Raw genomic sequence first — 121953 nt, forward strand, 5'->3', positions numbered from 1 at the left:
CAATCTGTCATGGCTCCAATCCATCAGTTCTACCTTTGTGAACACTTTGCATCTCTCTTAGCCTGGCCTTAAGAAACGTGCAGTAGGGAGACCAGAAAGCAAAGAGCAAACAGGTTAGTGAGACTCAGAGGAAAATAAGGTTTTATGTGGATTGCCTAGCATCACAGAAGAATCCTGGCCCATAGATCCAGCTCTCTAAACTTGCATCTCATTGAACTGGCAGGAAATAATTTCTTTGCTGCAACAAATTCAACCATATTCCCAAATTCTTTAACAAGAATTTTCTAGGTAATAGCATCCTCCTTCACTGCAGCATCATGACACCAGAGTATCTGAAACATCATCCAAGTGTACACACAGTCCAACAAAATAGTCTTAGATGCAATCTTAATATAGAAGGTTTTAACTTCTGAAGGCTAAAAACTGAAACTTATTTTTTGGATTTTGAAAGGCCTAGTATAATTTTAACATCTCATCCAACAATTTTAAGTTGTTAAAGGAGTCCTTGTAAAATCTGCTTTCTTTGGTAATATGCATGCTATTATTATGTTCCACAAGCAAATTAAATGTGAAGGACCAATTATACACTGCCTTTTATGTTAGTGAGTAGTTTCCAAGTGTGGGAAGTGTAATAAGTACACTTCTTTCTGAGAGGGGAGTTTTAAGTAGTAGTTTTTTACATCCACTCCATACTTATATTTCCTTAGTGGCAGTGACTGTGAGTAGCTGAGATGAGAAGAGTCAGGACCTATAATCTCAAAGACAGAGTTTGAATATTCACCCATTTGAATGTTCTTTCTTCAGTTGTGTCCAGTAAGACAAGAAACCTGAATTTGTGAGGTACTGAAGTGAAAGCCATCTAATGAATGAGAGAGATTCAGCATAGCAGGATTCAGAGCTTCTTGATACCACCTACACCAACAAGAATTTAAGACTCACAGTGTGAGTCTGGTCAGAACTAATAAACCAATGGAGAGCCCTGGGTGGGCTGAGCCCCATTGCAAACAAGGGAGGAAAACAGCTGGTGCCTATAGAAATGGCAGGAGAGAGTTACAGTAGGGCTGGAGGCAGGACAGAGAGCCTGCCCTGCAGGGATGTCCCTGGCACCCTGAACACAGTATGTGTGACCGAAGAGCCACAGGGAGCTGTTCAGCTCCTGACACTCCATCTGCCAGCAGCATGGTGGAGCTGCACAGTGAAGGAGGTACATCCTCCTAACATGCCAGGTGTGAGTCAACACCTGCATCCTCTTTGAAACGGTTCCTCCTTCTCCATGCCACAGAAAAGTTGTACACAACGTGGAATATGCAGAGTGACAGCGGTTGGCAGCCGTTTAAGCCCAGGCAACTATTTCATCATTAGTCTGAGTGCACAGTCATGCAAACGGATCACGTTTATTGCTGATTTTGTTTACACTTCTGTATACTAACGGGTTTTCAGCCAAGAGTAACTCCCTTGTTCAGACCCAACTCATTTGCAGCAGAAGTGATCCTCAACCCTGCTGCATCTGTGTGCACCCTTGCGAAAACAGAGGGTGGGTGGCAACAGCATTGGGAGCAGTGCCAATCTTGCCTTGCCAACATGGATGTATACTCTAAAATATCCAGAGCTACTGTACACGCAAACTGTGGTAAAAAGGACAAGCAGATGTGATTTACCTAATTGATGACCTAATTAAGATCTGAAGAAGAGGTGGGTGATTTAGTGCTGTTGGAAAACAAGTTATTGAAAGGATTGAAAATTGATATAAAAGGTCTCAGTGGTGTTTAATAAACAGAATTCACTCAAAAATGTTTTAAAGTGTTCCAGGCCTCATTTTCTACAACAGCTCTGCCAGACTACGATCACCATGTTCGGTAGAGAGCCAAGAGAGCACAGCTGGGGTGAGTGGGGGTTGCCACTGTTTTCTTGCTCTCCTGTGCTTGATGTGATGCCATCCCTTAGACTGTGGCATTAGTCAGTAGACAAAACAGCGTGCAACAAGTCTTTCACTTCAGTGAAACTCCCATGTTCATTATAACATGTTTTGTCCAGCAATTTCCACTCAGTTGCATTTTTAAGTGCATCAGAACAAGTCACTCCAGGATGGATGAGGTTTAAAGAGCCGAAAATGTTGAGCCCTGAGGTGATCCTCCTGGAGTCTACTTCCTACTTCTATTTGCTCATTTGCCGCTTTTTCATTATTTTTTTTTTCTGTTTCCCACAAAAAACTTCCGGATCTTCCACAGTGTTGTCAAATTCTAGCCATCAGTCATAGGGTGGTGCTGCACCATGAGGGAAGCCAGATGTCTCTAGGCCAACCTTGCTCTTAGATTTCTAAGCCAGATATTTGGGCCAGGGAGGCTGGGAAGAGAAAATTTCTGCTTGAGTGTTTGGAAACTCAGTAGGTTTTTTTCACAAAGATGGTCTTGAGACGACTGAGGAGCAAAGGCACCGTGTAGGTGACAAGGAAGGATCTTGCAAAGTCTGAGTCATTTAGCAGTTTGCCCCACAGGAAAGGAAATCCTTCCGTCCAGGGAATCCCACTGGTGATGGGATCACTGACAGAGCTTTGAAGTCAGCTTTGGTGCCACAGCTGGGCAAAGAGAGTAAATGTGAGTGACAGCAAATGTAGTTTGCCATGTAAAATGATCCTACTTGCAAGTCACCTCTCATTTTGTATCTGGATAGCTCATCAAGCTATGTCATGTTCATATCGTGCTTCTGTAGAGAAGGGATCCCACACCTGTGGGATACTGTCTTAGCCATTGTCAGCAAAGAATGGTCATCTCTTAACACAGAAAGGGAGATTATTAAAGAATCTGGTTTCCTAAAATAGAGTCTGCAGGTGTTTTGCAAATCCAGCTTCCCACACAGACACAAAGGGTTTGATCCTTCTGGATTGATTCAATCAAATTTGACACAGATGCAGGGATTCAAAGGTAATTAACATCTTTAAAAAATGTGAGAAGGAAAGAGCCTTTATGAGACAGCCACGTGAAAATAACCAAATAATCTATTCTGGACAGAGACTTCATAATTCTCTTGTCATGGTGGGGGGGGAGGGGGAAAACCCCAATAATCAAGAAACAATTTTACCCAAAATGTCAATGAAAATAGCACCTTTTTAGATACCAAACTGAATCATAAGACATAGCTTAGTAGAAACTCTACATCTACAGCTACTGTCTCCAGTAGCTCAGATGTTCACAGGACAGTTTGTTCTCTGTGGGAAGCCTTCTTCTTTGAACCTGCTTCCTCCACTTGGTCAAAAAAAAAGTTTTAATGATCTTCCCAGTACAGTGCTTGTTTTTAAAGACTTGGGGATTATTGCAGGAAAGGCCTTAAAAGGCTGAATGAAAAAGATGTTTTGCTGATGGTTGAAATTAGTTCCGGTTTAGATCAATTTTATTTTAGGTTTTTGACAAAGAAGTCTGAAATACTTAGATGTATTTTCTTGTACATTTATAATGGAAGATGAAATACAGTAATCTGTGAATAAGCATTGTCCAGTCCTTGTTTTATAAACCTATAGAGATCTAGCCCACAAAATAAATGAGCACAATATCACTGAGTGCCGGACTTTGTTCAGAGTTATCAGAAAGGTGTAAAGCCATAATGATACCTGCTAGCTTAAGTAAGGACATTAGTATCCAGCCAACAATATTATTGCCTTCTCTTCTGCACCCTGTTTATTTCAGGAAGCCTGTGAAGTTCTGATCTTCAAAAATGTAGCCTATGTACTTCTGACAGGAGGGAAATATGCAAAAGTGTTGATGTGGCTTCATCATGGGTTTTGAAGTGAACCAAGGTGTTTATTTTGTTCTCTTGCTATTTGTACACAGTTGAGAACTGACCTCATTCAGCACATTAGAAATGCCACTTTTCAGGTGATTAGAAAGATTTAAACAGGAAGCAGGGTCATTTTTTGTTGTTGTTTTGGTTTAGGTTTTTTTTAAGACATCAGTTACTGATCCAACATACTCTTGATATTGGAGAAAAAGGAGCTGGAAAATTTTTTATTAAATTTTCAGGTATAGGTAGAGTCAGGAAGGGCCTTGGCAGCTATGTCTACTCTCCTCTCTGCTTTATCTTGGAGGTGCCTGAGGTACTGAGGATACCAAGTGGCTGACAATGGGAATTGCCGAGAAGCCATAGGCACCAAACAAATTCCTATCTCTAAAGTTCTGGCAGAACTCCCCAAGGAGGCAGCAACCAAGCTCCTGTGGCCTCCATGGGTTAGCACCAATGTTCCAGCTCCAAAAATCAAGGTTTGGCCCTCCAGTTTCTACCACTTAAAACCCCATGAAATCTGTTTCGTTTCAGCCATCACTCTTGGCTAGACTATGAGTCAAATTAGGATTTTCCATCCAAGCTCTTAATTTGCTTCCCGAACAACATTGAAATTGAACATTGAACTAACTATGTGCTTTGGATACTCATGTACTAAGACCTCATAGACATTATCATCTGACACACTGCACAGCGGGGCACACATCTCCAATGGCATCTTCTAGTCCAGCCATAACATATCAAAAAAATCTATAGTAATTGCCTATATTGAACAGCTTTCCACACATCCCTAAGATCACCACAGCCAGAACTCAATGGATATGAAAGCCCTCAGCATGCCCATTTTCTCAGATTTGGAGAGATTTTGAATGGTGCAGGTCATATTGACTGAAGCTGTGACTGCCTGGACAACAGAGAATTGAGGAGGTATTAAAGGGAACAGCCCTATATAAAAAAAGGTAGCATTTCAATAACACCTTATCTCTGCGGAAAGTCAAGCACATTTTCTCCACACTCATCTCCAGTGAGAAATACCCCGAAATTTTCCCCCTTGAAACAGTAACTAGTGTGCTGTAAGAGAAAGCCCAGTTGACTTTGAAGTGGTAAGTATGCTTAAATTTGCTGCAGGCTTCAGTACCCCGAGGGTCCTAAGACCTACAAATTATTTTTATTCATTTAAAATGAAATAGATATAACAATAAAAAAAAAATCAATACAGCTGAAAAAAAGACATTGGAGAGTTTTGTAACCCACTCACTCTCCCTACAGTGTTTTGTCTTCAACCTAATGGGATCTCCCTTATCTTTTCTTCTGGAAAAAATTCTGCTATTATTCAAAACGAAGTAGAATTTGACACATGGTCTGGAAAAGGCAAAAAATATTGCTGCCATAACTGTGTCTGTTGTGAATTAGGACCGTTGGTGTGTTTGTTTGCATATTCTGCCAGCAGTGTATATGGAGAAACACTCCAATGAAAGTGCTGTCACAGAACAACTTATTACTGCAACACAGGGTATGACTGCAGCAAATATGCTGTGTTTCACCAGCCCCAGAACACTGCAGTGGAGACCCTGAGTTACACTCTGTCACACAAGAGGAGCGTTTAGCTGGTAGCCTGTGCTGACATTCGTGCTTCTACATCTTCTGCACTATTACTTGTATTTTAGGCCTGCTGAGGCTACAGAGGAAGCATCTGCCACGCTTCTGTCAGACACCCAGTTACTCTGCAGGAGCAGCATGGGCTGACCCATGGGAGCACAGATTTAGTGTTTGGAGGCAATTTTCTTCACAGTTGATGGAAACAGGAAGTCCAAGGAACAATGTGTTGTCCAGCCAACTTGCATCAATAGATGAAATACTGTAACCCTGTTGTTCAGCCTATGGTTACCTCTGTGCTGTTCAGCTAAATATTCCCCAAAATATTGAAATATTTCTGAGAAATGCTTGTCACCGCATATTTAGTTTAGGTCCTACAAACCCTTCCTAATCTTCATACATTTTCCCCACATTTCAAGTGTATTAGCTCCTATAGCAATGAGATGTCACTGGCATGGGAGATCTCAGCAGCATTCATAATAACCCTTATTTAGAGGGAATTATAGACTCCATTTATAAAATAAAAAGTAATTTATACTATGGTTTGCCAAATAAAGAAAGTGTATATGGGCCAGGTTTGGATCTGGTGATGTGGGTGGGAATTTTGCTACTGCCTTGAGCTGTATCCAGTATGGTCCTTATGCTGCACACCATATGTCTAGCTAACCACCACACAATCCCTCACCCCAAACTGCTACCTCCTCTATTTTTTTGGAAGAATATCTACAAAGATAAATTCTTTGCAAAGAATTGCAAAGTACCCTCATTGTTTATAAAGAAGACTAAAAGCATAATTATTTTTAGGAGTTCTTCAGTGATAGGAAAATCTAGACTTCAGATAGAGATGCCAGATGATCTAGTCATTGATTTCTGAAAAAAGATTTCTGCAGGTACTGCACTCTGTTCTGTTTCATGTCTCTGCACCCGCCTCTCACTGACTCCTGGCTGCCATTTTAAAGAATAGTATGGAAATTATTTCAGACATGTAGAAGATGGGGTGTGATTCAGTTCGAGATCTCAGTGGGCTGCAGGGATGAAATTGGTGATTGTGAAAAGTCTTCCTACACATTTTCCATATATTTTACATGTCATCCCACAAAAGGAATGAAAATAGAAGAGTCCATTTTACCAAAGCTGTGAGAAGAAGAGTATAGAAACCAGAAAAGTGAGTAAAATATGCCAGAATGCCTCCATTTCACACAGCCATTCCAGAAAAACCTGGGAGTAGTCATCTTCCACACAGAATATTTCTTAAAACCTCTGCCACTAATCCAATTCCTTCATCGTGTATCGTGTGCAATCTATCTACTCAGCATAGAAAAATAATTAATAAAGAACAAGATAACTCCCTGAAAGAAGTGAAGAAGAAAAACAAGAAAATGCAAGTCTAAAAGTGGAATCAATAGCCAATGGTAATTTAAAAAAACTGGATTTGGGCTTGTGTGAACTGGCAGATCAACATTACTGGAGTTTTGAACAAGGTACTTTCAGAGTAGATTTGAAGTGAGTGAGGGAGTTGCCCCATGCACTGCAGTGAGAAAAGACTTGGATAAAATAAACCTGATATATTGATTGAAAAGGTAATTTCCTCATGAGACCCTTTCACACTACATTATTTTGGTCATTATGGAACTCCTGATGCTCCTGTACTTGTAAAAATAGTATCTTTAGACAAATGATACTTTTGTCTAAAAAAAGACACTTCCATGAGGAAGTGTGTGAAGAAAGGCATCAGGATGAATATGTGAAAAGGACTTTATTCTGCAACACCCTAAGATGAAAAACACTTCCTGAAGCACACTGACATCTTAAATCCTCTCTGAGCTAATTTCCAGCATCCTACTGGGACTTCTAGGATGGGGAACTCTGTATATGAAGGCAACCAAGGATCTTATGGAGGGATCATATTAAAGCTCTAGAAGCAGCATGTGTTTGTCAAGATCCAGCTTTGTGGTTGCAAAGGGTGCTAAATTTTAGAAATTCAGTGCTAACTACGGAAGGCTAGAAGAAGTTTTAATGTCTTACATTAACTTTCGCCTGAACTCTATTCAGCTCTGCCTGACTCTTTATGCAATATGGGACATATTGATATGTGTCAGTTCTGTCTGGAGGGATGTACCAAAAATATATCAATCTTGGTACATGATGAGACTGAATTGAATATTAAATTGTTATTCTACATAGGCAACACATTGCCTAGATTGACTCACACATACAAAAAGAAATGTCTGACTTAATTTCTGTGCTTTTTATGTAATTTTTGTGTATTTCTGTAATTTTAAGAATCTGGTCTACTTTCACAGCTGAAGTTTGTTTCTTGTGAAAGAGGAACAGTGACATCCTGTGGTTCAACTATAGTAAAAACACATATTTTATGTCTACCCTTTCTTGGATGTATTTTCTCTTTTTCTATATAACTTAGCAAGGAGAGAATATAAATTTTGTCTATGAAAAAAAAAAGGAATAGATAACACTTTACTTGGACAATAATCTCTCTGTATATGTGAGATTACAGACATGAAGAAATTAAAGACATTTAATAAATGTGATATTTTAGCTTCATGCTAATCAAAATAGAGTTATTTTAAATAATAATAATAATAATAATAATAATAATAATAATAGTAATAGATAACTTAGAAAAATACTTAACAATAGGTATGAAAAGTGGCTTTTGAAAAACAAAGTCTCATCAGGCCTAGGATTTAAGCCTTTCTTTCACAAGCACCTTTTGGACTTTGGAAATACTTTGATTATCACTGTTACCAGAATGCATTCAAATGACTTTACATTTACAGCATTCACAATATGATGGCATGTCTCCAGGCTAAGCTGAGAGCACCAGCAAATGTAATAACTAAGCAAAGCATGGTCATATTCACAAAGAAAAAAAAATAAACCTGATATATTGATTTAAAAGGTAATTTCCTCATGAGACCCATTTTACACTACATTATTTTGGTCATTATGGAACTCCTGATGATCCTGTACAGATAGAAACAGTATCTTTAGACAGAGCTGTAACATTCTCAGATAACATACCAAAAATTATACTAACAGAACTTTACAAAGGCCTTGCAATAGTAATGTAATAATTTTATGTAGAAGAAAAGAACTTTAGAACTCCTTGCATTTGGCATAAACTTAGCGTCATATACTGGTGACACCCTGATGATTTTATTTTCTTATCAGATGTGTAAATCAGAAAGATTTTTCTGCAGTTGTCTTCACATGAGGTTCACATTCTAGATTTTCTTCCCAATATATTTTGCTCTATTTGCACATTTATCAGTTGTGAGACTGTCCCTTACTTAAAATTAATTTGCTTTTATTAAGATTCTCAGAGACAGTCACTGAAGCTGCTACACTACAGCTCTCAAGTTTCTGCTACAGCTCTTGACTGTGGCAGCAATACAAAGAGCAAATGTTCTCCTGTCCCGACTTCTCAAACACAAAGGGCTGAGTGGATGGGTGACAGTGATGAAGAATGAAGTTGGAATAGAAAACAAACCTGTTCAGACAGAAAGGCTGAAATGTGTTTCTTGAGCATAAGTGATTTTCTCCAGGGCTTCAATTTCACTACTTTTTTTCCCCTTCAATGCAAACAACCTCCAAAGCCAGAAATGTGTTTACAGGAAAGAGGACACCTCAATGTGATGTCAATATTGTGCATGATGCAGACATTCATGATGGAAGACAAGAATGCCAAGCCTTAAGCTGTAAAGAAAGCACTGCTGACAACAGATTATTTCTTGCCTTTCTTATCATTCAAAAGGTATGTACTCAGATAGGCACTATTTTTTAAATATAAGGAAAAAAGAAAAGTCAATCCCCACATACAGCACAGAAATTGTTCACTGAAATTGCTAATTTCAGAGACAAAAGAATACACCATCTAACATTTGCATGTATTTCATTATGTTTGACTGGCATATGGTGATCCATAAGCTTGCTGCTAATATAGAGCCTGTGTTTTTTAATTAAATTGGTGGTCTTAAAAAAGGTACCTAGTCTCCTGAGTAAGGTATAATCTTTTCAATTTTGAATATTGCATGGTCTCACACCAGCACTGCAGTAGTCCTAAAATTGCTTCAGCCTCTAGAAGTTGCTTCAGAATAATTTTTAAATATAGGCTTGTAAAATTATAGCAAAGGACAAGGCAAAACTATAAGCAGGGATTTCCCCAAAGAAAAATGAAACAAAGAACAGCGCAGGCTATAATTCAAATTGTCAATTAGATTTGACTCAGAGGACTTTGAAAATTAAGTTTTTAATTTCTATATATTCCTTCCACTAATCTGTTTGTGAACTTTAGACTGTCAGCTGAGAAACAAAAAGAGAGAAAAACTAGACTCTTTTGAACCAGAGATTTAATAACTCCCCCAGGCCACAGTGCTCATTATAAAGGGAATGAAGTGCTGGTTCTTGGGCAACAGAGCAAACATCTGCATCCTGAAACAAGCCAGGTGCTCTAAATCAGGGCAAAACCAAGGCAGCCCAAGCAGCAAAATCCGAGCATGTCCTCTGTCTCTCCAGCCTGCCTGAGTCCCTGCTATGATTGTGTCTGCAGCTGGAGCGACCTCCCAACTGAATAAGCACACCTGGAAACACTGATGGGCAGCAGCTGTCTGGCACCCACAGCAAAATTCCCAGCAGGCATCAGGTGTTTGCCTGACTTTTCCTAGGGGAGCTGGATGCATGTGCACTGTGCAAGCTTTAAAATGTCATTGTTAGTTTGTGTGTCAGTGAATAACATTTAGGTCTTGAATTGAAATGACAGGGGAAAGAAACATTCTGCAAGAGGTTCTGCTATTGGCAAAAATACTGCATTTTTATTGTGAATTTCCTTTCTGTAAATCTTTCAAGCCTCTCTCCTTGTGAACAATAAAACTGCTGAAAACTGTGCACACCTATCACTATAACCAATGCATCATCTCCTTTATATTACCTTTTCCAGACAGTATTTTATCAAAGTACAGAACTGATTTTCACGCATTTCTTCAAATACTTCTGTGTAAGAGCAGTTTACATGAACTGCTTGACTGCTCTGTTTTTCTAAGTCTACCTTTGCTCATCAAAACCATATAGTACCTGCTTCCTGACTCCTAAAATGAAGAGAAGCTTTCAAGAGAATCCCTATAGGAGATGCCTATTTACACAGGGGTTTGTATACCTATATACTTTTTAATATCAGCAGTGCATGTGTAGGAGTATTCACATCCCTGCAGATATCCTCATGAACAAAAGCTTTCACACTTGAATGTTTGCAAGCCAAAGGCAGAGCAAATGCCACCAAAGGCTGCTTTTATGAATGGGGATCATGTGGTTTTATTTTACTCCAAAGGTTTATGCATCTGGGAGCTATGTTGCATTGCTTGAATGGTGCATTTTTGCTTTGATATGATTTCATTCTCAGCTTGGTCCAGGAGTCATGTATTAAACACTTGCTTTCTTTCATTGTATGTAAAAGACATTGGTTTTGCTCATAGAATACTATGTCCCAGTTCACAAATGTACAACAGGTATTTTGCAACTTCTAAAAAAATCACCTTTTGGGTAAATCATACGTAAGAAAGAACATTTCCCATGTGTCTGGGTTGTCCCAGGCATGTCCTCTTTTTACCTCCATAATGAATCTTAGGATGTAGGAAGTCCAAAAGCAACCAAAAATCCTACACTGTGTACACGTGTCATTTTCCTGACTCCCCTGGTAGTTTATAGACTGTACAGATGACAGGGTAAATGCAGTGTGTACTGGATCCATCTGACTGACTGTGTGTGCACAGCTGCACAGCACATGCAGAGCACATCAGACATGCTGAGGTTGGGATGCACTTCCAGTTCATGTGTAAGCCACCTGGGTGGTTCATGCACACATACTTCTGGCCAGGAAACCCTTGTCACAAATACAGCAGTCCTAATCTAATCCAGGAGCAGATCTGGAAACAAGTGCCAATCACCACAATTCTTCTGCTTCCTCCCTCAGGCATGTCTTTGGCATTGTGCATCAGAGATGAACTCCTATCTGTACACACTGAACTCTTACATTTATCTGTTTTGTTATGTTGCTATTCAAAAGGTTTCCCACCTTTCCCAATTTTAATTTATTGTGACTTTAAAATGTATTAGCTCTATATCATATTTTAAAGGTGCCTATATGAAAGGAGATATTTCATGCATTCATTTTCTAGAGACTGTGTTTAGCATTCCCAAAAGGGGTTTGCAACTCCATGTTCCTATCTATCTGAGGGATAGCAACAGCCAGAAACCCAATACTTGTACACAAGCAGACATGGCTCTACTCCTGCATCCAGAGCCCAGGATCAGTCACAAAGAATCAGTTAAATGCAACATCTCCAGCAGAGCTTAGCTGTGTGCTGGCAAAGTCACTCTGAAACCCTTTGCCACACTGAAAGCCTCCTGTAAATGATTTGGCTTGTCTTTGACCATTTCACTGGATTACCTGACATAAACACTAAGCATTTGTTGCTTGCTGTAACACAGTCATCTCCAATTAGCCATCCACAAATTAGTGGTCAAAGTAAACTAATGCTTTGTTGGTCTTTTCCTCTGGTTTTGTGTTCACTGATGAGAAGAACTTGCTTGTTATGGATGGATGAGTTTTTCTCAGAATTTCTGCTTTTTCTCAGGATACTGTCTACAAAATTGGATTGTGGCTTAATGTAACCTCAGCTCTGGATTTCTGTCCTGTAAAAGAGGTTCAGATTTGATTTAACCTTTGCCTACCTTTGCACATGAGTTTTGGGTGAGACTTTTTTTTCTTAAATGGTATTTAACACCAGATTATAAAGACATCTTTCAGCCTTAGAGTCACCTAAGCAAATGTATTTGCCAGAATTACAATTATTCATCAGCCTTTCCAAGAAGTACCATAAAGTGTGTGGCACCGCACCTAGATTTGTATCAGCTGCTCATGTTACAAATTTAATTTTAAAAAACTGTATATGCACATCCTTATAAATATGCAATGTTTTTCAAAAAGAATCATGCAGTGTGATGCAGCTTAATAAGCACTAAAACAGATGATATTACAGTAAAATTGCTGCAACTCGTCCTACAAACTTGAGAGCATTGAAAAGCTAGAGCTGTCAAGGCAACCTTGACTGTGATCCGTATCTCCTTAAGTCACTTGTCTGTATTGCAATGGACCATCTGATCACTGTCTGTAAGTGAAAGGTCTGTACTACACTGTAAAATGTGAGTTTTCTCTCAGAGATGATTGTGATCTCAGCATGTGCAGCAACGGTAGTAAGTCAAGGGATAAAAAACATGTTTTCCTTCTTCTCCTGGCAGCAGAGATTTGGAAGCTTTGGTAATGTTATTTCAGAGTTAAGGGTAGCCTCAATAGCTCCACCTCATTAGATTTTCATCATTGCTAAAGCATATTGATCAACAACATGGATATTTTCTGGAGAAGGTGGATCTGGTATGGCAGGAGGTAGGATACTTTAATGACCCTGACAGTACTGCTGGTGAATACATAGTGTTGATAAAACATCAGAATGATTCTATTCAAATTATCCACTCTATTCTAATATAATTTGTGTCTGAATAGAAAAGATTAGTTTCAGGTAACACCTAGTTTTATAAGGAAGTTCTCACGAAGTTCAGCAAGGGCACGTTCAAAGTGCTGCACCTGGGAAGGAACAACTCCATGCACTACTGTATTCTGGAAGAAACCTGCAAGATTCATGGAACAACTCCATGCACTCCAAATTCCACACGAACTCTGCTAGACATCAGTGTTGTGAAAGGGACTTGGTGTACTGGTGGAGGTGGACACCAAGTTGAACATGAGCCAATAATGTGCCCTTGTGGCTAAAATGGCACGTGGTAGCCAGGGCTACCAACAAGTCGAGGGAGGTGATCTGGCCCCTCTACTTGGCAGTGTTGAAGCCACACCTGGGAGTGCTGGGCCCAGTTCTGGGCTCCTCAGTTCAACAGAAATATGGACATACTGGAGAGAGTACAACAAAGGGCCATGAAGATGTTTAAGCATCTGGAGCATCTATCCTATCAGGAAAGGCTGAGAGAGCTGGGACTGTTTACCCAGAAGAGAAGACTCAAGGGAGACCTTATCAATGGCTACAGGATCTTTTCAGCAGTTCCCAGTAACAGGACCAGAAGAAAAGGCATAAAGTGAAGCACAGGAGGCTGAAGAACAGAGAATAAAACTGAAGAACAGAGAGTTCCCTCTGAATGGCAGGAAACACTCTTTTACTGTCAGGATGACCAAGCACTAACACAGGTTGCCCAGAGAGGCTGTGAAGTCTCCCTCTTTGGGGACATTCAAAAGCTATCTAGACACGGCCCTGGAGAACTGGCTCTGGGTAGCCCTGCTTGAGCCGGGTGAACTGAACTAGATGACCTCCAGAGGTCCTGCCAGCTTCAGCCAACCTGTGAGTCTATGATTTTGAAAAGAGATGGAAACTTTGCCATTTTTAGTGTTCCACCATTCATTTTAATCATCAAGTGGGGCTGTTCCTAAGAGCTGTAACTTCAGGAAGGGACGCATCAGTGGAGAACAATTTTAAGAAAGCTCAGGTCTCCAATCCCTGCAGCTCATGACCCAGCAGTTACTCAGGCACACACGAGGACCACTGCAGTGTTTTCCTCACTGTTGTTTCTAGCCCTCACACTGCTGGTGCGCCTGTTTGCTCAGAGGAAAGAGCAGCACTTATGCGCTGTGAGCACGATGAGAGTAACCTGAGGGAATGGGACCCCAGCATAAAGAACATGCTGTTTCACTTAGACGCTTTTTCAGGAAAATGAAAAAAACTTAAAACAACATGTATGCCATCGAAGCAGTTTCCTTTGGATTAAAAACAGAACATTAGACACATATTTAATCAGTTTTGTTGTCCCTGGGGGTGTTAATATTTGGCACTCTCCCTCTTTCAATTAAGAGCTGGTTCTCTAGTTCTTAAATAAAACTAGTCAGGAAATTTCCACAAATGCTTTCTCATATAAAATGTATTTTCTGCAAAACTAAACTTTACTGCAAGGAAACAATAATATTCCTTGAAGTTTCTGAATCTTCACTGGGCAACACTGGCTCCAAGAAAAACATTTTGGCTGGTTAAAATACTTCAGCCCAGATCAGTTAGACCTTACCTCATGGTCACAAAAGTCAAAAAAATGTCTCATAGCAGTTTAGTTCAGATAATACATGCTCCAGCTTTTTTTTGCAAAAGCTTCCTTGTCTGAGTTACACCATAGACATTCCTGAAGCTGCAACATCAGACCAGGTCCAATTGAACTGGGGACCCCAAACCACAGAGGAAAAATAGGGATGCTGCCTCTGAACTACAGTTCCCGTGAGGAACCCAAGTCCCTCTGAAGTCCTGACCTCAGAATGTTCAAGTAAATAAACCAAAACAAAACAATTTTATTTGGAATTGTTAAGAAATTTAACTTTAGTCAAAGGAATTGAAAGCATCAGCTGGAATGCATTTCAACTAGTTCTATATACTGATATTGTTTTCCCCCTTAAAATACAAAGACAAGTAATGTCTTGGGGTTGTTGTTCTACCTTTCTGTGTGAAGCAAGATGTAACAGAAACCTGGCCTGATCCAGAAAGTCACCTCCCAGTTTGCTGAAGGTAAGGATGAGCCAACATCTCTCTTTCAGTCTGTTCTCCTGAACACCCCAGAGCACAGCATTTTATTCAATGTCCACACAGTGAGTGAACTCAGTAATATGTGTGACTAAAGTAAAACTTGTGTGAACACAAGTCTCCCAAAAAATCACTCCAACTTGTTTAGGCAGTATTACTGGGGTTTTTTTGTATTGTCTTGCAGTAGTTTCTTGCTGTTGCTGATCAGCACCTGTTTTATGTTTTCTTCTGACTTCATGTAGCCAGAGCTTGCAGCCGTAACTCTTGCTGTGTCCATATCTGCTTGATTAGAGATTACTTCAACATCCACCTTTTCACTTGAAAAAATACACTATGCTTCCAATCTGTCAAGGGAAAATAACTTCTCTAGCTCTCAGATAATTTTGTTTACTCTTTTTCCTAATTTTCCAGAACTCATTTTTTTCTAATTGCTCAACATCTTGTTTAAAAAGCTGACTGCAGTCCCATCATGTTGTCATACTAGTCTTAAAATGCACACACAGGAGAAAAGTAACTCCTGATTTCTAGTTATTTTACCTGGTTCTATACCTGGAGACTTCATAAGTCATCTGGCCTCAATATCATGGCAGTAAATTGTCATGAACTTTACCGAGTTTCCATGTCCTTTGTCTTGTGTTCCCCGCCTTATAGCTACAGTTGCTTTCCAATACTTTCTAACCTTACTAGGGCACTCTTAACTTTTTATAGAGTACTAGAATTCTCCCTTGACGAATTTACCACACAGGAATAAATTTAATATATTCTATGATCCAAAAAGTAATCTGAACTTTGACTTTTTCTTTCATAAAGTATACAACTCTCTTGAGAAAAGAGAAGTTTCTATTCTTTTATGAAGAAATGTTGATATGTCCATACTTTCTTCCCTTTCCTCCCCCTCCCTTTTTTCTTGAAAAACACAGAAGCAAAACACACAGAATACATTCAGATTAAATGGTGGTGAACACAAGTTTTCAAATTCTTCTATTTTTTTCCTTCCCCCCCCTTTCTTTCCTGCTTTTTCTCCTAGTCAAATTCCCATTCCCACAACCCCCCCTTTTTATGTATCCTTTTTATGTATTCTGTGGCTCTGGTCAATTCCAAAAGAAGTGGAAGAAGCAAAAAAGTCTGGAATGGTTCTCCATAGGGAAAGTAGAACCTGTGTTCTGCTTTCTACTTTGTTAAAAGAAAAGGAACGAGTAAGTACAAAATATATAGGACTTTACCAAGAGACAGACTACGAAGAAAATAAAATCCATAAACTCAGAATTACTCAAGCCAAAGAAACGGGGTCCTGGTTGTAGATCGAGGTGGAAGCAGAAAGGAACACTGTGAATTATTTCCAGATGGAGACAAACATCTCAGTGTCCAGAGGGGCTCAAAGATAGCAAGAAGACAGGAACTCTCCCTGAACCCTTGAAGAATAAATACCAGTAGATGGGCTTGCAGAGTGGCTTTCTGGAAGGGGCTCTAAACCTATGGCAACCCCTGACTGCACCTCAGTGACCCCCAGAGCAATCCTCTCTTAAGTTACTGACAGCAAGAACTCTTTCCATGCACTTGCCAACCTTGAAATACAAGACAACTCCACTTCTAAACTTTGTTCCTTAAAGCCTGGGCTCTAAAAAAGCCACCAAGAAAATTCCCATAGATTTCAGTAAATACAAAATTTCACCCATTGTGTATTTATGCCGTACCACCATTAATAAAAATTCTGTGAGCACATTCAGTAACAGACGAAGAATCTGTCAGTCCCCTTCTATTGTCCTTTGTTCTGCATCTGGCAGGGATCAAAACCAGCAGCAGGGTCTCACTAGTTAGGGGGAGAACCAAACATTGTGCGATGAAATACACACATGCAAGGCAGTGTTCTTGCATACCTCCTTTTCAGCTGAAACAACACAAAGTTGATAGATAACTAAAAGTGACACTCCTTAGCTTTCAGTAATCAAAGTATTTGAAAGAGAAGGTGATGTTCCCAAATTTTTCCATGCCATGCACATACAAGGACCTATCCTTGTTCACCTAGTGTCATCAGGAGTGTCTCTCCAGAATTTTTTAGACCAGTTCTCTTGTACATCAGCTGGGAATCAAACTTCTTTTGTTTGCACTTTTGAATTTTAAAGGAGGCGCATACTGTTTACATGTTGACTTTGTGTGTGTGTGCATCTGTGTGTAAATCTATGTAGAAAAGCTTAATGTAAAGCTTGGAATAATCATTAGAATATTAGGCAATAGAAACAAAAAATCTACTCATTTCCTTCACTTCACTGAAAGAAAAGTATGACAAGGAGCAAAATCCAAAGCAATACTTGACCCTGGTTTGATGGATGCTGGCTCTGAACTGTCAGTGGCCATTACATCAGATAAGGCATGAGCCTAAGCCAAAGTCTAAAGCATTTTAAGGCCAGGAAGGTAAAAAGAATCAGGGCCAGTGCAAGCTTTAAAAGTCAGCAAAGAATTTTAAAGCCATATGCTGCTTAACAGGCACCAGGGTAGAGGGAACGTGAGACTGGAGAAATATGATCTGCAGATCAAGTCCTAGTAACAATTCTGGCAGCAGCAACATTCAAAACCATCTGCAGCCAGTTTAGCAAACAATCTGGAACACCACCAGGAACAAATTAAAATAGTCAATCCTGGAAGTCATGAAAGTCTGTATGAACAAGAGCCTGAGCAAAAGAAATGGTGTTTTCATGAGAATATCTTGCAATATTCTCAAAAAACATCAAAAGATTTTTTTTTTTTTGCCCTCTCTTTCATGTGAACACAAAAAACTGAAAGGAAAGTCATATGGGTAGGCAGAAAGAAAAACGTTTCAGCACTGGAGCTCCAAAGCAATCAAAATGCCACAGATTTCACTGGCAGCAATATTAATACAAGTCAGGAAGAGTCCTCCTGTATACTGCAGGGCCTCAGACCCGGATATTCCACTACACTTTGCAGCACATGTTGAGTGCAGGAGCTGGGAAGCAAATGTGCCGAGAAATCCCACGGAGAGGGGTGTGGGTGAGAAAACTGGCTAGCATATGCCGTGCTCCGACATGTAGCAATTGAACTCTCACTACATGGATCTCATTGTGCAACACCTCCCCCAGCAAGTAAAAAGAACCGGTGCATGTGTGTAAGAGGTTAGGAGTTTAGGATGCAGTGCCAACAGGAAACGGAAAAGGGGAGACAAGTAGAAAAACAGGCAGTTACGGAAAATGCAAGGAAACACAATTCCATTAATGCTGGGCAGCGAGCATCATGAATTGTCTGGGGTGAAAACAAAGGCTCACACACTGGATGCAGCACAGTCAGGGACCTCTGTTGTGGACTAGATCCCCTCTTCTGGGGGAACTTCTGTCTGCTAAGTTTCACTGCAGGCATGAGAGGCATCTTTCACTCTGCTGCTCTAGCACCATGTCCCGCTCTGCTCCAGCAGAGAGCAAAGGCCTTCCCACCTACTAGTGCAGCTCACCCTCCTTTTTAACCTAGGAAAGACAAGAAGGTTTTCAGTTGTGCATTTGTCTGGATTTTTTTGAATCAAAAGGAAAGCTGAATTCAATCCAAATCCCTGGCACTTCAGATTCCCACTAGTTTAGCTGAATACCAGGAGTTATTGGAGAGCTCTTTTCACAGAGCAGTTTGACCCACCAGCACAGATGGAGATGCAGAACATACGATCTGGGCCAGGTTCTTGTTCAGATACTGCAGGGTGTGAACAGGCGACTTTCATGCAGTGTCTATTAAAAAGGAACATTAGCATGGTATTAGCTTTCTTTTTGAGCAGCCAGGAGAACAACATGAGAACAAAAAATTAATTTCATGTTAATCCTGCTGTGACTCTTGTTTTAATCACTCTACTCTTAGCTTTGTTACTCCAGAATTAATAGATATTAAAGCAGAATTGTGTCCACTTTAATTGCAAGTCCTATCTTCTTTGGCTTTGACAGGCAGGGTGAGACTGAACCCTTGGTTCCAGTCCTGAGAAGGGTTATGTTCTAGGGTTGCTGGCATAATGACAGAGCTGTGATGGAGCTGGCTCATTCCCAAGCCCTGCTGCTCCTTTACTTTGCCCAGGAGATGGGTAGTTAAGCTCACAGCAAGTCAGGGCTGATCTAACACTAGGTGACTGTCTCATTGCCATTCTCTTTCTGATTATTTTCAATCCAACCCTAAACCTACATTCAGAGCAAAATAAAATAGAGTAAAATGAACTAAAACAAAATATATCAGAAAAAAATAAAAATAAAATAAAATAAAATAAAATAAAATAAAATAAAATAAAATAAAATAAAATAAAATAAAATAAAATAAAATAAAAATAAAATAGTGATGTATACCCAAGAAAACATTTTCTGACATTCTGGGGCAGAGGAGGGGAAGCCAAACAGGCACCTATGAAACACCATAGTAATTTGTGCATCGAGGCATTTTTTAGTGCAGAGGGTGACAGGCAGCACTCCGGACTGATGAAGCTCACGATAAAATCCACGGAGAGCATTCCCTGGCTCTTTAATTGCCCTTTCTAAATCACTCTTGGTACGGATTTGGGAATTAAGTGGTTTAATAGCTGACTCACCCGAATGGTTTTGATGACGGCTTTATTTTCAAACGAAGGGCCCACAGCGCGGGGCCGGGCGCGGAGCGGGGGCGGCTCCCGGCGGCGCCAGGAAGGGCTCGTGCCCCACACAGGGCTCGCCGGGGCCGGGGCCGGGCCAGAGCCGCCCGGGGGAAGCCGGGGAGCCGAGGGGCCCGTCCCGGCACCCTCATTCACAGCCCTGCGTGTGGCAGGAGCCGCACACGGCTGGCGACCGCGGCTTTCCGGGGCTGGGCAGCTGCCCGAGCCGCTGCTGAGGGATAGCCCGCAGAGCAGTGGTAGAGTTCGCTAAAGCCGTTCCGCGGGGCCCGGGGACACCGACATGGCCAATCCTACAAGGCGGCAAAGACAGGTGTAATAATAGAAGGCAAGTTCCATTTTTATTCTCATCTGTATCCCAGCTCCTCATTTCATGCCCAAACTTCGATCCATCCCCACGGTAGCAAAGCTACCGACAACATAAACCCTCGCCAGCTGGGGTTAATACCAGAGTAGAGCCAGAGAGCAAGAAAATGCCTGGTGAAAGCCAAAAATCCCTGCCCTTGTCCTACCCTCCTCACAGCAGGAGTGAGAGTGATGCAGTGTTCGGGCAAGGGGGAACCTAAACTTCATAATCTGTCTTGTGTCATGTATGATCAATAGGAAACCCCAGATTCATCTCCAGGCCCCCAGAGAGGAGGTCATTTACATGCCTCAACTTGCCAGGAAGTACCTGCTTCTGGAGGTCTTCAAAGCCCCTGATCCTTTTTTGTCACCTCCTAAGGGAATATAAGCGCTGGGTTTAGCAGCACTGTTTCACTCGGTACTCATAGCACAAATCTACACTTGGCAGACAGTGCCAGACCTATCATGCACCCTATTTTGCAAAATATTTTTTCCAAGCTTTAAAATGCCTTATTCATTTCTATGTCTGTTTTTCTTTGAAAGTACAGAGGACTTGAAGCCAACCAAATACACTCGAGATGAGTGTAATTTCTCATGTTTTCTGTAAGGCTCCCAATTCACCATAATATCTAATAGGCCACAGGAAAAAAAAATTATTTTTCCACAGCTTCTAAATCCCCAGTAAATTAATTAAAGAAGTAGAAATAAAAATAAAAATGTTTAATCACTTTTACCCAGTATTACTGTATCATCATTAGGACAGAAAGGCCCAGAACTTTGGAAAGCTAGTAAACCACAGTATTTACAGCAAATCCATGATTTGTGAGATATAACAAGTTCTCAGGGGCAAGACATAAAATGAAATGTAAAAAAAAAAAAAAAAAAAAAAAAAGAAAAAAAGGGTAAGGAAACCATATCTAGAGCTCTTACCATTTTTATTGAATAAGATATCCTGCCTACAGCTTCAGCACAAGATGGTCAACATGGTCAACATAAAAGAAACCTCTTTTAAAATAATTGTATTTTCACGTACTTTCTTTATATGTTGAGAAAGGATGAATGAACTGTGGATGTTTTTAAAGAGCAAATGGATGACCAGGTAGGACTAGGCAGGGCTATACCCCAAGAAGAGATTAGAAGGAAGATCCCCCACCTCTTCAGATATACACAGAATTCAACACTGATGTTAAGAGATAGTTGAGATTCTCATAGCCACAGCAGAGGGGAACTGGAAGTCCCAGCAGGCAATTTGTGGACAGATTAAGTCAACACCCAAAAACACACAAGCAGGTGATTGCAGCAGGGATACTCTGTGTTCATAGAAACACTTCTTCATGACTCTTGGGTGAAACTCTGAGGCTGAATGTAAAAAAAAGTATTCTTTATTTTCTATTATACTTTATTAGTGAAATACTTTTATTTCCAGGAAAAAAATATTGAAATAATTTAAAATTACTGTAATTGAGTACTTATAAACCCATTGATTAAGAAAAATACTAATCATGGTATTTCAAATGTAAAATTTGTTCTATGGAAGAAATAGACATTATTTTTTCATTTCAAAATTGTCCTAGTTTAGTGGCCCCCAGAAGGGGCAATTATGACTTGAACTGTTCGGAGGCCTGCTATTGAAAAAAAATGCATTAAACCACTGTCTCTCTTGTGTACTGACTTCCATCAGTCAAGATCATTGCTTCACTGTCCATCACCTGGTAAAAGAAATAGTGCTGTGTTTGTAATAGCATATGATCGATATCTTCTGCTTTGAAGATAAATCTCGTTTCAGTAAACGCCTTGTCTGCCACCAGCAAGAGACAATATGCTGTTTCCTTCAGATTACCTGTTAATTAAAGGTTTATGTCTCTTCTATTAAAAGTATGGTCGGGAAGTCAATTTCATATGTAAAACTAAAGCTAACTAGGTCTGTGGTAGTAATGGAAGGAAGACAGAAAAGCTGCTTCCCCAGGTCCTTGACTCCAGAAGATGCCTCCCAGTTATCATCACACTCCCATTCCCAAGAATGATGCTTCACACAGGCTTTATGAAAGGGCTTCTGATAGCTTCTGACCTGTACCTATATCTTGTAGCCAGATACTTCTTTAAAAGTGAGTTTTCCATCCTAGCCTAACTTAATTTCAATCAGAATTATAGTTATTAAAACCAAGAAAATGCTTCTATTCAGACAGTGAAACTAATACCTCAGAAATCGCTTCTGAGAAAAATATTTTGCAATTAATATGGAGTACTCTGTATAATGCTATAATTATTTTTATGGAAACTAGAGACGGTTTGGAATTAAGAAGTCATTCTAGAATAAGCCACGTGCTTGTCAGTGTTTCTATGGACTCTTGAAATAATATTTTCAAGAAAATTCCATTTCATTTTTTTTTCTCACATGCTCTAAAGATTCCACTGGCAAAAGAGAAGTCCCGGCCCTTGAGCAGAGTGAAACTCTGTCAGTACAAAGATCAGTGGCAAAAAATCTATTGACTTGGATGGAGTAAGCACTACTCTGGAACAACTGGAGTTTCCATTGCTGCAGTCATTTTCCTTGTAAATACTTCTCAGGTTGATACCATAGCCTTGCTGTTTTCTTATAAAGTCTGTTTTATTTTAAAATGTTCCCCATAATATTGTAGAGTAGAAGTATTTTATATGAGAGTAGACTCTGTTAAGAACTAATTTCTTTTTTTTTCCCATAGTTCTTCCTTTCTTGGCAGGAAATTGAAATAAAGCTCACAAAAAAAGAGGATTAGCACCATGAAATTGAAATATTTTATACAAATTGAGGTGTAGAGAGAAGCTGTGATTCTGAAAATTTACAGGAAGTGAAAAGCTGTGTATCAAGTATCTAAACTTTCCTTCCAGATAGTGAACTGGGGGTGATTCATCTTTCCATTAGACAATTCACATGATATATGTCCAATTACTTTCAAGATATAAATGGATATAAAGTGAAGCACACTCTGTGAGATTTCAAGACAGCTTTAATTGATTTCAGTGGGAATTGCATTTATGTATCTAAGGGGAGAATTCAGCTGTTCGTATTTAAAATGTAGAACCTCAACATCTTAAAAAAATGTTCCGGGAATCTGAAAAAAATAGCTTAATTTTTTTCTCAAGGGATATAAGAATGCTGCAACTTACATGACATACAGAACAATAATTTGAAAAGACAGATATTCACATCAACAAGGATGTGATTTTCAAGTGCAGTGGTGCAATTCAGATAAGAGGCCTGAATCTCAGATCAGAAAGAATTTCCTGAGTTTATGCCAATTTCATTTTGGACAGATTTCTGAACGAAATAGGAAAGCACATTTGGGAGAGCTAAGGGTTAAGGACTGCTGCTTATTTATTTTTTCTTTGGAGCAGTTTGGTTGGCTGATTTATCATGCCCACCTGCTCCTCTGCAAGGAATGGACCTGCTTTTGTGGTAATGACTCTTTAGAGTCAGGTGATTTCAGCCATCTCTGAGAAGAGTACTGTGCTGTCCACCAGTCCAGTAGTTAATTCAGTTTGGGATTGGGGAACCTGTTCCTCCTTCAGTCCCAGATACTCTCCCCACTTTTTCCTCAGCATGAGGAGGGGAGAAGCAGCAGCAGTGCAGACCCTGTCAGGGGTTTATAAATCCGTATGTTTTCTGGCTTTAGCAGGATGGCTGCAGGTCATGCAGAGAAGTGTGAGTGTAAGGGAGTGCTCAGCACTGAACTGAGTGAGAGCCAGCAGGATTAGCACTCCTTAGTGTATGCATTTGTGCATTTTATCCTCAGCAGATGCCAAGTCAATTGCCACCAGGACAGGAACTAGTAGTTATTATTTTCTGCTCATATGTGTTTCTCAATGTAATGTACAGTTAGTAGAATGACTCATTTCTGTCAGTATGGTTGGTGTTGGATGGACATTAACTGAAGTGCACTGTGTTTAATTTCAGACTTGCGAAAGAACTTTATTTCATGCTTTTTTTTTTCTCGCAAGAAAATCCAGACAATATATTAGAAGGAAACTTTTCTGTTCCATTTCACCCTCTTGCATTTAGTCACTTGACTCTCTTTAGCTCACTTGTGTCTTACAAAATCTCCTTTGGGCAGTGGTAGCAGAGCTAAAAGCTCAAAAGATTTATGACTTCAATTGTTTAGCTCACTGGCAATAATGCATCATGATAGAAGCAATTGTTGGAACAGGCAGCTATAATACCATTCTTTTATGAAAAACTGTAGTTGGAGATAAGGAAGGCAACAGAAGTCTCTTGTGAATATTATTATCCTCTGGAAATTATCCCAAAAAGATTTGCAGTTTCTCTATAGACTGTGGCTAAAGTTCATTGATCCACAGACTATCATTCTGAATAGAGATTAAAAACAGATGGCCGTAGATGTCGGCTTGGCTACGAATCTCAAAAGAAATGAGAGGGAGTACAGTGATGACTGACCACAAATGAAAGCATTGAAGGGGTTCTTATTTTTTTCTTTAATTCCCTATTTCATTCCTCTGTAGTTTTATACAAAGTCCATTGTACTTAAAACTCAAATAATATCAACACAGAGAAGGTATGCAAAGTATACTGAAGTAGATCAAAATTATACAAAGTATCCTAAAAATACACTACAAAGTCTTTTATGTGGGGCTTTTGTTAGGTTATTGTGCTGGAGCAGTGCATTGTCAGTGAAAAGGGTCTTTGTATAAACTGACTTGAATTGATGGTAATCCGTTTGCTTTAGCGGCTCAGGTCAAGTGAAGAGTAGGTATAAATTATGTGCACTCATAAAAGTGATAAATACACTCTACCCTTTAAGACAATACAGACAGTGAACCCCCAAATATTTTATCTGACAGGCCAAAATCCTTGGTTTTATTTAATGTATGCACATATACAGATTTGTTAATATAATGAGAAATATCAGTCTTTATGCAACCTCATAGAACAAGATTTCCCAACATCTACTTTCATAGTTTTTAATTTCTGTTAGTACACAGTGCCATTGAAATTTTTGAATAATAATTTCCCTTTTTTTCTCCTTTGAATTAAGTTAAGGGGAGAGTTGAAATTCTGGTATTTCTCATTAAATAAAAAAAATCCAAAAATCTTTAGTGCATGCTGTTTGAAGCAATCTATTTTGGCAATCAATTTATCTAGTGTTATTGTAGTCTAATCTCAATAAAATCAGTCTAACAAAATAAAAATCACTTGATTTCAAATTGTAAAAATTCTTGAGATTTCAATTATAATTCTAGATACTTTGTTTGGACTTTATGTTATATTAAAATCTCCTTTACATATAGCATGATATTCATTTCATTTGAATAGGATAGTAAATGAAACCAATTAAAGAGTAAATCAATTTTGTTTTTATTTTTTTCATGGTACATTTGCTCAAAATCAATAGATATCATGCATTTTGAGAATAATTAAATTGCAATTTTATAAGGAAGCTATTTCATAAACTGGTTTTCTGTTTCTCCCAGTAGCAAGTCTGGTTAGTTGGTGAAATATGCATGGAGATCATTATTTACTTTTAGTTCAACTTTTTAAAACCATTTCAAATGCAAGTTGAGTGCAGAGTTTTCATTTCAAACAGAATTCTCCCTAAGTACAAAAAAATTACTGGAATCAATAATGATAGCCTTGGTTACATAATCAGTATTATTGTTATAAGCATCTTGTGTAAATAGAGCATTGTTTCTCTTCTTGATTTAAGAGCATTTTTATTTTGCATTTATTCCTGGTAAGAGTTCAAGCATAGCTGTTCATTCTTCAAAATCACTATCAAAGAAGTAGAAAAACTTTACAGGTCTGTTGTTGAAGTGTTAGTAAGAATTATGTGCAAAATACTGACCAAAACTCACCTTTTTTCAATATTGACAGTCCATGAAACACATGGATTAATTAACCGAGTTCCTGTTTATTGTTAATGGATAATGAAAAAAAATAATAAAATAGCTCATCTCAGTTTATGTTCATGAAACAGCATCAAAGTATTAAAAGAGTGTCAGCCATTTATAGTCTGCCTGTGTTAGCATTTCCTGGAGTGGATAACAACTTGGAAACACAGCACAACAGAGGTTTTGGTCAAGACAGCTCCATCCCCTGAATTAAAATCTGTGTCTTGTAAGCAGCTAAAACACTGGGTGCAACTCAGACTCGGTCTTTGGAAGGATGTTAAGTGTTTTCAGCTGAACAGCCACTGAGGCTCTTATCTCCCATAAGTTAAACTTGCTTTTCCCTGGTAGATGATGATTTCATTTACATCATTGTTATTATTCTAGCAACATGTAAGGATTTAATTCTCATTTACATCAGGCTAAACTGGCAACATTCTATCAAGAATTTTTTCCCCAGTGAAAACCATTTTGAAGTTAACATGAAATTTTGCTAAAAGAATTAAAAAAATTTCATCCTTTTAATTAATAGTACAAAAAATCAAATAAAAACTAAGTATTTTTTCTGTTATCAGTGGACAAAAGCACTTCACTTTCATGTTCCAGGTACCAAATCAGTATAACTGGTGGGACAAGGGACTTTTTTAATCAAAACTGTTTCTTTCCCCTGCTCAGTTGCTTCTCAAAGAATGAAAATAAAGGTTTTTTTCCAGAATAAAATATAAAAATTAATTGGTTCTGGCATACTTACCCTCTCTTTAACTGTCTCTGGTTTGGGATGCTGTTGGGTACTATCAGAATTCACCTATGGGACAAGGCAGGCAATAGCTCAGCACATAAACTCTTCCTAAGGGTTCAGTCTATAAATTCAGCTTTTTTTTGATGACTTTTTTTGATGGCAGGGATCTCAGGGATGCTCTGATTTTTTTGCCATGGTAAGACCTACTTCCCCTCAAATCTCAGATTGGAGGAGATAATACTATTTCCTTTATTCCAGATGTGACTCCACAAAAAATTATAATAAAAATTATGACAATTTAAAAAAAAAATTACCTCTGATAGTAAGTATTCTTTATTTTCTCACCTTTGTGATTGAATTTTGATGTAAGTTAGCCTAGCTAAACTTTTTAAGGACCCTAGCAGAGAAAAACTTAAATGGATAAATCAGTTTTAAAGTTATAATCCAATATGTAATTTTTTTTTCAGACTATAAAAGGACACCAAGAAACTGCCTGTTTCTAGAATATTGTACATGTGTATGTGTAGATTTCTACTTAGATGACAGTAAAAAGGTTCCTCCAAAATAGAGAGGCATGCATGTATAAGGAGGAAATGGGAATGTTTTGAAGTGAATGTCTAAAGGAAGTTACTGGTCTGGTTCAGTAAGTTTGTACAAAGAGTGCTAAACCAGATGCAATAATCCTGTAGCAAAATTAATTCCCTTTTCATCTTCATGAACTAAGGTAGGTCTACAAGTCTGTGACTGTAAGCAAGAGCTTACTGACACTGGCTGAACAGAGTTTGAAAAATGGGAACGCATGATCCGTTAATTTCTCTGTTGACAAAAAAGTTCAGACCTTCAACACAAAATACCAGACAGTTTAGAGTTCAGCTACACAGTTTTGAACTCTGTGGAGGAGCTGGACAAAAATGAAAGTCTTTATAAAGGCAAATGTCAGCCAAGTTTGCAATGCCTCTTTGATTAGCAAAAATGGCTTTGCATGTTATGCCTTAGAGTGCTTCCTTAAGATCCCATTTTCCTAATTTTCTAAATGTGGTCTTATTAATTCTTTGTGTACTGGCTTGTTGTCACTGGTGCAATAATGAGAACTCTTCTTCCCTGGCTGTGTTGGTTTCCAGCTGCAAAACACATTCATGATTCTCAACTGCCAAAGCAAATTCTTTGTTATTATTTCTCCATTCTTAAAACTTTTTCTTATCCATTTGATACAGTATCATTTAAAAAAAAACAACAACAAAAAAAGCATGATACCTTACCATGACTAGTGCTGTTTTCTTGGTGAGTTTTTTCCCATTTGTATTTCCATGTGCAGGCAGAACAGCCTATGAAATTTGCATGGAGATCTCAGGTGTGAGTTTGAATAGTCTCCCAAAGCTCCAGACCTTTCTGATCAACTGTCTGTCTTGAATACCATTGGTAAAACGGTTAAGAATTATTTTGAACAACAAAAAAAAGCCCCTTCTATAGCCCAGACTCAAATCCTGAAGTGTTTATTATGTGAACAGTGAATGTGAACAATGAATCAAAATATCCTGCTGTTAAAATGATGCTGTATCACCATATTTTTGAAGATAGCCACTATTTTTCTGTAATTTACAATGTCTTACATGCTGCAATGCCCAGCAACTGTTCAGCCAAGAGCAGCAAGGAAGGTTAACTAAGAGTTCCTGTCTCTAGAAGTCAGATGATATTACTGATTACACTGTTGTATAAAGAAGGAAACAAGGAAGCCACATTAATTTTAGTTTTGTTGAATAGCCATCATACTGAAGAGTCAAAGAAGAAGGAATGCCTTATGAAAACAAGTGGAAACATTGGAAAGGAATAATTAGTTGCAAGATTAGAATGGAGAAAACTACAGGAGTTGTATATTTGTGTGTGCTGTAAATGATATTACAGACTACAAATTCTAGGATGGAGTGAGATATATTCAGAATATCTGCTTTGCTTCAGAATGGAGACATTGATGCTTAGATTTTTTTAAAAAAGCAAAAAAGTTGACAGTAGAATCAGTCTTACTAGCCAGAGATGGTAAGTCATAGTTACACATATCTTCTATGGGAATGACATAGTGGGAAATGTAAACTATCTGAATAGGGCTCCTATTTCTTTCTATGGACTGCCTGGGGAGCTGGGTAACCTTCACTCACTGACAGGTCTTTTGAATTTAAACAGCAGTTGGACATGCAAGTCCATTTTGAGCACTATAGTAGCTGGCTAGAACATGTCTTCTCCCTAACTGGTTGTGTGATCAGCTTGAAGGAGAATGTTCACTTCAGAGTCCATTGGCAAAACTGGTGTAAAATAATTCACTTCAATCTCTGCGTGCAGATATAGCCAGTGATAGTAAATTTATTCTTTCTGGTACTGGGACAAATGCTGGCAAAATAGAGAGGGGTTTGAAGCAACTATTTCTTTGCTTTTGCTGTGTTTTTGTAGGAGGCAGTATAGATGGGGACTGACATGCAATAATCATTGAAAACGTCCTTATTGAACAAATGCAAAAAAGCTAAACTTGGTGAATTGATCATATTTTTGCATTGATTGCATTATAGGAGAAATCAGATGACACCACAAATTAAATAAAGTTCTTCACAAAGATTTAGGGGATGGAAGCATTTTCAATAATAGAACATTTTTTAAAGGCTTTTAGCAAAACCTTTTCCCTCTTCTTTTGGCTTTACATCTATTTTGATTCACAACATGGCTGGTTTAGCCTTCTACCCTTCTACTGTCACTGTTTTTATCTGGAAATATTTTTCATCGGATAGGAGTGTCCTGTACAACAGGGAAAGAAAACATCTTTGCTCGTTGAAAACCAATCCAAAGGTTTCACTGTGGAATGAGAAAGGGTCTGATGACATTTTCTTGCAGCTAGCAAATCATGCTGTCATGCATAGGGAAAAAGCCACTAAAATATCCCCAGCTAAAATATCGCAAAATTATGTAGAGCTCAATCCTAGGGAGCCATCTGCCATGTGAAAGCTCCACTGATTTCTAAAGGCATTCATTGCAGGCAGGTTTGCAGAACTGGACGCATAATTTGTCCCTTTTAGAAACCATAGCTGTTGAAAAGAAATCCTCATCAAAAACACGAGTGGCAGAGGATAAAAAGTCTGTACAGTTGGGTGAAAAATCACCACCAGAGCTTGTGTGCTGGTTGTGTGCTGGCTCAGTACCTGAGCTACTGGTAAAAAATGAGCTACTCATGAAAGGTCCAATCCTGCCATGTATGTGCATGGAAATCTGACTGCTGTCAGGCAGTTTTCTGTTCTGAAAGTGTTGAGATAAAGTTCATCCTCAGTAATGGCCTTTTTCTGTATTATTGGCCCTTTAAAAACTAAACCTAAATAGTATCAACCAATAGGGAAGAATATTTGACGTACACAACATATATATGAAGGGATGTGTGCATGTATAAATGTGTAATATTTTAGTATTGCCTTCTATTTTGTTGAGAAATAACTTCAGGAAATGGTTTAGTGTGTCCCGCCTTAGGACAGGGAGACAGAGAAGCAGCTTCTCAGGACCTTCTCCCAGCTCTGAGTTTCTGGAAGCACTGAACCTCAAAGTGGAGGAAACAATTTGCAGAGAGGCAGAAGGAGATGTGTTTTACAAATTGCAGCCTGATGAGCTCTTCAACAACATTAAACATCCACAGAGAATTTCTTTAACACAAATAGTAAATGAAAAATCTTTTATGGCAGTAGTGAGAGCTTTGATATATATCTATAAAATAGATAAAATTCCATTAATTTCCAACTTGGGATAGACGTTATATTTGAATTTACAGACATGCCAAATGGTAATTTTGGCTTCTAGTCCTTGAGATGTGGCTGATCTATTATGGGTGATAACAGCATATGCTACTTTCTGAGTCAATTTCTATTATGTCATGAGAAGCAACACAGCTAGTAATGGAAGGCATTTTTGCATTAGCGAAAATAGCAAATGAGGTCCATAACATAGAAAATAGGTGGGTTTCAGAAGTAGATTCAGTATTTGAGATGGTTGTCAAATTCAATACTGAGTAAATAAGTCAACAGAAGCAAATCTCGTATGAAAAATGAACATGGCATGCAGCTTGTTCAGATTTTTTTTTCTTTCATGATGTCAAAGGGTTGCATGTCTTGACAACTTTCTTTAGGTGGTTATGCCTGGAAGAACTGATGGAGATGTTTGGCCTTTGTGTGGGTCTGTGTCCAAACTTGTATGTCCCGAGGAGGTGAGTGGCTGCTTGAGGTTCTGTGGAGCAGGGGTGAACAGCTGAGAAATGGGAGCATCTGAGTGCAATTTGACAGAGCAGATGTTTCATCCCAGCACTCCACAGCTGCCTCAAGGCTTTGTCTGGTGTCAGCCCTTTCCTAAATGAGTTTTCATAATGAATTTATCTGCTAATTGACACATAAAAATCTATGTTAATATAACATTAAGGACCTAGCTTATATTTGCAAATGTTAGGAAATTCAAGGGAAAAAAAAAAAAAGCTTAAGCTTAACTGTCACCAAGACTTACCTGCTCTGTTCCATGGGAGAGAAATCACTGATGCAGAAACATTTTATATATTGCAGAGTTAAACATCACTTTTTTTTTTTTTTGGTTGGTTGGTTGGTTTAGGTTTTTTTGTTTGTTTTGGGGGTTTTTTTTTTTGTCCTTTTTGACAACTGTATGGGCAGAGGAAATACCTCCAACACCAGTAAAAGGTTTTGGCAGTTGCTCATGACTTTAGAACATTAGAACATTTTACATTTTACATTTTAATTTAGAAATTAGAACATTTTACTTGCTTTTACCTAGTGTCCAGACTCTCAGCTCTGGTGGCACCAGAGTTGTCCACAGCTGACCAGACTAAGCAGAAAGGCACTTCCCTTACTCCTTGAAGAAATACAGAGATTCTTCTCACTGATTTTTCCAGTGTGTCCATTGTGTTGACAGTAGAGAGCTAACATATTGCTAGTCCTCTTATCATACATAAGCTAGGGCAGCTGCTTCAATACAATAGCCAGGTTTTGCCATATGAGTTGAGAAATCCAGAAACAGCTTCCTTCTCAGGCTGGCAAAATTGACATCCACCATTTTATCTTCAGGGTAATAACCTTTCTACTGGTGGATGAGGATATACCTTACAATAAAACTAAGGCAAAATGGAGTTTAAGGCTTAACTGGGCTGCCTGGCAAAAGGAGACACTGGTTTTTTGTGCCTGGTGAAGTCATAGGAGTGAGGAACTTCTGGGTACCATTCCCTCTTCCTAGGACAATATATATATTTAATGTTAGACCACCATTATGAAGACCAGACCCCAGGAACTTAGATTGTCAGCTCATGCCCTCTTCTGTCTTTGCCCTCGTCACCAATGAATCTTGTTGCCCTCTTTTCTATGCAGCTGGATAATGTGCACAGGAAGGAGAAATCATAGAAGAGTTAAGGTACCTTCCTGAGATAAGTCCAGACTTGGTCACAGTAGATTTTGGCATTTTAGAAATACTTGGTTGAGGTTCTCTGACCACACCTTGGTGCACACAGCCCAGGCAGGCAGGATGATGCCATTCTAAGCTGAGGACCATGTTAATAAAGACAGATCCAGCTGCTACCCAAAGCCAAGTGGATGTCTCTCTCCTGATAAAAGGTGCAGTAGTACCTCTGCCTATGCTAACACTTAGTTGGCTGGTGCTCAGTGAGTCACAGTTGTCCTCTGTGTAATGCCTGCACATCTCTGGGGCAGTGCATCTCAGTGTAGCTCTGATGAGTACTGAGGGTACTAAAGACTCTACGGTACTGCCTGGTTTGGCCTTTCCCTGCACAGAGTGGAGGCATGCACCAAAGCACAGAATACCGTATACCCATGAAACGTAGCAGCATTGCCCATAGCTAACTGTTGATTAGCCCTAATGGACTGGTTATTCTAGAACTGTCATCCTAACTTGGAATAAATCTTTTAACTGAAAGTGTTTTCCCTTTGTTTCCTTTTGTTGCACACTTCTAGTCCTGTGCTAAATTTTCTTTGATGATTTTCATGACGTGAATGGAGCTGCCACTACCCCATGTAAATCCTAGTGAAGTATCTGAATGGTGAAAATGATGGAGAAATGATTGAAAGTGCTTTGAGCACAGTGTTTGCAAGGGCTGCCCATAACATGGAGGTGGCAATACTTGGGGTACACCTGTTATTCCTTATGGACCACGTGTCTCTCTGAAAAGGTGTAGTCTGTGAGGCTGAAAAGAGGCAGATGTGAGCTTTGTAATATGTGTACTTCATACTTACATGAATGAAACACCTATAAATGTTGCATTTTGTCTGAAAAAGATGTCTGACTGCAGAACAAAACCCCAACTCTTACTGATATGAAGTAATTGAAATGCTGCTGAAACCACATTAACAGGATCAATTGCACTGTGAGGAAACTATCCTTGTGTGAGGCAAACTGCACTTTGGAAGAAAATGACCTTGTGTAGTGATCAAAGACCTGCCAATAGGAGCTGGTTCAAATTTTTTTGGTCTGCCTTCTTTTCATCCAGCACCTCCATGCAGCCTGACATCCCAGCTGCACCTTTGCTCTCAGCTTTTTCATTCATGCACAATATCACAGTCTTGTTGACTTGAGTATTTTTCTCCTATATAGTCTTTTCCCATATCTTGCTGTCCACCCCAGCATTCGTCTCCTCCCAGTCCCATGCATGACAGTTTCACAGCCCACCAGCATCTTAGTCCTGGTATCCAGTTCTGTATCTGCAGCATTTCATTTGTATTTTAATCACTTCTGCAGCCACTAGTGGTCTGCATTTTGTAGAGCAGGTTGTCTCCTGCTAGGAGAGAGGCAGAAGGAAGGAGCGAAGCAAGCGGTCCCCAGGTCTACAGAGCATCATGAGTCACCTACAAGTCACCATCTCTGTTTCATGAGATCGGGAACTGAAGATGAGACCTCTGAAATCAGGGCAACAGTGGAGTCAGGCCAGCACCAAACCTGAGCTGTGATCAGCAGATTTAAACACAATTTTATTACTGAATATAAGATCAAAATAATCACGAATTGCAGATTGCAAACATATTATTCCAAAACACGTTTCAAATCTGGAAGTACTCCAGAACCAAAAAAGTGCATTTTTTTCCCCTAACAGATAAGTTAGGATTGCTCTTGTTCTTCCAAAACATATCTTCCTTTATGGAGGTTATTATTCTGAATTAAAAATTTGGCTGTAGGAACCAAGCTAAACCAGAAAGTAATGAAATTCCTAAGATTTAAAAACAGTCATAGAGAGAAAAGGAACTTGAAGCAAAATCCTGAGGGTTTTTGAAATTATTAATTTGTACTGGAGTATAAGCTACCCACTCTAGTATCAATTCACAATTCCAGTACTGCTGCTATGAACTCGTAGAGATCTCATTTCCAGATCCAATGAGCAGCAAGCATTTTTTACTATATAACCTGACCTATCAGGTTATAAATCTATATAAATCAGAGCAAATGTGCAAAAAAGCACCTTCCCCAAAATCTTATAACTATTACAAGTAACAATTAAGGGAAGCAGATAATTTTGCCTCTCAAATGGAATATAGAACAGTATATCCAAATTAGTGGGATATATTTTGTGGGATTTAAGTGAATGTACAGGATAAGGCTTAATTCAGCATTGTAGAGTTTTCAGGAATTCCTAAGTTTTTGCTATGTTTTTGAACTGCAACAGTATCTCAATCAAAGCACAACAGGGATGAGAAACATTTGTCATCACTGAGTCAGTCAGAGCAACAACATGAGGCACTCTCTTGGTTCTTCTTAAATATTAACCACCTGAATGTATCCAGCACAGGAGACCTGTTTGTTGGAAAACACATGAAAAAAAGATTAACCAAGCAGCCGTTTCTCTGCTTTTGCATGTCATGCTCCAGAACTGCTGTGGAACCAGAGGATTCCCAGTAGGGAAGGAGTTGCACTTCAAGTTACCTTTCAAGTTGCTGGTAAGAGCTGATCTTGGGCTTCTATGTGCCCATTCTGGGAATAAAAACAATGATATTTTTTCAGTTATCTCACTCCAAAGTGAGATAACTTGGAGGTTTCCTAGCTATTGTGTGAGTGTAATTGGAAAGGATAGCTCTAGATCTAGAAAACAGCCTGTCATTAGCTGTCTAGGATCTAGGAGTTTATGTCACCGTAAATTGTTTATAATTTTTTGTACCACTGTAAAGTAAAAAAAAATAATAAAAAAAAGCAGTAGTTGCATTCATTTTGGTAGAAGCATGCAAATGCCTTCATAAATTACCAGGCTTGAAAAATTAAGCTGCTACTTTCAAGGCCAAATTTTTAAGGATATGTCAATCAATTTTTCATTAATGTCATTACAGTTATTGGGAGGTGGTGGGAAGATTTGCCCATCATTTTCTCTTTACTGGGATAAGCCCAGACTGTATATAAGCAGTGCTGTCAGTGTGTGCCAATTGGATATGAGGTGCACCATCTGTAGAAGCAAATGACAATTAAAAAAAGACGTATTAGAACAACTGTGCATGAAAAGAGGCAATACTGGAGAAATTGGACCAAGATTTCTGTATTTCTTATAGAGGTAAAAATGTCTGTTATATGCCATACTCATGTAAGAGATGTGAGGAAATAAAACTTCTGAATGTAAGGCAATTTCTCTTTTTTCATTGTTAAGATTTAATACATTTTGAGGTTGGAGAAGGTAGCATATCTCATAACAAAGTGGCTAGTACAGAATGTAAAAAAAAAATAAATAATGAGGGCATTTTCCTCCTTCTACATGCAAATTGTCTCATATTTCAGTTTATTTCAGTATAAATTTATTCTTGTGTATGCTAATACACAGAATCTGAAAAAGAAAAAATATTTAAATGCATTATAAAACATATGGAAACATACAGATTATGTGATCTTTAGTAAAATCTATCTTAATGATGAAGGTACCATTTAGCATGCACTCTGGAACTGCGCTCCTTCATTTATTTATGAGTTCCTGTAGACAAAGAAAGTATCTTCCAGAAATAGGAATACCATATTTTCAAGGCATACTGTGTATTTTATTTTTGAAACTAGTAAATGTCAAACAGTATTCATACACAGTATTGACACATTAATGTTTTCATTCAACAGTGAAGATACCTTCCCTTATTACATTATATATTTATGACACACAGAGCTGTCAAATAAATTATGTCAAAGCATTTACAGCCAGACCTCGTGACACTTGAATCATAGAATCAGGGCAAATAACCTTTAAAATGAAAGACATATGACAAGAATTAGAAACATTCAATTTGCATAAATATAATGTTAACAGTCTTTTCCTTATTATGTATTTTATGCCTAATTTTTAATTGCTGTTATACTCATTCTTTAACATCAGTTTGCTCTCTCTTTTTTTCCTCATTGCTTGCTTTGTTTTGGAATGCGTGAAACAAATTCTATAAGAAGCATATAATCAGATCACCATTTTAATATACTCTGGTTAGCAACTCTTAAATATTGAGAAAAACTCTTTACTTACATTATATAATATTTAAAATGTAGAATAAATTTCTAAAAATAGCTATAAGATCCTAAACACATAAAGTAAATATATCAACTCTGATAACTTTGGACCATCTTTGAAAAAAACAATCTTGTATTAAAATTATCCTATGAAGTGCAGAATACACCAAATGTGCAAAATTGAAGCACTGATTTGCAAAAGCTTGGTGAATCATGCATACTGAATTTTGCAAGATAAAATCTGAGCATCTAAATATACATACAAGAATCAAAGTGAATGGTTAGATTTTTCAGAATTGCTTACTAAGAGTAGTAAACTCATTAGTTTCATTACTTGAAACCTGTTTGTAAATGAGAGACTTCCTCAAGCCTCTGCTGGCAGGTGCAGTCTCTCTCTCGCACCTTTAGAAAGCACTGAGGGCAGAGGGAACTCTGCTTTTATTGCTAACACTGTATAAGTTGATGGATGTAATTGCAGTTAATAAAACTGCATTATTTGGAAAAGTCCCTAGGGATGCTCAAGTAAATAAGGCTGAAGGTATGAAGATGAAGGGCACAAATAACTAAACCCCTTATTGTTCCTGGCTGTAATTCACTCCATTGTGATAGTGTGGCCAGGCCTGCACAGCCATAAGGACATAGAGACTTTGAGCAGGCTCTTTGCTACAGGATGAGTTTGGCTTCCTTTGCCCTTCTGGATCAGAAGAATAAGTATGGTTTATTCTAATTATGAGATTCTTTTATAATAATGGCAGTTGGACTAGACGATTGCTGTTGGTTTCTTTCAAGTGTTACTCTATTATATTTAATTCCATTCCAGTGAAGCTAATTGTGATGTTTTGGGTTGGGCTTCCAAATATTTACATAATAATTCTCTGACAGCCAGAGGAAAGCCAGTGGACAGTCTGTATAAAAAGCATTGAGGGAAGGGTTGAAATTGGTAAGTGGGAATTGCCTCCAAAACTTAATCCTAAACTTAAGGTTTAAGATTCACGGAAGAATTAAGCAGTTGTTTGTCAAGTTATTGACTCTGTGAGTGGCACAAACATGCCACCACCAGGGATTTGCAGAGACCAACTCAGGGAGGGCATGAGGCAGCTCCCATCCCACCAGCAGAGCAACTGGGGATCTGGAAGTCCACGAGGTCTGATGGCAGGGGCATCCTGGCCACTTGAAGACAGGTAATGCACAGCCACATATTTCAGTAAACAGCAGTAACTCAGAAGGGTGGGTGAAAGAGAAATGGAATCTGCATCAGTAGTTTGTAATTTGCAATTTGCTCTTACAAGTCAGTGGTAAAAAAGAAATTACACTCCCTCGCTCACTGTCCATAGTCATATAGTGCAGTTCTGGTTTGACAGAGCTTGAACTCAGTACAGGTATTTTAGAAGAAATTTAATAGGCAGCTATCTTCACATGTCCCTTAAACACTATTCTGCTGAGAAAACAACCATCCTAAGTGATGCCACTTGCCAGACAGGGAATCTAATCAACAATGCATACTCTCAGAAATGGAAAGTTATTTAAACTAATTGTATATAGCAAAATAGATTACAGAAAAATTATCCCAAAGCCCAGTGTTGGAAGGTTGGAGTTAATAATAAATGTTCATCCCTAAACCAGCCATTTCACTGGGCAAAAATTATTCCTATTGAAAGCAGTAAAAATTAGAAGCTATTTTGATAAGCACTACAAAATTGATTATTTAATGCAGAAGGTTTCTTAAAGGGCTAATACTAAATGAAATTTTAAAAGTATCTGCATTGATCCATTTACAAGATCATTCAGAATAAAAGTGAAAGTCTTCTGAAAAGTGAAAGATGTTGTCTTTGCTAAAGACCCTATTTTTAACAATTTCATTAATCAACTAATCTATAAATTTTCAGAAAAAAATAACATTTAACCAACAAAGAACAAATGCTGAACCTAGTAGGAAAGATACCATTTATTCATTTATTCAGTTTGCAGTTAAGTGGAAATCTCCATTCAACTGTGACATGAAATTGATGCTTCTATGATTAAAGTACATTGTAAATAGTTTCTAAAGTGTTAATAAATTACTAAAACTGTTTCAGGAAATTATTAATCAAATGTTATAGCCTGCTACTGAGTCCAGTGATGTAATGAGCATTTGCAATCAGCTACAGCATCTGAAATTAATGTGCTTGGGACAATATACAGAATTTATTTCTCCTGCATATAATGAGTTTCTCACAGTTACTTATCAACCTTTTGCATAGTAATTACCAAAGCAGTCTCAGAAGAACTTGTGCAGAACATTTCTGGTCCTCTGTGGGACAAAGTAGGGAATAACTGCAAGTCACTCAAAATTGAAAGGGCAAAAAGCCCCATTACTCTCTCCCATTATCGTGTGTGGGGTGACCAAGACTTGAGGAAAAGTTTATCAATGTCTTAACTATGCAGAGATGCAGAAGTCACTCCATGAGGCATCTCATCTCCTGCAGGCAGCAGCTTTGGGCAGACAGAGCAAGGAGGATCCAGACAAACATACAGATGTAACTGGTGCTGAAAACAACACTTAGAACTAGATTTTGCCTGTATGTGTCAGCTGCACAAAGCACCCTTGTACTTTTCTCCTCTCTATAGTGTAAGATGGCCATTATGTCTGTGCCATTTTAATTTACCATTAGCTTCCATAGATTTTTTAAGTAGATTAAAAAAAGAACCAAAACAAAAAACCAAAAACAAAACTACTTCCTTATCTTTGTAATTTGTTGATTCCTTTTTGCTCAACTCACGTTTTGCTGCTGGTGTTCACATAAAGGGAACAAAGGCAACAGGGAAGAACTGTACATAGAATCGTAGAATAGCCTAGGTTTGAAGGGCCCTTAAAAAACATCTGGTTCCAACATCCTCCCACGTGCAGGGACACCTTCCACTAGAACAAGTTTGCTGAAAGCTCCATCCAACCTCACCTTGAACACTTCCAGAGTCAGGGCATCCATAACTTCTCTGGGAAACCAGTTCCAGTGCCTCAGTATTGTCACAGTAAAGAATTTTTCTTCTAATATCTAGTCTAAACCTGCTCTCTCTTTCAGTTTGAAGCCATTCCTCCTTGTCCTATCTCTACATGCTCTTGCAAATAGTCCCTCTCCATGTTTCTTGTAGGCTCCCTTCAGGTACTGGAAGGCCTTAATATGTTGCCATATAACATGATACTAATGTGGTAGTATAATCCATAAATACAAACCAAAATGCTCAACCTGTGAATTTCTCCACCCATTTTGTGTGGTCGCACACAATATACTGCACATCAGGATTGTGGCTGAAATGTGGCACACACCTTTATGTGTTTTTTGTGATCACCTTTCAGCTGCCTTAGCTGAAGATTTCAACACCAAACAAATCACAACTCAAACTGAAAATGCAGACTGTAAAACATGTGCTGGAAAAAATAATAAGTTTTGGAAAAATATTACCAGTTTTTCCTCTACAGTCTGAGCTAAAGAGTTTCTGTGGCTTTGAAAATGTAGCAAACCATAATAGCACAAGACAATAGACAGAGGCAATCCAGCGTTCTTAGTCAACATGCATCTGCCTTCTCTGTACATACTTGCAAGTTCTCCCATTGATCTGGACAGACATTAAAAAGCATACAAAACCAAGCAGAAAAAGTGGAAGCATATGATAGCTGTGATATGATGCTGTTACTGCAAATGGCTCTCTTGAACAGGGGAAAGACTAAAGCCATTAGAAAAAGTATGCATTGATTTATGCCTTCCTGCAAATACTCTGTCAATTACAACATACTCTTTTAAGAATTCTTAATGTCTCTATTCCACACACAAAACTACAGATGCATATTATAACTAATGTTACAATAGAAGATACCTAAAAGAATACACCTAACTGGTAAACACAGTACCTCGTGTCTGCTTTCTAATAATTTGTATCTAAATGTATATAAAAATATTATATAAAACCACAATAGAACAATTGCATAAAAATTCTGAGTGATTGCAGCCGAAAGATTTTCTTTCTGAAAGGCAGATCTGTCATTATTCAATGTACTAAATATATATGGTATACAAAATATCATGTAGGAGATCCACTGGAGAAAAATTATGTAGTTCATTTTGAGTATGAGCAGATGAAACTTGCCATGCTCATTGGTGGGCATCACACTTCACTCTGTTCACTGAACTTGCTGTAATTCTAAATTGAGAAACAGAAAAAAAAAGTATTATAATATTTTCCTAGAATATAATGAAAAATTAGGAGATGAAGGAGTGCTTGCTTGAAAATGCCACCATTATAGAAATGAATATTTCAAAAATTTATGATTAACTGCATAAAGTAATAGGCAAGTATCTTACCAATTTATAAACATGAAAATGAGAATGACACATTTTCATTGGAGCATGTAGATAAGAACATCTTTGCATTTCTGAACAGCAGCAGAAATGAAAATGAACCACAAAGCTCTCTTACCTCCACCTTTCTGACAGTGGAAGACTATTTCCTGCTATGTGAGGAAGCTGAAATGTGAATCGGAGCAAACCACTTTCTGTTAGTCTCCAACTCATTCCTTGTATTATTTTTTCTATTCTATTTTGCCTACTCTGTCATGTTAACACTCAGAAGTCCTACTGACCTCAGCACCTTAAAAAGGCACAGGAGGAGTACATAGACTGGTAGTTACTGTGTGGTGCTGCTATTTCAGTTACCCTGCCTTTTCATTCCTGTCCACCATATCTTCAAGTGTTCAACACAATGAACACAAAAAAATCCCTGAAGCACATACTATGAATACTCCAAAGAAGTACTGGCAGTATATATACACTGTTCATAATTACATTTAAAATTTGAGGCTGCATTCAAGCCTTTTAGTCTAAAGTGCTCTAAGCCACTAATGCAGAGGTTTGGTTTGCCTAGCAGCTCTGGTAGAACCAAATAATCAGTTCCTAAAAAGTGGACTTTGCATTTTAACTCCCCCTTTTCATTATGAACACTTGTTCTGGTCTATCTATGTCCCACTTCCATAAAATGGGAATGCTAGTACATAACTATCTTAAAAGAATGTTAAGAAAGTTAATAATGTCAATAAAAAATGCAGACATTTTATAGGACAACAATCATTCTAATTCATCTAATGAGACACAGACAAAATATACAATAGCCAACCCCATTATTTTTGCCCTGCAGTTACCATTTCAACAAATTTTTTGGAGGACAGGATAATGAAACATGTTGAAAAGCACTGAAGGGAACATGTTTTTCTGGTCAATTCACTAGACCAACTGTGCCAACTCACCTTAATCCGGATAAATCAATGGAAAATGGTTATGTCCATAGGCAAGTCTGATTTAATTAGTAAAATACAAAGTGAAGTATAAAAGACAAATAACCAAACCACAGACCATGATGAGTTTAATGTGTCTTGGAGGAGGCTCTGAGCCAAGCTCTAGCCATGTAAGAATCATGAATAAAACCACAGGAAAGCACACTGCTTTTAATGCAGACTCACAGTGCCTTGACAGTGGAAAAGGATCACATAGTTCAAGAGGAAAGTCCAGGTTAACAATCTTTTTAAAAAGGAATGCAAGAATCATTGAACAAGTAAATAGATGTTCAAGCCTCCTTTTTCCATCTAGCTCTCTGTTTCACTTGGTGCAATTCCCCTTTTTCCACCAGTGAACCAACACAGCATGGTACAGTGCAGGGCAGAGACAAGATTTCGATCTCAAACCAAACTAGCTGGGGATCCAGAACCATTTCAGTCAGACCAGTGCTGTGGTGTTCAAGCATCCCAGGCTGAGAAACAGGACTGTAGTTTCAGTAATGCAGAACTGGCTGTGAGTTGTCTCACCAAGAGACTGTGTTAGGTGTTTGTGGATGACATAAATCTTTCCAATGGAGAATGAGCCTGGATTAAAGCACCAAACACAGCACCTTTGGATTTATTATAGAGGATTGAGAAGTTGTTGCAAAAGGAGACATGATGGGAAGAGAGTGTTAGCAGCAGAAAAATAGAAAACTGCATTCCTCAGGCTGAGGACTTGTAGAGTACAGACAGATAAAAGATTTCTACATAAAGGTTCACTGGGTAAATAAGACTTTATCAGACTTTAACAAATCACTGTAAGTTTCCAAAAAGGCCTTCAGGCTTCACCTGCTTTTGAGTCTTACCTTGTGAATCTGAATGGCATCAATTGCTGAAGAAATAGATTCAAAAAATACAGGATTTTCAGAGTCAAGATTTCCACTGTACTGCATTGCTTTTATCAAGGAAGCTGCAACAAAGCAAACACATGAACACTGAGAAGGTAGTGAGGATATATAAATCATCATGTTAAAATTTTTACTGTAAACTGATACTTGCCTTTGCAGTGTGCTAGCAACACATCGATGTATCTGTTTTTACAGTCCATGTAAATCTATGTTTGAAAACAAGAAATTAAAAAAAAAAAACTGTTTTAAATACTGAAAGAATATAAATTACACAAAAAGCCTGTATTCAAGGTAGGCAAAGCCCAGAGTGGTGCTGCAGCAGCTGTACTGCCAGCAGCCACCAGAGCGAGCCCTTCTATAATGCAAACACCATCCACATTTATTTCCTACCACCTCTCCACAGTACTCTACAGCTCTGCTGAGAATTAAAACTGAATTTGATTAATAATTTTGCCAATTCTGACTGTAATTTTTAGGGGAATTATTTCCAGTTCTCTTTTTTTTTTTTTTTTAGTGTGCTTTCCCATGTCCTTACCAATTGCGTACTACCAGTCCACACAGACAGGAATCAGACCTAGGAAACTTTGAGACTTTTATCAAAAAAGCACCATAACTATCATTCTGCATTCAGCAATAAGTTGCTCTTTATTCTTTATTTGAAAGTATTCAACTCCCTAAAGAAAAAATATTAATAAGATACAAAGCAAAAGAATTAAACAAAAGTGAAAATAACTCTAAAACCAGAGTGGGGCAGTTTTCTGCCATATGGGGAATATCCAAGCAGTTACTGCTTCTAAAAATGTTAAAATAACCATGTGAAATAGAAAAATTCTGAGAGAAGAGATTCAGATAGAACCCTGACAGAATATTCTATTTTTAAAATGAAGCAAAAAATCTTACTCAGTTCAAAAATTCTCCATCTCTGACATCAGTGATGATATTTTGGGAAGGAGTGTAACAAGGAAGTGTTGAGTGTGGTCCTCTTGGTCAGAGAAGGAATAACTTAATTTTGGACCAACCATTTATCCAGAGGCTGCACTACCAACCTGTGCACTTCACAGCCCACACCAGACTTACCTTTCACTCATTTATCAAATATTTTGACATAATTTGTAATTTGGAGGTCTCTAAGACCTTTTGGAAATTAGTTTCATAAATTCTTTAACCACTACTACATTGAATGCCCTGTATTTCAAAGCTAATAGACACTCCCACTAACCTTATTTTTACAGTTTTCTTTTTCATTATATCCATGCCTATACATGTAGTTTTAATTTAAAATATTTTAAGGCAACACTTACTTCACTGTGCAATCACCACACTAAATTGAGAAAACTGTTAGGGCAAGAAGAGGCCTGGGTTAAGACCCAAGTTCATATCTTCTATCTTACTCAGAAAAATTATGCAAATGAAACCTTCTATACCCACTTAACTCTGTACTCACTACACTACTTTTAAACTCCAGATCTGATGTAAATGTAAGAAATAGTTTTTGAACATAATTTTTTATACACCATATAGAACCATATGCACCATTATGTAGAACCATAGACACACAGAATTGTTTAGTTTGGAAAGAACCTTTAAGGTTATCAAGTCCAAGCATTAACTTAGAATTGCCAAGTCCACCACTAATCCATGTCTTTCCACTCTGCCCCAGCCTGTGGCACTGCCTGGGGTTGTTGTGACCCAAGTGCAGGACCTGGCACTTTGCCTTGCTTAACCTCACAACTGGCCTTGGCCCATCGATCCAGCCTGTCCACACCCTTCTGCAGAGCCTTCCTGCCCTCCAACACTCCCACCCAGCTTGCTCTCATCTGCAAACTGACTGAGGGTGCACTCGATCCCTCTTGTCCAAATCATCAACAAAAATATTAAACAGGGCAGACCCCAAGGGGACACCAATTATGGCCAGCAGCCATATGGATTTAGTTACATTCACCACAGTAACCAGTGACTGCTGGGTTTAGTCTTCTGGGAGCATCTTGGAATTCCTGCAATGCTGGAACCCAGTCTGCAAGATATGTTGCCCACAGGAGAAATTATGGAGATCATTTTTTTCACCTCATCTGTAGCAGACAGTAGAACATACAGATAAAATCGTGGAATTAAAGCTGAAAATTTTAAAGTGCTAAATTTACACAACCCTACAGCTGACATAGCAGGATGAAATATGACCTAAACCAATTTAAAAAAACAAAAGAAAAAAGGAAAGTTCCAAAACTCCCCTTCATTACATATAGATATGTACATTTGCACTGTTAACCAAAATATTTAGAAATATTTTAATGTAATTAATCTGTGTTCATCTTTTCTATGGGTGAAATATTTATCCACTGTATAGGTGGAGTGACTGGTAGTTGGCCCCAATAACTCACATGTATAATTATAACATATACAGAATGTTTCTAGTGTCTTGAATACCTGAAGAAGCACTGAGACTCCAGTGTAGTCAAAGAAATTCAGTCCACTGCAGTCTAATATCAAAACATGTCGCTCACTGTGACATGACTGCACCAACTCACCTACACATTTGATAAATGAAAAACTTTAATTAAAAGGAGAATACTCAAGAAATGGGTATAAGAATGATGATAGCTAAGCAAAATAAACCCAAACTATCACAATAAAATTTTTATTTTTATGTGCTGGGGTACCAGGCAAGCAAATGCCATATTTTAGAAGAACAAATGAAGAACCTTTAGGGCAATGGAAAGAAGTGATGACAGACAGAACATGGAGAATGGAGATGTTTTAGGCAGAAATAGTGTCTCAAGAATTAAGCAATTGTTTCTTCAAATTTGAATTTCTTATTGAGTCAGCTTGGTTACTTTGGAAGATTTTTCATTGGATACACAGAAAATATATCTATTTTATTTTAAGTTAGACACTGATTTCCTTAGTCCCTAAACACCTGCCTATGGCTTAATTTAATATTCAGCCATAAGGAATAAATATATGTAAAGTGAAGTATTTACTTTTCCTAAGGTTTTACTAAGCTGGTTTTTGCTTGGTTAATTTTTTAATACACAACAACATATTGATGCTGGAGAGGAAAATAGTGTTGGTAAGATTTGAAAAGTTTTTATATTCATTCTTCAGTCTCAGGCCATCTTGTGTTTAGTCTAAACATACTCTGTTCTGAACGCATTCTGAACTAGCGCATAGATAAATGATTCCTGGCTTTCATAAAGGGAAGACTGTAAAATAATGCACATCTTATTTATATTGTTCAGTGAACAAATGTTTGTTATCATAATGCATGCAACTGAAAAAAAAAAAAGAAAAATATGAAAGAAAGGAATTCTGATTCTAAAGGTGAGTTAAGGTAAATGGCTTTGGCAGAGCAGAGGTAAAGATTTTAAACTATTGAGGGGACTTGGAATTTCCCCATGATGGAAATTTGTAATGGTGGTAATTTCTTTCTGACAGTAGTCCAAGAGCCAAAGACTTTTGGACTTGCATCTCCAGACATGCACTGTCTTTGTACTGTCCAACATACATGAATAGATACATACAAACAAAAATGTAGAAAAAGGGAACCTCCTGAAAATTACTGTGATAGAAATCCAGAAAGGATTCATGTCATCTCCCAGATGCAGTGAAATAATTCCCTGCTGCATCCTGAATTGCAGTAGAGGCTATCTGGCCTATAAATGGAGGGATAGGTTAAGAACTGCACCCTCTTTGGATCAGTGGCATGAGCAAGAGCAGCCATTTCATTTGGTGCTGATACAGACAGTATTCCCCAAAGAGAGAAAGGAAAGATTCTGACAAAGACAAATGTCCAAGCTTTCCTCAACAACTGCCATAAGGCATAATGATTGTGTCCTCGTGCCACCCTCCTTTTTGAAAATTTAAGCTCCACATTTTGCTTTTTTCTTTAAGGGATTTTTCTTTTTTCTCTCTATTTGTTGTTAAAGACCCCATGAAGAATCATAATAGACTGGTTGGTACAAGTAGCAAGAGCATTTAAGTCCTCAAGGCAGGACTTAGGCTTTCAGAAAAGAGGTCTTGTGCTTTCTGTCACTTTTGTAATATGAGAAACCAGTTCATCTTCAAGATGACTGAAATATGTACTGGTAAGATCTTCTCAAACATAGTATTTTACAATATAGTTAATAAAATACAATTTAATCTTCAGTAACCATTTTCATATGCTGCTATGTTACAGCGAAGCACTCTGTCATCCCCAAGTTAACTAAACACTGTAGTACCATAAAAATGTCCTGAGTCTAGTTAACAAATGCAAACATTCAGACAACAGCCTCCAAATCAGATTTTCTACTGCAGTCTTAATGCTTATAAGTGTTTTAAATAAACACTGTTTTAATTCTATCCACAATGAAGTCATCTGTATAAAGTATCCACTGTAAAAGGTTGCTACAGCTCTCCCATGGGAATGCATGTGTTCTGGTTTGATTTAAGAGTTACAAAATGTGGAAAGAGTGGAGTTTCCAGCTTAATCCTTAATTGAAAGGAAAACTCTAGGGTATCTTATATATTGTATTGAAATACTGTATAATATTGTTGGTTATCACATCACTAACAATTCAGTTGACATTTTCTGAGATTTTCTCCTACGTGGCTTTAAAGATCGCAAAGATTTAACATGGTTCTAATCTTACTTTTATTTTCATACTAATATTCAACTCTGCGTGCAAAAAATCCCAAGACCAGAGCTTAGGAAAACAGTCTCTTCAGCCTGGTCTGAAGATCAGTCCAGGCAGCAATACAGGAAGGGTTCCCTCATTATGTACCTGTCTCTTTACACACACACTCATTACAGTGCAGTAAGCAGGGACACAGAATCAGAGAATGATTTGGGTTGGAAGGGACCTTAAATCATCTAGTTCCAACCCCAGTGTGATGGGCAATGAGACTTCCACTAGTACCTCCCACTCCTGTAGTAAAAGCATTTTCAAGGTGTTCCTTGCTTTTGAAATCTTAAAAAGTCAGTTAAAAACAGTATGAAAAAAAAGGACTAATTAGGCCAAGGTTAGCATAATTTAACACTGTTTAGCATTCATGCTTCATTGACTGTTGGGTCTAACTGAAAATATTTATTTCCACAAAACTTACATACACCTAGAAATATATATAAAAATGTGGAGCTATTTTGCACACTTACATCCATTTTGGTTTTAAGACCATTTGTAGATAATAAACTCACCATGGCAACTTCCATTGGAAAATGAACAGAGCAAAGTGTTCTGCTCACACTGAAATAAAAGCAAAAAATTATTAACATATCAAGGAAAACCAGTCCATTGCACAGTAATGAGAGGAAATCAATGCAATACATGAGAATTCTGTTTCTCAGTATCAAAGTTAGCTCATTCACTCCAAAAATCATGTCCTATGCAATAGTCTATTTGATATATTATAATTTCTGGTATAACTTTAGAAGAATACTGAGATACATACTCAAACTCATATTTTGCATTTCTTTTTAGCTGACTCAACCTCTGTCAAGTTTGGATTCACTAGAAAGCATATTTTGGACACAGTTCTTTTGGGGAAGACAGGGTGGTTAAGAAGTGGTCAAAAGATGGAAAAGATGTTATTTACAAAAAAAAAATTATTGGCAGTGATTTTATATGATTAAATTTTGATTAATTTTCTACTTGCTGCAATCTCATCTGCTACGCTAATATTTTATTAAGAACATCTTGGATGTGTAAATTTATTAAAGAATTACAATTATCTGGATCATTTTTATAATAATATTTCAATATGCAAGTTCTCTGTAGAAACATGACAAACCAGAAACAGCACAGAAACAAAACTGGAACTGCATTTTTTTCACATCCATTATGTGCTACAGAAAGACATTTATTCAACAAAAAGAAATTTAAAAACAAAAAGTGCAGTATTTCAGGCAGCTGTTTTGCTGAGTACCTTACAGAAGAGACAAAGGATAAAATCTCTTTTATAAGTAATGTATAAATTAACTTATTAAATTGACTCAAATTAATTCCATGCAAATCCTAATAAATTTCTCTGTTTAGAGGCCTTTTATCATAGTAATCCAAATCAGTGAGCCTAGCAAAACCAAAGGAAAAAAGCATCACATTATCTGAGCTGAATTTCCACCCATCTAAGCGCATATGGGTAGCACAACTCTTTGTCAAGGGACAGCAGAGGTGGTAGACGTGTCTGTTTTAACAAGCCATGTAAGACACAGCTGGGATTTGCTCAGTCCAGTTTTCCAAACTGGATGAAATTTTCTACAGTAAACATTGTATCATATTGGAATGTCTTCATGGTACTGGTAGAAAAATGATAATTTATCTTTTCCCTTTTAGGAAGTGTTGCAGAAAGTTGCAGTAGTTATGTGCTGATGAATTTGGAAAATACTATACTTGCAGGGATATTCTCCAAAAACATGATATATGTAATTTGTATACTGTTTATTTTTCTAATACAATCAGTGCAAAAGAGGAAAAAGAAACAATACCATTGAGAAAAAAAGTAGCCACTTTCTTCCTAATTCTCCCAAAATTATTTATAGTTAGAAATGAAGTTTCCATCTCTCATGGACTTATATCCAGAAAAAAAAATAAAAAAAAAAAATCACATTTTAGTCAAGCATATTTGTAACTACTTGTTGTTTCTAAGATCCCAGCCTTATATCAGCTGAGGTTATGTAAGTTCTTCAGAAATTTTGGAGATTTGGATAAGTGCTTTAATGTCTCTTACCACATCACATGCAGAAGTAGAAATCATATGGACTGTTTTCATATTATTACTTGAAAACAGTAAGTATTTTCAATTTATATTATATTTGCTACTATGTTCAAGTAATACTACTGTTCTCAAGTAATAATATGATACTATTTTCAAGTAATAATATGAAAACAGCCCCTATTGAATCTGATTAAGATTAGGATTACCTTTATTCTATATTAATAATTTCTAATGTTTTTTATATCTGTTACAGTATCTGATTGCATTCTGTAAGAAAAGCAAGGAAAGCAAACATGATCTTCAACCCAGTCACGGTGATTACTGAAGTGTAAAGCACATCCCACCTTGTTTACAATATCACATACCTGGCTGCTCATGCCATCCTTCTGGATTATTTTTAACAAGTCAGCATGAAATTTTCTGGCATTCAAAAAGACCAACGGGCTGTTGACTGAAACTATTTTTACCTGTTTTAGGGATTCCTGGGGAATGAAATAAACATAATGCTGAAAAGTTCATCTTGGATTTGGAAAAGAAACCCCAGACTCGTTTCTATTAAAAAACTGAAAATACCCATAAATTAACCTAGGAGGAGCTTTGGGTTGTAAGAATTATTTAACAGATAATTCTATTGATCAGCCTTCACACATCTGAAGTAAGAATGGAAACACAATTAATATATAATGAACATTATCTATAATATTATTTAACATGAAAAAAAGCATGCACATTATGAGGCATAATATTAAGAGCTATTAGCTAACAATTATATTAGTACTATTTTAGTTGGCATGATCCCCAAGGATAAGCAGGGTAACATTTGCAGACAGGGAATATATTTTATTAGACAAACATCTTGAGAAAAGTACACAAGGATTTAGGGCAAACACTGCAGTTGGTTTGAGGAAAGCTGGCAATATTCATCATTCATCTGAAGATGACTTCAGTACAGAGATAGTTCTCCATGAAAATACTTACTGGATCCTGATGACCCTTGAGTGGCACATTTAAAGCTTTACCAGCACAGTTCTACAACCAACACAATAATCTCCTTTGCCCTTGAGCCTGTCTCTGAAATTCACTGAGTAAGCTACAACCAGCTTACCAGTACCTTCAGTCAGACTGTGTAGCACAAAACAGAAATGATACACAGCAGAACAATTTTGGAAGGACACCAGATAATGTTCAGAAACCCCCAGGTACAAGTCAGAGGCATTTTGCACAAAACAAGTTCTATTTCTCTCACTCTCAAGGTGTACTTAAAAATACCTTCAAAAGCCAGTGAGAAAATTAATATTTATATATAAATAAATACATTGGACAGCAACAAGATAAGCTTAAAGACTGGTTTTGTAGAACACAGAACTGAGTTAATTCTACTGAACTCGTAGTTTTCCACAAGTTGTGTGACAATGAAAGTAAAAATCAAGAATTTGCATGAGAATATAGGTCAAAAAAGACTCTTCTTCCTAACAAAAGTCAGTGGAACAAGGTTAGAGTCAAACACAAGTAACTGGAGTTGAAACAGACCATTTTTTAAATAGTTAAAAATTGTTTGGGATTGCATTGAAGAAATGCTGTTTTCCCAACAGACTTTCAAGCAAAACAGGAATGGAAATCTTCACCACAAATCACATAAAGTATCTCCTTATTGTAGACTGCTGTTCAGACTTCTGGGAATAAGATGATCTCTCAGACACCACCACAGTGACCATGAAATAAAGAAAACATTTCAAACATCCCAAACTGAGGCAAAGAAGCCCAGACCATGTGTAGGGACTTTACGCAATTTACCTATGAATGTGATTGCAGTAAATACCACATCACCTACATGCCACAGTCAGACAAGTGGCAAAGCTCAGCTGGCAGTTAAAATGTCTCAGGTTGTATGGAACAGAGCTCTAAAATAAGGGCAAAACAGAGGATGGTATATGCTTGCCCAGAGAAATGCTCTGACATCCCACAGATTCCCACAAAAATGATGCTATACACGGCTTGGTGTGGAGACAAATGGACATTTCAGTGCCATGACAAAGTAGAAGATAAAAGCTAAGAAAATAAGGAAGACTGATGTGCAAAGATCAAATCCTCTGATTATAAAGCTTCCATAAGTACAATATACAAAACTTTAAAGGCTCAAACCATAAGGCCAGATCAAACAGATGGCAGACTTAGGTATAATTTTTGTCCAGAATGGACAAGGTCAACTGTGCCTAAATTTGACCAGCCAGTTATTCCTGGCTCTGGTTTGATTCTTTGTTAACAGAGAAAAATCAGAGAAAAGTGAACTTCCTCTTTGTTGTGTCCTTGCTACAAAAGCAGGAAATTTATCTCACGTGCCTGCCCCTGCCACCACTTAGAAGGCCCCGGGTGATTGCCCTGCGCGCTCTGCACAGCGACGGCTCTGCTCGGGTACGGGTTCAGTGCCAGTGAGCGCCTGGGATGAAATGTGTTTCACATAAGCTTCTAAGTACCCTTTGATTTTTTTTCCACATTAAAGTGTCTTTTCTCTTATTGATTAAATAACCCCTATAAATCCACAGACCTTAATGGCAGGGAAGATCATTAAGCTTGCATATTTTCATGTTTAAAAGTCCTGTTGTTTATGTCTAATCAGTTATTTACCAGGGAAACTTGGATCAGTCTAACATTCATACATTAAAAATTACCCTAAATGCCTGCTGCAACGCAGTGACTCTAAATTAAATTAAAGGCATATTTTCCTTCTTTTGTTTTGTGTAATAAGCTCCTGAGCAATTTGCTTCTCTAACATAATGTTATTTTCCCCACTGTCTGTAGACACTACTTTTGTTATTACTAGGTTACTGGTGTTAATCTTACTGAATTTGGGGGTGGAAGCAGGGGAGCAGTAAGCTTAAAAAATAAAATGTATAGGCATTTGTACAAAATGCTTCATGAACTGATATGAAAAATAGCAGACAAATAAAATTTTGGTTACCCATCCCTAACAAAGTTACTCCAATATTTTTATTAAGAAGAAAAAGTGATATAATAATTGACAGCTGGTCCAGCCTCAACAACAGTGTTTTAATTCACATTTCAGAGTCCTCCTCATTCTTATGTACCTTTCACATTCCAACATTGCTCAGCATGCCAAAAGAGTAAATGCCCTTGAGCCCTTGGATGTTCTGATTTTTAACCCAAGATAGCTCTGATAGAAGACATTTGCCAGAAATAATAAATTCTTTAAAGAAGATCTGCTTAATGGAGAAACAATAACTGCTGAGCATGTGATTTACCGATACATAAGACCCTTCATCAGCACTAGGAAAGGAAAAAGGACATAGGAGAAACTGCCACAGTGGAGAAGGTAGGATGTCCTGTTGATGGGGCTCTGTGCTGAAAGGACACATGGTTCTACTTCTCTCTTGGCTGCTGACTCCCATTTCATCTTGGAGGAGGGAGTTCACCTCTCTGGGTCATTACCCTTCTCTTCTTACCATAGATCTGAGCAAAAAGCAATTTTGACGAAAATTGCAATGAAAATAACCAAAAGAATCTGATTGGTTGATTTAAGTTTGTAAGAAGCCAAATTTTAAAGGCACAGTCTTTGGGAGAGTTTCTTCCATCCATTTTTCATGTGCACAGGGTGATGAGATTTGTGAAGCAGTCTGTGAATATTTCGTGGTATTGCCACACTTTGCCCAGCTTCATGGTGTCCTCTGGACAGTCTGGTCGTGAGGGGTTGGTGACAGAAATGATTTCAGAAGAGATTGGGGATGATGAAAATAGCAAAGGACTTTTAGGAAAAGTGATAATAATACAGAGACTGTCTGCTCAGATGGCCCTTGCCATTCCTGGCAAGACATTTCCTTAAATTTAGGAATTAGGAAACTTTGAGAAAGAGCAATTCATAACTAAAAATGACAAATAAACTAAGATAGACTTAAGAGGACTCGCTTAACTTCACTTTGCAGACGAGCAGAAGAACCATGAAAATATTCCAGTTTCTGATGGACAACTAATTTTATTATTATATTATCCTGGCTTTAGATTTCAAGTTGTCATATCATAAAAGCATTCCCTTGTCTCCTTGATTACAATCTGGTAACTAACTAGAGAAGACAAACAAACCTGAATTAATGAAACACACACACAAACAAAAAGTTAAAAAAGAAATTGACTTACACAATTGTCTTCTGCTTTGTATTTATGGTCCACCTCTTTCATATTTTTCAAATTCAGGGTCTTTGCTCTGAAATCAATATTACAATCAATATCAGACAAAAATCTGTACAGTAAATCATTAGTAGTCTTGAGCAGAAACAAAAAGACACACATCTCAAACTACAGCATAGCAGTTTAAAGGTCTGACAATGCAATCTGTGAGTATTTTTGTGATTACAGACCTTATATTTTCTGATAATCATCCTCTTAAAGAGTAAAAAGTTCATTTTAGAATTATGAGTTCACTTTGAAAATATGAATAATTAAATTCTCTAGTGAAGAAAATCTTAATTTTCATTTGCTGGCCAGAGCGCTACTTTCAAGTCAAGATAGCTCACATATATAATAATATATGCATTAATAAAAATAATAATATATAATAGGAATAATATATATAATACATATATATGTTAAAAATATTAATAATAATTTATAATATAAAGCTCAATCTATAGCTTCAAAAGTAAAGAAGTTTAATATTTTTTATATGCAAAATCATAAGGAAAGGGAAAATAAATATGAAGAATAGCTGTGGGTCATGAAAAACAAAGATATTTTATTTGTCATTGAAATTGACACATCTTTAAATGATGAAACAGAACACTGCACTCTAGCTATCAAAATGGGGGCTTACTAGAAAGGGCCAGTATTCCTATGCTCTCTACACAGTGAAAAGAGAAAGTCGCTTTGGAAAGGGAGCTCAGCATGTGATATTCTGAATTTACAGGAACACATTTAACTGCAGAAGACTATGGAACTATCTATCCTCTGAGACAGATGCAGCAATATACAAGGAATATTTGCAGGTATTGGGGCCAGATAAATGAGCCTTGCAAACATCAGCTGTTCTCTCATCTTTGCATAAATGAAGCTATAACTGCTGCTGGTTTTAATACATTTTGATACATAACACGTACCACATCCAGTACTCTGACATCTGAACAGAAACTCTACAATAAATAATCATATTTTCCTTGCTTCACTTCTGCTAACACTTTTGCTCATGACTGCATGGCTTACTACACGTTATCTTGTTAACTCCATCTGTGCCATACCAGTTTTAAGGCTCCTACCTTGTTCAATACCTTTAGTTGGTATGGACTATATGTGCAGCTTCACTGAAGAGCACAGAGATCACTGGGAAGAGTCTTATTTACTTATTTATTAATAAGTGCAGGTTCAGACAGAGGTCTTCACTAATCAGGCTCTTTTGTGTTAGATATCCATCCCTTTCTGCTGTTGGAGAACATCTAACGTCCAGGCTCAGGACAAAAACAGCATGAAAACTTGCCTTTTACTTTATTAGAAGCTATCTCCCATAATTTTTAACTGACTTGAAATTTTGAACTATTTTCATGCTGGTTCTGCAATTTATTCAATGAGAACAGAGCTGTGCACAAATGTCTAACACCATTAACTTTAACAAGCATTTAATCGAGCTGTCTACATTGTGCTTAATTTCAGTGGGATTCAATGTTCATGCAAACAACTGCATGCAAGCAGCAAGTCATGTGCAGGACTGGTGAGCTGTGAATTAATTCTGTAGCACAAATCAATCATGAACCTCAGCTATATTTCCCTTTACTCATGATCCAAAGTAGCAACTGTAATATATTAAAAAAAAAACAAACACCCAACTTCCAATTGCTCTAGTTTCTTTTTCCTGACTTTTCTAAGTCAGGAAAAGTCATACACAGAACTTACACTTTTTGTTAGACATTAGAATAGTTATACAGTTATGTTTGATTAATCTATATTAGCAGTGCAATTGTCAACTACCAACTCCTGTGCAACATAGTACCTAGGACTTTTTATAAAAGCTCTTAGTTACTGAAGCCTGACAGACATACCTTTTCCTTAAAGAGCAAATAAAAATCTAATGGAAAAAAATATAATTCATCTTCCTGCTGATTTTATGCTGCCTTCACATAACAAATCCTACAGATATGTAATAATCAGAGAAATCAGAAAATAATGCCATTTTATAAAACGTTTTAGAGATTCCTTAGTCTACAGAAAATGGACAGATGTGACTTTTCCTTTTGAATTATCTTATCTTGCAATTTTCTACAACTAAAAACTGAACTTTAGTTGTTAAATTTAGTATACCTTATGTCTATCCTGACTGTGAAGCAATATGCAGAATGAATATATAATGAAGTGCTAGCAGAACACTTAAATAAATTGTTCCTTACCTGGGAAAGCGGAAAATCACGATTACTACAGTGCAGACAACACCATACAACAGTCCCACATTGGCAGCAAAGCATATTGTAAACACGTAGGTACTAACCCATATGCTCTTTAAGGAGAGCAAAAAGAAGTTATTAGTTTCAAATTTTATAGCAATGTGCACTTTATGAATCAGAAATAAAGATTTTTAAAACTAAGATAATTTCTCAGATGTGAACATTTGGATCCTTGAGCTGGCAAATGCTGAAGACTGAATTGGCAATTTAAGTAATGCCTCCCTGTGGGAGACCACATGCAGCATGGCACAACTCATCACAGTGCTCACAGAGGTTCCTTCCAGGGTTACTTAAAATAGTGTTTGTACTTGTGCTAACAGCTTAAGTCAGAATAAGCTCAGTTATTTTGGAAAACCTCTGTTTTATTTTTCACATTGCAAATTCTTGTCACCTTCTTCACTGCAATAGATTTTAAATGCTCTCCTTTCACATAATGAGGTGCCCTAATGAGGTCACATACAGAGAGCTTTTCTCCCACTAATCATATAAGTGGGAATTATAATTTGCGAGGAAGCTGATTAAAAGTGGCATTTATCAGAGTACAGCTGAATGAAATGGCTCTATAACAAATAAAAATTACTGGGGAATTAATTCCTTTTAATGGAAATGGTGAGATTTCATATTACTTCCCCATCTTTCAACAAATGATTACTAAAACTTTGGATTAATTTTAAATACAATATTAAAAAATACTCAGACGCATATATGAAACTAAAGTCAATTTAAAAATAAATTTAAAAGAACATTAAGAAACTTTTACATTTCAATTTTTAATTAATTATTTTCTTACCAGAAATCATCACTTTTCTTTCCATACTACAATGACATGTACAACTAAGAGACATGCAGATTTTACAATTAAAAGAAAAGTACAAATTACTCAATTTCTTATACCAACCTAATTGGTATAATAAAACACATCTTTCTTTCCTTGAGGGAGCCTTAAGCAAAGACTGCCATCTAATCTTTGTACAAAAGGTGTTAAAAAAGAATGGAAAGTATTTTCACTCCTCTGGATATACTGATCCCCACAGGTGCCCATTTCAAGAATTACAGTGCTGCTTGTTCATGTTTGCAGAATAACAGATCACATTACAATGGCACAATCAGTGTTAAGATTATCCTTTCTGATGCTTTCACTTAACTCATAAAAGCCAGAGACAACAGAATACTTTCAGACCAACCACAGGAATTTTGCTTGAGCAGATTTGAGAACTGTTATTTTATGAATAATAAAATGTAAGTCATACCATACTAACTTGTGCTTCACAGAGGACAGAGTGTTACATGATTCTGTTGAGAAATATTTTCCTCCCTCATCTTCAAGATTCCTAACTACTGAAAAAAACTTTCCAGCTTCTTCAACAGGAGGGCTGCTAGGTAAGGAGGTAGTTCATCTTCTGAAGCAGTCCTCAATCACTAGCTGTATTTTAACAGACATCTTATACAAATTGTTGTGCATGTATTTACAAAGACCACCTTTATGAGCAACAGATACTGAGTTCTGAATAAAAAATAAGAAAGCAATGCTAAGATTTATAAATCCAATATACATTTATAAAGCAGCTCACCTGGATGTGAAAAGGCTAACACAAATACTAAAAATCTGAAAATCAGTGAGATCAAGTAATGGACTACCTTAATAAGGTTGAACCCTCGGCAACACCTGAATCCACTCCAGTGCAATCCAGTTCAGCTGCAGACCTGAACCTCATCACATCTAACTAAATCACTGCAAAATTCTTATGTCTCAGAAGAAAACATAAAGCATAAAAATGCAATACAAAGTCTACATAGGAAGAATCAAAGCCAGAAATGTTTAAGTACTGCTGACTACTGAGAAAGTTAGTTAAGTGCCTTTGCAGCAGCCTAGTATCTTACATCTTAACTGTAATGAGAGACTGCCATTGCTGTAGAGGCTGTGCCAAAACAATCATACTCTCACTAGTCAATCACCCTTTCAGTGCTTTGTATTGGCCTGGAATCAGCACTTCTTTAATTAGGGTAGCACTAAACTTGTAGAAAGAAGTTATGTTGGTCTGATACACCTTTTTTTTTTTTTTCCCAAATTCATGGGTTATTGCAAAGTTCAACAAAGAAGTCATAAAAATATCAAAGTTTCCTTTGGCAGCTTATGGCAATATGGTTATTGCATACTTCAGGATAGATAGAATCTAATCACTCTTCAAATCTTAGTCTTATAGGCACACGTTAATATCAAAAATCAAAACAAAATCCACCTTCAAAGTACTGTACTAACTTAAAGAAAAACTCTAAAGAGGGAGAAAGGAAAGAAGCAGAAGAAATGGATTTATGTCAGCTCCTGTATATATCAGAAGGTATCAGAAGCACTGAGAGGTACAGTGACTGTGTGTAGCAGTTGCCTCCATCTAGACTTTCCATTTCATAGGGTCTACTCATCCACTATTGATGATGGTCTAAAATTGGCATTTGGTAGGAAAAAAAATCATATAAATAAATGCAAAATACTTTCTGAACCTAAGGGTAAACCATGCAGTGCTAAAGTATGGTGATAATAAATGTTTCTGTACCAGTTTGAAACCAGATTATGCACTTCACTGTTTCATTGCTAACTAAGGAGATGATCAGCTATTGCCTGAATGGGTAGGGTTTCTCACACCTAACTCTCTCCAACACAGCTGTCTAGATTCCTACCATAATCAATTGATTTGGTTATCAGAATGTAGAAAATTTAGGATGCAGTTCATCTAACTCCTACTTGATTATGCTGTTGCTTAATGGAGGAAGAGATGGACATGACTTAACTGACCAGTTCTGTGCTATTTGTAATGTGAGGCTGTGATGAGTTGCTCAGATAGAGTCCCTCCAGCATATAGCCAAAAGAAGAATCCCATTCAAGTCCTGCTCACTTGGGAACTGTCTCAGGAGAAGATGCTGGAGTCCTGGAGGATGCTCTGGCTCTAAGGACCAAGTGACATGGCCACGCTTCCACATCCTTCTGCAGACAAATTACTAGTGTCTGCATTCATCCTCAGCACACCCTTCATCAAAATTGGGATTCAAGTGAAGCCCACCACAGCCATAGAACAGGAACTGCCTAATGCACTAAGGGACATGGTTTAGGTGTAGACAGTGTTGGGTTGACAGATGGACTAGATGGTCTTTAAAGATCTTTTCCAACCGAAATGATCCTATGATAATAAAGTGGTATTTCAAAGTGGTTCTTTGAAATAATTTTTCACAGGCATTCCAAACACAGTTGTAGTTGACATATTATTGACAATATTTACTGTATTGAGACAGTTTTTGTTCTCAAACAGCCCTGGAAACAGGCACTGATAGAAATAATACTCTTTAAAAATAATTTATATGGTAATCATGCTTTCAATAGATTAAGCATTCACAAATTCCTTCCCACCCCACTGAGACCAACTACAGCACAAGTAACATAATTCACACTAGCATATTCACTAATGCAGGAAAAATAGACAATCTCCCTAGGATGTCATAAGATAGAGTCATTGATGTAAAATTATTTTCACAGAAGAGATGGTTTCCTACTTTGTGGAAAATTGTTTGTATAGTAAAGCTCTGGGAGCTCTCAGAGCCCTCTCATGAATCAGAACCCATGCGTGATTTAAAATTTAAAAGGCCATCTTCCTTCTGAGGATAATATCTGAAGAAGTTCTAAAAAACCCCGAGAAAATGCACTAATGAGCTCCAGATTTCAAGGAAGACCCTTTCTAGTCACTCTCCTCTAAATATTTTGACAAAATAGATTGACAGGGTGTTGGATGCGTGTCTCAGAAATTGAATGACAAGATCTTGGAGGATACTTGTCAAAAATGAGACACTCATTCTTGGATCTACTTTAATTGCTGAATTAGTAGCATTCCTTACTCCTTTGATATTAATGTATGTGCACACAATTACAATTAATGAATCTGTAACTGCCTCTCATCACAACACCATGTTGGGAGTGTGTAATTTTTACCATAGATTCTTGCCATTCTTTCTGCTTTAAAAGTCAGGCATTCAACTTGGCTTTGTCTCAGCTGTGGTCATTTTCTGGTCAAGACATCAATGCAACTTTAAAACATTTTTTTTCTCTTTAAATGCCGGAGTATTTAATTGCTGAACTTCTCAGATCCATCCTATATAATTAACTCATTAAAATGATCCTTATTTTGTTACAATTTTTCACTTAGAATCTCACCTTCTGAAATATTTTTTCCCCATCTTTGGTTACTTTAAAGTCCAACTGTTAACAGCAAAGAGAACATTTTTCTTCAGTAGTCCATTGACAGGCAGTAGTTTTTACCTGTTTTACAAGGCAGATTATCTGATACTGAACCTTAAAATCAAGAGTTAACAAGCATTTCACTGGCCTTTTTAGTAATACTAGGCAAGTATCACTAGTATCACCAGCACTGCCAAGCTGGAGAATAGAAAGTTAGTCAAGTTGGCCTGCATAAGAAGTTAGGCTTACAGAAAGGACAAGGAAATCATCTTTTGACCTGAGGACCTGAGAAGTGAGCTATGTTTACAGACAAGGCCAGATTAGCTTCCTGGCTGTTCTCAGAAAAAGCAGAAAAAAGATCAAGACAAATCACTCTGAGTTATGTATATAACATATGTAGTAAAATAGTGTAATTATTAATCTGAGATTGTTGAAGTCATCAATCAAGATGTAGGGATTGATAGGAGACCTTAACTGAAGCAGGAGACATTTGAAGGTTATATGGATGCTATGAATGGCAAGAAAATGACCTATGGAATAAGGACAGTGGGGTAGTAGCTGAAAAGTAGTTGAATGTGATTTGAGAGGTGGGATGTAAATTTGAAAGAAAAAGCCATTCTTTCATGACTGAAAGAAGAGATTTCATAGAAACACAGAATATCCTGTGATGGAAGGAACCAATGAATTTCCACAACTCCAACTCCTGAACAATGTCTTACTTTCTACATTTGAAAGGATTAGGTTTATAGAGAACAATCCAACAAATAGATACTTTTCATCCCATTTATATTTAATGAGATGCTTAAAGAAGTATTAAGGACCAAGGTAACAAACTCCGTAATATTCCATTTCCATGCACTATCATTTGCCAGACCTATAACAAAAACAAACCTGACTTCAATGCTACATGACACACACCCTTCAAAGAATCAGTTCCAGAAAGGACAACTACTAATTATTTCCAAATGTTTTCTTAGGGTTTCTATCTTCAAAACACTTTGGATAACCTGGGTGACAGAATGATTCATTTCCAGTGTTCTGTAAGTTACTGGGGTGAATCCTTTCAGGCCAAAATAACACCAGTGTAGTTACACAAATCACTGGGTTTGGTGGGGCTTCTCAGAGCAGGCAGCAATGCAAGATCAATGTTTATAGCCTTACTTTAAACTATGCTATTTAAGGCAAGATGATTTATCCTGTCAGGCTAAGAACTGATGGTAAAACTACTTGAAGATAAATCATTGCTCAAGTATGTTTAGTTAAAAAGATTAACCCAGCAAACTCCCCTGTTCTATTACCTCTCTTAGAAATGATGACAGTTGTCATAGATGTAATAACTAACTGCTCACATAACCTTTTCTGCCAAAACCAGAAAAGCAAAACTCAGTCAGGTTAGTCTATCTGTGAAGATGTGTTAAATCTAGTGAGATTCCAAAATATCTTGCTGGAAAATGTAACTACTTATCTCAATGAACTGTTGGAGAAGATATATCTCTTTCCCATAACTACCAATGCTTTTAAGCCCATTGTTCCCAAAAGAATTATTGATCTACATCATCCATCTTTTCTGTCACTGGCAAATGGGTTAAGCTGAAGATCAAATACAAAACAAGAGATTGAAAATATTTTCGGAATTTTACTGCTTGAGGAAGAAAATATTTCAGGAAAGACAGCTTTTCTTCTGGATGATACAAAGGAAACCCTCAAAAACAAGTTTTCTGAACCTCTAGTTTCCTGCAACCAAGTGTGAAAAATCTCACAGTCAAACATGATGTTTATTTAGCTCTGTTTCCCATACTAAAATCCAGTACTCAATTAAAAAAGTTTAATTCTGTCTAGACTTAACCATTACTGATGTAGAATACTGAGTCACTGGTAGATTCAAAAAAGTCTGATATTAACTCCAATTACCTGTATTTCCCACCACAGAAAAGGACTATGTGGCCAAAATACCTTTCTGAATATTGTTAACTCAAACATACAGGATGTCAGCATATATGTCTTTATGTAACTACATAGAAATTTTGGTTCCACTAATTGGCTGTTACACCCAAAATCTCCAACAGAAGAGAAATCCAGGAGTCTTCTTACACGTGGATTCATCTTTACTATTTGCTAGGAATCCTGTGCAAATTCTGTCAGATTATTTAGACTTTGCATTAAACTAGATTTTCATACTGTCTCTTTTCACTTATCTACTTTTTCTGATGCATTCCTCCTCTCATAGTGCAGAATCTTTCACTATGTTCAAACTATAGATACTCTGCAAAATCTGAGTTAAGGCAATTTACCTACAGCACCCCTCAATACATCTTTCTGCATCACTAGTGTTTTCAGTTATCTTTGACCTATGTGGTCAATCCCTATTCCCAGAGGACAATGATACCAACTCTTCAATAATGCTACAGTAGCAAAAGCTCATTAAACAGATAGAAAAGACATAAAAATTAGACACATATTTGTTCACATTAACTTGATTTGTCTGTGTACACATCTCTAGCATTAGGTTTGATTATTTATGATTCGTTAAAATGTTATTTTTTAATACAACTGATATTAAAGATGCTGTTTATCTGAGCTGATAGTACACAAAAAATACTACTACTAATATCTTGCACTTATGTCTTCTAGGGCCACAGAAATATTGAAGTTTAGTTAACAGATGTTTGCCAAATGGTCTCAGGAAAACATCCTTATAGTAAATTTTACTTACCCAGTCTATTTTATCCACATTCCAATATTTTTTTAAGTCACGGAACTGCATTAGCATCCCCTTCAAGCCCACAACAATAATGCTTGCTAACACACACTGCAAAGACATAAACACAAAAGCCATTTGCAGAGTTGTTAGTGAAAAACAATGTTGTTTCTTTAATTTAGCAGCCAATATCATAATTAAATTATTTTAAAGACTAGTAGATGTTTAGAAAATGGGATGAGCACAGTTGCTTTTGTGACAAATGCTAACAGCAACAACCCCTCATCCTGGTTTTTTTTTTGAAGGCAATCTAATTGTGAAGGCTACCTGATTGTGAGAAAAATGACAGAAACCTCAGGACTACCCAATACATTCTGCCACAATCTGGAGAACTCAAAAGCAAATCATCATTCAACTTCGATGCAGTGAAGAATTGTAGCTCCCTTCCTCACTTCCTTCCCTTCCCCTAGAGAAGGCCTTTAGGGCAAAAGTCCATTAATTTTAAAGCAAAAAAAAATAATAATAAATTTGTTCTTTGACTCAGGAAGGAGGAGGAGGAGATGGATGAAGAAATCATCTAGAGCCAAAAAGAATGGAGTACAAACCGATGAACTTAAAGCCCATAGACAGGCTGAAAAAACATCAGAAGATAAATAATCAAGAAAGAAAAAAACAAAAAAGTATTTTTAAAATATGCGATTAAAGACCTGCAGGAAACTGGTGAAAATTTACATATAATCCATATAAAAACAAATTAAAGGAAGGAAGAAGTATAGCAAAAAAAAAACAAGACATATTGTGCACCCTTCTTCAAGTGTCCTTACTTTGCGTGGTTAAAATAAGCTATAAAAGGATCTGTGTTTGAAAAGTGAGAACTTTCATGACACCATGTAAACAATAGCACAAAGCAATTTTAAAACATAGTTGTGTTAAAACTTCATGTACATACATGGCAAAATTGTGGATAATTTTGGAGCTGTATTTAGCAGCTTTGACATGCCTCTAGTTAAAATTAACTATTAATTTGTAATACCAAAAGCTAGATATAGCTTATGTGAAAAGATGCTACACTGCTTTAAAGAGTCTTAGCATAGATGTATTCCATGACAGAGATATAAGAATACTTCCTAATCTTTCTGTAATTAAGCTTATATCAATATCTAAAATAATTTGTGTCAAATTTATTTGAAAAGCAAAGTTGTATATCATATGCATATCTGGGGAAATATAATGAATCTTCATTAATTTCTACCACATTTTGTCAATTTACAAATCCAGAGCAACCTGGATGTATATTTTTCATAAACTACATGCCAAAAGTAAGTAGAAGAGACGTTCACTTCTGTGTGCTTACATGATAGCCTATATATGTAACTATATATGTCTAAAACCTATGTCTTATGCTGTTACCTCTGTATTTTATGATTTTCAGATTTGTCATGCTCTTACTATTCTTATGGCAACTGAAATCAAAGAGCTCTTTTAAAGGTTGCTCTCTCTTTCCCTGAAAGAAACTGTCATTAGAAAATGTTTGACATCTTAATCTTTAAAAAGAATAAGTACCATACCATAGGAAGCCAGTACAGCAGAGGTCCAATTGTGTAGATCACCACAAGAATTAATACACAAGAGATAAGGCAAGCCACCTAAAACAATAAACAAGAATTGCAGATCTTTCAGTCTAACAACAATAAAAACAACAAAAGAAATTGTGACAAGGATAAATTATAAAATATTATAGACAAAGTCAAGAATCAGATGTTGAAGGAGTTAGCTGTTGATGTATATGTGGAATGCAGATGCATATAATTTCAATTTTAATATCTGATTATTACCCTTAATCAACTACAGTGATAACATAGTGAGAGATCTCCACATCTGTGCTTGACCCTGCTGCTAGCATACTGACACAGGTCAGAGCATCACTTACACACTTGGATATTAAATGGAATGTGTGTGTGCAATATCTCATCCCAGAAGTTTTTCAGCACCCACTGTCATTCTGCAAGTAATTTATAACCATGCACCCTATTTTGTACTAAATAACAGATCTGTCATAGCACTAAGCAAGTTATGTATGCATTTTTTCCACAAGAGAAGACTTCTAACTTCTTTTGTTGGGATTAACACTAAAAGAAAACAATTGTTACATGAGAAACCACTAACAATTTCATGTTAATACCAGTGTATTTGCTTAAGAAAATGTAGGTACCATTTAAAAATATATACTGAAGATTTTAATTAATTTAATTTTAATTAATGCAAGAAATATAAATTCAGAAAAATATATGGTCTAATAATTATATATTTCTTCACAGTATTTATGGTATTAATCTGATAGAAAACTACAGTAAAATTGCACTGTCCTAGTCTACTGTGGGTGCTCACTGAGTACTTCTGGTCTTATAAATATACAGTTCAGATTCACAGAAGGTTTTTGACAATAAGTAGACAGATGCTCATTTTATTTTTATATTGATAATATGTTTCTTTACTAAAATAATTAGGTTTCATTTTAAGAGACAAGTTGTTAAAAACAAAACCAGACAAGTTGTTAAAACACTAGAAAATTAAAGTCATGGTGTACTTAAAAATACCATCAAGAAGGATAGACAGAGTGTTTACATAAAAAGGGAAAGATAGAGTGTTTACATAAAAAGGGAAAGAAAATCTGCTGGTAAAGTCACAAGGAACTTTTCCCTCTTTCTGCCTTCATGAAGAGCAAGAAAAAAAAGTGTTGATTCTATTTGAAGGACACTTCTAGTTCTTGATACAGTTCCTTACTTCTGTTTTCTCCCAGGAAGATATATCAGTGAGGAACAGATGACAAAACTGCAATCCAGGTATAGCCATTTGAGAAAAAAGGGCTGCTCTATGCCCCTGAAAGGCTTTTTGCATTTCATCCATGCCCTGTGCCAAACTGACTTCCCTCTATGTTGAAAGGCTTCTTTTTGTCTATGACCTGACCAATATTTATAAGTGATGATCTTCTCATCTCCCCATTCTGTCTGGACAACCACAAAGGAGAGCATTTAGCTGAGGTGTTGCTTTCCAGGAAGGCAGGGTTGAGATTTTTATGCCTATTAAAATACTCTCATAGTGCTAACTCATAGCCACAGTCTTAACTTTTAGACACAAGCACTGCTATACTGTGAAACCAATGGATAAACCAAGCAGATTTTTGCTGTGTGTTTGCTGTCTTGAAATCAAATTATAGTGGTTTCTTTTTCCATTTCATGAATTGAATAACTTTTTACAATGGTCGTTCCCTATGTGTACCACTGCCAATGTGCTCAAATACCCTCCGTATACCTTCAGCTTACAGGTCTGCAGGTTGCCTCAAATCTTCCATGGAAAAGCCAGTACAATATGATGCAGTACAACTGTAAACTGTACAATCAGTACATTAACAGATTACAGAAAAGAATGTCTGTGAGAGTGATGGCACATTGTATGACACCAATTTCAACCAAAATGTATGAAATAACTAGTGGTCAAGTGGTAGCTAAAGTATTTGCATACAAATATTTTTCAAGATTATGATTTGTTAGATTATTCATTATGATTAAGTAGTTCAGAGTACTCTGTAGGCTAAGTATCAAGTATTTAACATGTAGAGTATTGAAGTAAAGCCCTATATAATTCTTTAATATTGTGACGTCTGCATGAAAAATAATTGCAGGACATGGTTGAGGAGAAACAGTGCCTATGTCTTGTATTTAGCCTTGTACCTTATGAACCTTTTCCTTGCAGCTAATGTCCTTTATACAGGCAAGAGAAACAATGATAAAATGAAAATAGAATCATTGAATCATAGAACTGGTAAGGTTTGAAGAGACCTTTAAGGTCATCAAGTCCAACCATCAACCCAGCACATCACCATGTTCATCATTAAACCTGTCCTCAAGTGCCATATTCACACAATTTTTGAAAACTTTCCAGGATGTTGACTCTGCCATTACTCTGGGCAGTCTGTTCCAATGCTTTACAAACCTTTCTGTGAAAAAAAAAAATGTAACCTAAACCTTCCCAGGCTCAGCTTGTTGGTGTTTTCTCCTGTCTCTTGTTACCTGGAGAATAGCAGTGAGCTCCAAAGGACATGACACTGATGTGGCAGGCTGCCACCGAAGGGCCCTTGAGTTTCAGAGGAAGAGGCAATGCTGTGGGGGTGCCCCAGGGGGTTTGCCACCTCTCTTGTTCACGTGCACAATTTGGACAGATGAAAGGCTGACAGGGTCACAGTTATCATTCTCAGCAGTTACAGTCCCCTCCTTCCTGAGCTACTGTAATAACAGCTTGTAGGTTTAGTTTCCTACCGTAGGAAATAGCAACAAACGTCCTCAAAAATCTAAATGTCATCTCTGTGGGCTCAGTGTATACTGAGGGATAGCACAAGTACACCATGTCACAAAGCAGAAGCTGGGAGATTACTTGTGTTTTTTTAACAAACAGCTCTAAAGGTTACTTTAATTTTATTATTTTTGGAAATCAGATAGAAGATAAATTTAATCAGATAAATGAAATGTAATTTTTTTTTTAAACTTCAGTTTAGACTGCACCATTAAATCCATTAAACACCATTAGAGGGCACTTTTGTTACAATGCTGACAAATTCACATAAACTGAAAGGGCTTTTATGTGGTTTTCCTGCAGTCTGAAAACACAATTCCTAACTTCCTTGCTGCCACAGACCTTACAGTTCATATTGAATGAAATAGGTAAAAATTAATAAATGGAACCATTGTCTTTCCTAGGAAGGCATCACTGATCAGATGTAATTTCATGCAGATTGTTAGAAACGACAGGGCAGAGTCATTCCAAGGACAGAGGAGAAGGGAGACTATGGAAATACAATAGATAAATCATTACAAATCGCAGTGAGCAGTATCACAGCTTTAATTCTCTGATGTGCTTCACTCTAAGCTGTTACCTGTGTTTTGGCACCCGTACTGTATAAAAGTGCCGTCCGTCCCATCGCTGCAGCACTTGGTATGCAAAAGAAAAATGAAGGAATCACGTTGCTGAGGCCATGAGCCAAAAATTCCTGCAAAGTTGTTAAATAGAAGATGTTTTTTTCCTGTTGTTCTGTCATTTCAATGCCTCTTGCCAACAAAGGAGTCCCCTATCTAAATATTAGCAATGATAAAGGATGGACATATTTTTGAGGGAAAAGATCCAACAGGCACATGACAAAGGATTTCCCAACAGAACAGATCTTCTCACAACTCAGAGCTAATTTGAATGATTGAGCTGTTGAACCAGATTCATCAAAAGCAGGAAGGGCATTTTGTTCAATAGAATAAATGCTATTGCTAAGTTTTGAAGATTAAGTTCAACCAAAATATTTACATCTTGATCCATGTCTGCTTTTTAACTGGCCAGAGCCCCAAGTATTGGTGTCTGGAAACTATCCAGATCATTTCTGGTTTGTTGCTCTCTGGAAAAAGGCAGACATTGATTTCCCTTCCTTTTCAAGTATGTTTTAGTGAAGTGTGGTAGCCATACTCTATGTATGCTGTCTTTCACCACAAATGTATTTGGTGTTTGTTCACAGTCAAAATGCAGACATGTCTGAACAAAGATTCTTAGAAGAAAAAGTGTAGAACCCACTTTATATGTGCAGCCTAAGAAGAATAGTTTAAGGAACTGTTCCACCATGGCCACCAAGACTTGGAGAGGCAAGTTGGTCTGCTGAGGAAAATGTAGGAAAATTATGCTGTATCCAGCCAGAAAAATACCAGCTCTTGAGTTTGCCTTCACAGCACAGAACAGCACCCCCTTAAAGCTAGCCCAGCAGCCTCACACACCCAAACCCCCATGCCAAGCACTATGCCTGGCCCCTGAAGGCAGTACAGCCACACCAAACACCAGCTCACTGCTCTCCTCTCATGCAGGCTTTGCTCCTTTGCTCCATTGTTTGATGCAGACATACACAGCGTTCCCAAGACTTCAGCAATGAAGCTGTGGAAGCTACAAGACTTCCAAAGGTGCAGGAAGACACACAGGTTACTGTGTTCCATGGAGTGCCTTGAAACAAAGCAGCATGTCACCCTGGAGTCTGACCTGTGCTAAGCTCAAAGCATTCTTCCTCCTATGGCTGTAAATTTGGCAGCACTCTCTGAACTCATCCACCTTCTTAGATACAAATAAACCTTTATTTCAGGTGAGTCTTCTACTTTGCAGAACTATAATTAATTTCTTATAACATCAGATTAGTCCTGGGGCTATAAGTGCCTGTTTTCGGTTTAGAATTGTTTTGTTTCATTAATTGGTGGCTGATTTAGCATCATAGCTTGTCTATGAGAGCTCAACTGCCAAAGGAGAAGCTGTCTCATCTTAGAGCAGTGAAAAATGCATTAAGTGCAAATGCTGCACTGAACCTAGCATTACAAGATTATCATGAAGGATGAGCTTCCCCCAAAAGGAGCAGTTCAACCAGTGAGGCCATTCTGCAGAGATAATTTAAACAAAATTTGGGTGTTACCGTAAACACTAAAAGGTGTCAACATGCTATATGGAACATAACTTTTCCTACATGGCATTCATCTATAATACTTTCCCCAAATGGTGAAGTGATTTCAAGGCTCAGTGACACTAAGGAGAAAGAGCTTTACCTGGTTGTCATCCACAGTGTATTTAAACTTTTTAGCAGAGCCTTGAGCAAGAGCTAGTGAGGCTACATAACCAACCAGTGCCACTCCAAAAGCTTCAGTGACTACTTCAGGCAGGACACTCATGGGTGGTGCTTTTGGTGATGGCAACCTATAAAAAATAAAGACAGTAATTTTTGCAAAACTTGATGCATTGTTTCTCTGGTGTCCACATAAATTGCAGGTATATAGAGACTACCTCTGCAGGAAGAGCTAATTTTTGTATTACTTGTAAGGTGACATTTTTCAGTATTTTAGATTAATAAGATCTCAGTCTTTTGGGAACAGCAGAAGAGAATTTGTAGAAAGTGAAGCAGTTTCAGATGGAGTATTCAATTTAAAAACTTTAATTTGAGAAATTATAAAGAGATGTTGATAAATTTGCTCCATGACTGACAAATAAAATTAGCAATCATTAATTTTGTAATGTTCAGTAGAAGAGACTACCATATGATTTCTCCTTTTTTAATATAGTTGGTCTTCTGGTAAAGTTAAATTTAAATCTTTAAAAAAATTTGTATTCCTGTCAGTTACTGACAGTAGAGACATTTATTCCATCTAATGGGGATTGCAATGAAACTACTCAAGTTATGAAGCAAACCACCCCAGATTGTCTCTGAACGCTTCAAAAAGACTTTGGTCTTTCCAGAGCACAAAACGCACTGCCCAAAAACCAAATGGTACTCTTAAGGTTTCTGATGCTCTCCACTGACAAAGCATTTCAGGTATATTCAGGTATTTCAGGTAAATGCCTAAAAATATGCAGGAATGATCCAGACTCTGCTTCTGTTTTTCAACACTATTTGTGTGAGGTTAGACAGAAAATAAATTCCTGATTAAAACTGCACAAATACCGTTTACTTATTCATTACACATGGAAGGGGAACACTTAGTCATGCTTTAGTCTCAGATTTGTAGTATGCCTTAAATACTTAAAAACCACATTCTTTCTCAGGAATGTCCCTTATTTTATTTCTTTCAGTGCAAGCTGACACACACTCATGCTGTCTTGGACTCATACTTCGTGAAATTTAGGGAAACCCTGCTATATCCAAGCAGGAGATTACACAACAGCTGTGCTCTTCCATACCAACCTGTAGACTTTGACCATTTTGTCTCACAACTAATCAAATTTCTTTTTCTAGTTAATTATATTGAATTTTTTCCCCTCCTTTGCAAGGTCATGGGGAAAAGTATATCATTAAGTATAGTAAAAATGTTCTTTTCTAGATTAAGCATAATTAAATCTTTTACATTTTCTCAGAAACCACATTTTCTAAAATTACTATATAGATGGAGAGGAATGAAATGTAGTAATCTACAAATCTCATTGTAAATCCTTTCTGCTACAATAACCCAAGGCAACTCTCAAAAACAAGATTGCAATAATCTCATAGAGTGTCCTGCCCCCTGTCATACATCATCAAGTACTTAGTACCTACTTTTTATTCCACAAAGTAATAAAAAGCTATGAAAATATACAATAATGCATTTTTGTGATGACATCTATGCACATATAACTTGTTAACATGGGATTGAATTGTCAGAGAGTATCTGAGGAGACAGGAAACAAACATAATAGATTTTTACCATTTCTTATTTCAGAAACAGCTTCAACCTTTTCAGAGACTGTTCTCAGAAATAAAAATGTTTAAAAGCCACAAGCTAATAAAACTCACATTACCCTTTAGGAATATTTCCCACAACTTCTATCCCGTAGATGTATTCCATATCAGCATAGTAGCAAGCAATGGATGTAGCAATTATCTAGTGATTCAAACAGAAAAAGATGTTACATTTCTGTTGCTTCTGAGATGGTCTCTGTTATTGCCATACCTAAGCACATGGCACTATTCATACATTCATCCTTAGATCAATCCAGTAAAACAGGAAAATATTATTTGGATTTTTTTTACAAATATGGAAGAGAGTCAAAAGAAACCAAGATTTGGACACAATAATGAAGTGAGACTTCAGTGCAGTTTGTATATTCTGTGTTGATGAAACTGATTTGTATGGCTCTGTAAAGCCTCAGGAACCTTGGCAATCAGTGTCCACAGTCCCTCTGCTCAGGATGTGCCCCAGAGCCCTGCCATTCATGTGAGCAGCTTAAAGCAGTTCATAATTTAGGTGTTCCTGAGTAGTCTGATTCAGCTGGTGTTCTCTGAGCCCATCTAATCCAGACTGGCAGTGTTGACTTCAGCACAGAACGCAGCAGAAGATATGTCTGCCTTTTGTTTTTATGTTCTAGCACTTATGAATCTTACAGAGGGAGAAGAAGGTGTGACCCTGAGGAAGTTCAAGCTAATTTCTTGTATTTCAGATGAGATGAACACACAAATCCCAATAGAACACGTTTCCAGTCTGCAATCCTTAGTTTGCTGGCACGTTTTATCCAGTATTTCTAAAAAGGTGACACTGAGACCAGGACCATACTACCTCCTTTTCCAGCATTCTGCCCTTGTAAGCATCTTTTTTCCAGTAACAGAAGAGTAATTGCTCTAATACACCCTAAAAACCAGCTGTCCTTCATGCTTTGTTTTTCTTTTAGAGGTTTAGAGAAAAACAGAAACTTTCTGATGGTGGTCTAGTGCTGGTCATTTGACTACAGCTTAATCATTAAAGCAGGGGTTTATAATGCAATTGCTAATTTCAATCTAGACTGTACTATTTTAAAGAAAAACTTAGTAAAATGACAGAAAATAATAGCATAACTATTTAGCTTTGTTGTAGGTAAATTGCAAGCGACATTTAAGGCACGACTACCCAGCACAAGACTTGTTTGGAGTTACAATATGCCAGTTACTTTTTATTTTCTGTTTCAAACTTCTTACACTTTAACATTCTAAGCTTCGTGAACCTGTGATTATGTAAAAAGTAGTAAATATATGAAAAATACTATACAAATTGGGAGCTAATGTAGTTTCTTTCTTAATTATTAAACCAGACTGTTTCCTGTTTTTACAATGAATTTACAGCCATGAAAATCAGCTGTCTATTTAATAAGTGGCAAGCGTGGGTGTGGGTAACTATAGACAGCACAGTAAACTTCAGCAGCTTGATCCACTGAAAGCTCTGTAAGAAAAAGCCTGATATATAATTTTGTACTTACCAAAAGTAGATCGATGGGAAGGACAACTTTAATGTTTCTGTGAAATTTCTCATTCAGTTCTTTAACAAGAACAAGTACCACAATGCTCAGCAAGGAGAGAAGTAATGCCTCCAGCTGAACTGATCTGATATTCCCAAACACATAGGCATAAATCTACAGTGAACAGCAAACAACAATCACAGATCAAAAAATATGTTCTGGATCACATGTCATGGCATCTTCTCACAACTTCAGGCAAATAATGAGTGAGAGCTGAATCAATACTGCAGGAGCTGAGTTACTGGACACATTTTGGCCTGCATTTTAGATTTTACAAGGAAGAAAATCTCCAATTTACCACTCCTGTGGACTTTCGAAAACTCAAAAAAAATGCAATGAATATTTGTTTATATTAATTTACAAATTTCTATTGGTAGAAACAAGCATAAAATTGCAGTAAATGTGATGTTTCCTTTGCCTATTCAGTCTCATAGAGTTCAGTGAGATAAATGAGTGCTGCATAAACTGTTGAGAAAAGTTTCTTGCACAAAGGTTTATTTGTAGTGGCCATAGCATATAACGTCTAACAACCCTAGTAGCAAAAGTTATTTCTGAGAAAAAGAAATTACAAGACAGAAAAGATGGGGGAAGAGAAGGAGAGGAAAAAAGAAAAGGGAAAGAAAAATGCAGTAGTGTCTGGATGGGAAGATAGGCAACAGGAATCTTCCAAGATGAGCATCCTCTTCAGGGCATCCTCTGCAATCTGTGGGTCATTTTTCCAGAGTAATGTTTTTCCAGAGTAATTTCAGTGGGGCATTCTGAGTCTCCCTTACACAGTTCTCCACAGAGCATGCTTTGGTCAGGTCCAGGTGCTGCACACATTAACTAGTTGCCAAGCTTGCATACGTATGTTACTGGTTATTTAAATAACTAAAATTATCTGCTTAGCCCTGTGTTTCCTTTTCTGCTGACTGCAGAGTTAAGAGAGGACACCAGGCCAGAGCTATGGAGCTGTGAGCAGGAGTCCATCAGCTTTTCAGCAGTTAATGTGTGCTGCAATAATCTGTAAAACAGGCTAGAAAAATGTAGTTGGATGAACAGAGGATATATGGTGCTGAATTATGAGGGGCATACAGAGTAGAAATATGGAACAGGAATAGAAGGACCAATGGTGATGAGAAAAAGAGGTCTTTGATGATGAATACAACGTTGTAAGTAACAGACTCAGAAGAATGTAGTTACCTTTGTACCAGCACAGATGACACACTGTAATTTTTGCTTTATGCTGAATTTGTGGGTTCAGGAAATAAGGCATGAATCAGTGTGGCATTAGATTAACAGAAAGTAATGAAGAAAATTAGAAGTTTGCTGAAACAGTTAGAAGGGATGAAGAAAGTTAGAGAGAGCATCTATCCTGATAAATAAAGAAATCATGAGATCTTATCACAACTTATTTTCGGGCCTCATGAAGAAAAGCAATAGTCTATTTCCTGAAAGAATAGCAAGCCATAAAAATGGATACAATACACATGCTTACTAAAGCTGTAAGGGAAAAAACAAGATAGTCTCAGTCCCATGAGTTCTGCATTTAAATTCTGGGAACTGTTTTGCATCCTGAAATATAAACCATGAAGAGAACAGAAGTTAAGATTAGGATGTAGATTTAGACATCATCACAAGTCACATTTTTTTAAACCCCAACATAAAGGATAATAAAATCAAGCAAGTGAAGCTTGAAATAATAATAGTAATATATATATAAAAAAGGTGTTTTCTCTGGCAGTGACTAAGAAGACCACTAAAATAAATCAAAAGTGTACTTTTTTTTACAAAAGACACTTGTAGTTTTATCAAAGTAAAGATTAATAATTTTCTGCCCCAGAGAACATATTCTCAAATACCTGTATAATGCTAACAAATTTTGACAGTTTGGAGGTTAAATACATATATTTATATTGGACAGGAAAGAGTACTAGAAAAATTATCTTAGGAAAGAACCCTCTTTCTAGTGGAAAGGTAATCAATATGATGATAAAATTTATTTCTACTGTTCTGATTCTGTCACTCATTGAAGAGGTGATGCTCAAATTGAAGAATGAGTAAATTAACTTCCTGATTTTTTCTCTCTGAGAATATTTTCATTATCTAGAAAGGGAAAAAAAAAAACCCAACCTAAATATGGTTTCAGAAAAGTAACTTAACATAATGAGGAAATTTAGCCCTTGGAGTTTTGATTAAAGATGCACAATATAACCCAGCACAAACATTTCTCAGAAACCAGGAAAATATTTTAAAATCAGCTTGTCAAGTAATATGATATAGATATGTCTTAAATCCGAAGAATGGCAATTAAACCACAGTTTTTAACCACAGATTGCCCCACTGTAATCAGAAAATGTGTGGATTGTGTCTTGAGTGGCTTGGGACTAGATCTGTACCCATAATTTTCCAAGAATGTATTTTCAAGACAGCACAGGACTTGGCTCAGTGCCCAAACAGAAGCTGTGTTTAAGACAAAAGGAGACAATCTGGAAAACTGTGCCCACAAACTTACCAAAGACTGAGCTAGATCTAAGGTGAAGTGGCAAAAAAAGGGAAGAAATGGGTTGATTCCTACTTGCTGAAGACAGAGAGATGGGATTTGTTTTGAAATGAATGCTGGCTATTAAAGTGTCAGCATTATCTATCTGTGCTCATGGCATCAAATCTAATTTTCCTAGACAAAGTGAGACAAAAGTCTGAGTGAATAAATAAAATTTTAGTGAAGAAATATACACAAGCTTCAAAAATTTTCATCTTTCAAATTGGGTAAAAAAGGCCTTTAATTTTAAAAATACTTGTAGACCTTTGCCATACGTTTTTCAGACTTTGCAACAAAATCTTTGTATGAACTGCCTAGTACATCCTTTTCTTTGAAGTTGTACCCTTCTGTATGTAGTCTACATCATTTTCTTAAGTGAAAAATAATGGAACTACCAACACTTTGCAGCTCATTCAAATTCAGTAGCCCAAAGAGGCCTATTCCCAAATTGTCTGTAGTACACTAAAACAATTCTGGCAGTAATACATTAATATTAAATTAACTGCTGTATTAGACTAAAGAGCTTCCACTGACTAGTTGGTGCCTGGGTAACCATTTTCTGAAAACCTAAAACCACTCAGCTCATGATATGACCAGTGAAACAAGGAGACCCTTTCACAGGAAAGAGACAGCATGTGGATCTTACCAGGAATGTAATTAATATCCACAATAGACATCTCTTTAAACTGCACATTCTACATGGTAACCTGTCCAGTCAGTCACTCTACTCAACCAAGATCAAACTAGAAATCCTAAATCTAAGTACATGAAGATGAAGCTTGCAATAGCATTGGCTTCTGATTCAAAAGAAGTATTTGCAAATGTTTTAATTGAGAATGTAATTTTAAGTTCAGCATTTCACATATTTAGATGATGCACTTACAGAAATAATTTGGCAATTATGCAGCAGAATTTAGCTCGATATTGCAGTGTACAAAGCAATCTTTGCCATTATATAATTTAAAATATTTTTTAAATCAGCAATACTACATTAATTGACCTGTTTGCCTCTTGTGTTTTTAGTTTCATTGCTAGTTTTGTGTAAAGATTCTTGATAGAACCTATGTGACAATCTTATGAGCAATCAGTAGACTTTTTGATTATCAATGCAAATTTCAACCTAAGTGAAACAAGCAATATTTGACCTTTGCACACACATATATATATGTTTATATATATTTCATATAAATAAATAAATAAATAAATAAATAAATAAATAAATACAGACACTGAATCTTCCTTTTCTCATGGGAAACCATCAGTCTTGACATGATATTGATCACTGAAATGTTTTATATTCTAGAAAGAGTGTTTATTTGGATGCATTAACAAAATGCTCTGGGTTGGTTTTTTTCAATGTCTACATGAAACCCCAAAAGATTAGCTCTAAAATGTGTATAGAGGCTGAAGTGAACAAATTAAAGAAACAAGTTATTTAACACAATACATTTTAAGAGTGGACAACTTAATTTCATTTTCAAAAACATTTCATTCTTATGGTTTTAAATATGTCACGTTGGGGGGAAAATGTACAGGCAAATGCTGTAAGCTGTATAGGTAACTGGGGAAAAAAGGGTGAAAAGAAAGGACTGATAGCAAAACGTGAAGGTTTGGGGTTTTTTTCAGAATTACAGCAAAACCACACAAGGATTTTGCAACAAACTTGCAACACAACCACAAAATACCCCTTTTGCAAAGCAGGTTTCCTACATTGCAGTTCATTTTGCAGTGTTGTATTTTCTCAGAAACATGTGGAAAGAGAAATATGTGTATACACAAATAAGGGGCAAATGCATGTATGTTCTTCCATTTTCAGATGTTGAGTAAAACTTGATGACACTTTCATTTCCCATGTAAAGTTAGATGTCACAGGCATTATTCCCTCACTGTTCTTCCTCTTCATTTTTCCTTTTCCATTTGCAAATTAATAGCTGATACTGCACTGTGCAGCTCAACTGAAATGTGACAAACTATGTACAAGGAAAACAAAATTTAATAAGTTACATAACCTATGTGTAAACACAGCAATACCATAGGCTCAAGGCCAGTGTACTAGATTTGTTCTCCATATGCGAAGTTCCTTTCTACGTATTTAACTATGATCTCACATGCTATAAAGAATTCATTTCACTGGCTTGCTGTACTTGCAACTCTCTTATCACACTTTATTAAACATTCTTATTCTTGCTTTGCCAACCCAAAGGCTGCCTGAGGCAAAGCAATTGGTTTTGTGAGTGGGAGGTGTTTTGGAGTGGACAGAGAAAAAAAATGTAAGCAAAAGTACCCATCTTTGCATTTTGAAAATTTGAAGTAAACGTGTCCAGAGAGACATGCCAAAATTGCCTTTCACTCTCTAGATAAATGTGAAAACTACCTTATATCTAATTAATATAATCTTCAGATAAAACTACAACCTCAGAAGAAAACTATTGTTAAAGCCTAGCTCTGGTACTTTAGACTGAGATACTGAACCTTCTTAAGGGAAGTCATAAGACTGAACAGACACCAGAAATATTTTTAAATATTTATATAGTAAAATTGCCCCTTTTTCATTATTCTTTTTAGTTGTACAGAGTAGATTTATTATTTTTTTTTTTTTGGTATTTATTTTCACACAATTTACAGAGCAATTCAGAATCTTAAAAAAATCGGGAAAATTTTTCTTTGGAATATGTTCAAAGGCAAGGAACTTGTTTCAAATACATTAAAAATACAAGGGATAAGGGAATAGATTTCTTTCAAAGCATTTGCATGACCTCATTTATGATATCATCAGCACACCAAGGTGGAAATATTTCTTCATATCACTGCTGTTTTTTATTATTGCTCATAATGTATATTTTGATTATGCTTTGGCTGCACTACTTTAAACCAGTCATCTCTACAAGATGACAGTATTCCTATATGTAAGTATAGTTTCCATGGAAACACCATGAAAAAGAGGCTATTCACATTTTATATTAACAACCATTTATGAAAAGGTTTTTAAATAATGAAAAAAAGAAAGAACTCTTTTTAATAGTCTAATAAGCCAACTGACGACTCATGAAAATAGCTGTGACACTTTTAGGTATATGTCTACAAGATAAATGGATAAATTACTTGTGTTTATTACATGCTCCTAATTTTCATTAATAAATTGGTCCTGTAAAAAACTTAACACATTAATTATCCATATTAAAAACTATTGAATTTATAAAATACTACGAAAAAAGCATTCTAAAAAGCAACATCTTGTAATCAGGATTTCACATTAACAAATTTTCCAAATAATAGGAAAAAATAAAGCACATAGTGGGGCACAAAGACATAGTCAGTGCTTTAAATTAGGTGTCCTAATTTAGTGGCTGACTGTTTGAGGTCTCACTATCAGTGCTATGTAAATATCACTTCAGCAAGTACATACAGTTTTATTATGAGCAAAATATCATTTTGACAGGTAACTAATAATGCCAAGAGATTACGCTCACAGCACTGAAACTCAGGGCTTTCTGGAATAAGTTACCATCAAGAAAATGTTTGTGACTTCTGTGTAATAAGATTATATAGCTTTGCTCTTTAAGGTTTCAGCCAAAAATATGTACTTTCCAAGGGCTGTAACCATGGCACTGGTGGTGGTGCATCACTTCCTGGCCTTGACCAAACCAGCCAGGTGGGGACGTGTCCCTGACTGTTCCAAGTGCTTTCACATGATGCAGGTGGGAAATCACAGTAACAGCAACATCCACTGTCCAGCTGAGGTGGGCAACAAAGGGTGATCAGACATCCCCTGACAGCCTTGGAACATTCCCTACCTGAACTGGAGCCCAAGTAGAACAGCACCATTGTTGCTGAAGTTTTGGAAACAATTTCCAAATGTTTTGGAAACTCCAGTAGTTGCCAGCATGGGTTGCGGCCAGGATGGAAAACAGCTGATGACTAAAGCAAATCACCTTGTGACCCTGCACACAACAGTCCTAAGTGAGGCCTTCTGAGCTCTTCTGGGCCACAGTGGGCTGTGCCAACACCTCCCCCTCTGTGGGGCACCTCTCTTAGCCCCTCAAGTCTGCAATACTCAAAAGAGCATCACTTAGAGTGAGGCCGAGGCTGGTACACACAGACACACAGACACACACAGACACACAGACACAGACACACACACACACACACGCAGGCTCCTTGAGGTGCAACCCCAGCCTGCTGAAAAACACTCAGGCATTTGCCATGAGTACTTCCCTGAAGCCAAGGGGAATCTTTGATAAGTACTTTTACACTCACAGACAGCCATGTATAAATCTCTGCCTGTGTGCATGTGAAATTATTATGGTGTGAATATTGTTATCATGAAACTGCAATTAAGTCACTGTTATATATATTTAAAAATCCCATTTAATCACTTCATAAATGTTAAATTACTCAGTGATGAAATTCTGTTAAACCCTTTTGCACACCTTATTTTTTCCATACCCTTTGCATCCTTACCCTTTTTCATCCTCACTCTCCATGTAATCCATTTTTAATTGATACTAACGCAATTCTCCTATGAATGCTTCATCCTTGGAGTAAGAGAGTGAACCTTGCCACTGAACTCTGTTAAAGTCACACATTCATAAGTTCATATTAAGCTCATACCTGCTCTTTGCCAGTACCTCTGATGGTGATGCTTTCAACAGCCTAATCGCTCATTTTCAACAATACTACATGAAATGTTGCATACATTTTATAAAAATTACCTTAAAGCTGTCCACTTGCTGTGTTTATGGCAAAGTAGTATCATGCCATAAAATAATAAATAACATATTTAGAGTAATTTTTGCATAGGATATGCACAAATCATAGGTCATTTTCCTTTTACCACAAAGATGGTCAGATTTCATTCAGCAGCATAGAAAGAAAATATGTTTAAATTTATATTTATATTCCTTCCACATGCTGACCCAGAGAGAGATTACTCTCCTTGTATGAGTATATAATGGCTCAGGATAATAAATGGAATTACTGGTGCCCTAACAAACATATTTTAAATTAATAACTGTACCCATTCCTGCTAGTTCTCTATCAGGTTTTTCAAATCTCTTCTAACAAACAGTTAAAGCAAGGTAAAGCTTCATCTTCTGTTCATTCACACATGAGCATAGCAAATTCCATACTCTTACTCAGAGACAAATAATACATATAATAAAATCTTAGGCAATGAGGTAACCCAGCTCTTTCAGGGAACTCACATGAAAAAATGCCAGTGGTCCCGATATATATGGCATTTTCATTCCCAGCAGATGCTTCACTTGTGAAGTCACAACGTGTGTAGCTGCTCCTGTTGTCATTGCGCTTATCACGGGTTCTGTTAACAAGAACGTGGCGCTGCCCAAGTGCAGCATAAACATTGCTACCTAAAAGGAAAAGGCAGCAATTATTATAAAATGCAGCATCTTAGTGATAGGACAATGAGCCAGAGTCCTCTTAATAAGTTACAAGATAAATGAGCTAAAGATACAAAGCAAAAGTCCTTTGGAAGACAAATATAGGTAAAAATGGAATCCACTGAAGTTCTGTGGGTTTACCTATTTTACTCACTAATTTACCAGACTCTAACACTGGTTTAGTGACAAAAGCAGACTCAAAGAAACTCTAAATATTCTCTCCTGCTCAAATACGTGAGCACAGTAAACACCATAAAAACATCAACTCAAAGCTGCAGCAAGAAGTACTGCAACTCCAAAAGTGATGCTGGTTCTAGGACTCATTCCTGCTCTGCTGCTGTGCAGCCTAAATGGGCCAAGAGCCATATCTTGGTCCAGCTTACTGATTGGCATAATGTCACTATCAGGATTAGTAATTAGTAATTTCAACAGATACCAAATGTATGAGATTCTATAGACTCTTGTGGTGAGACCTCTAATCCAGGAATTTAAACTACAGCAGGATCTACAACTATTGCAGCTATTGTGATGTTCTCCCTTTATCCTGGACTCTGAACATTCTTTCCCTCCAAAGTCTGAGATTTGCCAACTCTTAATTCTTTGAATAAAGTTGTTATATGACTACAGCTGCTGCTGTGATTTACATAACACAATCCCCATTAAGTTACATTATCACCCCTCACAACGAGTTTTGCAGTTTCTTACTTCTATGATCTTTTGCATTTGCTGTTCTTCTGCCTGAGAAATTGCATGCTCTTGGCACAGAGTTGTTTGTTACAATATGGTATGTTTTAACAATATGTTAAAATAACAATAATATGTTCTAAGAGGTTCATTTTGCGTTTACAATACTAAACATCATCATTTTGAAATATATCACAGTCACCCTTGCTTTTTTTTTTATTGCTTTTTTTTTCCTGAAGCTAAAATTATCATTTTCAGATGTTATCATTCTTTAAGCCTGAACACCATTCATGTTCTCACCATAAAACTTACCTGTATATAGTGAGCTTTGAGCATAGTACCACAAAAGAAACAATAATATGAAAATAAGTGGCTTTTCATTTACCACAAAACCTCTAGTGAGCAATATCCTCTTCCATTTGAGAGATTAAATCTGAGATTTTTCTTCTACATCCCACTAATAACATGTAAATTGCTCTTTAATATGAGCAATTGGAACATTGATTGCCATTCAAGATTGGACTCCAATAATGATAATTACTGCATACCCTCAGTGAGTAGTCATTTAGTTAGTCAGGCCTAAAACTGATAATTACTAATTTCAGATATTTTGTTTAGCTGTTTGTTCTAACAGCGTGTCTACTAATATATTTAAAACATTGTTCACAGTAGCAAAGATCAATAAGAATTAAATTCTCCCTTCTCTAGTGGATTTTTGTTTGTTTTCCAAGATTGATTTCTATTGTCTGAATGTGAAATTTCTAACTGTGTAATAGCTTCGTTTCCAGGAAATTGGATGTTTATTTAGCCATGGAATCAAAACCACAGAGACAATTCTGTGTAGTACATAATATCACAGAGAAGTATTAGTTACTGTTAGCATTTGAGAGAAAGTTATTATTGTGAGTTACAGCAAAATGATTGCTGAGCTTAGAAACTTCAGCACCACTCTCAGATCTACTTTTTGTTTTTTTACTTTTTTTTCTTTTAATCTTCAGGATTTTAAAAGGATGATTCACAGGTACTAGCTAAAAACACATTTGAAACACAGTTTTTATTGATTGCACGCAGCCGTAGGCTATGTAAAATACATGTAAAACGTGAATATGTTTTCAGCTAGACAGTTTCTGCAGCCACTCAATTAAAAAAGCAACAACCTCCACTTGGTCCCCTCTCCTTACTGCAGAAGGTAGCTCAGGGCTTCCAGAAACAAAGACAGTACTTCATCAGCATGAACATCCTACTCCTTATTTACATGATAGTTAAATAAATCTGATGTTCAGCCATAGATCTTTCATGGAGAAGATCTAAAAATGAAACAACCAGAACAGGAAACATTCTGGATGGGTGGAGGGTGTAATTTTCAGCATAAACTGGTGTGGGAACCTTATGTTGTCCTTGCAATCATGAGTAATGTAAAGAAACTTCTTGGATCATGAGGAGGAAAAAAAGTATTGAAACAAGCCTCCCAAATCTGGTTGCATGTGAGTTTTCCTGACAGATAAAATTATTAGCATTTACACAGGCCCAGACTGACTCTACAATTAACCCTCCATGCTGGGAAACAGCCATTTAAGCTTGGCTGCCACTGCATTTTGAATAAACACCATTTGAAACTGAGCTAAGCTGACAGCACACAATTGCACTACATTGCATTATGTCATAAAATCTTTCACCCAGTAACGCTGACCAAACTGTAGAAAGTTCAATATTCTCAAGGAAATGTCTAACAAGCTGCTTTGTCTTGGCTCTTTTTTTTGATGCTTATTTTTTGCAGGTCTTCCACTTTATTTTCTGGTATATTTTATGATTTCTTTTCATTCCTGATGCAGAAAAACTACAGAGAAAAGAGACAGTAAAGTGCAAGAACAGGAAAAAAAATATAAAAAAATATTTTTTTCTTTTTATTTTTGTCATAATACTGAGATTTTCTTAAACTGTAAAAGAAACAAAATTTTCACATATTTTAGAATTGCATCCATAATTTTTAACAATTTAGTTCCTCGAGGACAAGAGTATATTTCAGTGAAAGGATATGCACAATGCTTTGAAAGGCACTGGGCTGTTGTTTATTTGTGTGGCATTTTCAGTACATAATACCATGTAAAAAGGCTCATTAAGAAGTAACTTTCTTGAGAAGAATTTTGCTTTCACCAGGTATACATTCTTGAATAAATTCATGTAAATGAAATCAACACCTTTCAGAGAAAAGAAAAAACCAATATAAGAGAAAGTGAGGGAAATCAGCCTTGAGTTAATGCATGGTAAAGGAGAAAAGATCATGGAAACAAGGTATACAAGGAAGTGATTAGACAGAAGTGGTGGAAGGTGTGATTTCTAAACAAAAAAATAGAAAAGAAATAAATTTCAAATTGGAAGAAAACAATACAAAAGGAACCTTTTCTTGCAGTTGTCTTTACTGCTCTATAATTTTACTCTGACTAGTAGAAGAGAATGGGAATTTAGCCAGGAGAAGAAAAATGAGCAATTGCAAAAAGCAAGGCCCTCTATGTTCATTAATTCAGAACCTTTGGTTCTTGTCCACTTTCAATACTTTCTTCCCATGACAACATGCTCAGTTTATTATTATCATTATTATTATTAAAATTCCATTCAACATGTAGTCTATTTAACTTCATGGGCAGTAAAAATTTTTATCACTTAACAGGTCTTTGGAAATCACTAATGTCAAACTTCCAGTCCAGAGAAATTAAAAGACTGATATCATGTTACCCGCTGCACAGATTCAGCTTTGGAGAGAGAATTTTAAACCCCCCAAAACTCCACTGTACTGAAGGGGTTTTACATTCTTACAGCAGACAAAGTGTGGTGCCCTTTCTGATCATTTGCTGCATGGGCTGGGTAGATGAGGCCAGATATGGGGAACATCTCTTGAAGGGAAACAGTGAAGACTGTGAGCCTCTCATTTAGTACATTTTATCAGTTCTCTAAATTCAAGACTGCAAAAGTGAAGACATCTATGAAGCCTCTGGAGACAGCAGTCAGACACAGTTCAACTTGGCTGAGTTGCCAGTTTAAATCTCTCCATGGCCTGTCTCAATAGACATCTAACTGGTAGACCAGTAACTTCTGGTCTTCTGAGCTGCAGCTCTTATGTTCATTCTGGGTGTCTTGAGAGCATCTGGAAGCTTCTGACAATGTGCAGAGTGAACTTGCCTCATTTCAGGACCTGCAAAAGTCTTTTCTATGGTCTTTCTGTACTAATATATACTGTGTTCTACCATAATTGTGGGAACCAGAACTCCCACCCAACCCACTTGTTTTGAAAATTCTATTTCAAAATACTAATGCTATTACTACTACAACATACAACAACTACTGTAGTTTCCAAAATACAGAATATGAGCCTACAATAAGGTATTTCCACTGTAAAAGAAAAATGAACTTTTTTCCTGATTATCAGTGTATAATATACTCATGTTTTTACCTCATGCAGAGCTATGTGTAACAGACTAGTGCACCATCATTTTTCCTACAGAGTAATAGAGATTTGGACAAGAATATTGCCTTATGAAAACACCCTTCTTATTCAAATGTGCTCCTTTGTTATTAAGCAAATTGATAATAGACTGTGTAAATTTGTCCTCCTGAAAACCAGAAACATTTTTATTTCCAACACCGTATATCAGCAACTAATAACATGTTAGTTTTTAAAATACAGTGGATGAAAAACTTACTAATAAAAATGTTACAAGACTGGAATGCAATAAGCAGCTATTTCTCCTTTACAGAATAGCCCAACTGAAGTCTATAACGCTGAGGTCTTAAGAGAATTATGGGTTTTTTCCTAGGGTATTTTTTTTCCTCAGTTTGATCTGCAAGGAGCTTTCATCTATTTATTTAGAAAATCTTAATCTTGAATTTCAGTTTAGTATGCTGAGATTATTTTAGAGACACATATATTTATGCAAACATTCTTGCACATATAATATATTAATACGGGAAAAAAATATCCTACTCAAAAGCTCTCTTGAGGAATTTTTAATGTTATAAAGGCAGCATCCAATTTTAATTACAAAATTACTCCAGAGGTGTTTGCTATGTTCCATCATTTTCTCTCCCCATCAAAACCTCTAAGGTATTTAATATCAGGGAAGAATTTTATTAACTCGAATTGTTGTCCATGCCCTGTTTATCTTTATAGAGTAGCAGCTACACAAACATAAAAAAAAAATCTTCATTATGCCTTCCATTCTGCTTTTAAAAATGAAATAACGAATGCATTATATTAAACAGTTTTGGCAATTACAGTTTTTATTTTATGTTTGCTTATTTTCTATTTCAATACTATTTTATCTCCATCAGAATGCCTCTTAAGATAACTGAATATCTTTCCTTTCATGAACACTTCTTCAAACATTCAATTTCAGAAGAAGTTTAGGACTCTGAAATTTATTACTCTGAGAAAAACTTAAGCAGCTATGCCCCAAATTTTAATTGTGTTAATCTCTACCTATCCTTGTCTTATGATCAGGAAACAGTTCTAATTTATTTCATGTCTAGATATCACGAAATTCACAAAGCCTGCTCAGAGTTTGCCTCACACACAAATGCACAGTTGTGGTCTTCACTAAACACAAACTAGCCAACAGCAGCTCATCTCAAAAACATCTCCCCACCCCACCTTCCCTCCATTACTCACTATTTTGTATGTTTACCTTTTATTTTAACTATTTTAATAAATATTTTAACTTTTATTTTATTTATTATTGTTTGCTGATTAGAGTACTTAGCCAGGCTACTGGAAAAATAACATCAAATTGTTTTTTAGGCCAAGGGTGTTCAGCTCTTTACCTATTCTTCCCAAGAAGAAAACAGCTGTTTTGGCAAGGACTTCTCATCCTTCATCTGGAGGCTATGGATCCAAGGTGTGGATTAGTCACAGCATCAGTTGTTTTTGTGCAATTAGTGGCTGATTAGAGAACTGCATTTTGAGTGTTTTTGAGAAAAAGTAAAGTCTTATAATAGATAACATAACTCAGATCTGCTCCCTTCCCAGAGCATTACCAACCCAAATACCAACTACACAGAAGATACAACTTTTTTTTGTATTTCAGGACGTCTTCAATGAAAAGCTGTTGCCACAAAATGCACCACACAATTCTTCTTGTCCCAGAACATACATTAACCCCAGGCTGGTAATTAATTTCTAATCAAATCTGATAAATAGAAGAAGGTGATTGACTTAGCTCTGCATGAAAAGCAAGCTGTGCCCTGTCACCTTATCTGGGGTTTGCAGCAACTATTAGTCAGGAGACTGGAATCATGATGAGAAACATAGATTCCCACACTTAATAGCACCTGGGAAGATGGCAAAGTTTATTCTCAGTCTGAATCTGGACTTTCACCTGTGTATCACAGCTTCAAGGCACTTCTTTAGGAAATAAGTATTTCACTCTGGTCTCTAACCATTAAACTCACATAAAAGACTAGTGGCAGCATGACAAGCACCAGCTGTGTTAGCATGATTCCAATGGAAGTGACATTATTGACCTGGGAGAGGAGCCCATGCACGTGGTACCTTTCCCTGCCAGACCTGCTCTGAAGATGCAGAGAGGATTTACCACCTCTTCTCATTCCAGACATGATTAAACAGGAACATAGGCTGAGATAAATTAGCTGATGCAGTTGAAGGTATATGAAAAAGCAGAACTTTTCAGGATGAAAGAGTAAGAGTTCTAGAGGACTCACACATCTAATGGGATTCTGCAGCCACCAAGGAAAATAATTTCTGCATTGGATTTCGAAGTTACATCAAATGAATGCAGGCACCAGCCTCCCATGCAAGGCATTTTGGCCTCTCTGGGGACGATGTAGGACATTTCCAAGCTGTGAGCACAGGACTCCTGCATGAAGGGCTGCATTCATGCTCTGCTGTTGCAAGAACCCTGCATAAGATGCAGTGCTGTGCTGCACACGCTGGTGCATTGGGACAGCTCATGCAGGCACAGCCCGGTGCAATCTGCATCAGCTCTGCTTTCTGTGCTGTCTGTAGGCTGTTCCTCATGCTCCTACCCCAAACCATAATCCAATAAAAGAATTATAAAAATGCAACAGAAATAAAAATGCTTCTTGATATTTCCTACTGACTAACATAAGTACATGCCCTGGTTCCTGCCAAGCACGTAGGCTGCTGAAGATCCCATTCTGGGCTCCTTTGCTCATCCTCTGCACAGGAGAGGGATCCAAAGCACCAAGTGGAGGGGTCTAAGTCTCTTTCAGGAGCTCAGGTACCTAGGAGGTGTTGCAATGTCACATGCTGGAACACTATTCCATTTTAATATTTACAAGGAAAGAGGGAAGCCTTCATTGAAGACCTAAGCAACTGGCAATGGATAAAGAAACTTGGCCCTTTTATCCAGAATAAAAAAAAAGAAAAAAGAAAAAAGAAAAAAAAAGAAGACATTTAAAAGCCCTCTGATCATTTAAATAAACTTTAGAGAATCATTTGAAGACATCTGTTTTACTATTTCACTTTAATGATGGGTGTGTGAAGCCTAAAGAGAATTTAAAGTTTTCCCTACTGTTTTTAATTATTGGATATTGTATAGTATTGCTTTTCAAGCCAAGGGTAACAGAAAGCCACAGGAATATATGTCAGTGCTTACCAGGAGCTGATTCAGGTTTGTTTCTGAAGGAGAAGAAAAGGGGACACTAAGTGCAAGTGAATATTATAGTAGAGCTGACTGAATGTGGTTTTGCTTCATATAGTAAAACACTGGGAGCATGTATACAGATAATTACTACATCTCAACAAAAGTGTAGCAAATTCTTAAAGCACATTAATTTAATCATTTATGACCATTGAAGCAGATGTTTTCATTAGTTTTTCTCAGAGAAGTATAAAAAGTATTACAAATGTTGTAGCTGTCATGAAGGCAGTACATCAGCAGCACACAGAAAATGTGATCACCACCAACCTGAATGATTCCTCCTAGAAATGAAACTGCTGCTGCAACTCCAATCCTCTGCATTTCAAATTCTGACAAACCCAAAATTCCTGAATTGTTGTTTGCAGTGAAATTAGTTCTGGCTGAAGGAACAAGACGTTCAACTGCATTGGCAGATATTAAGGAAGTCAGAGCAAAAGTTCCTGCAAAAAAAAGCCATACATTAATCACTAATAATTGTATATGTGTCTGTACTCATCACTCATGGTCTTTTTTTCAAAATGGCCATTATGAGTAAAAGTGCCATTTTGTATATACCTGTCATCATAAGAACAATTTTTAAGGTAATTTTTCCATGTAACACAATTTCTTCCCATAAAATACCATTTATACAGGCAAATTAAATGTAAATCTTTTTTTTTTAGCACATTTGTTAAGACAGGTTTACAAAAGAGATTTAAATACAATAATTTACAATGATTTCAAGTTATCAGAAATGCTTTTAATGTGATGAAGCAGCTATTTGTCTGAGAATCCCAAGTGTTCACCATTCAGACTTCTAGGGCAATTAATTCTCATTATATATAGTACCTAGCCCATTAAATAGTACCTAGCACTCTAATAAATGGAGGCAAATTATGAGAAAAACATTTATTTACTGAGAGAGGTAAAGCACATTTAATGACACATAAATGAGGATGACAATTTAACATGAAAAGACACAAACAAAAGAGCTATTAGAGCATATGAAAATCTTGCCATGCCAGACCAGTGGCCCATCTTGCCCAGTGCTCTGCCTCCAGCTGTGACAGTCAGAGGTGTTACCTGGGGAAAGCACACAAGCCTGGCCATTTTCTGTGGGCCATTGCCCTTACTGCCAGCATCCATAGCTGTTGTGCTAGAGTGGCCCCTTCTGATTTTGTTTGTGGACTAGCATTCAGAGATTTGTCAAAGGTTTGTCTGAACCTGCTTGTAATTTCTCCTTCCACAATGTCTTCTGAGAGCAGGTTGCAGAAGTCCAGCATCTGGTGGACTGTTTTCTTTAATCTATACTTTAAAGGTCTTTTAAAGCAATTTCTCTCTGAACTCGTTTTTTTCTACTGCTGCAGGACCTGGTGAACACAGTCCTGCCCTCACCTTGCCCTTCACAGAGTAAAGCTCACAGCATGAATTGCTCAGGAACCCACCAGGGATACCACCACCCTGAGAAATGACCATGAGGTCCAGCCTTTTGCTTCATATCTTTCAACCTGCTAATAATTAATAAAAGGACTTTTCTTCTATCACAAGGACAACTTAGTTTCTTTAGTAACCTTTGGTGTGGAACCTTATCAGTAGCTGTTTGACTGTTCTGATATCTTACATTCAAGGTATTTCCCTTCTCCATGCACTTGTTGACACTCATACAGTAGTCTAGAAGGTAGTGAGGTAGGATTTTCCTTTACAGAAGCCACATTAACTCCTCTCCAATAGGGTCTGATTATACATATCTTTTTTTGCCCCATCCCTGGAAGTTTCAAGGCCAGGTTGGATGTGACTCTGAGCAACTTGACCTAGTGGAAGGTGTCCCTGACCATGGCAGAGGGGTTGGAACTAGAAAATATTTAAGGTTCCTTCTAAACCTGGCCATTTTATGGTTGTAAGATGTTTGCATAAAATTAAATTTGGAAACAGCTCACATGAAATTCTACCTTAAATCAAAGACTTGTGTTATTTATGGCAGATAAAGATGTCTCTGAGGATGGTTAAAAATCAATTATGTTAACAAAAGTCAAGAAAAAGGTACATGTTTGTTGCTCAGGTGAAAAATCTTTTGAAGTAGATCAGCTATTTCAAAGAAGAGACATTTCAAGTGAATAAAAGTTAGCAGAGCAGGGCCATTGATGAATTTTTCATTTCATACTAATATGGCTGCCTCCTCTAACAAAGGACACTTTTACAGCCTGTGTACGTATGGAGAGCGTCAGAGATCTTACAGAAAATTCTGGAAAGTGAGGAGATTGTCTCCAGTGTGCATAAGGAATGTGGAGTATTTGAGACAGGCAGTACAGCTCCTACACACTCAGCTACACACCGTGATGCCTTAACTGAGACTGGGGGACCGAGTGCACGACACCTTCCTTCTGAGAAGACCAACAGTATATGTCACTCAAATTTATTAATTTAAAAAAAAATCCCTTGTGTGCAAGAAAACGCTTTTGTTGCCTTTTTTTGGATTGAGATTAAATTTTGAAATAGAATTATGAATGGAAAGAATTTCCGCACCAAGGACCATGCAGAAAACTGCAGACATAAAGCTGTGGAACTCAGCAAGTCATTCCCTGAACAGTATTCTCTCCCAGTGATAAAACATCAGACTTAACATCTTGTACTCACCTATTTTGTCATCTGTTTTCATTACTAGAATCTATGTCAGCCAGGTGCTTACTTATCTACTTTCCTACATATGATGGATTCTTGTCTTCTTAATAATCTTACACCAATAAACTTCTGACAATACATTTCTATTTTTTTTTTAGTTTTGAAAGAGCTTTTTAATATAGGCTAAAGTTTTAATCTATCTGTATTCAACAGTAAAATTTATTTTCCATATTCTAAATTTCCACCTTTTTTTGGAATGCTTCCCTTTTAACATGAGTTGAGTACAGTCCCTTACTCATTACAACATTTGGACACTAACATATCCACAGATTCTTTCTGGACATCAAAAGGCTCAAATGCTTTCTGTACATCTAGGGAGGGGAAAAAAACCTTTCAGCTTTTATTTTTCTCTAAGACAATTTATAGCTGTTCAGAATTTTATTCTTTCAGAAAGTAACTGAATATTTTTGATCAAAAAGGGAGCTCGAAATGTGTTGCTAACTTCTTAGTAGAACATTACATACACTTGTGCAATCAGACTCCACATTTTGAGTGTGGTTACCCAGAACCACCTTTTTTCCTTTCTGGAGATTTTCTCCTCTTCAAGGAAGAGATACTTCCTTCCTTTTTAAATCTGACAGCGACAGGGGCTGCTTCCCTTACCCTTTCCTTCCCTTTACCCAGCCATGCTGTGCATTGCTACTGGGCCTATCTCATCCTTCTTGCAAATTTCAGGGGCCATCACTGCCCACTTCTGTGCTGCAAAGAATTTGTGGTTCAGTCTAATGAGTATTATTCCCAGCTGCCCTCTATAATTTGATATCTTTGGGCTCAGAAACAGATCATTCATCAACCTACGGGGAGAACAAAGCCATTCAATTCTTCAGCTGCTGTGGCTCTGCTGAGGGTAAACAAGTAACTCTTAACTACAGGCAGAGTAGCCAGGCAGCACTTTTCACTGCCTACCCAACTACCCTGTGAGAGGACAAGAGTCCTCATTGGGAGAGTCTCTAGCTTTAATGCAATATCAGGTAGTGTGCTCAGAAGGTCGTTTTTGTTTTTCTTTTCCTGAGAAATGCAGGATTTGTGTTTTAGACAGGTGACAGGTAATGTGTGTTTTCTATGGTTTAAGAGTCAGTCAAAGCTTTTTCATTTCCATTTACATGCATCTTATTGGCAGAGACCTTTGTTAAACTCTTAGCCTGAAGCAGATTTCTAAAGCAGATTTAAAATACAAAAGCTCTTACTAAATTACATTTACAAAGGAAGTGTCAATGCAATATTAAATTATAATGGTGGGAGTAACTCCAATATTTTCTTAATGAGGCTCTTTAAAGTACTTAAACTGACAAAAAATAGTTGTAAAGAGAAGCACAAAAACATCTTATTTCTATTTAATCATAGATAATTTTCCTTCCATTAACCTTTAAACAAGAATAAATTTCAGTATCCAGTTCCTTATTTTTGAAAATGACTTTAGCAAACAGACACTTACCTGTTGCAACATGACGTCCCATTCCAAATATGGCATAAATAATGACAGGGAAGAAAGATCCATATAAACCAAAAACTGGATGAACTGAAGACAGAATAGCAAAGGCCAGCCCTATAGAAAGTTAAAGAGAATTACTTCACAGTATGAAGAAAAAACTGTACTGTTTGCTTTCTTATTTTTTATTTTTATGAGGAAATGTCTATAATTTTATTAAGAGCAGGAAAAAACTTGCCTTCCTTTATTAAAACATAGAGTGTGAGTGAGCTACTGTACAATAAGGATCAGAAATTTTCATTTCATCATCAAAATCCGCATATCCTACCATGTTTCCAAGCTGTCTCCATCAGTGGTTCCAAGACTCTTTCAATAGCCAGGCCTCACAGGAGGAGGCAGCATTGTTTCACCCCCACCCTACAAACATGGGTTTGAGACTTCCAAGTCTGCAGGCAGTGGGATGGTCATTTCTTACAAATGTTTCAAAACTTGTAATTTTGGTTTGGATGGAGCCCCTTCAGTCTGCTTTCTTCTAATTTCTTAAACAAAAAAATATTCCAGAGTTCATCCTCTTTTAGGTGCCTGGAGTTTTTAAACCTTTAGATATTAACATTTCTTTTACCATTAAAGCTGACTGTTCAAAAACAGAAAGTATTTGACTTTCACGTTGAGATGGAGAACGAATGGAATTGGTTCAGGTTTAACTTTATAGACTTACTAATTACCTTCATTGCTTAGCCATAAAGGATAGCATCCACCCTTTTCTTAGAAAGTCTTGGAGAGGAACTCAACTTTCAACAGAGACAGTCCTGCAAAGAGCAGATTTGGTTGCTTTTCAGCTTGAGATACCTAAGATGGCAAGTCAGACTGCACTGGCTTCTTGCAAGTCATCAGCAGGAGACTCCCAGATCAGCAGGCTCTGCGCCCCTTTCACAGCCCTTACCACTGGAAATGAGAGTAGGAGAACTTGCCTTGCACAGTTGCTCCATAAATTTTGGTGAATACCTCATCATGCAGTCTGGAAGAAGGGACTGGCCTGTGTAACACACAAGATGCTTTTCTGAAGTCCATCTTCAACCTGAGTGTATTCACAAGCCCAGGGCACACCTGTGTGTGCTGGGAGAGTGGCCAGGTGTGCTCTGTGACAGAGGAGATTCAGATCTGGGGAATGGAGTTGCCTTCTGTGTACATGAGAAATCCCCAAAGAAAACTAAATATGTAGGATTAATTGTTCTCACCAAGCTTTCCTAACTGCTCCAGAAAGCAGTTCTTTACAAGCAGTTCTTTCTTTACCTGAAAGGGTGGTGTTATGGGGCTGAATGGAGACGGACAGAGTGTCTTTGTTTATGGGCTTTCAGAGGCTATTCTGAACATTTTTATTCAAAATCTTGTTCTTAAATTTTCATTTGAGTCTGTAACAAAGTGCGCATTGTGGGGGGAGGCAAAAGAATGCAAAAAAAATCAGAAGTGTCAAGTTCTCAATGAAGCAGTTCAGCCATTCTTAGAAAAACCTCACAGTGAAGATTTTGCTGAGGTGAATCCTACACGGATCAATTTCATCCACACTGTGCTCAGCAAAGTAGCACTATCAAGTATGACTTGGAGAAGAGATATTTTAAAATGTGTTTAGATTTAAACTTCTTTTAAACAGAAATGGACTAGGATGTTTTTCAGCCTTGTAATTAGTCTATCCACTGAGAATCACTTCTACATGTTTCTCTTAGCGCAGCTATTTTTTCTTATCATAAACCAGAAGAAAGCCCTTTGAAATTGTAGTGCAACGTCCATGTCCACATGATCAATAGAGGTAAAAGAAGATTCTGACCCAAGAGAAACACAGAAGGGTGTGCCTGAGGAGAATAAAAACAGCACAGGAGAGAACTGCATGACCCAATCCAGACAAAATAGAGCATGGAGTGGGTGGGGGGAAATGGAGAATAGGAGAAAGAAATGTTTAAATCTTGTTTAACACTGTAAAGCTCTTCCATTATAACCATTCTATGAAGAAAATGAAAAGGAAACAAAAAATTTGGAATTAATTCACTAGTTGAATAATACTCACATACATTCTAGCCTTGCAATAAAGCATTATGCTAGGCTAATTCATTTTAATCTCCAAAAAGTAAAGTATTCAGAAAAAATTGGTATAACTTCACTCTCATTTTAATTGTAACAATTGAAATGAAGTGACCTGTCTGTGTTGACAAGCATAAGGGAAATACTCAAGTTTCAGTACAGAATGATGAGCCAGGTAGGTACTTTAGAAGGTTTTTAGGAAGAGCTTGTTAATCCTGGTTATGGTTATAAATCCAGATGATCTGCTGCTGATAAATACCACTTGTGTACAGACAGATAATCTGAATTTAAATTTGGCCTTTGTTTTTCTCCATTTCATGCCTAGACCTCTCACATTATTTTGTATTAAGTTTCTAGAAGCAGTGTGTCACGTTTTTCATGGTATGGTCATGGCAATCAAGACAGAACTAAAATTACCAGCCTTTGACTTGATTCCTGGCTCTGTTTGTTAGGTTTTTACTGAAGCATGTCACTTACTGAAGTGTGTTAAGAACAGAAAGGCACCATAAAACAGAATCAGCAAAGACTTGGTTTTCTGATTAGGCATAAAATGTTCTAAAGGTTCAAATACTTTTCAAGATGTAATCAGTAGTACATTTAAGCTTATTTAATTAATTCATTTAATTTTCATTGTTTTTTGAATTAAACTTCACTGCAATGCATTCTGTTTGCTCAAGAACATTCCTGTCAAAAGACAGGAAACATTTTCTTTTTTTTTTTTTCATTCCAAAGAGTAATACTTAAAAGAAATAGATCATAAAGTAAGGATCTCACATAATCTTCACTGGTAATATGGAGAAGCCCCCATGGCAGTGACATTAAGGTTTTCATATAGGAAAATAAATTCCATGAAAAGAAATGCAAACAAATACTGAACAGTAAGTTTGAATACAGTACATTAATATTGTTTGGTTTAACTACCTCCTTATCATAAGATAACATTGTGGGACACACTTTCACTGAAAACCATGACCTGTGACTAGCACCAGGTGCTTAACAGTCCTCTGGCACACCACACTGAACAGCAAGAGATGATCAACACTGTTGCTTGCTGTCAAATGCAAGGAACTGCAAAATAACAAGCTTGATACGAAGAGAAACAAGGCCATCTCCTACCACAGGAGAAAGGTCTCAGTTTGAGTTGGAAGTTTCTGCTAATCAGATTAGTGCCAAAACTACAGCAATAAAAAAATATTTTCCACAGGAAGAGCTATCAATCACCAGAGTATAGTCAACTAGTTAACAGTTTTCTGCATCTGATAATATGCTCATGAAAAATACATCTGAGGAAAACTGTACCATGTCTTTTGGAAATACTAGGTGCAAAGCAGAAATTAAATTAAGAAGCAGGAAAATTATTAAGCCTATAATTAATTTGAGAAGTATCAACATTAATATCATTCAGTATTTACTGTAAAAAGCTATATATTTTAAAAGTTTTTCTGATAGAGTGCATATTCAAATTATTTTCTGTAATTGTAACCTTTTACTCTTAAGTGGGACTATAAGACGGTCAGACCCCAGGTTTATGGAACCCTAAATGACACTAATTCCTCTTATCCCACTCAAAAATGCTATCTACTGTTGTGGGTGCTCTCTGATGCTTCAGAAAAATACAATTTCTCCAGTTGTTCACAAAGTTCTACGATATAGTAAGAAAGGTAATTTCTGAGGATGTTCTAAAATGTAGAATTGATACATATTTGATCAGTCTCCTATAAATGCTTCTTGGAGAACTAAGAAATCAGACAACCAATGACTCATATCCCAAGCTTTAATTTCTAATTCCAGGACAGCTAACTTCTATTGAAAAAAACAAGAAATTTTTTTCCACCCCAGGAAAAAAAATTACATTATGTTTCATAGCAGTTTTCCTACACAAACCTACAGTTCTGGGGGGTTCTTTGACAACGGTTTTGTAAAAGCTCGTAACAAAAAACAAACCTTTGGAAATAATATCATTAACCTGCAAAAACTGGGAAGTTCAGTATCAGTTCATTCAATGGACATTTACCTCATGCTTGCATGACCTCTGTTACTTAACAGCCCCATTTGCCATTTGGGGCTACGCAAATGGATCGTAGCTTCCATCTTATTTATTTAGTGACAAAGTACCAAGAGCTTAAAATCATTCCCTGGTTCTTCAGTCATTCAAAGCCTGAGGTAAATGAAGGATGTAAAGACAAAATAGAAGGACAGATTCTTAAAAATGAGCCATAAATCTTTCAGAGACTACACAATGTTGATTTTGCAGCCCCCCTCTTTTATGAAGGATCCTTCAGTGCAGTTCCTTCCCTTGCAGCTGTCTCCTTCAGCCTGGTGGGAGTTAACCATAGTACCTGAATTCGCAGCATTTGACAGACTCTGAAATGCAGCTCTCCCAATGCACCATCTGACAACCACATCAAAGGGAGATTTGAGAAAACACTGTTCTGTTCTGCCACTTTACAGATCTCCAGATACTGGCATTTGTATCTTAATGTTCAAAAGGGAAATATGCAAGCGTTGTGGAACAAGAAACGAATGGATGGCACGACCCGCTTATGATTTCACTATTCAAGACTACTTGACCCTTCTGTATGTAATAGAGTTTAGATATGTACAAAACAGAACATTAAGAATTTCTACTGTTTTCTTTTCTTATAATAGAGCTCCTCAAAAAAGGCTATCAGTCTTGACAGACAATCTGAGATGAATTGCTAAGACCTCTTTAGGCTGAATTTGACGCAATATCTAAACACCACAAAGACTTTTATGTTGTTTCACAGTGAGTTCTATGAGCTATTATCCACTAGTCAGCCATAATACCTGAAGAATTCAGCCACCTAGAGAATCAAAGAAGCATTTTGACAGTGGATTATAGGTAAATTTCTCTGTATTTCAGTAAGAATAAACAGAGAATGAAGCCATAAGAAACTTCTGGCAGGGAGGTAACTATGAGGTAATCTTTTGAGAAACAAAAACCTATCATAAGTGATTGCAGGCCTTAATCCAGATGAGGTGGACTTGCTGAAATCCATGAAAAGGGCATTCATTTTGGCAAATTGATGGCCAAGGATCTGAACACTGATGGTTTTCTGATCTGGAAGATTATATGAGGTGTCATTTCCTCAGCATTTCCTGGGTTTCTCAGCCTCTGTCCATGGTGCTCAGGCACCCCAAGGCACAGGGATCCGTGCAGCTCGTCCGGTCATACAATGTATGTACATCAGAGTGCACCTGGGCAGTCAGAGGTCATCCAGAAGCTGAATTCACATTTCTAGCAGTTTGTTAGACAGGTCTGTATTAGCACATGTGTAACTTGGAAGAATTTTTATAGACATTAGAAATAAAATATTGGATGCACAGCAGCCTAAGTGCTCTGCTCCTCCACTGGAAAGTTGTAAAGCGTGAAACATTGTCCCACATTTACTCACTAGCATGTTAAATTTCATATTCAGCTTACATCATTATTCTTTGCATGGGAGAGCTATAACAGAGTTCAACTGAACACCCTCTTCCACAAATCACGAACTACGTGGATCCTCCAATGCATTCTGTAGGAGGTTTTTCTGGCTCTGTTTCCTAATGTGCCTATTTGATTTCATCTATGCGTGTTATTTGTAAGCCAGATGTATATTTACAAGGCAGCTTTACCCCTTAATAAAATAATTAGCTCCAGTTAGTCAGCTCAGAGTATATTTATGCCTATATTTATGATCGGAGCCTGAAATAAACCACCGGTAACTATCACCCTTGAGAAGACACAGCTGGGGTTCCTCCATGAAAAGCTAAGAAAAAAATTATAAAAGTTTTTGGCATCATGCCTTCCAAAACACTGGGCACCAGTTCTGGAATGCAGGAAGGCAGTATAGTTAATTTTTTTTAATGTCAAGGTCTCCAGCCAGTGTTAAGGAATTAGTTGTTCAGCAATAAATCCAGCTCCAGATTAAATTAACTTTAATTAAAACATACAAACCACACCAAGACTCAGTGAGTTATTATTGGGCTTGAAGAATAAAAAATAAAAGAAGTTGGCAGAAATAACAATACTGATTTCATCAGATGCCATCTACATATTTAACTTTCAGAGAAAATATGTCTCAAGGGCCCTCCACCCTCCAAAAAAACAGCCTACCAAAATCCTCTTGAGCCAAAGCAGTTCTTGTTCATGATAGGTCATAGGAAAGGCAGCAAATGTGCAATATTATGTATAAATTCTACGTGAAGCATATCCCTGTACTAGCTGCCTACAAAAAAAATATTTTTTTAAAACTACAAACACTGACATCATTGCAATCTGTTAAGTTTGAAAGTCCAAATCTTCTACCCTCATGCTTCCAATGGGCAGCTATTGAGTACATGCAGTGTAACACAGAAAACTCTTTATTTCAAAAGAAACAGAATAATGTTTATGATTCCACAAACTTTGCAAGAAAAGACTGAATCAGAAATACAGTAGCATTGTTTTAATTTTGAAACTCCCACACATTTGACTTAACTTTTTCTTATATATACAGAAGTCAAAAACTTCACTTCTTTTTTTGGGCTGCAGCTCAAAAGAGAGCATAAAATTGAAAGGGGGCATAAAATTGTGAAGACCCTCTCTTGTGTTCTGTTCCCCCTTAAGACAAGCAAACACAATTGCCTGTAATTTAGCACATCTGTGGATGGAATTATGTGATAAGAAGTTCCATCTTCATGTCCCAATATTTAAATGCAATATTTTTAGAACTAATTCCAGTTTTAAATCTAAACATATTCATGTTACTTTATTTTCACTTCTCCATGTGCTGCAACTGCCTTTTAATTTAAAAATCTTTCCTGATAAGGAAAAAACCTTCTCATGTTTTAATTAACCTGTCTGAGCCATTTAAGTTTTCTCCCAAATATAATCTTTGTTTTTCTGCCCCTTCTCCTAGCCTTTTCTTCTACTGAGATCACCTTCCATGAACAGAGGCAACCAAAACAACACACTATATCTGTGATAATGGATCAACAGACTGCACTGCAAGTGGTCATCAATTTCTTTGCACCTCCTAACTCACACAGCAGCCTTTTTTTTCCAAATAGGCTAATTATTTTCCAACACATCATTAAAACCACATCTAACTGAGACCAGCAGCAGATTTGTCTTTAGAATCCATACATAAATCTGAAGCAAAACCCACCAGCTGTCCTAGAGCCTTGCTTCAGAATTGCATAGCTGAATCAATCACTCTGATGTCCTTTATTGCTCTACGTGCATATGTTTTTTTCATTATTATTATTATTATTATAATAATAGTTGTTATTATCATTAATAAATAGAAATACAACTCCATGGCTTGCATCTGGTCCAGTCCCTCATCTGCAATATAGACTTGTAACTGGGGTACAACACTGTGCTCACTATCAATCATATAAATAATTCCAAATTTGACAGAATCATCTAGGGTATGTGTTACCAGATCCACAATAACACTTACCTAGTTTTTCAGAATCCTGAGATGGCAATTACCCATCTCAGCCTTCAGTTTCAATGTGTTTCACTTTCTCTGTTTGGTATCAGTTATATAGCCATGTGCTTGACCATTTCCCACATGGCAAAGTCATCATCCTTCAGGAAACTGAGTCAAAGTTCTAATTTTGCACTGAGGCTTCCATTCAGACCAAATACTTCAGTAGAAAGTAGCATGCCTTGTTTTTGTACTCATTTTTTTACAGGCTGAAAAAGCTTTTGTAGGTTTGGGGGTTTTTGGAAGGATTTCAGTCAGCTGCAGTGTTAGACATTCATATCAGTATCAAACTACTGAAACCTGAATTCTTTGCACCATTAACTCTCAATGTAGTATTGTATAAGTAATTTCTCTGTTTCAAGCAAAAACATTTTTATGTGTCTAATTTCCCCACCCATAAACTTTTCTATTAGTGGACAATGTAAAGAGCTCTAAATTGTTATAATGAAAAGTGAAGGGTATAAGTATTATCATCAACCATAAAATTACAAAAAAAAAATAAAATAAATAATTTAAGTCATGTATTTGTAGAAGCAGGAGTCTGTCTGGTCATTAATAGCTTGAAGATGAGATTTGTAATTATCAAAACCTCAAGTGAGATCTTGGAAGAAGCCTTAGAAAAGGGTTGATGTTGTCTGAAGTTAGGTACCTACTTTAGGAATTTACATCCAGAAAGAACAAAACAACTTCAAGTGTTAAGCAGAGCACTTAATTTTTACAGCATGTCATGACCAAAATTCTTCAGACACATCTGTGTCCCCTTCCTGTATAGAGAACATAAATAAGTTACATACATTAAATTATATATTCAAGCAGGGTAATTGGTAATAATTCCTCTGGCAATGAACTCAGCTGCATGGCAGAGGGTCTGTTTTAGAAACTTTTCTTTATTTCTCTTGTGTTCAGGGAATTCAGGGAAGCTTAGTGATGGGTCATGGTACTAGCTACATGGCTTCTATATGCCAGCCTTTGTGAGCAGTGTCTGTGCACAATTCTGCCCAGGAAAATAACAAACAGCAAAACAAAAACAAAACAAAACAAAACAAAAAACAAAAAACAAAAAACACAAACCCCACATTCTAAATAGCAAAATACTGAGGTATGACTACCAACAAATATACACTGCAAAATTTAAATCCTGAAGCAAAAAGCTCTTTGAAAAGACAAGACTAAACTAAGAAGGATAACAAAATGGATTAATGGTAGATGGGTCAAGAGCTTGGTAAATGAATAAATGATTTCAGGAAAAATCACCTATGAAAGGCCTTGAAAGTAAAGACAAATAATTTGCTTGGTGCAATAAAAGTTACCACTGTGAAAATGAGCTAAGCAGCTACTTTCTGAAGAGACATGATGGGACTATAGCACATGTTCAGAAGGCTACAGAAAAAAACATGATGACAGTTTTATGAGATTTAACTACATGGAAAGACTGCATCATAATGCATCTTAATTTTATCATGTGAGGAAACCAAGAAAAATTCAGACCCAGGCTGATTAAAGTATTCTTCTTATATTAGTTTGGGGTGACCATGCCACACAAAAAAATACACAGTTATATTATGACAGGTCAATGGATGAAAACAGAAAAGAAAACAGTAAGACCTGCCTTTAACCGTGAGCTGTTAAACATGAGCTGTTTATTACTCACAATGCCATGGATATAAAGGTTAAGACACCTAAACTTTGACATCTGCCTCGTCAGTGTCTATGCCTCAGCCCATCCCATTACACTAAGAGTAATCTATTTACTAATCTTATTAACATAATTAATTGATGTTAACAAAGCAGATGGTTAGATTTAGTCAGTTGAATCATGCCTGTGGTGGGTTGATTCTGGCCAGCAGTTAAGTACCCAGCCAGCTACTCACTCCTCCTCAAAGGATGTGGGAGAGACTCAGAAAAGCAGAAGTGAGAAAACTTGTCAATCAAGATAGACAACTTAATAAGTGAATGAAAGGAAAGAAAAAAAGTGATGTAGATGCAGTCATTCACCACCTCTCACAGGCATAGACTCACCGAATAAACCGAGTTGGAAGGGATCTATAAAGATCATCGAGTCCAACTCCCAGCCCTGCACAGGACCATCCCCAAGAGTCCCACCATGTCCCTGAGAGCATTGTTCAAACAATTCTTGAACTCTGTCAGGCTGATGCTGTGACCACTTCCCTGGGGAGCTGCTCCAGTGCCCAGACACTCTCCAGGTGAAGAACCTTTCCCTAATATCCAACCCAACTCTGACTCAGTTTGCTCAAGTCATGTCCCTGGTCACCAGAGAGAAGAGATCATTACCTCCTCTCCAGCTCCCCTCATGAGGTTTCCCCTCAGTCTCCTCTTCTCCAGGCTGAACAGACCAGGTCACCTCAGCTGCTCCTCATTTAGCCACAAGGCCCTTCATCATCCTTGTTACCCTCCTTTGGATGTTCTCTAATAACTTAATATTCATAAACTCTAATCAACTAAGTCTTCATTGGCCAGTGCAGAGCACAAAAGCAGCTTGCTGAGAACTACTTACCTGCACAGCAGACCCTTTGATGTATTAGCATGATTTCAGTTTGGAAAGGAAAAAGAAGGTTAGGCATTTATGAGACATTTACATGGATCTAGCACTTGAATTTTTTTACAAGGATGAGGGATACAGAATTAAATGGAAAGAAGACTCTTCATAGAATGATTGTTGATGGGGTATTAGTAAGTTTTACAGGGAAAGGGAAGAGAGCAATGAATGCTAATCCAACAAGAAAATTAGAGATTTATTTTGTTAATTTAGAGATATCTTGCTCTGGTCTATCAATAACAGATTTTTGAGAAGTTTTTGAGATAAATTATGTAGTGATTACCAAAATATAAAAGCTCAAATTTCTTAACTTCCTATTACAATATATAGCAAACTTCAAGATTGCATCATGAAGTTCATTTTAGATTCAAAGATTAATTTTTCAACCTTAAGTATCAAAGTAAAAATAAGGATTCTATGTCATCATTATTAAACTACATTTGGAACTAATATTGAAGAGCTGGAACCGATGAAGCCTGATTTCCTTTACTGGTTTTGACTTGTGGGTGACTGACTTCGGAGTCAGACTGTCAAGTTCAGCTGGACCTTTGCACCAAATGGTGCATTTGAAAGGGCTTTCTTTTTTGTTAGAACTTGTAGGGCCTTTCTCCTACATGATATTTTCATAGAATTTTTAGAAACATAATTATCTTTGACATTTCTTTCTCCATATTCTGTATAAGCAGATAAAGGACTCTAGGGGATACATACAGAGACAATACAATTATTATCTCAATAGATAAAGAGCACTGAATTTTGGGACTCCTGAATTAATATTTATTTCTTCTTTTTAGCAGACAATAAAACAACTATAGGAACATTTTCAGAATGACTGCTTGGTTTCAGGAATGACTCTTCCATCACAAATGCCCAGCAGCGCATAATGATAATCCCATGCCTTTACTTTCCATCTCACTACACCCCTCAGTCTCCTCTTCCCCAGCCCAGTTTTGTTGCTTTCACTACAACACAATAAGGACAGTGATTTTCATCTTTTCTTCCTTACTATACAAAGAGAAACCAGCAATTTTATCTAAAATTTAGATTAGAAGCTGGAACACAAGCACATTACAGCAGATCGGAGCAGTTGCCAACCTGAATAGTCTGAATATGACCAGTGCCAGATGAGTAAGATATCCCACAGAAGGAAAATGTGAAAAACACAGCTCATTTGGAAGGCCTTTCTTAATTACTCTCAAGCTACTGGACTGCTCTCCACCCTGGAGATTGCAGCTTTCATCACTCAGAAAACTGTTGCATACAAATACAATTGCACATTTTTCAAAATACTTACATAACTCAGGTTTATTTCCTTAGACTTGAATTTGCTTAAACCTGTTGCTGAGGTTGACACTATGCTCAACAAGCCAATTATCATCAGTTACCTTTTTTCCCTACTATTGTTAGAATTTCTGCATTGCATTACTCAATTTCTTGATTTAGCTTGTGGGTGGAGGAAAGCAGTCACAATAGGACCCCTCAAAATTTGGGATTTTTTCCTTTGTGCTGTATAACAAATGGAACTTCTTTCCATGTATAAGTTTTCCTTTGTGCTGTATAACAAATGGAACTTCTTTCCATGTATAAGTTTTCCTGTGAAAATATTAGGATAGTTCTGGTAACTAGAATGCTTACAACACTAGGGAAAGCACCACAAACATGATGAAATACTTTGGTCTCTAACTCTCTTCCTATTTCATCCCCTAAAATCTTTCCAAAATCTTGAGAAGCAGCAAGCAGAGAAAGAAAAAACAGATCAGGAGTTTAATTTTTTTTATTTTTTAAATAGCATAAAATAAGGATAAAATTGTTTCTAGAGTACTTAAAAATAATCTAGAAAAAACAAACCTGTATTTTCTGTCTTCACTGGGTCATCTTAAATTTATCTGTTACAGTAAACAACTTCTTGGTACAAGAGTCAAACATGAAAATCCTTCCTAAAACTACCAACACTGCAGAAATGCTGTTTAACATAGTGTTTTTGATGAATTTCAACATACTGTTATTTGCAGCAGTTTAATTAATTGTTGTATACACACATCCAGTGAAATTAGATACTTTGCAGACTTACCGTATTAAGGTCCTTAAATCATGCCAATGCAGATGTTCCTAATTACTTTAAAAGCACAAATACTTACACAAATCAGTTGTTTCCAGTTCCAGCATAATTCAATTAAAAGAGTTTTTATAATTAAACAACGTGAATGATAGGTAGGCATACTTAATATGGAGGACTTAGGAAACAATATATGTCATTCACATGATGGAAAGAGTTAAAGTCCATCTGAGATAAGAAATTGTGATTTGTCTGAGATAAATATAAGAAATTATCATAAGAAGGTGACATTATCAAAGACACACCAAAAACTGACAAAAACATTTATTTCCTTGCAGAAATCACTTTACTAAGCAACATGACTGGAGCTTAAAGTTTCTGCAGGTCATTGTGCAGGGTTTGGGAAGCTATTCCTTTTCCTTCCTTTTATTCTCCTTTTTTCTTTTTTCTTTTTTTTTTTTTAATCTGTAAAATGAAATCTAGCTCCACCCCTGCTTTGTATTGCTGCTTGAAAAGAGGTGTGGTAGGTAATGCAATGCAGCATTAAATCAGCATACAAGCTATGAATGCCACAGATCTTCTCCCTGGATGATATCTCTGCCAGGAATATTCTTTATGCACAGAAAATTGTGAATTTTTCCTGTTGTGTTTTGGATTTTTACAGGTAACAGTATCATGCACACGTTTCTTCCAGAATAGCATATCTCATAGTGCAATTATCATTTAGTTATATTTTTTTTTCTGTGTGAAATAGAGAAAAAGGTGGTACTTTAACTGATAATACACTGTATATAAGCATATCCAGTATGAATAGATTTACTGCTCTCTCACCTTCCATATTAAATGTTTGAAAAATTGTCAAAAGTATGGGATAAATAGTAAAGTTCCACAGAAATTAACTACAATACCACAATGCATTTCTATCCACATTTGCACATTCACTCTATAAATGAGTTAAGACTATATATTTTTCCTTATATTTTTATTTAGATTCAATCAACATTAGATATGACCAGATAAAACAGTAATCTGAAATGAGTTGACTGTACCTTGAGTCACCTGCTGGATGGCTAGCATCATCCCAGAAACAGTATCAGGAGCCAAATTTTCCTTCCAGTTGTAGACAGGTACCCATTTCAAGATGGGCAGCCTTCTCGTACACCAGGCTTTGATATCTTCAAAGCGAACAGCCTGGATCTTCCTCCAGACTGTGCTTCTTTTCCTTTTTGCCCCTGTCATCGTTCCTACCCCACAAAAGCAGTGCCTCTGTCAGGAGAGTGCACAGTTGAGGAAGCACCCTGATCTCTGTCAGTCTCCAGATTTCTTCTGAGATTTTTCAGTTATAAACTACGGAGAAAAAAAATAAAAATGAACAGAAGCACTTCAGATTTCTGCAGCTGTTCTGTAACTATACTCAATGAAAACACTTATTAAGTGCTTCAGTCATATAAACATCTACATTAAATGCACGAGCCATCTACAACAAAGATCACATTTTCTGCTGTTTGCAAAAATTTGGTCTAGTCTCACGTTAGTTTGTGATTCTTTGCAGTAACTTCCCGCTTTATATCCCTGTAATGCTTGTGCTTTTGGCCTCATGCCAGTGGCAAAATGAGGTATTACTGGGTGTGTGTGTGATATAGGCTGGGCTATGCTAATCTGAGCAAGAAGTGCCCAGCAGAGCAGGCATCTCCCTGCCAAGCCCGGGAGAGCAGCCTTGTCTCTCCTGGGGGAGCTTTTCTGGCCGCAGGCGGAAGGCATTAAGACCTCAGTAAAGCTCATGCTAGAAGACTTGTCTTACTCCATCAGCATTTTGTCTTATAAATGCCAGCAAAAAAGCTTATTTATGTAGCAAATGCAGAACATCAGGTAGCAATAAGTGCTACTGGAAACGCACACAGACTTTCTGTAGGCTGAAACCTCAAACGCAAGAGTAACAAGCTCAAAGTGCGGTCAGGGACTGCAAGGTATCAGCTTCACATGGGCAATGCCAAAAATTCTTGTGACAATCATTCTTGTTCAAAGCTAGTCCTTTCTGCTCTTGGCTGACCACTCAGCAAAGGCTCTCTCGGCACAGACTGTTCACCAAGTAACATTTGTTCTCGTAATAATGTCATGCACCTTGTGTACGAAACAAAGTGCTCAGACACAAAGTGATAAGGGCATGGAAGAGCTTTAAATGTTCAGGCATTTAAATGCCTTGACTGATATGGAGCAAGGACACAGTAAGCTTTCCTCTAAGTTTTCTGTATCTCTGGATGGCAAAGAAATTGAAGTTGGAATGCAAGATCCGTCATATGGGTGAAGTGTCTTTCCAATCACTGTTCTGTAGTAAGCAGTAAAAATAAATATATTTTTTTTAATATTCCTTTTTAAAAATAAAAATTAATTTACATTTCATTGTTTAGATTAAGGAAAAAAAAACCTGAAGCACTTTCCATCCAAAACAACTTTAGAAAAACGAGACTGCTTCCAAATGCAACAGGTAGACTGGCACAAAGACAAATGCATCAGTTCATGCTACTGAGTGATATTCAGTTGTTTTCCACAACTGTGTCCCACAGCATTGCAAAGGAAAAAAGCAAAAAGAAAGAGAAAGAAATAATTTCTTAGCTTGAGACAGACCCTTACTTTTAACTATTCCTGTCATACTTATTCTTTGCCCTGCCCACCCATTAACAACATACAATTTTTAAAGACAGGTAATCTTCCTGCTGTTCATTAGAATAAACCTCTAAACATTCACTCCTTTTTTTTTTTTTTTTTTTTCTTTTTGCAGTTTGTGTTTTTGGTTTGCTCTGGTTCTCTAACTTGAAAGGGCAGTTCAAGGGCTTCATAATTGAGGCATTTATGTCTGCCAAGTGTTTCACAACACAAATCTTTTCCTTCTTTCAATAGTCAGAAGTGGACAGGAATCCTCATAGCTACAGTGAGAGCTCCTCAGCAGTCTGGTGCTGCTTTGTTTTCATGAAATGTTCAGTACCTCTAACTATAACAGTATTTACCATTAAATAAAAATCAAAATACATTTCTACACATAAATATGCATGTGCAAAAACATACCCAAATATAGGTACTTGTGTAAAAGAGCCTAGCCTCTTTATTTTTTTTGCCATTGTTTGCTAGAAGCTCTAAATATTCTGACAGCGGCAAAAAAAAGCCCACATTAGGAAACAAAAGAAGCATTGCTAAACACACAAGAACATATTCTCCATTCCTCAAAGTTCTTGCACCAAAATGCTGATGATGATAATTGAGATTTTTCCACCTCCTAATTGCAGAGTCAGTTCAACTGGACAAGTTTTCATCAATCCCAGATTGGTATGTGAACACCTTGAATTTCCATCATCAACAGGCTTTTGTCCCCCACCACCACCAAGGGATGGTATCTCTCTGGGGGTGTGTGCATCTATGAGTGCAAATATCCTACAGCTATTGTGGAATTTTTGTGGAAACTTTGTTTCACCCCAACAATTATTTTGATAAGTAAAAAAACTACATTATCCATAAATCTGAAGTTGATAATGCCATCACTATTGAAATTCATTGTAACTCTGAAATTAGAAAATACTCTTAGTTAGCTGTGGCACAAAGCAACATTTCAGTTACAAACTGCCAAAGAAATCAACATTTTTAAGGGGAAACTCGTCTATAGGTATGTATTACAAGCCCATACCTCAATATTACAACCTTTGAATCTTAAAGAAACATAAAAACCCCTCCACTTTCCTAGAACACATCAATAATACCCTAATGGAAACTTGTGGTATCACACACATGATGTTTAAACTTTTTCCCATTAGCTGGTTTTCATTAGTTATAAATCCTTAATCTATACATTCCTAGACTATGCAGGATTTTCATAGCTTGAATTGTATCATAATGTACCTGAGCTATCAGGACTATGAGACTCTCTCCTGTATAGAAACAAGTGAATAAACCTTCATTTTCTGGAACACCAAAGTATAAGTGTGAGAAACCTTCTGTTTTGTACATTTAAGTCAGCGTGTCCACACACATTTTTGTAATATTAGATGGTTCACAATTAGCTTTTTAGATAATCATATATAAGTAAAACTTTTCTTCAAGTGATTACATAGCTGTTTGCTCTGGAAATGCACAAAAATGCAATTCTGATAGAACATTTATGTACAATGCTAAAAAGATAATTACTGTAAGTCAAAAATTAGCATACAGGTAGTTTATAGAAGGAGATATTTATTGTATCATAGGTCTGATATGGTGGGCTTTTAAAACCTGATTTACAACAGGTTCCAAAAATAAATGGTGTAACCTCTGTGGGGGCAGTCTGTATTTTCATCAGCTCCTCTAACATTTGTGTATATGGGAAGTTTGCATTCATGGTGGATATGTGAAGAAAGGAGGTTTGATTCTCTGGCCTCAAGAGATTTAAAAAAAAAAAAAGTCTAACACCTTACTCCAACTTTGGCCTCAAAAGGAAATATTTCTGGCAGAGAACTCTGACAGAGAACCCCTAAACCCCACTTCATATAGATGCAGATTTTGTAGGAAATCTTTTCATTCTTGCATGAGAACTGCTTTAAGACTTCACATAAACTGGCAGGCAAGTTCAAAAACTGTACTTATATTTACATATGCTCATAGAACTTAAGTTATTCACACCTCAGACAGGCATAGATAGAAATAATGGAACATGCTGTGGTATCTCTCTCACTGGAGATATTCAGAACCATCTGGACAGAATCCTGTGCCATGTGCTCTGGAGAGACCCTGCTTGAGCAGGGAGGCTGCACAGGTGACCCACTGTGCTCCCTTCCAACCTTAATCTCCGTGATTCTGCAGTGTGACTTGTGCTTTCTAAGTCTTCTCAGATCACTTAACTAAATGTCTGCAAATATGCAGTGTGAACTAACTAAACCTGTGCTCCTGCTGATGTGTATCATCTGCTCCCCAGGAACATCCAGAGCATCCAATTCACTGCCTGGAGTTTTCCCTTCCAGCATCACAGGGTACAGGGAATTACATGCTATCATTAATCCAAAGCGACACACACCTTTCTGGCTGGACACTGGCAAAAACATATATATGATTTAGATCTTTATGTATCTTTATATATCATGAATACATAATGATTGAGCTTTTCTCATCTTTTTCCTCACCTCTGTGCAGAAACTAATTTCTGTTCATCCTTTTCCTCTATACCAATCAAAAATTTTTATGAACTCGTGTTTGGTACTGCTCTGTTTCTGTCAAAAAGTATGGCTAAAGGATAAAGATGATAATAAATGAAAGACTTAGGAAAATAAAACAGGCAAAAATCTTAGTCACATAAATCTTGTGTCTTTAGCAACAATGGCTAAAATTCCTAGAAAAATGCTACAAAAAATTTTAAGTATTTTCACAAAGCTCAACTGGATAGGAATGAAAGTCAAATTTTAAAAAGGAGTGATAGAAACTAATTTAGAGAGACCAAATTGTGCAGTTCATATATTGCAGAACACAGCATATGGTAATATTATTCAAGCTACCAAAATTATAACAGAGTGCTGACAAATGCAACAACTCAAAAACAGTGATAGAAATCCACACTGTTCAAAACAGCATTCCTGAATTTTGAGAATTTGTAAAGAAGTAGGTTATCAACCATGTGTATTACATAAATCTGGGTTAAACCACAACACTAGGCAGAGAAGAAGCATATGTGTAAGTATGCAAATCATTTATTACTGATATAGAAATAACTTCCCCCTCTGAAATTCTGTTGCATCAAAGCCAGACAAAATTCACAAACTCCAAAGCTTCCCAGTTTATCTCCCACAGTTGGATGCAATGATTTTTCAGTAATGATTAACTTCAAAAGTACTGATTTCAGTCACCAATAACTTGAATGTGGACCTAAACTGACAAAGATATGATTCTTACCCTTCACAAAGCACACAAAGCTATCATCTCCATCCCCTCATCATACAGAATATCCATGAGACTACGGGGACAGTAACATCGAGGCAACACAGAAGCCAGACATGGCTCAAAAGGCTTGGGCTCTACTTACACATCTTCTCTGGAAATGGGCTTTTCAGCACTTTTAAGGATGCTGTGCTAGGCAAAACTTGGTGAAGCAACACTGACATCGAGTGGCTCCGCCTGGTATTTTCCTTTGGCTTTGCAGGATGCAAGAGCACTGCTCTGATCTGATGCTGTGTCGTGACATGATGGGGTTTGAACTGGATAATATTAACTATATAGTTTATTAACACCGTTGAAAATCAGATATCTGTAGCATCAAAAAAAGGTTTACTCACTACATTTCAAATGTGTTTACTGGTAGAAATTTAAGACAGGAGGTCAGCTGATTGATTAGTGAGGTACTGAACCATGGGAACTCGTAATGCTCAGGCACAGTTTGCTCTGAGCACATCTAATGGATGGCATGAGGACTGTAGAACAGACAAAAAAAATAATGTAATAATGCAACCATCCTCTAAAACTCTGTTCCTGATGAGAGCCATACAGCTGTTTGCTAATAAATTGCCATACAGGTGCTAATGAAATTTAAAAAAAAATAAACCATTAGCAAGTCATATTAGATAATTTTAGTACATCTAAAATGACAATAAGAAACGTAGTAGTATCCCCTTCTTATGGAAAATATCTCTAAAAAAACCATATTTTTTCATTTCCTTTTAAGGTTGTTTCTGGCAGCTGTTTGAAGGTTACCTTCAAATTAGTAAGAGATATTTTTTTTTTCTTTTTAAACTGGGTTAAGCGTCACAGAATGGATTAGAAACATAGCTGAAATACATAAATCTATATACAGAGACACTGGCATTTAACAGAAATATTTTGTGGTAACCCCTTACCCTTGGCACAGATTTTTCTGTGCAAGAGAAATGCTGTTAAAAGTTTCAACCTCAAAAACGCATGTTGAAAAAATATTTAAATCACAGGCATCAGTTTCTTCATATTTCACTTAACCAAATGTTACAACAGAGAAAGTAAACCAGATTTCCTGATTATTGAGTGCACAAGCCAACTTATAAGCTACAAAATAAAGGAGAAATTTTCAACTTCAGAAACCAAAAACTTCAAACTCAAGTGACCCCTTCTCTTGCATATCTTATTGACTGGTGGGTGCTCAGCAGCTTGTGGAACAGAGTAACCACACCACAGAAGCATGTTTTCACCAGTTTCAGCTCTAGCCTTGACCTCCAGAGAACTAGAGTCAAAGTCTCTGCTCACTCCGGGCATCCTTTCATCTCAAAGCAAGGTGATACAAGCCCCAGGGAGTCCTTTATTCAGGCTACACTTCTCGGCACAAGCTGCTATTCTGTTGTTGCACTGTGATTAAATTATTTTAAGGATCCAGAGGTCTAAGACTATGATATGTGAAGCCTAGGCCAGTCAGAAAACTGTTTGGAGTATGTGAGTGCGGAGTGTGTAGGGAATCACGCGGGACACTCGTCGGGTCGTTGTGGTGTGAGGGGGCCTTGGTCCCAGCTCAGGTGGTGGGACTGTGGCTGTTTGAGCGACTCCTGGATGGTCAGACAGGAAAGTTTCCTTAACACCTCCCATGACAGGGTTCTGTTCTCCCTGGAATTCGGGTGCAATGCTTGTGAGTTAGACAAAGAGCAGATAGGTCTAAAATGTAACTATGTTCAAGGAGTGCAACTCATCAAGTTACCATTTCCTTGAATGAACATAATGTCATCAACCACAGAACATTTAGGTGCTCACTTTTTATGGATTGTCTCATGAGAGAACGATTTGGGAACTAGTATTATGAAGCAAGCATTCCTGAAGCACTTTATCTCCAGGTACCCTTGGAAGCATAGAATAATTTAATAGTGGAGGGACACCTGAAGACCATCTCATCCAAACACTTCCTCAAAGAATGGATAACTTCAAAGCCAGATCAAGTTGTTCAGGAGGGACAAACTGTTCTTGTGCTTCACCCCCTCACTGCATTCCTCTCTACTGACAGTTACATCATCTTATGGCAGTAGAATCACAGATTATTCCAAAATACAAACTTTCTTCAATAGTAAATTTTTTTTTGTTCTGGCAATCTTAAGAGAGAGGATATCAATATCTGAGTAATCAGAAATACCTTCCCTCCAGACCCTTAGCAGATGAAATCTCTTCTTTTGCATCCTGTGATAAAATATCTTATCACACTCTTCTCTTCCTGTGCAAAAACCTCTAAGTGCCTCATTGCTACCCTCTCTCACAGCAAACTGTGGTGTTGTTAATTATTTTAGAGTGACACATCAGTCAGCAAAAGCATCAAAAACAAAAACTTGCAATTTTAGAGTGTTCATATACTTCACTCATTAACTTAATTTCATCCAGCTGAAGCAGATACTTAATTACCTCACTGAGGAAACTAAGTTAACAGTGTATTTATAAAGCAGCATATTAATCCAGATCTGTAGGCTGTCATAATATAAATCACAGTGGTAACAGATTTTACAACACACAACAGGAAAGCCTATGAAGTGTAATAATTAAAATTTAGTATTTAGGTAGCTAATATCTTCCTGCCCTCAGAGACAGCAAACTGACAGAATTCCAGGATCACAGCTGAGCAAATTCCATACAGCCTGTGGGAAAGCTAAAACAGTTCTTGAAAATAAATAATGTAAAAGCATTAACATATCCACACAGTCTTTTCTTACCTCATCGTAATTTAAAATATCTGAAAAGATATTTTATGAGACAACTACCTTGTAGTCTGCACAACTTAACATATCACATGGAAAATGCATAGTGAATATTGAATAAAAAAAGAGAATACTTTTCAAACTTGAAACCAAACAGATTTTAATGATTTTTCTCCTCAAAAAAAGGGAGTTTTTTGTTTGTTGTTGTTTGCCAAACTGACAGAATAATCAGGAAATCCATTGCTGCCAAATTAAAGAGTAGATGAAAAGATCTGTACTAATAATAATTGGAATTGTTACATCAGCTTTTACTAGTTCCACTAATAAGCATGAAAGATATATGGAGACATAAGAACATTAATTTTCTAAACAACTTCTTTACTACAAGACAGTAACCTCAGAAAAGTCACACAACAAACAGCAGCACTGAACTATCTTGCTTACTTCAATACAAATTCTCATCCTTGCCTGGGACCTAGCGACTGATCACACACAAAATACTTCACTTTGAAAGAATGAATTTTAAACTTCCCCATACATGCATCCATAGGTTATAAAAATATAATAATTCCAAATTTCAAAAGCATACAAATAATTCAACCTAAATCTCCCAGTATACTTGCCAAGTGCCCTGAAATCAGGAATGTTGCTACTCCTTCAGCTATTTCTTCCAGAGTGTAGGAACAAAAACAACCCAGTGGTACACTGGTGCTGGATAACTGAGAACACCATGACTCACATGCCAGGTGCTTAAGAATCCATTAAAATGTACTAAAAAAAAAAAAGAGATTGCTCATTCATATATGCCATCTAGATGAGTCCATATATTTTATTCAAAATGCCCATTACATAGCTCCATAGTCCCCAAATCCCAAACCACAGTCCATTTTAATTTGCATAAAATTACAGAATTCAGAAGAAACCTAAATCAAATGCTGCTACTTGTCCATTTTATGAAATGTGTACTGTTTTATACAATTAATTATTTAAAAAAGTAATTCCATGTACAATCATACTTGCATATCCTCGATTCTATGATTTGGACAATTTGTCCTAATTGTTACTGATCTATATCTACAACAAAAAAATCTCTTCTAGGTGACCTTGAACAATGCATTCTGTCTTTATAGCTCTGCTTCACATGCTAATTAGGATATACTCTTTTTCTCTTCTGATGTGATTGCTAATGACTTCATTGATGAAGAAAAGGCAGTGGTTTTGTGCTTTCTTAATTATCAGCTATTACTTAGATTAGACAATTTAACAATAGATAATAGTAAACGATACAATCTCAGTAAACATCTCAAGGTTTTGAACATGATCCCTTTCCTGGGTCTCTAAGGCAATAACCTACATCATAAAACACAGTATGTGTTGTTTTTCCTAGGAATATGAACATGGCACCAGCTAGAGGGTGGAGGGCAGCTGGTAACGATGGCTGGCACAGACCATTCTGTGCTGTCCGAGGGAGCAGGGATGCTCTTCAGGGCAAGAAGAATGCACCACTGCTACTGAAAAACTGTTGCAGAACTTCATGTTTTCCCAAATAATCAATATTTTCCCTAGATAGCTCCAAACCTTATAAATTTACCACTCTTCCTTGTCACGGAGGAGGAGTACAGACAACTGAGGTCATTTCATGCTGATTTCCTCCCTTACATACTTCATACCCTCTATTTTTAAGACATATTTCCAAAACAGAAACCCAGCGATTGATGCAACTCCTTAAAATACTTTTTGGAAAGCAAACAGGAAGGCAGTGCTTTTCATTATGCATGCATTTAAAATTTTACATAGAAACTATAAAAATCTTTATCATTGTCTCAGCCTCATTTTGTCTAATCTTGTAAACAATGGGAACACAAAAAGTACTAAATTAAAAAGGAATAAAATCTAAGAGATTAAATTCTCATAGCTGTTATGGAAAGATTCCTCCTGACCCTAGTGATTGCTTAATTGACTGTGGAGTGCTTTGTTAAGTAAAAATGCACTTGAGCATATGGCTGGATAGTTTGCTGAGTCAGGTGCTTAGCAGTTGCTTTTGTTCAGTTCCTGATCTTTGCAAATGACAAAACCAATTTTTTCCTTTTCCATTGCTACTTCTACAATTTAGACTTTTTATCTCTTGTGTTGCCCTTGTCTTCTCTTACGCTGGTTTACAAATATTTTTCCTCCTCATATGCAAGATTTCCTTGTTCTGACTCCTCTACTCCATACTGGCATTTCCCTTCCACCCTGTGAAAACCTGTCCCCATGTGCTCAAATGAACTGATGCAATTATTCACTGGGGGTTTCTTAATCACTGATCAGTTTCACACTTTCCCAGTTTAGAATTACTTCCCTCAAATGAATCATTCATTCAGAAATGTGAAATATTTGTAAGTTAGACATTGGGCAGAACAGTGCGTAAAATAAGGCGTATATAGCACAGATTGGTTGTTTCAAACTATAATTGCTTTCACTTAATTTTGCCACAGCTGAAATTGTAATAGGATTTCATTGGAGAGAGGGGAAAGTTCCCCCAAGATACAGCAATTAAAAAAAACCAAACAACTTGCTTTGAAACACATCTGAGTACAATTTCTACAGAAAACTTAGTTACCCAAATGAGAGGGAGAGACTTTGATTAACTCAGAGAGACTTTCCAGGCCTTTCCAGACTTCAAAGAAATCTGGCATACTTGCTTATGCATTTTGATTGAGAAGCAAGACTAATTTCACCTGCCTGTACTGACACAAATTTGTCACGTACAACTATCATCCATGGGCAGAGGAGCTCTGTGCATGATCCTCCCTTGCATTTCAGAGACTCTCTGTCCATCCATAAGTGGAAGAAGGAAATGTTACTCAGCAGCTCATAAGAAGATAAAGCAGTGAGATGTCTCATGACTGTCCTTTACACAAACTGGAAAGAACTACAAAGGAGTCATGAGAACCTACACTGGAGCCCAAAGGTTTGGGCAGCTGTTAGAGACAGCGCCCACTTTGCTGCACCAGGATTCCATTTTCCAACTCTTCTTTGACCTTCTGCTGCCTCAAGCCATGCTAGATCCCAGTGTTTGGTAAATGAGGCCCCTGTCTGCCACCAGACTTATTCTATCTGCCAGTATAATTAATATCTACCACTTTGATGTTGCCTTATTCATTTGTACATATATCTGTAAACTGTGCTATTTAAAAAGTCAACAACTTAAACCAATGTCTATATAATATCAAACAGGAAACACTGTGAAACTTCATGTAATGAAGTAATAAAACTGCTTTTGAAAAGGAAGACAGAAGAAATATTTCAGAGTAAATTAGAACGCGTGCATTTAACAATAAAACCTGGACAGAACAATTTTTGTACCTAGACTACAGATAATTTTTAACGTTCTATAGAATTATCTATTTGCAATTATTTTCCCAAGGTTTCTAAATGGTTAACCTGTATGTGTGGATGTCATCCTACACAGCCAAGACATTGTGAACATTTGCCCTGTGACAGCATTGTACAAACTTCAGTAATACGCTTTTCTCCTTGTCATAGATGCATTTTGATGAATCCTTTATAGACAGAAAAGCATCATTACATTAGATAAATTAGTTGAATGTAAAAAATTAAACCTTCATGGGAATTTTTTTACATATTTTAAATAATTGGCTTTTGTATAATGTTTAATGTTATATCTTAGACTAGATAGATATGAATATAGTCTGATCTTCTTGTATTTGGGAATACAATCTGATTGCACATAAAATGTTGATTTATAAAGACCTTTAAAAGCAAAGCACAAATAAATTCCCCTGACCAGCTCTCGTTTTGTCGGTTTTGTCACCTCCATATATTTGGGCACCTACTAAAGCTTTCTTAACATCATCTCAGTGAGATGGGGATATGAATTTAGTATGTCATTTTTACATTTTTATTCTACATTAAAATCAAAATAGAATTAAGTGTTCTCTAAACACCCTCTTACTGAGATGTTCACATTCAGGAAGGTGACAAAATATTTAGAGTATAGCCAAGATACTCCTCACAATTTGTACAGCAGTATAAAAGTTCGTCTCTCAGACAGTTTCATTGTTCAAAGCAAAAAGATCAAGCCCAAATTCCCCATAGGCTCCATCACAGAGCCTAAAGTCTCCAGAAACCTTTGCATTCCAGCAATTCTTTATTCTAAGCACAAAAAAGTATCTGCATAGGAAAAAAAATCCACACCTCTTCATGGAACTTCGACTTACATATCCTTAAAGTTATCTACTATACTAGTGGTAGACATACTAGAATTATTTCAAATTAAGTAAATTTGGATCAGTTGAAGTAGCTTACTAAGCACATCCTTAAATTCAAGCACATTGAGATTCACACTGAAATTACTTACTAATAACATGTTTAAGAATATGTTTCCTGAATCAGTTTTGTCTTTGTAACAACATGATCCTTTCAAAAGGGTGAGAAATAACAAAACCCTCTAATTTTAGGGAAGAAAGAAGTTATATGAATGATCAGACTGTTTCAGAAAAAAAAAAAAAACCAACACAAAACTCTACAAACATTTCAAACCTAGTATTTTATCTTAATTTTTAAGAATATATTTTTTTTAAATCAAGGCATCCATACATCACATTTTAAAAGCCAATTTCAAAACTAATGAAAGGCAGGACTTACAGAAAAAATGCTGAAACATATTAGAAGTAACACTTTAATCACATCCAAACATTTTCTTAAACTTTAAAATTTGAACCCAAAGTCTCTAAGTGAAAAAATGTTAATCACAATATCAAATTAAAACACATGAAAGAAGCCAGTCAAAAAGCAATCATATATCAATTGTTTGTGGTTTACTCAATAAAACCCTGAATAATGTTTGAGCAATGTCATCTGCTTGATCTATCTGTTGCTGGAGTTTAAACAGCCAAAACCACCACCATTAGAGTTACAAGGAATAATTATGTATATGAAGAGATTACTGCTTTGGAATTCATTTTCTCTCCAGCTGGTGCACATTTTACTTTGACCGCAAATGAGGTACTATGCTAGGAAACTAATTAACAATTATTGCAAACAACACCAAAGAGAGCAATCTGATTGATCTAGTGAGTGCATTCCCTGCTTGCTCCACGGCACAGCAACAGCATCACACCCACGACTGGGTAAGAGCACAGCATTTTCTCTATACTAGCAGGTGTACATTTCAGCTTACTTTCATTTTCTTCTGAAAATAAGAGGTTCTGCACATTTTTTTCTGAAGAAACACCAGAGTAACACCAGCGTTTCAAAACTATTTTCCACAAATCTAGACCCCTAAGTACTGCTGAATTCTTTTCCTGACAGATGTTCCGTACAGTGTTGGCTCTTTCTTAATGGTTTTGAAGGAACAAAGGCTTCCGAGGGCACAATTTACTCTCAGATTTTGTCCTCAAGATTAATATTTAAATGTAGAGATCTTTAGGGCAGGGACATTGTTACCTGTCATGTCATATGAAACCCTGCATGAGGAGCAGACAGTAATGTTGCTGAAGAAAACATAAGTTTTCTGAAATCAAAAAACCAAATTAGGTTATTTTTAATTTAGGAAGAAGAAATTAATTTATTATTTACTTATTCTTTATACTGCAGTATAAATAATATTCTAACTAGGATAGAACTCCATGGAAAATATCCATGCTGATAAGTAAATGAGGGCCAGAAAATGAACTTGTTCATCACACCTTTCAGTGTCCACACTGCCTCATTTTTTGCTTACGCTCTGCATCTTTTGGGCTGCAAACTGAGCAAGGTTTGGAGGAGGTTTCACTTCAAAAACCAGAGCCAAAAGTCAGTATGGATAAGGTTACATCAGTTCTGCCTTTTTCTGCATACTCAGCCCTTCAGTGCTATCCCAGAAGTTTTTCCATCCCCACAAAGCCCTAAAAATTCTTATGCTGCACTGTTAAACACTTATACATACCTTCACTTCCATTCTGTACAAATGCTGCCCTCAGCTTGCTTCAGAAAGTTTAAAATGGGAGGAGCACATGAGGATGGGAGTTGTTCCTTGGAGCCATGCACAGGTGGCAGGGTCCAGCAGAGAGCCTGGCATGGGCTGCAGCAGCCTTCTGCCTGCTTTCCCTGGCAAAGTCCTGCCATGTGATGAATCCAGCAGATCAGCAGTGTCTCGCTTCAGAATCCAAGACACCCTTAATACTACTGTCTACTCAACATTCATAACATCTTCAGAAACCAAATGTGGTTCCTATCCATAGCTAACATTCTGTTGTGGTTTAGGAATGGTTCTCCCTTCTTCAGTGCCCCCCCAGGGACTCTCCCAAACCAGACCTCACCCTCCCCTCCTTCCCTTCCCCCTTTCTACTCCAGGGATGGAGCTGGGAATTGGAAGGGTAAAAGGTGAAAATCAGGAGTTAAGATAAGAACAGTTAACTGGAAACAGCAATGAGATAAGAAAGCAAACAGTAACAGCAACAATATTCATAACAAAAGGTATAAGATAAAGAAGCTAATTACACAGAAAAACACAACAAATGCCATCTGACTCTTCCCCACCACACCATGCTTTTTCCCACTGGCAAAGAATGTCCTTCATCTTGGAAACAGGAGAGAATCCCTTTCCCCCACCCCGGCAATGACATAAGTTGGTATCGAGTAACATTATGGTCCTGCCCATTCTGCCTCCCGCTGCTCTGGGCCAAAACCAGGACACATGCCAAGAGATTCAAATTGCCTGAGCAGTGGGTTATGCTAGACAATCTCAGGAGATTCCTTCCAACCATGACAATTCCATGATTTTCAAGCTCTGTGAAATGGATGACTTGCCAGTAAGAACAAGGTAAGCACTGTACAGATGCTGTAAACAGATCCTCAAGCTTCTCACTCTTTTTTCACAACGTCAACTGTGTCTACGGAAATGGGAACATAAGCAACATCCATCTGGAAAGTTATTTAAGCTGTTGTGAAATCCAGATGTTACTGTTGGCTGGGAGTAGCTCCACGTTCAAATGGCTCTTAAGAGGTTTGGGTTTCCGAGGTGTTGACCATCCTCAATCTTCCTTTCCATCGCCTACACTGGGACTCAAAATGCATTCATATTTGATGTCTTTAAAATGCTTTATAAAACTATAAATTATAAGCCAGAATAAAGCCTTTAGTTAAGCAGCTGTATAAGAAACCAATCAAGTATTCAGTCCTTCAATGAATAGTACTGTAAATCCTCTTATCTAAGATCATCCAGAACCAGAAAAATAACAGTTTTAAAATCCAAATACTCTGGCCACTTTAAAATTAACTTACTTTCATAGATATTTATGCTCATGCTGAACAGGTTCAGGATTTCCTGTTTCTCAGTACTGCACTTCCTAGAGCTTTGCAATTCCATCTCAATTTCTCATCCCACATCCTTGTGTAATGCAATTCTCTTTCCTGTTGTACAATTCATCATATTGCAGACAAAACATTTGGCCTCTATGGTCTTACCTACCACAACAAATCAGTGGCCTGTATAACAAGCACAAAGATGTACCTATGTTCCACTGACAGCACAGATACTTAATTCAAAACACCTCATAAAAATTTGGCTTGCACAGGAGCGTTTCCTTTACAACTCAGTCATAAACAAACACTAGGAGTAACCAGAAATAGCTTGTTAAATTAGGCCTTTACTGTGAAGAAACGTGTTTTCCTGTGTTCAATGGCATACAGAACATAAGTGATGGTGGCCTTAAGCAACTGCATAACCAGGACCGAAGAGCCAACCATGTTCTGTTTGAAACCTTGGACTAAGATATTGCTCCAAGTTGTTACAAAATGACAAACAACAACGACAAAAGATTTTATAATGTGGATTTTCTTTTCCTCTGAATCTTAGGTTTGAACTACTTCTTTTTTTTCCTTTTTCTTTTTTCTCTTTTAGTGAAATTGTTCATCTGATTTTCTTTATGGAGTACTTAAAAAAGTATATGAACCTTACAAGCCCATCTTGCACAATGATGCTACAAAAACTGCCCTGAGGGTCAAACTGAAAAAAAGGACATTGTCAGACAATAAAATATAATTATTTCCTTTTATGCTAAAGTGCTTGAAAATATCCCAATAAGTATAAATTCTGTATGTTTTATCTAAAGAATAATCATCTTAAATAGAAAAGGAAAAAAGGTAGATGAGTATATGATTTTACTTTCTCTTATTACAAAGATTCCCAGGCTGATTTCTCTCAGATTAGAAAAGACTGAAAGAAACACACCTGAACAAAAATGTTCTCTCCAAAGCAGTACAGACAGAAGTATATCCAGACACACACCCCAAACAGCAAAGTTCTCATTTGTTGCTTTGCATCCATGATTTGTTGCTTTGCATCCATGATCAGAAGAATGTCAAGGGTAGAGATCTTAGCCCAAAATCTGCATATTCTAATACAGTTCTCCAAATGAAATAAAACCATATTTATTTACTGTTATGAAACATCTGAAATATCTTTTTTGTTTGAACATATCCACAGCAGGAACAACTGTGGTTAAAAGAAAGGAATTTCATGTTGTCTTTTAGTATTTAAACAATTTATAATAGCATATATTAAGCAGTGAAAAACCTACTTGCCACTTTGTCTAGCTTAATTATCCTTAGCTGCTTTTCACTGACTTCATTCTGTCAACTGGGTGAGGTAATTTCAGCTTGCATGGTATAAATCACTGGCAAGATTAACAATATATATTAAGATGATGTATGTTTTATTGCTACTCAGCTAAACATGTCAGCTAAAGTAATTATGAGTACGAAGCTCCATTTATTTTTCCATAATGGGACCCTTTAAGTCACCCACATTTGGAATGAGGCATATCCACCACAGTCTCTTTCAAGAGCTGTTTTTAACTGCATTACATCATTTCATATGGGGTTGAAAGTTCATTATCCAACACAGAAATCTTTTACTCCCAAAACTCTATAACTTTAAGAGGACCTAGGGAAAAATTAGGGCTATCAGCGCTTCAGAAAGTAAATAAAAATGCAAATGTGTCTTGAGGACTGGATGGCTGAGGAAGATGGCCAAGGAATTTAGGACATTCCATTTCCAAGTCACTCTTTTCATTACATACTCTATGAGTTATAACAGAGAGTTTCTGCTGCAAACTATTTGTTATTAATTCCCTGGCCTGAGACCAGATACTCATGGATTAAATCCAGATATTGGAAAAAATCATCATATGGGTGGAACTCTTACTGGCAGTCACAGCAAGAATTGCACATGCAAAGAAATCATTACCTACTCTGAGATGGAGAAGTCTCTTTGAAAGAAGTGAAAGGCCTAAGAAATGAGCAATTTCTGTGTAATAACTTGTGTAGTTTACATCCAACTAGAAAAGTATTTGATGCCACATAACAAAGTGCAGAAAGACTCCGTGCTCATTGGGACTGATGTTCCATGATGCAGAAAGGCTCAGGGAGAGTTATAAAAGTTCATGGCATCTGCTGAGAGGGATAGCTAATGCAGTGTGACAAAGTTCATTAGTAATGTCCACTCCAGTCTGGTAACACCTTTATTAAAGAGGTGCAAGAAATAGAAACTGCTTTAATGAGATGTGCAGCTGCTGCTAAGCAGCAGGAGGAAGGTGTGATCATGAAAAGATCCTTGGAAATGGAAAATTGCAAAGAAAAATGGCAAACTGAAGTTCAAGCAAAAAATGAAGGGTGA

The 121953-nt window shown here is 37.0% G+C and overlaps 1 protein-coding gene and 3 long non-coding RNA genes across 9 annotated transcripts; 2 read left to right on the top strand and 2 right to left on the bottom strand.

The window, feature by feature from the left end:
• Positions 1-10174: 10174 nt before the first annotated feature.
• Positions 10175-19897, bottom strand: LOC111924556 (uncharacterized). Its single transcript, XR_002861710.2, has 3 exons — positions 19570-19897; positions 18642-18730; positions 10175-18478 (listed from the first exon to the last, which is right to left on the bottom strand). It is a non-coding gene; the product is annotated as an uncharacterized LOC111924556 (long non-coding RNA).
• On the top strand, positions 19653-51931 carry LOC147655393 (uncharacterized). Its single transcript, XR_015285037.1, has 2 exons — positions 19653-19954; positions 49212-51931. It is a non-coding gene; the product is annotated as an uncharacterized LOC147655393 (long non-coding RNA).
• Positions 38004-105668, bottom strand: SLC26A7 (solute carrier family 26 member 7). Of its 6 annotated transcripts, none has more exons than XM_086882999.1 (19): positions 105545-105668; positions 104697-104994; positions 91488-91598; positions 87658-87834; positions 79842-80002; positions 72078-72230; positions 70650-70732; positions 68930-69077; positions 67246-67359; positions 63884-63961; positions 62331-62426; positions 55342-55448; positions 53108-53174; positions 49324-49440; positions 47442-47490; positions 44693-44793; positions 42420-42474; positions 42227-42330; positions 38004-40252 (listed from the first exon to the last, which is right to left on the bottom strand). In XM_086882999.1, the coding sequence occupies exons 2-19, from the start codon at positions 104884-104886 to the stop codon at positions 40217-40219; spliced, it is 1947 nt and encodes a 648-aa protein (XP_086739125.1). In that variant the 5' UTR covers positions 104887-104994; positions 105545-105668; the 3' UTR covers positions 38004-40216. The 6 variants fall into 6 exon arrangements, 5 of the variants coding, with proteins under 5 accessions (XP_086739125.1, XP_086739121.1, XP_086739116.1 ...); XM_086882995.1 differs by having other exon boundaries at positions 105449-105557; XM_086882990.1 differs by lacking the exon at positions 105545-105668 and adding an exon at positions 105178-105420.
• Positions 68210-86778, top strand: LOC111924558 (uncharacterized). The gene is made up of 3 exons (XR_002861711.2): positions 68210-68478; positions 85513-85609; positions 85799-86778. It is a non-coding gene; the product is annotated as an uncharacterized LOC111924558 (long non-coding RNA).
• Positions 105669-121953: the final 16285 nt, after the last annotated feature.

Source organism: Cyanistes caeruleus, chromosome 1 (genome assembly GCF_971803275.1).
Source record: "Cyanistes caeruleus chromosome 1, bCyaCae1.hap1.1, whole genome shotgun sequence".
Taxonomy (NCBI): Eukaryota; Metazoa; Chordata; class Aves; order Passeriformes; family Paridae; genus Cyanistes; species Cyanistes caeruleus.

Excerpts from the sequence above, each read along its gene's own strand:
- SLC26A7 (XM_086882999.1), bottom strand. The coding sequence starts at position 104,886 with ATGACAGGGGCAAAAAGGAAAAGAAGCACAGTCTGGAGGAAGATCCAG. Across the intron at positions 49,441-53,107 it reads ACAAAGCAGAAGACAATTGT|GAATCCCTAAAACAGGTAAA; the intron begins GTAAGTCAATTT and ends TTCATTCCCCAG. Across the intron at positions 42,475-44,692 it reads GAGTCTCAGTGCTTCTTCAG|ATTTACATGGACTGTAAAAA; the intron begins GTATTCAAGACA and ends TTTCAAACATAG.